Source organism: Panthera leo, chromosome C1 (genome assembly GCF_018350215.1).
Source record: "Panthera leo isolate Ple1 chromosome C1, P.leo_Ple1_pat1.1, whole genome shotgun sequence".
In the NCBI taxonomy this organism is placed as follows: domain Eukaryota; kingdom Metazoa; phylum Chordata; class Mammalia; order Carnivora; family Felidae; genus Panthera; species Panthera leo.
The window spans coordinates 98,916,386-99,048,894 of record NC_056686.1 but is presented as its reverse complement, the minus strand read 5'-3'; the positions used below and the strand labels follow the sequence as shown (position 1 = coordinate 99,048,894).

The following is a 132,509-nucleotide window of genomic DNA, read 5'->3' as shown; positions in this document are numbered from 1 at the left end:
CAAACAAAGCCATGTTCTGAGGTACCACGTGGGTGTTAGGACTTCAGCGTGTCTTTTTTGAGGGACACAATTTAACCCTTAACAGCCTGTAGGCCACCGAAAAGACCTCAGCTTTTGTGTTGGGATGTGGGAGCCGTCTGAGGGACTGGGGCCGAGAAGGCAGGACACTCTGTGACTCCTATTTTGAAAGGATGACCAGTCTCTCAGAGGTGATTTGTCCTCCCATATCTGTGCCCCTTGCGCCTCCCGAGTTGTATTCCTGGACGCAGTGCTGGGGAGGGAAGGGCTACTCTCTGTGGGGCCCGGGGGTGGGGGCAGCCAGTACCCGTAGCTTGTCCCCCGCCCCCTGCCCCGGCTGCCTTGCCATGTTTTATGACACTGTCACTCTCAGAGCTGGAAACCCAAAGTGGGTTGCAGTGTGGTGGGGGAAATTTCTGGACCATTCACCAGATGTGATTTCTCCCTCTGAGCCGAGCACAATCCCCAAGACAAAACCCCACCGTAGAGTCCCACGTGTCTACCCAGCTCCTTGCCTTGCTCCTCTGGGGCCCGCGCCTCCTTCTCACCTCACCCACAGTCCCCTCTCCTCCAGGAAGCCCAGTCTCTGGGAGGCGGCCATGTCCCCCTCCATCTCCCCGCCCCAGGTGCTGCATTTCCCCCAAGCCTGTGAACCTACGGGTGTGAGCACCCCCTCCGAGGTCTTCCCGCGCCTGGGGGAGGCCGGCATTGACGCGGTAAGCCTGTCACGCACAAAAGGAACATTTTCCTGATGTTGCTTTCACGGATGCTGAGAAAGGATCTGTTCTCTGTATCGTCATGTGGAGCGATTGAGGGAGCCCCTGGAGACCTTGGGGGCGGGGGGGGGGGACCAAAGTCTCCATTGCCACTGCTTTTACCTGTGTGGGTTGTCTGGCTCTCCTTTCTCCCCACTGCTCCTTTCGACGTATGCCATGTTGGCCTGCAAATGGGCTCTTGCTTGTTCTTCCGAGGCAGCTTCTGGAGGCAACCCTGTCTCCCTTGGATGTTGACAGGGTCAGACCAAAACCATGAGGATGAAGCTAACACACAGAGGGGGTGGCGGCAAGCCCAGGGCAGGGGAGTGGGGCCCGTGCCAGGGTGAGGAGGCCTCCCATGCCCACCTGTCCCCGGGGCTCCTGTTCCCAGCAGGTGGGAGGCAGGGGAGGAAGGAGGGTGCGGGATGGGCCAAGGATCAAGCTCTATCTTCCCAGCTCTCCTTCTGTGGGTTGGGAAAGCTGTGTCTTTTTCTCGGGGCCTGAAGTTATCCATCCAGGTGATGTGAGCCCTGTCATCATTCTGGGTGCATCCCAGGAACACAGGACACCCCTCCTGCAGGCCTCCCAGGGCTCTGTCACCACAGCTCTCCTACACCTGGTCGACCCTCCCAGCTCAGGGGCGCGGGACCATAGGATAAACTACCACAGCCCAGTGTGCCTCGGGCCTCCTTTGTACAGGTCAAGCCGCACAAGCAGCCTGCAGATGTGGCCTGTTTTCTGACCTGGTGGTCACCATGGGGCGGGTATTTCAGGTGGGACGTTTTGGGCCATTGCATGAGTGCGGGCCCTCCGACAAGCTGACGGCAAGACAGGATTACATTGCAAGCATTGTACTAGGGGAAATACCTGTGTGAACCGAAATGGGCAGTGAGTCAAATGAGGCTGGAGAGCTATCAGATTCTTCTCGTGCCGACCCGCATGAAGGAGAGGGAGAAGGGGACATCCTAGACAGTCGTATAGTCTAAGGAAGGTTCGGCAAGGCCATTGGGGGGTCCTCTGTCCCGTCAGCCGTCGGAGAAGTCTGAGTTTCCCAGGACTGGGTCTGCCTTAGTATTCCAGCTGTGCTCAGCCACTGGGAGCAGCCGTGACAAGGGTGGCTTGGCACAAACACAGCCGTGACTTTCAAACGCAGCAGCTGGGGCCCCTGGTTAGTTATGCTCCCGTAGTTGGAAGTCTGCAAGCTACAGTCTTAGGGCCAGCCACAGACCTGGCCACTTTGAATCACCTGTGGCCCTCACCCTTTGGAAATGGCTGGGTCCCCACCCCAGGAGCTCCATGCCAGGTCTGTGTGAGTGTTAAACTCAGGTTGTAGGGTCACCAGCCTATTTAGAATTCTCATACAGACCAAACACATAACCGCGGAACACAGAAGACTCTCAAAGTACGGCCCATTGGCCACTCGCAGGAATGTTTGTTTAAAGTACACCTCTCTGGATTCCATCTCCGACCCACCCAGACGCCATCTCTGAGGGATGGCTTCGGAATTGGCATTTAGCCCACCAACACACCCAACACACACACACACACACACACACACACACACACGATTCTTGGGCCCTCTAAATTTTGAATTTCAAATTAACTCGCTCTATTCTGCTGAGAATGAACGTGTGTATCAGAGTTCGTGTCTCAGTGTCTGGATTGGAAATGGTGGGCGAGGACCACAGCCTTCCAAACTGAGCTCTGGGGGACCTGTGCTTTGTGGTCTGGCCAAGCACAGGTGCTTCCATATCCCCTTTCCCCCAAAGAGTACAGTGGGCGTAGCATTTCTTGGGACCCACATGCTTAGGAACTTCAGCTTCGTGCTTATAAGGATGTAGGGACTCTGAATCTCCCGACGTTTCTTTTCCGAATGACCCCCCTACGAAGGTGTGCTTGGGGACCCTTCCTTTTAACACTCTTACGCACACCCATTGCCAGTTTCCATGGCCTGGGCTCCCAGGAACCTTCCCCACCTGTCATCTGTCCTTCCTTTATTCTATTAGCACCAGGTACTCAGGCCTCAGGGATTTCTCGTCTTATCTGTGCTTATCCGCAGCATTCTTGGAGGGTCAAGGTACATCCTGCAGCCCCATTCCTTCCAGTCCTGAGCGACCGGGAACACTCCTGCCTTTGTTGGTTTTCTTATCTCTGCCTTCCTCCACCTTGGAGGCCCGTTTCTGCCCCTGGATTCATTCCAGCCCACTTGGTTGGCCCTGCCCTGTTCTCGGCCAAACCCGGATCACTCATTCTCTGGGTGGACATTTGTAGAAGCGTCAACTCTAAAAATCAATTTCAACCAATACTCCCCGGTGCTAGTAATGGTACTGAAAATCTGGTCTCCTTGTGGCTGGTCACGGGGGTATTATTAAAACTCTTTAGGAACATCATTTGGCAATACATATGAAGTAGGAAGAGATCTAAGTGTAGGAGATTCAAGAGAACTTTGATGTGGGAATTTCACTTTCGCAGATCTAGCTAAAGAAAATAAACCCAAAGAGGAAAACATTTCATATAAATTAAAATGTATGTTAAGGCGCCTAAGTGGCTCAGTCAGTTAAGCATCAGCTCTTGATTTCGGCTCAGGTCATGGTCTCATGGTTCAGGAGATTGAGCCCCACATAGGATTCCATGCTGACAGTGTGGAGTCTGCTTGGGATTCTCTCTCTCCCTCTCTCTCTCTCTCTGCCCCTCCCCTGCTCATGCTCTCTCTCTCTCTCTCCCAAGAGAAATAAACAAATATGAAAAGAAAATTTAATGAAAATGTATGCTGTAGAAATTTCTAACATGGAAAAATTGGAAATAATAACAAATGGCTAATATTTATTACGTGCTTATTATGTACTAGGCATAATTAAATTCTTTATTATTTAATCTAATCCTCACCATGTCTCTGTAAGATAGGAACAGCTATTATCTGCAGTAAGAATGGCAATTAGTTATCCCCATATAACTTCTAGAATTTCCACTAGGCACCTAGTAAGTGAAAGAGGTATGTGGTAGTTTGGACTGCTGGCCGGGGCCCTGCCCTACCTCAAGACTCATTCCCTTCACTTTGAACACAACCATTTCCTGCCTCTCCCCCTCTTCAGCAATTAGAATACAATAGGGTAAGTGCCATAGCACAGCCAATTAATTGCATGAATCCCTACTGAGCACATCCCGCCCCCCTCTTTATAAAGTTGGGTTTATGGATCCGACAAGTCTTTAAATGAATTGGCTTAATATTTTCATTTATTATTTTATTTAAAAATCTTTTTTTTAATGTTTATTTACTTTTGAGAGAGACACAGAGACAGAATGCAAGTGGGTTGGGGCAGAGAGAGAGGGAGACACAGAATCCGAAGCAGGCTCCAGGCTCCAGGCTCCGAGCCATCAGCACAGAGCCCAACGCGTGGGGCTCGAGCCCACTAGCTGTGAGATCATGAACCGAGCCGAAGTCGGCCGCTCAACCGACTGAGCCACCCAGGTGGCCCGGCTTAATATTTTTAATTGAATAAATTCGGAAGAGTGCCTCATTTTAGATCTAGCTCCTCGTTTAAACCTTCAAGATCACCTGGATCCCGACCCTTTCATTTAGTATAGGAACTACCTCTCTCAAGTTTTCTTACTACAGAGATCCCACGGCACCTGCTCCAGGTTTTCATTGCAGATGTTGGTTTGCTTAGGGCCGAGCAGGGCAATGTTGAGACCTTCTCTAGATCAGGATGATCATGTTAAAACTCATCCACTGACACCTTTAAAAAAATAAATGACTTAGGAACTCTTCATATGTAAAGTTTTTGTCAGTCATCTGTTAGCTCCAAAGCATAATTTGAGTACCGGGTTGGCTCTTTGGCAAGCCGCTTCAGTGTCCTCACCTGGAATAAGAGTGATCATTCCACCTCCACAATGATGGGGGAGACACAGGTGACAGTGCCTCCCCCTGTACTTGCCACATGGATGGCCCTCGGTACACATGCATTGATTCATTTAAGCCTGCTTCTCCTCCTCCACATTCATTTGACATGCGTCTCGAGGGATGTGAATGTAGTCCTGGGTCCTACCCACGCCATGGAGAGCTTCAGATGACTGTGGGAGATCCAGTGGGGTAGCAGGGTCCAGGTCTGATTTGGTACTTGCAGACTTTTCTATCAGAAGAAACTGGCCCCCTTCCCTTCCCTTCCCTTCCCTTCCCTTCCCTTCCCTTCCCTTCCCTTCCCTTCCCTTCCCTTCCCTTCCCTTCCCTTCCCTTCCCTTCCCTTCCCGAGTAGGGGTGAGAAAATAATCGTTATTGAGTACATGTACATAGGAGGTAAGGAGCTGGGGCACCTGGGTGTCTCAGTTAAGTGTCCAACTCTTGATTTCAGCTCAGGTCATTACCCCACGGTTTGTGAGATCAAGCCCCTCATTGGGCTCTCCACTGACATCACGGAGCCTGCTTGGTATTCTCTCTCTCCCTTTCTCTCTGCCCTCCCCCACCACCCAAAATATGTAAATGTTAAAAAAAAAGAAGGTAAGGAGCATTTTCTAATCAAACTAATGGTCCCCTTGAGAAGCACTTAATGCCCAAAGGGACTTGGAACATGCTAAAACCATAATCGCTTCAGCAGTTACATTTTTCAAAAATATATGTGTGGATAAATGTAGACGCTCTTGTATTCATGTAGGTACATTCTTTTTCCACTGATGCCCCCTCCTTCCCCCTCCTCTTGCCACCGATTTGGCACACTTGTCCCAGGCATTGAGCTGCCCTAGAAGTGGTTGGAGGGACAGAGCAGATTGCCCGGAATTGGTGTCCCAAGGGAATGCCAGAATCACCCATTCATTTGTCAAAGACCTTTGGAGGTAGACGCTCTTCTTTTCCCTGGGGAGCTATCAGCGAGCAAGACTGAATGTAGTTCTGCACCCACAGAGCTTACGTTCTGGTAGAGAGAAGCCGGCAATGAACCCAAGATACAGAGGACAATCTCAGAGAGTCAACGGTGCCATGAGGAGGAGAAAATGAGGCTGCGATGGACTACGTGATGTGCCCAAGGTCACACATAAGTAGGGGACAAAGCCAGGACCCAATACCATACTTCTGTGCACCAAAGCCCACCTTCCTGACTCTGGGCTACGTAGACTGTCTCACAGCTCATGTTTCATCACAGCCGAATGAGGGTTAGATCTTACCTCTGCGTTGTGCTTTATACTCTTCCAAGCTATGTCAGCTCGTTTCACCTTGGGGCATTATCGTTTCCAGCTTCTCCTCTGAGGCCTGCCATGAATGCAAAGGAAAATGGTGGGAACAGATCCTCTCAAGCAACGGAGCCAATTAGGCTTCCTACGGAGGTAGAACACTTACATTCCCATGACGTGAAGGACCAAGAAAAGCCTTGAGTCAGCCGTGTCTAGAGCAAAAATCTCCTGGGCCAGAATTTAAATGGGAAAAGACCTTTCCTTTCTCCTGCAACTCTTATCCAGTCTCCTCAGTGTTGAAAGAATGTACCAGTGGGCAGCTCCTGTGTTCTTAGGTACTGTGGGAGTGGAAGGCAATGACCACAGTGCTCTATTCTTCTGGGAAAGACACTTTCCACTCAGCAGAGCAGTACTTATTCCTTCAGGCGCTCAGTCTTAGCGGTGAGGTTAGCACTTGACTATTTACAAAGTACAATGACATTCTTGATCTTGTTTGATGCTCATGTGAACCTTGTTGGGTAGGTCCTAATGTTCCTCTTAATTACAAATGGGGAAACTGACGTCCAGAGGAGGCAACTGACTCTGTGTTTCTGTGGGGTTTGCAGGTGAGCTGGGCATTGAGATTTCTGACACCAAGTGTCCCCCAATCATGAAAGGACACTTGCTTTTGTGATGGCTTTGGAAGGAACTCTTCCAAAAACGTATTTGCTTCTCCGCCCTTTGAAGCAGAGGACCCCGTGAGGGGGTGACGGTGTGTGGTACAACATTTTCTTGATGAGTAAAGGTACCTTTGTGAACACACATGTTCTGTTCTGCCCAGAAATGTATCTTTCTGTTTATTAGTTAGTTTGTCTGTTTTGTTTTTAGAGGGGGAGCAGGGGCAGAAGGAAAGGAAGAGAGAGAATCCTAAGCAGGCACGGAGCCCAATGGGCTCTATCTCACAACCACGAGATCACGCTCTGAGCCAAAATATGGAGTTGGACGTTTAGCCAACTGAACCACCCAGGTGCCCTGAATGTACCTGCTTTATTAGGGTATTTTTGCTTTGCTTTTTGATATCACTGGGCCTACATACTGAAGTCCTGGTGTTCGCTTCGTATTTTGAAGCTTCCAGCCAGAAGGCAAGCTTATTATAAATTGTTGTTGGCAATTCCAGTAGGATGTAAGTTGCTACAAACCTTTGGAGGGGCAATTAGGCAATAAGTTTAGGAAGCTTTAAAAATGTTCATCATTTTTGGTCCTACAATCTCATTTCTAAGAATGTGTCCTATGAAAACATTCAGAAGACTCCAAAGATATTGTTGTATAAGATTATTTATCATGACATTGTTGATAAGTTTGAAAATTGAAAGCAGTCAACAGAAGGAACAATTGGGCTTATGATCAAGTAAAATAGATATTAAGTCCACGTGATAGAATATGAGACACCCATTAAAATTGGAAAAACATTATTGATGGCATTATGATACATTCATTCGTTAAGGAGGTTGTAAAATGGCATGTGCATTGTGATGGCAATTTTGAAAAAAGAAACAGAAGTAGGAGCATAACAGAATCTGCACCACCATTTTCTAGAGTTACTTCTGGGTGTAGGTTATGAATGGTTTTTATCTCTTTCTGTATGATTTTGTTTTGTTTTCTACATTGAACATGTGCTGCTCTTAAAAGAAAATGCTCAGATACTGTTTAGGCATGAAATATTGGCCACCTGTGCAACAACCCACAGAGGCTCCGAGTAAGGCGAGGCTTGCGAGTGTGGGTATCAGATGACCATGACCTCATGGAGCAGGGAAAATGTCTCTGCTGATTTCTAAATTGGGAGCTGTGTTGCAAAGGTTTCAGGAAAGCTGTTATGGAACATATTCCTGATAATACCCTTGGGCTGTGTTGCAAAGGTTTCAGGAAAGCTGTTATGGAACATATTCCTGATAATACCCTTCCTGATAAATACCCTACGCATGGGCAGCATGCTCTCTGGAGTACCGAAGGCACAGGAGGATTCATGCACCCCCAGCCAGCACCCTCTTACACACACATCTGTACCTTGTATTCCCGAGCATCCTTAGATTGATGGGCCAGTGTAATACAATCCCTAGGAAGCCCCAACTTGGCTAGTGGGGCTTCTAGACTGAGTCTGCCAGACTGGGGAGCCTTCACGGCTCCAAGAATCTGCTGAGTTAGGACAAGCCTCTGGCTTCTAGGTGACTGGGGGAGGTGCACTCGCACTGCAACCCACCCCAGTCTCCTCAGCTTCTCATGGAGGGTTGGGGCAGCAGGCAAGATGATGGACCCCAGGATTACTTCAACCTGAATGAGCCAAGAAGGGAACTGTGACAAGGTCTAACTGCCAATGGTAGTTGTTAATGTTGGTGTATTTTTTAGTAGTCCACAGAGATCTTCTAAGAAAGTGAGATGCTTTTATTCATTCATCCAGCAAATATTCATTCATTCAACAGATATTTATTCATGTTAGTTTCTAGGAGAAAGGAGGATGAATAAGAAACAACAGTCCCACTCCTTGCTATCTACACAAGAACACTGCAAACATATTTCCACACAAAAGCCTGTACGTGAATGTTCATAGCAGCATTAGGCACAGTCCAAAAAGCGCTAGCCCGAATGTCCATCGACCGATGAATGGTTGAATAAAATGTGGTACATCTATGATGAAATATTATTTGGCCATAAAAAAGAAATAGAGGGGCGCCTAGCTGGCTCAGTCAGTAGAGCATGTGACTCTTGATGTTGGGGTTGTGAGTTCAAGCCCCACGTTGGGTGTAGAGTTTACCTAAAAAAAGGGGGGGGGGCGGGAATAGAGTAATGATAATGTTACAGCCTGGATGAACTTTGAAAACGTTGTACTGAATGAAAGAAACCAGACCCCGAAGTTCTCATGTCATGAGTCCACTTACATGAGATGCCCAGAATAGGCAAATGGCTATAGATTTCTAGACAGAAAGCAGATTAGTGGTTGCCTAGGGTTGTTGTGGTGGTAGGAAGGGCGGAGGGATGATGGCTGAGGGAAGCAGGATTTCCTTTAGTGGTGGTAAAAGTGTTCTCAACTGCATCATGGTGCAGGGATGAATGGGGTTCTACCCCTGAGACTCCAGCTCCAGGTTGGCGTGGGCAGGAACATCACTCGGTTGGCTGGGCTCTGCCCTCGTCGCTTGGTGGCCCAGGGTGTGGCCTGACTCCAAATAGTCTCATTGTAGTGACTGATACGCTACAACAAAGCCTTAATTTTTTGCAGACGAAGGCTGAAACATGAGGTTAGACCATGCGCAAGGCAATGATTCCTCTCATTGCTAGAAAGCCAAGCTACAATAGGCATCCGCTTCTCCCTCTGCAGGGCCCTGGAAGTATGGAACTAGTGGCAAAAACAGATGCTAGGACCTGATAAGATACCCCTTTGTTCCACTGTTACCCAGTGTCCTCAGTCCTACGGGACAACACTAGGCTGCGCATTGCAATTCAGCCCCAGTCTCCCTTTTTCCAGCACTATGATCCCAAGCAAACCCTTCGTCCAAATATCCCTATATTTTCTGGTCTTCGTCCATCAGTTCGCACTGTTTCCCCTGCCCCGATGCCCTTTCTCCTTCGTTCCTTGTTAAAATCCCACCTCATCTTTGACATCTTCAAGATCTGGACCAAATGCACTTCCCTCCACTTACCATGTGCTTCTGTGCTCTCTGCTTTCCTCTCACTGTCCAGCGTCAGAATGCATTGCCCTCTCCTCTGCGACCCCCACCCCACCTTGCTATCCTTTGCACCTGGGTGACGGTACCACCCCATCTGCCCATTGTGGACATTTCTGGATAACAATCTCCTTGAGGACTGGGCTTTCATATGATCCCAATTTTTATGCTCCCTGGTGCCCAATGCAATGCCTTGCACATAGCATGCCCTTAGGAAACGTTGTCTGAATTACCGTATGGCATTTTCCTAGCTGGGTGGGCTAGCTGTTTTCTGCAGAAACTCGGCAGACAGGAATTCACCACTAACCAGCCTGAAACTCAGGCAACTGATTTCACAGATGGAAACTGTTTACAGAATTTTCAGCTCCCTCCGCGCATGTGTTCACTGAGGGCTACATTCACTGGTCACTTCTGGGACTCTGTATCTCTCTGTACCTTCCTGCCGATCAGCCAGTACACCGCTAAATGCCAGCAGCTTCTGCAGAGCACCCTGGGAACACCACCGAGGGTGCTCTAAGGACTGGAGAGGGAGTTGCTAAAGCTGAGAGATTGTCAGTTCATTATGTTCTGTTCAGTTAAGCCATCAGTGATACTTCTTTAGACCTTCATGCTTTTCTGCCAAACACACAAATATCCCAACCGCTTGCCTCCGTATTGGTGAAGTGCGGAGAGTAACACGATGGGTCTTGTAGTAGAAAACCAGTGTTCTCTTCCGTGGGATTTTTAAAGGTCTATTGTCCTTTTGCGCAGAACTTTATTGTGTGTCGGTGTCAGTTGGTTTTCCGGAGGAGTACATGTCCAAATTTATAATGAAAGACAAGCAAAGTGGGACTTCACGGCCTTGGCCGGACACCAAGTGATAGCTAAGTTTTGCAGCAGGGAACATGAAAAAAAAAGTCCCTGAACTGCAATTTTGGTTTCTCCTTCTGTTCCAAAACAAAATCGTTTCAATAACACCCTCCGGTCTTAATCAGAATTATTAGTTAATGAAAGTATGTCTGTATTTCCAAAGTGTGTATATATATATATATATATATATATATATATATATATTTTTTTTTTTTTTTTTTTTTTTTCATCTTAAATGTCATCCTGGCATTGACAACTGTGTTTGGGGGCTTTTATTTTTGATGAAGACAGAGGAGTCTGGTTAAATGCATTAACAGTTCATTTAACCTAATGAACTGGAAGACAAAACAGAAACCCAGTTGACTAGAAATCCAGTTGACTAATTGTTACTCTTTATGGTTGACATTAGCTGTCACCTAGTCTTTAGTCAATATACAGAAATAAGTACAGCCATTTGTATAATGAAGGGGTAACATTTCTGTTGAAACTATCTATTTTGTCCCCACTTGATTAATTTCAGATTCTGAAATCGGGAATGTCATGGTAACAACGTAAACTCTATGAACCATTTTGGAGTCTCATTTGCTTCCAAGAACAAATGAGGATGTTAATTTACCTAATTTCTTATGACAGGATATAAACTGTATATAGCCCTAGATAGCCCCTCGCGTGTCCATTGTTCTTGGTCTCTCAGACCCCTCAGACTCAACTTTGCACACGCATTGCATACATAATCCTACCTACACACACAGCCATCCTTGCTTTCCTCTCTCTCAATTGCGTTTCTCTGTGAGATTGTCCATTCTTCGTGGACTCTGACCTCTGCTCCAGCCGTCAAGGGTGCTAATGGGCTCATTTAGTATCTTCTCTTCCCAAATCACCCATACTATTTCTTCAGATCTAAGATGTCATTGATCGCAAGACGTTTCATTAGTTGGTGTACCATTAAAAAAAACCATGATCGTTGCAAGAATACAGAGATTTCAAGTTACATCCTGATTTGAAAGAGGGTTAAGTATGAGACTGTGTGACCCCTGGAATTAATGAAATGTGGCATGTGAAATTTGAAGGGAGCCTTCCGGAGGCGATGCCTTAGTGACCCCAATGACGGAGCATCAGGCATCCTGGCAGGTTGGTGGGGCAAGAGGTTGGAGTCAGGGGGTGCTTTCGTTGCCACACAAATCCCACCATTGTAGTAAGCTGCCTGTTCCATCCACAGAGTGACTATGGGTGGGAAGATACAGTATAAAACAGCAAAATAAGACATAAACATAAAAGCATGTAAATAAAGGATCAGATCTGCCTACTGTAGGAAATCCACAGATGTTCTGTAATGCTGTATGAACCTCATCGATCAGAGAGGGCAGAGAAAGCCTGTCTCCACAGAGTGTGCTGAGAAGAGCCTACAGTCTATCTCTCTGCTTAGACTTCTGGGTGAAGCCTGGACACCTGAGTTCTGGTTTCTGTTCCACTGCTCTCCAGCCCAGGGGCCCAGTGATCTAGGCTCCTGATTTTTTAAAAAAAAATTTTTTTTTTAACGTTTATTTATTTTTGAGACAGAGAGAGACAGAGCATAATGGGGGAGGGTCAGAGAGAGAGGGAGACACAGAATCCGAAACAGGCTCCAGGCTCTGAGTGGTCAGCACAGAGCCCGACGCGGGGCTCGAACTCACGGACCACGAGATCATGACCTGAGCCGAAGTCAGCCGCTCAACCGACTGAGCCACCCAGGCGCCCCTAGGCTCCCGATTTTCAAACACTGTCCTCAGTGCTGGAGCCCCTCAGATGAGGGAAAGACACAGGCCTTGGGCTTCAGTCTGAACAGCTTCTACGTTAACCTGCCTTGGATATTGGATGTCTGTGATTTCCTATTAAAAAAAGAAAAAGTTTCTCTGCTAAAAGAAAGCTTGAGGGGCCCCTGGGTGGCTCAGTCGGTTGAGCGTCCGACTTTGGCTCAGGTCATGACCTCGCGGTGTGTGGGTTCGGGCCCCGCATCAGGCTCTGTGCTGACAGCTCGGAGCCTGGAGCCTGCTTTGGATTCTGTGTCTCCCTCTCCTCTAACCCCCCCCCCCCCCCAACTCATGCTGTGTCTCTCTCTCTCTCTCTCTGTCAAAAATAAACACTAAAAAATAAAGTAAAAAATAAAAAAATAAAAGAAAGCTTGAAAACCATTGCTAGAGATAAACTCTGCACCCTCTCCTACTACTAAAATTCTCAGATTTCTTATTTCACTCCAAAATGTAGGTCATAAAGAAATACTAGAATATTTGTCCTTAGAGAGCATCATGAAGACAAGAGACCTGTGTCAGTCCATTCAGGCGGCCGTAACCAAGGACCACAGACTGGATGGCAGTCTGTGAGTAAGCTGAAATGTATTTCTACAGTTCTGGAGGCTGAAGTTATAGACTGAGGTGCCAGCAGAGGTTCCGGGGAGGGTCCCCTTCCAGATCGCACACCACCAACTTTTATCTCTCACATGGTGAGAGAGCTCTCTTGAGTCCCCTTTCTAAGGACATGAATCTTATTCATGAGGCCTCCACCCCGATGACCTAATTGTCTCCCAAAGTCCCCACCTCCTAATGCCATCACATTGGGCGTTAGCTCACCTTCTAGCATAAGAATATTGGGGGGATGCAGTCTATGACGAGGACCGAGCGAAGACTTGTACAGTTGGGATCAAGTTGGGATCTCCCTCCCTTGTGAGTGACCCTTTGAGATCACTAAGGAAGTGGAGTTGCCTTCTGTATGAGTTTCCTATGGCTGCTGTTGGCAAACTGCTACAAACTCAATGGCTTAAAATCATTTAAATGTATCGTCTTATGGTTTTATAGGCTAGAAATCTGACATGGGTCTTTCTGGGTCAAAGCGAAGGTGTTGGCAGGGATGCATCTCTTTCTGGAGGCTGTAGGGAAGATCTGTTTCCTTACCTCTTCCAGTTTCTGGAGGCCACCTGTATTCCTTGGCTTGTAGCTGCCCCCTTCATCCCCAAAGCCAATGGTGGGTGAAACGAATACCTTTCGCATTACATTTCTCCGGTCCCCTTCCTTAGTCATACCACTCTGACTCTCTTCCTCTGCCTCCTCCTTCCGCTTTTTAGGATCCTTGTGATGATCTTGACCCCATGAAGTTAATCCAGGATAGTGTTCCTCTTTTTAGATCATCTAAATATCAGCCTTAATTCCTCTTTGCCCCGTAATTATATAGTCATAGTTTGCAGCTATTAGGATGTTGGCTCCTCTTTGGGAGTCATTATTCTGTCTACCACACCTAGGCATAGGTGTCATAATGTGGCAGGTCTTGTACGGATCAGAAAAGAGAAGTGATACAAAAGTAACCACGGGGCCATAGATTAGCCTATTTTGAGTTATGACTTATCCCCATAGTGTTGCTAGATGATGTTTATTACACAAGGGTCCTAGACAGGAGCACACAGCTATTTCATGTGGGATTGAGGTCACAGGTTGGATTCCCCCAAATGACAGAGATTTCCACACAGGTCATTTATTATGGAGTGCTTTGGGGATCAACACCTTTGGAAGGGACTGGAGGTGAGAAAGACAGTTGGGGGAGAGAGAGAAGTTGGCTTGCAAAGCAGTCTCAACAAAGGTCTCAGCTAATCTTCTAGGGAGCTTTGAAGCTGGAGTGATCAGCTTTTATATGCACGTTGCCCGGTCACTGGATGCCCCGGAAAGAGGGTGTGACCTTGATGAGGCCTCTCACTACCCAGAGGGACTTCCTAGAGAGGTCTGAGAGTCTAGGGCTCTTGGTATCCGCAGCAGCTATCGAGTAAGTCCATTTAGCTCTAGAGGGGAATTTGGGTGGGTGTATCACAATGCCCACTACAACTGGACCGAGGACTCTAGTGCGGGGTGGTTATCAGTGAACGAGAGGAGACTTTCCAAGGTTTGGGTGTAGAGGAGCGTCCCAGAGCAGGGAGAGTGTATGTAGGAAAAGGTGGAGGGATTTGCCCAGCCAGGCACAGAGTCAATTTGGAAGGGATGTTTCTCGTTGCCTTTCTGCACCCCTATCCCTGCAGGACCCTTAGGCTCCCTGCCCACCAAGGGACAGCTGTCTGTTAGTCACCTCCAACTCCACTGGAAATGACAGATAGAACAAGTGGTGGTGACACTGGTCTGAAGATTCTGGACAGTGAGTAGATTTATACAGAGTAAACAAGAAGCTGGCCCAGGGTTTGGCTAGATCTCTTACTCCAGAAACCCACACACTGACAGCACAGTCAATTCAGTGATATTTATGTGCCTTGGTGGCTGGTGTGCATGGTGGCTTTTGGGGGCATTATCTCATGATCACTGTTACCTTGCCATCTGCAAGAGGAAGGCTATGATTATTGACAGTTTGTGGATTTGTGAATGATCTCACTTCTCCCAAAGTGAACTGTCTTCCACATGCCTTGTGACACTTGGCCTCCATCAGAACTCTCTGCAGGGGCTGGGAGTCAAGACTAGCCTTAGGCTTAGGCAGGGTAGGTGGCCACCCACTCAAGGTCACCAGAAAAACTCTCCCATCCCCAAAGAGTTTCCCTAACTTGCCTTCTGATGCCTGAAGGCCCCCGATTAGGCTTTTCAGTTTCAAACTGGTCCTGGTTTAAGTGTAGATGCGCTCAGAAAGGGCAACTACATCTCAATGGAAGTACATTTTAGAAGTTTTCCTGAAAAAGAAAATCCTGGTATATGAGTGGTAGTGTTCCAAGTATCAAAAGCCAAGTGATAGCATTCCAAGTGCCCAAAGACTCCCAGGTAAAGCCATGTGGCAATACTACTGAAAGCCCTTACAAAGGGTCACACCCGTTGACCTAGTAATTCTACTTCTTGGCATATAGGGAGAGGACTTTGTACGCAAGAATGTTTATCACAGCATAATTTGTAACAGTGTAATGTTGAGAATGTTAACCTTAAAAATAAAACTGTTATTTTACCAGTTAAAAAAATGGGCTTATTTAGGAACAACAGAGAATTGCAATTCAGGACTTGCAAGCTATGGCCAAACCATAGGCAAGTCCAACAAAGGGAAGGAACAGTTTTTTTCTGGAGAAGAAGGAGGAAGTTGGGAGGGGTTATTTGGAAGGCAAGTCCACTGGAGAAAAGCCCAAGTCCAGGGTGATGACAGTTTCTCATTGGCTGAGTTTCAGGGGAGTCTGGTTCTTGCCTGAGATGCAACCTACACCTTTCCCTGTTGGGACCTGTAATTGATGACTCTTGCCTGCTGATGATTCTTCTGTGGGAGTCTGTAATTGACAATTCTTCCTGTAATTGACCTGAGCGGTACTGGCTCCCCCATCTAGCCTCCCCTTCTACCCTCCCCACCCCACTTTGGTGAGATTTCCTTTCATTAAATTTCATAGAAACCACTTGAATGTTAAATATTTGGAAAGTGCTCTGGTAAACACTGGCATATCTACCCAATGAAAAAATATCCTGTCACTAAAAATTATAGGGAGTCTGTAATAACACATGAAAGTATTTATAAAAGTGAAAACAACCCTGGATTCACATTTGTGTGTGCATTTTATCACAGCTATGTAAAAATAAGTTCCTATGCATACAAAAGGAATGAAACCAAGTATGTGCAAACAGCAGCAATGATTTGCTGGGTGGTAAAAGCTAGAGGAGTTCTTAAAATCATTTTATCGTTCTCAGGATTTTCAAACTCTTCGATGGCTCTGTAATACTTCTCTAAGGCAGTGTGGTTTTAAGCACGGTGCAAGCAGGTGGCTGGAACTCTCTGGACGCAAGTTCCCAGCACGACTCCCCTACGCCAGATTCTTTAAGACCATGATCAGGTGGCGGACCGAGTACCCGCAGCGGGGACAGCCCTCTTAGCCCCATAAGATCCTTGGTTCTCCCTGCGGGTGGAAGTTTGAATGGATTTGAAGGCCTAGATGGACCTTCTGCAGCCAGACGACCCCTCCGCGAAGTGCCCAGCTCTGCCACGGGACCCTCGGCGGCCGCCGTAGCGCGGGGGCGAAGCCGTGGGTTCCCTTGCGCTGTGCTAGCTGCGAGATCGGATCCACCGGGGCCACTCGGGAGCATCCTCAGATCCTGGGGAGCTTGGCTTCCTCACCTGTAAAATGGGTTCCTACCCCCTGGGGCGTATGAGGACTGAATGAGGTATGCATGTTCAGTGATAAAGTGCTTATCACAGTACCCAGTCCCACTGTGGGCAGCCAGCCCAAGGAGGAGTTCTTAGCTGTGTCCTGAGAATCAAGGGAGAAAGTAGCCGTAAAGAACCAGCGTTTAATTAGGACTTGGGAAGTGGTAGCAATTCCTTCTTCACTAGGATGGTCTACAAGCTGCACTTCTGGAAATACACACCCTTCGCACTTGCTACTTCCAAGCGCAGGTGGGCAGAGAGAAGGCATCTGCGAGAGTCGAGAGAGCCAGGGGGAAAGGGCCAGAGGGAAGGCAGCCACGCCCGGAGAAAGCAGCCTAACGGAGGCAGGACCGCACCGGGCCCTCAGCAGCGTATCTGCTCTCTGCCCTGCCTGCTGTTTACGTGTGTTGCGCCTGTCAGTTGCCAACCCGGGTCTCTGAGGCTGGGAGCCTAGCAGTATCTCTAAAAGCCAGCAGGTGAAGGGCCTGCAACCTCCGGGTAAGTAAGAGGCACTCCAGGGTAGCTTCTTGGAAATAGCCAATTCAGGGGCAGGCCTGCGTCAGTCTGTCCTCTCTTCAGTAAATCAGACCTTGTGCAGGACTACAGAAAAGCAGATTGACACGCCTTCGTCCCATTGTTCAGATGAAAGGTGTTTTCACTTGCAGTTAAAGTGAATTGTACCCGCTACCGTTTATAGAGAGCCCTTTCTCTTTACACTCAGTGTACTAAATGCGCTGTAATCTCACTTAATCCGCGCAGCCAACCTCACAGTGTTCTGTCCTTTTTACATTTTGGAAAGCTAAGACTCAGAGTTGGAGAGGCTGGTGGAAGGCTACAGCGAGAAAGCAGTGGGGCCAGAATGTGAATCTGGGCTGATCCTAGACTCCAAACAGCATGCCCTTACCAACTTGACTGCTCTAGATAGCTACCCATATTTTCTACTTGAAGTAAAATGCTTTCTATATCTGAATCTTCAGGACCTGTAACAAAGCGTTTTTCAGAGCACGTTTTCTAGGTTCTCCTCTGCCCCCCCCCCCCAGACTTCACTAACGTTTTGTTCATTGCAAGCACGTAATCACGAGCCCAACGCTGTGCTTAGCCGACTTTGCTTGGCGAATTCAGCTACAAGCCACTTGCTGCCCAGCCGGACCCTCAGAGTGAAATCCGGGGGTGCAAAGGGCCTTGGCTCTGTACTGGCAGCGGCATTATGATCTGGCCCCCTTGGATGCCTTTCCATCCACCTGTTCTAATGAATGCACTCTCCCTTCCCCACAAGTTATTGGGACAAAATGCCCTATGCTTTCACCTTTATGTGGCTTCAGATGTTGGATTTAATGAGGCAAAATCCTGCAGCAGAAATGTGATTATGAGTCAGGGATGTGTACATGTGTGCTCGCCTGTGTGCGAAGCCAGTCTCTCAGCACCAGCTAAAAATGTGAAGCAGCCAGTCGGTGCTGGGAATCGGGGACACCATATGCTTGCATTTCTAGGTCTTCCTAAGAGTTATATAACTGCCCCCAAAGCCAGGGGGCAGGAGCAGGGCCAGCCGTGGGAGAGGTTTCCAAACAGGAATGCCGAGGAAGGACTGACCTTGAGAAGACAGGGAGTTCGCCAGGCCATGGAATGTTCCCAGCCTCGGGGCTCAAACAAAAACCGCATTCAGAGAGTGAGGGCTCTGTTGAGAACAAGCCCTGTCTGTCTCCCTGCTTTGTCTTGGGGGTTTATCAAGGTGAGCCCTTACCCTGTGGGCCACTGGATATTGAATTTAGAGCTGGGCATAGCTGCCAGAGCAGGGCCCTGGTAATTAGCAGGCTTCGGGGCCCACAGCATCGGGAGGGCCAGGCGGAGGTGAGATAAGAGCTCTAGCCTCCTCTACTCACTGAATATGGCCCCAGAAAGGCATTGCTGGGGGAGGAGAGCTGTGGGAGGGTCCAGCCAATCGGCAAGGGCTTATCAAGGGCTCACTCTGTGGTCATTTTGGGGGGAGGGAGGTATCTGGCCCCGTGCCCCGTAGAGGAAGGCCTCCCTGCCCCTTGTTTTGCTTGACTAAAGCTATTTTTTCTTTCAGGCTTTAGTTTAGAGGTCTGAGACCTAGAGCAAGGCTTTTCAGACTGTGGGTCACGACCATTAGTAGCTTGTGTAATCAATTTAGTGGAACACACCCAGCATTTAAAAAACAGAAGAAAGTAGGCTATTCAAGCACGTCAGACACGATAAAGGTACGTGTTGCTTCCGTTCATGCGTACTAAATTAATTTTTAATGGTGATCGTAGTAAAAAAAAAAATTAAAAAGGAAAGCCTCTAGCTCAGAGGTGGTATCTGTCCATTTCCCTCTTACTGTGGCATCAGAAACCCTTGCTCAATCTAGTTTAGACAAGAAGGGCCTTTATTATGTCACATAAAAGGAACTTTGGAGATGGAGCAGGCCCCAGGGCCGTTGATATAGGCTCCATCATGCTCCCAAGGATGCCAAGCCTTAGTGGTGGGTTTAGCCTCAGGGTGATCGCACAGTGGCCCCGGACGCTCCATGTCGCATCCAGAGAACATCCACGGACAGGAGAAATGGGCTGTGCTTGTGTCTCTGAAGAGGGAGGAAATCCTTCCTAGAAGCCTCCGGCTGCCTTCTCTACATCGATGGAGAATCAGTCACGACTCTTGTCTTAGACCCGTCCCTGGCGAGGGGGTAGGACTCCCTCAAATAGATGAGACTGAGCAGGATGTCCCCCTGGAGCTGAAGCCAGGAGGGAGGGGGCCTCTCTGATCAGAAATAGGATTCTGACCGTGGACCAGAAGGCAGAATGGGAGAAGATGCTTTCGGCGTCTGACAGGGACACGTGACTGATGGCAAGAATACACAGGAAATTCCTGCGAGTCAGGAAAAAGAGGGCAACCCCAACAGAAGAATAGGCAAAAAAGATAACACAATTTTCATAGAACAGTTAACCCTAAAAGCTAACAAACATGTGACAAAACACCCAGTCATTAATCACCAAAGAAATATGTATTTAAATGAGGTTATACAACCATTAGATTAAAAGTTGGAAAGCTGGATGTCGAGCTGTTGGCAACCCAAACACACAGCCCGTGGGAGTATGGACGGGTGCAGCCATTCTGGAAGGCAGTCTGATCTTCCTGTCAAATGATGTACATGCATCAAATATGGGACCAGCATGTCTCCTCCCAGGGAAGTTCTCACAAAGGCCACTGGGGACACGTGTGACCACGTTACCTGAAGCTTTGTTTGTGGTGGAGGGGAGTTGTCACAACTCTGCTGCCCATCACTGAGAGAAAGAAGAGGTCAAATGTGGGTATACCAACAAGGCACTCTGTAGCACTTCCAGGCGATGGCTTAGGAGTACCCAGGACAACCTGGATGGATCTTAAAAACAAAGTGTTTAAAAAAAAAGAATCTAGGGGCACCTGGGTGGCTCAGTCGGTTAAGCGTCCAACTTTGGCTCAGGTCATGATCTCGCAGTTTGTGAGTTCGAGCCCCGTGTCGGGCTCTGTGCCGACAGCTCGGAGCCTGGAGCCTGCTTCGGGTTCTGTGTCTCCTTCTGTCTCTGTTCCTCCCCTGCTTGCACTCTGTCTCTCTGTCTCTCTCTCTCTCTCTCTCTCTCTCAAAAATAAATAAAGATTAAAAAAATTAAAAAAAAGAATCTACTTGGTTATGAATTTTTTAAAGGTCATTTATTGTTGTTGTTAGAGACGTACTGTAGTATTTCTGGGTGAAATGATACGACGTCTGGAATTTGTGTTAAAATGCTCCTGAAAGAAAAAAAGTGAACATGGGAAGAGAGAACAGAGGAAACAAAATTGGCAGATGTTGGTAATTGTTCAAGCCTGGTCATGGCTGCACGGAGCTTTGTGAATACCATCTCTCCTTTGGTGTACTTTAGAGATTTTTCCTAACAAAAGCTTAAAACAACTCACTAAGCAATGCCTGGGTTGCAGGAGCACACTGAAATAAAAAGACGCACATTAAAACGGTACCTGCAAGGCAGAAGAATGGAATGGAAGCTGGTTATGGCGAATAAAAGGGAAAAGAACGTAGAGAAAACCCTTACTGTTCCATCAGAAAGGGCCAGAAGACTCAGGATGCCTGCCTCCCTCCCGGGGAGCCTGGGGTAGGTAAGGACACAGCATTTGTAGGGCCAATGGGATCTGCTCAGTGCCCACCTTTATTTTCTCAAGGAGCCGCCTCCTAACCCCTCGGGCTTTGTTAGGCTCTTCCTGTGGGTTTCTGCGCCATGGGGGGCTCTCCTGTTCTGGCATTTACTTCACCACATCTCACTACACCATCCTCCCCACCAGATGTGAGCTACAGGGCCTGGGACTGTGTGTTGTGTTTTGCTTTACGGCACATCCCCAGCCCGAGGCACAGAGCCCACCACACTGGGTGCACGCTGTAAAATCTGTTTAATGGAAAAAAATGGCCAGGGCTTGTGGGGCATTGTCTCGCTTTATTCTCACAGCAACTCTGCGAGGTAGGAAACAGTACTTTCCCCATTTGGTCCACAGGGAAATGGAGGCTCGGAGAGGTTAAGGAACGTGCTCAAAGTCACACAGCTAGAGCATGGCAGAGCCAGGATCCAGTCAGACCTTGTGCCGTTAGAACAAATATTCTCAACCACTGTACCTGTACGTACTGTCCTGAAGGAGGGATTGCATCCGCTGAGGCTGAGAGGAGATGCTAACACCCCGGAAGCTTTGAGAGCACCCAGCAGGCACTCCCAAACCAAGAGCCGAAGGTGGTGGTACAGGTTCTGATGTCAAAGGCACGGTTGAGAAGGAAATGGCATGATCAGGGAGAAGGGAAGCAAAGGAAAAGACCCTGCTAAAGAAAGCTGCAGGAGGCCAGCATGTGACTGAATCCAGGAACATCTTTTCTAAACTGTGCAGGGCTGAAATTAGAGGCTGAGCCAGCCTCCCCAACGGTGGGTGTCTTCCCTTCTAGTACTCCTTTATTTTTTATCTTTTTTTTTTTTTTAATGTTTTTAATGTTTACTTATTTTTGAGAGAGAGACAGGCAGAGCATGAGAGAGGAAGGGGCAGAGAGACGGAGAACTAGAACTTGAAGCAGGCTCCAGGCTTCGGGCTGTCAGCACAGAGCCCGACGCGGGGCTCGAACTCACAGACCACGAGATCATGACCTGAGCCGAGGTTGGAAGCCCAACCGACTGAGCCACCCAGGCGCCCCAATGTTTATCTTTTATTTTTGAGAGAGAAAGAGTGCAAGCGGGGCAGGTGCAGAGAGAGAGAGGGAGACAGAGGATCCTAGGGGGCTCCGTGCTGACAGCACAGAGCCCGACGCAGGGCTCAAACTCAAGAACTGTGAGATAATGACCTGAGCTAAAGTCAGACGCTCAACCAACTGAGCCGCCCAGGTGCCCCCCCTTCTAGTGGTTCTTAATCAGTAGTTCTCACCTGGGGGTGGTTTTGCCCTCTAGGGGTCATTTGGGAATGTCCAGAGCGAGAGGGTAACCAATGGTCTCTAATGGGTAGAGGCCAAGGATGCTGCTAACCATGGTACAATGCACAGGACAGCCCTGCCCTCGCCTGTGAGATAGTTCCATTCACCCCCTTGGCTTACTCTGGTCCTCTTTCAGCTTCCAGAAGCTCTAAATATAAGGACTTGACAAAGACAGGGTGTTGTCAGGAGAAGCCTGAATGTTGGCTGGGCCTAAGGGGTCTCCCATGTCGTGGTATCATTTCCTCTGATGGTTCGTTACGGTCCAGGACCGTTGCACCACGCTGCCTTCCCACTCTCGGGTACTTGGTCCCAACGACGTGCTGGTTAGTGTTTAACAACCGGCTCTGGGAAAACAGGCTTTGGTTTCAACGTTTGGTAATTTCCTTGGTGTAAACATTCCAAACTTGGCCAATTTCAGGCTACCCCGGTGAAGTCAGCTGGCATGCAGAATACCTGAAAATTAATCAAATGAGCTGGTAGAGGGCCGCTCTCACACACGACTGCTTAGACTCCCCTTCTAATCTTCCAGATTCTCTTCAGCCACATACACTTACCTACTGAGCCAATGGCTTAACCAAATAAAAGTTTATTCCTGCTCTGTCTCTCTCTGTCCCAAAAATAAATAAAAAAAAAAAAAAAAAAAAACGTTGAAAAAAAAAAAAAAAAAAAAAAGTTTATTCCTCCCTCCTCCTCCAAGCCGGGTATTCCTCATATAGCTCTCCTATGTGACTCTCCTCCAGACAGCTCGGGACCCAAACTCCTTCTATCTTGCAACTTACGTTCCTCTTGAGCAGTGGCTCTCAAGCTTCGTGTGCCTCAGAATCCGCTAGAGAGCTGGAAACCAAATTCCCCAGAGCCCTGATTCAGCTGCCCGGGAGCCTGGGAATGGCCATTTCCTTACAAGTCTCCCAAGTGATGCTGCTAGACGGGGCACACGTGTTGAGAACCACATTGGAATCATCTGGAGAGCTTTAGTAAATCCCGATGGCTGGGTACCACCTCCAGAGATCCTGATCTGATTGGCCTAGGAGGCAGCCTGGTCGTGAAGACAGATAGCAAGGGTCCCCAGGTGATTTCAGTGTGCAGCCAAGGATGAGAACCACTGTTTTAAGGGCCCATCGCTTCTTTCATTCAGCAGGTGGATGAAGGAAGAGAATGAGAACTTTATGCGGAAGGGCTTATGGGCCAGGCCCGAAGGTGATCTGTATATGAGCTCACGTCTCATCGCGTGCCTGCCTCTCACAGGGGAGACCGGGAAATGCTGGACACTCGGGAGGAAGGGGGGCACAGCTTGTTGAACAACTGGCAAGCTGCTGCCATACCTTCCCCTAACTGCTACTCTGGAACAATTGTAAGGAGATGGACACCCATGCGTGTGGACCCACAGTGTCAGCCATGTGAGTGTGTGGGAGTTGCTGACTTTAGGATGATTATGTTGATGTAAAAAACTACCGGAGACTACATAGGGTGCACTTGAGTCCCTGGAGGGAGGCAGCCTGTTGTGGTGGGAAAACCAAGCTTGCAGATCCGTGCGCAAACCTTTCCTCAACCACCCTTTACAAGTTCCTAATCTCTCCGAGTCTCGGTTTCCCCTCTGTGAAGTGGGAATCATTTCTACTTCTGGCCACTTCATAGGATTAGGTGAAATAAGCAGCGGGCTGCGAAGACAGTGCTGTAGGCACAAAGTCCATGTGCCCGCAAATGCCAGTTTCCTGAGGGCACCAGAGATCCGGGGACCAGAGCAGATGCCTGGGACGACTCTGGGCTCCTCTCCTGGGGTGTGCACGAAGAGCTGCGGGTGCTGGCTGAGAGCTAGCTGGCTTTCAGGGTTCTGCTGTCTGTTCTTTGGGAGAGAACGAACCCCCACCCCTCGCCTCCTCGTGAAGGATGAAGCTATGTTTCTGGGACAATGTTTATTGGCATTCATGTCCTCGGATGTCTGTCATTTTCGGGAAGGATTTAAAACCTTGCAACCAGTTTTAAATGGGGGCAGTTATTTCTACTCGAGAAAGGTCCTTTACATGACTCAACTGCTTCTTTAAACAGTTCCGCTTTCCTACGCACCTGTTACACCAAGGCTGTCCTGACGGCGGGAAGGGAAGGGATCCTTGCTGCCTAGAGAAGGCAGGGCCAGGAAGGACGGTGGTAGAACCACTGCCCGCTGGAGAGCAGTCCTTCACTTAGGGGCTGCAGGAGGTAAGGGACTCGCCACCCTCCAGCTCTCAGCCCTGCCACCCCAGAGACGGCCTGGGATTAGAGCCGCCTGGCCTCACGCTTCCCAGTTACCCAAGCTGCAGCTCAGTCACCTGGCAGTCCCTGGGGGCAAATCCGTTCAAGTAACTGGTCAACAGCATGTGCTTGATTTCTAAGAAACTTTCCATGATCTTATGTCTAAACACCGGCTCTGACCTTCCCCATGCTTTTTAATAAGACTGCTGCCCTTCTTAGGGGTCTTGGCCCCAGTCCTCGCCTTCTACCACAATGCCAACGCTTCCCTGGCACTTGCTTCTGAGTACCAGGTACAGAGTTTTAGGAGCCTGGCCTCTGAGCTCAGCTGTTCGGGTTTCAGGCCGACCCCCCCACTTCTGCCCCTTACTAGCCGTGTGACTTCAGGCAAGCTCCTCCACTCGGCAGGGGCCTCACTCTTCTCATTCATAAATGGTTGTGGTTTAGGACATTCCCTGGCACAAGTAGCTATTTCTGTCCTGTGGGAGCCGCAGGTACGCTCTCCTGGGTTTATCTTCAGGGGCCCCTTGGAGCACAGCTCTGATGGAGATGTGCGTATAGGCGGGGGTGGCTCTTCTTGGCGCCCCTGCAAGGAAGGTATGACAGTCCTCTCCGTTCTGTAGACAGAGGGGCTTGGAGAAAGCAAAGGTCTTGCCCAGCTCGCCTGCCTATTACACTGAGGAAGCAGGCTTCCCAAGCCACTGCTGACGCCACTTCTCTCTAGCCCCCCCCCCCCCCCGCCGCCCCGGGTGCAGGGAAGGAGGAGGGAAAATGAAACCCACCGCATGAAACTCTGCAGGCCCATGCAGCCCCAAGGCCAAGCCTGAGCCCGCCCTGAAGGCACTCTACTCTGCCAAAGCCTCTTCTGAAGCTCTGCACTTGGCGGGTCTGCCTCCAGGACAGGAGACAAAAGACCACCGGCCAGAGCCACATGAGGTTCTGGAGAAGTCCTTCTGCGCCTTGGCCCTTCTCTTTATTTTTTTTTCCACGCATCAAACGACTTCACTGCCGCTTTTCTTAATTGAGGTATAATTGGAATACGTATTACTTTCAGGTGTACAATGTTTGCGTGTATTTCCAAATGACCACCACAGGAAAGTCTCACCAGACATAGTTACATTTTTTTTTTTTTTGCTTACAAGAACTTTTAAAATGTACTCTCTTAGCCACTTTCAAACCTACAATACAGTATTATGAGCCATAGTTTCTATGCTGGACACTCCATCCCCAGGACTTATTTATTTTTTAACCGGAAATTTGTACCTTTTGAACCCCTTCACCCATTTCACCCACCCCTCAACCCCTGCCTCAGGCACCCACCAGTCTGTTCTCTGTTATCTATTTGCTTGGGTTTTATTTTTTGCTTATTTGTTTTATTAGAGTCCACATATAAGTGAGATCATACACTATTTGCCTTTCTCTGGCCGACTTATTTCATATAATAATGCCCTCAAGTTCCATTCTTGGGGTCACAAATGGCAAGATCGCATTCCTTTCGTGGCTGAACATTCCGTCATACACACACCACGTCCTCTTTATTCATTCAACCATTGATGGCGACTGAGGTTGTCTCCATATTTTTGGCTATTATAAACGATGCTGCAATGACACGGGGGCACAGATAGCTTTTTGAGTTCCTGTTTTCATTTTCGCTGGATAAATACCCGGAAGTGGAACTGCCAGGTCACGTGGTAGTCCTAGTTTTTGTTTTCTGGGCAAACTCCATACTGTTTTCTGCGGTGGCTGCATCAGTTTGCGGTCCAACCAACAGTACCTGTGTTTCCTTTACTCTGCATCCTAGCCAACACTTGTTATTTCTTGTCTTTTGGGTAAGAGGCATTCTTGACAGGTGTCAGGTGCTATCTTGTGGTTTCGATAGGCATTTCTCTGATGAGTGATGTGGACCACCTTTTCCTGTACCCATTGGCCATTGTACGTCTTCTTTGGAAAACCGTTCAGATCCTTTGCTCATTTTTAAATCAGATTGTTTTTGCTGTTAAATTGTGAGTTCCTTATATATTTTGGATCTTAACCCCTTATCTGATCTATAATTTGCAAATGTTTTTTTCCGTTTTGCAGGTTAACTTTTTATGTTGCCGATGGCTTTCTTTCTGTGCAGAAGCGTATGGTTTAATATAGTCCCAGTGTCAAACCCAGAGTCATCTCCAAGACCCATGTCCAGGAGCTTACTGCCTACGTTTTCTTCTAGGAGTTCTATGGTTTCCAGTCTTACATTCACATCTTTAATCCATGTTGAATTATTTTTTGTGTATAGTTTAAAATAGTGGTTCAGTTTCATTCTTATGTTTGTGTCAGTCCAGTTTTCCCAACACCATTCATTGAGGAGACTGTCTCCATTGTATATTCTTGGCTCCTTTATCATAAATTAACTGACCATATATGCGTGAATTTATTTCTGGGGTTTCTATTCTGTTCCATTGATCTATATGTCTGTTTTGTTTTTTTATTAAAGTATAACAATCTTATGTTAGTTTCAGGTGTGTGATAGATCATTTTGACAGTTCCATACATGAGTCAGTACTTACCATGAAAAGTGTAGTCCCCATCTGTCACTCTGCAATGCTTTTAGAATATCATTGACTATATTCTCTATGCCATACTGTTCATCACTGAGACTAACTTATTTCATGGAAGTTTCTACCTCTTACTCCCCTTATTTTTCCCATCACCATCACCTGCCTCCTGCTGGCAACCACCTGTTTGTTCTCTGTATTTAAAAGTCTGTTTATTTTGCTTTTTAGACTCCCCATATGAGTGGAAGCATATGGTATTTGTCTTTCTCTGGCTGACTTATTCCACTTAGCATAATGCCCTCTAGGTCCATCCATGTTGTCACAAATGGCAAGATTTCATTCCTTTTAACATTCCATCGTGCGTGCACATGTGCGTGTACATGTATAATGCACACCCATCTTCTTTATCCATTCATCTATCAATGGAGAATCAGGTTGCTTCCATACCTTGGTTATTGTAAATAATTCTGCAACAAACATAGGGGTGCACATGTATTTTCAAATTAGTGTTTTCATTTTCTTTGGGTAAATACCCGGTAGTGGAATTGCTGGATCATATGGTAATTCTGTTTCTGATTTTTTGTGGAACCTCCATACTGTTTTCCATGGCAGCTTCACCAAATTGCATTTCTGTCAACAGTGCACAAGGGTTCCTTTTTTCTCCACTTCCTGGTCAGGACTTGTTACTTCTTGTGTTTTTGATGTTAGCCATTCTGACAGGTGTGAGGTGATAGCTCATTGTGGTTTTGATTTGCATTTCCCTGATGATGAGTGATGTTGAGCATCTTTTGATGTGTCTGTTGGCCATGTGTATGTCTTCTTTGGAAAAATGTCTATTCATGTCTTCTCCCATTTTTTAATTGGATTATTTGTGTCTTGGGTGTTGAGTTTTATAAGTGTACACACACACACACACACACACACACACACACACTGGAATATTACTCAGCCAAAAAAAAAAAAAAAAGGAATGAAATATTGCCATTTGCAACAACACGGATGGAGCTAGAGAGTATTATGCCAAGCGACGTAAGTCAGAGAAAGACCGATACCATATGATTTCACTAATATGTGGAATTTGAGAAACAAACAAGCAAAGGGGAAAGAAAGAGAAAGGCCAAGAAACCAAGCAACAGATTATTAACTGTAGAGAACAAACTGGTTACCACAGGGGAGGTGGGTGGAGGGAGGGGTGAAATACACAATGGGGATTAAGGAGTGTGATTGCAATGAGCATGGGTGGTATAGGGAAGTGTTGAACCACTATATTATATACCTGCAACTCCTATCACACTGTATGTTAACTAACTGGAATTTAAATAAAAACTGAAAAATGAAGAAGTGTCATTTGAGGTCCTTTGCCCGTTTTTTAATAGGGCTCTTTGTCCTCTGGTGTTGAGTTGTATAAATTCTCTATGTGTTTTGGTTATTAACACCTTATTGGCTATGTCCTTTCGAACATCTTCTCCCATTCAGCAGATTGCCTTTTGTTGATCATTTCTTTTGCTGTGTTGTAAGAGCTTTTTATTTTGGCGTAATCCCAATAGTTTGTTTTTGTTCTCCTTACCTGAGGAGACAGATCCATAAATATGTTCCTAAGGGCAATGTCCAAGAGATTACTGCCTAGATTTATGTTAGAATTTTTATGGTTTCAGGTCTCACATTTAGGTCTTTAACCCATTTTGAGTTTATTTTTGTGTATGGCATCTGAAAGTGGTCCAGTTTCATGCTTTTGCATGTGGCTGTCCAGTTTTCCCAATACTGTTTATTGCAAAGAATGTCTTTTCCTCAGTGTATATTTTTGCTCCCTTTGTCATAGATTAATTGACCATATACACATGGTTTTTATTTCTGGGCTCTCTATCCTGTTCCATTGATCCATACGTCTACTTTTGTGCCAGCACCATACTGTTTTGATTACTACATCTTTGTAGTATACCTTGAAATCTGGGGTAGGTTTTCTCCAGCTTTGTTCTCAAGATTTCTTTGGCTATTTGGGGTCTTTTGTGGTTCCATAGAAATTTTAGGATTATTTGTTCTAGTGCTGTGAAAAATGTTATTGGTATTTTGATAGAGATTGCATTGAATCTGTAGGTTGCTTTGGGTAGTAGGGACGTTTTAATGATATTCTTCTAATCCATGAGCATGGAATATGTTCCACTTGCTTGTGTCCTCTTCAGTTTCTTTCACCAGTGTTTTATAGTTTTCAGAGCACAGGTCTTTCACTTTCTTGGTTAAGTTTACCCCTGGGTATTTTATTCTTTTTGGTGCAATCGTGAATGGTATTGTTTTCTTAATTTCTCTTTCTGTTACTTCATCATTAGTATGTAGAAAAAATGCAATTGATTTCTGTATATTAATTTTGTATCCTACAACTTTACTGAATTCAGTATTCTAATAGTTTATTGGTGAAGTCTTCAGGGTTTTCTATGTATAGTATTATGTCATTTTCAAACAGTGACAGTTTTACTTCTTATCAATTTGAATGACTTTTATTTCTTTTTCTTATCTGATTGCCATGGCCAAGACTTCCAGCACTACGTTGAATAAAAGTGGTAAGAATGGACATTCTTATTCCTGATCTTAAGGAATAGCTTTCAGGTTTTCACCATTGAGGATGATGTTAGGTGGGGGTTTATCCTATTTGGCCTTTATTTTTTTTTTTAATTTTTATTAAATTTATTTGTTTATTTTTAAATTTACATCCAAGTTAGTTAGCATATAGTGCAACAATGATTTCAGTAGGTTCCTTAATGCCCCTTACCCATTTAGCCCATCCCCCCTCCCACCACCCCTCCAATAAACCTCTGTTTGTTCTCCACATTTAAGAGTCTCTTCTGTTTTGTCCCCTCCCTGTTTTTGTATTATTTTTGCTTCCTTTCCCTTATGTTCATCTGTGTTGTATCTTAAGTTCCTCACATGAGTGAAGTCATACGATGTTTGTCTTTCTCTGACTAATTTCACTTAGCATAATACCCTCTAGTTCCATCCACGTAGTTGCAAATGGCAAGATTTCATTCTTTTTCATTGCCTAAATGGCCTTTATTATGTTGAGGTGTATGTTCCCTCTGAATCTGCTTTGTTGAGATTTTTTATCATGAACAGGTGTTGAATTTTGTTGAATGCTCTTTTTTTGCATCTATGAAATTATCGTCATTTTTGTCCTTCATATTATTTGTTATATATTACATTGATTTATGAAATTGAACTATCATTGTATCCCCAGAATAAATCCCACTTGTTCATGGTGAATGGATCCTTTTAATGTATTGTTGAATGCAGTTTGCTAATATTTTGTTCAACAGTTTTGAATCTATGTTATTATAGTTCTTCCTGATTCAGTTTTGGGAGGCTATCTGGTTTCTAGTAATTTATCCATTTTTTCTACGTTGTCCAATTTGTTGGCATATAATCTTCCATAGTAGTCTCTTTTAATCCTTGTGTTTCTGTGGTGTGGGTTGCTATTTCTCTTTCATTTCTGATTTTATTTATTTAGGTTCTCTTTTTTTTATGGATAAGTCTGGCTAAACGTTTATCCATTTTTGCTTATCTTTAAAAAGAATTCTTTTTAAATGTTTATTTTTGAGACCATGCGAGAGACAGAGTGCAAGCAGCAGAGGGGCAGACAGAGGGAGACACAGAATCTGAAGTGGGCTCCAGGCTGGAGCCCACTTCAGATTCTGTGTCTCCCTCTGTCTGTCTGAGCTGTCAGCCCAGAGCCCGATGCGGGGCTCGAACTCACGAACTGTAAGATAGATCATGACTTGAGCCAAAGTCAGACACTGAACAGACTGAGCACTCAGGTGCCCCTATTTTTGCTTATCTTTTTAATGAAACAACTCTTGATTTCGTTGATCTGTTCTATGGTTTCTTAAGTCTCTATTTCATTTATTTTGTCTCTGATCTTCATTATTTCCTTTTTTCTACTATCCTTGGGCTTTATTCTTCTTTTTCTAATTCCTTTAGTTATAAGATCAGATTCCTTCAGTTATAAAAATCCTTTGGGATTTTTCTTGGTTTTTGAGGTAGGCTTGTATCACTATTAATTTCCCTCTCAGAGCTGCCTTTGCTTTCTCCTAGGCATTTTGGACCATTGTGTTTTCATTTTCATTTGTCTTCGTGTATTTTTTATTTCCTCCTTGATTTCTTCACTGACCCATTGGTTGTTTAGTAGTATGTTGTTTAGCCTCCATGTGTTTGTGTTTTTTTCCAGTTTTTTTCTTGTAACTGATTTCCAGTTTTATATTGTTGTGATCAGAAAGGATGCTTGATGTGATTCCAATTTTCTTTAATTTATTGAGACATGTTTTGTGGCCTAACATGTGATCTATCCCAAAGAATGTCCCATGTACACTTGAAAATAATATGTATTCTCTTGTTTTGGGATGATGGAATATTCTGTATATATCTGTGAAGTCCATCTGGTCTCATGTATTATTCAAAGACACTGTTTCCTTATTGATTTGCTGCCTGGATGACTGATCTATTGATGTAATTGGGATAATAAAGTCCCCTAATATTATTCTACTACTGTCAATTTCTCCCTATGGCTGTTAATATTTGCTTTATGTATTTAGGTGCTCCAATGGTGCATGCATACATATTTACAATTGCTGTATCCTTTTGTTGGATTGATCTTTTATCGTTATGTTTTTATGGCAGCATATAGATGGCTCTTGGGTTTTTTAAAATCCATTCTGTCACTCTGTGTATTTTGATTGGAGCATTTAGACTACTTACTTATAAGGTAATTAATAGGGTTGTACTTACTGCCATTTTGTTAATTGTTTTCTGGTTTTTTGGACAGTTCTTTTCTGTTCCTTTCTTCTCTTGCCCGCTTTCCTTTTGAGTGATGACTTTGGTGTTATGCTTGCCTTTGCTTGGCTTTCTTTTTCTTTATTTTTTGTGTATCTATTATAGATATTTGGTTTCTTATTGCCATGAGGCTCATATAGAACATATTGAGTACATAGCCGTCTATATTAGTTGTCACTTAAGTTAGAACACATTCTAGAATGACTTTAGGGGCACCTGGGTGGCTCAGTCGGTTGAGTGTCTGACTCTTGATTTCAGCTCGGATCATGACTTCATGGTTTGTGAGATTGAGCCTTGCATTGGGCCTTGCACTGACAGCTTGGAGCCTGCTCAGCGTTCTCTGTCTCTCTCCCTTGCTCTCTGCTTCTCCCCTGCTTGTGTTCTCTGTCAATCTGTCTATCTCTCTCTCTCAAAATAAATAAACGTAAAAAAAAAAAAAGAACTTGGGGGCACCTAGGTGGCTCAGTTGGTTAAGCATCTGACTCCGGCTCAGATCATGATCTCGCGGTTCATGAGTTTGAGCCCGGCATTGGGCTCTGTGCTGACAGCTCAGAGCCTGGAGCCTGCTTCGGATTCTGTGTCTCCCTCTTGCTCTCTCTTTCTGCCTCTCCCCTGCACACACACACACACACACACACACACACACACACTCTTGCTCTCTCTCAAAAATAAAAAAATATTTAAAAAAATTTTATTTTTACTCTCCCCACCACATTTTATGTGTATATTGTCATATTTTATATCTTTTTATTTTGTGAGTTTAACTGAGTTTTTAGATATAATTGATTTTTACTACCTTCTAAAATTTTTTCCTTTCTAATTTTCTTCTAAGTTCTAATCCATTTGAACTTTTCCATTTGAACAAGTCCCTTTTAACATTTGAACAAGTCCCTTTTAACATTTTCCATTTGAACAAGTCCCTTTTAACATTTCTTGTAGGGCCAATTTAATGGTGATGAGTTGATTTAATGTTTATTTGGGGAATTCTTTATTTCTCCTTCAATTCTGGGTGACAACTTTGGCAGGTAGAATGTTCTTGGTTGTGGGTTCCCCCCCCTTTCAGTACTTCACGTATTCCATGCCACTCCCTTTTGGCTTGCAAAGTTTCTGATGAAAAATCAGCTGATAGACTTCTGGCATTTCCCTTGTATATAACCCCTTCCCTTTCTCTTGCTGCTTTTAAAATTCTCTCTTCATTTTTTGGCATTTTAATTATTATGTGCGAAGGTATGGACCTCCTTGACTTCGTCTTGTTTGGAACTCTCTATACTTGCTGAACTGGGATGTCTGTTTCCTTCTCCAGGTTAGGGAAGCTTTCAGCTGTTTATTTCTCCAAATAAGTCTTCTGTCCCATTCTTTCTCTCTTCTCCTTCCTGGACCACTATAATGTGAATGTTTGCTTGCTTGATGTTATCCAAGGGATCCCTTAACCTATCCTCATTAAAAAAAAAAAAATTCTTTTTCCTTTTTGCTGTTCAATTTAGGCGCTTTCCGTTCTCTTTTCCAAATTGCTGGTCTGTCCTCTGCATCCTATAATCTGTTGATTCCTTCTAGTTTATTTTTCATTTCAGTTATTGTACTCTTCAGCTCTGGTTCTTTTTTATGTATTTTTTAAAAATCTCTTTCTTAAAGTTCTGAGTTCATCTACTCTTCTCTCCACTCTGATGAGCATCTTCATGACTATTTGAACTCTATTAGATTGGTTATCTACATTTCATTAGTTCTTTTTCTGAGGTTTTGTCTTGTTCTTTCATTTGTGGAGCATATTCCTGTCTCCTCATTTTGCTTGACTTGCTGTGTTTGTTTCTATGAATTGGGTGGAACGACTGCTTCTTCTAAGTCTGAGGGAACACTCCCGTGTGTGGCCATCCCCTGTATGGACTGTGTGTGCCTGATGACTTTGTTGGCTGGCCGGTTGGAGCTGTGGCTGGCATGGGCCAAGGGTTCTGGGCCACTCCATGCTGGAGTTGCCCTGGTGGGATGGCTGGAGCTGAAGTGGACACGGGCCACGGCAGTTCCAGGGCACCCTGGCAGGACAGCTGAAGCTTCAGCGAGTGCAAGACAGGGGGCCCTGGTATGCTCCACACAGGACTGCCCTGATGGGGCAATTGGATCTGAGGCAGGTGTGAGCCAGCATTTCCTGAAGCCCTCTGTGTTGCGGGGTGCTCTGGCAAATCCTCTGAAGCCGAAGTGGCGCAGGCTGAGTGTTCCACGGTGCATTGTGTCTGTGTCACCTCGGTGAGTCAGATGGAGCTGTGAGCACTGACCAGGGGTGTCCTAGTGTGTGTTGCACTGGACCGCCTTGTGGGACATCTGGGGCTTGTGTGGGCGAGGGACTGGGTCTCACTGAGATGGCAGGCCAGCTAAGGCACCTGGACCCTCCCCCTGTCCATGTCATCAAGGTGGAGAGGGAACATATTCTGTGGTGGTTGCCAGTCCCTCTGACCCAGAGTTCCAGCAGCTCTTCTGCCATTTTGCTGGTTTCTTTATATTCTAGTTGCGTGTTTAAACCATGGCTTTTTCCCGTGCCCCACAGTAGATGGATCTGCTCATGGTCCCTCAGTGTTATCCCTCCCTACTGCCAAATCGCAGCGCTGGGGGGTGTGTGTGGGGGGGAGCTGGCTTTTGTTACCATGTCTCCATCTCTCTTGCCTTTCTCTATGTGGTCTCTCTGTTGTGCAGACGCTGTTCAGACAGCCCTCAGTTCTTTTTCAGGAAGAATTAATTGCTCTATAAGTATGTATAGATTTGGTGTGTCTGTGGAGGAGATGACTTCTGGGTCTTCTGAGTCACCATCTTGGACTGGAACGAAATCTTATTTCTTTTTCTTAGTTAATTGCCGTGTCCAGGACTTCCAATACTACGTTGAATAAAAGTGGTGAGGGGCGCCTGGGTGGCTCAGTCGGTCGAGCATCCAACTCTTAATTTCAGCTCAAGGCATGATCCCAGAGTTGCGGGATCTAGCTCTGCATCAGGCTCCATGCTGGACGTGGGGCCTGCTCTTGGGATTCTCCCTCTCCCTCTCTCTGCCCCGCCCCACTCACTTGCACACTCTTTCTCTCTCTCAAAATAAATAAACTTAAAAAAAATTGGTGAGAGTGGGGATCCTTGTTTTGTTCCTGACCCGAGAGGAAAAACTTCCAGCTTTTCACCACTGAGTGTGATGTTTGAGTTTGTCATATATGGCCTTTATTATGCTGAGGTATCTTCTCTCTGTACCCACTTTGTTGAGAGTTATTTTTTTTTTAAATCCTAAATGGGTAAAACCATAAAAAATGGTTTTATCCATTTATTTGAATTTTGTCAAATGCTTTTCTGCATCTAAATCCTATTTGATCATGATGTATGATCCTTTAATGGATTTAATGTAATATATTGTATTTAATGTATGTAATGTATTTTAATTTATTGTTTGCTAGTATTTTGTTGAAGATTTTTGCATCTATGTTTATCAGGAATATTGACCTGTAAATTTCCTTTTTTGTGGACTCCCTGTCTAGTTTAGGTATCAGGATATTGCTGGCCTCATAGATACATTTGGAAGTATTCCCTCCTTTTCTATTTTTTTGGAAAATTTTGAGAAGGATTAACATTAATTCTTCTTTAAATGTTTGGTAGAGTTCACAGTGAAACCATCTCGTCCTGGACTTTGTTTTTTGAGAGATTTTTTATTACTGATTCAATCTCCTTACTAGTAATTGGTCTGTGCACATTTTCTATTTTTTCGTGATTCAATCTTAATAGTTTGTATGTTTTGGGGCGCCTGGGTGGCTCAGTCGGTTAAGCGTCCGACTTCAGTTTGGGTCACTATCTTGTGGTCCGTGAGTTCGAGCCCCGCGTCGGGCTCTGGGCTAATGGCTCGGAGGCTGGAGCCTGCTTCCGATTCTGTGTCTCCCTCTCTCTCTGCCCCTCCCCTGTTCATGCTCTGTCTCTCTCTGTCTCAAAAATAAATAAAACATTAAAAAAAAAATAGTTTGTATGTTTCTAGGAATTTATCCATTTCTTCTACATTGTCAAATTTATTGGCATATAATTGTTCATGGTATTCTCTTACGATCTCATCTATTTCTGTGGCATCAGTTGTAATATCCCTTCTTTCATTTCTGATTTTGAGACCTCCCTTTCTCTCTCTCTTCTTGGTGAGTATAGGTAAAGTTTTGTCCATTTTGTTCATCTTTTCAAGGAACCAGCCCTTGGTTTCATTGATCTTTTCTATTATCTTTTTGGTCTCTATTTCATTTATTTCTGGTCTGATCTTTGTCATTTCCTTCCTTCTACTATCTTTGCATTTTGTCCCTTGAGGTATAAAGTTAGGTTGTTGGAGATGTTTTGTTTCTTGAGGAAGGCATTCACTGCTATGCTACATCCCATAAGTTTTGGTACGTTGTATTTCCATTTTCATTTGTCTCGAGGTACTTTTTTTCATTTGTATTAAGTTTTTAATTTTAATTCCAATAGAGTTGACATACAGTGTTATATTAGTTTCAGATATACAATATAGTGATGGAAAAATTCTTTAAAAAAAATTTTTTTTAATGTTTATTTCTGAGAGACAGAGTGTAAGCGGGGGACGAGCAGAGAGAGAGGGAGACACAGAATCTGAAGCAGGCTCCAGGCTCTGAGCTGTCAGCACAGAGCCCAATAAGGGGCTCGAACTCATGAATCTTGAGATCCATGCCTGAGCCGAAGTCTCCGTGGCTTAACGGACTGAGCCACCCAGGCGCCCCTAGTGATTCAACAATTCTATACATTACTCAGTGCTCATCATGATAAATGCAAGGTACATTTTGATTTCTTCGGATTTCTTTTTCCTTTTCTTTTTTTTTTTTTTTTTTTTTGACTGGTGGTTTTCAGTAGCATGCTGTTTTATCTCCACATATTTGTGCATTTTCCAGCTTTCTTCTTAGAGTTGATTTCTAGTTTTGTACCATTTTGGTCAGAAAAGATGCTTGATTATATTTCAGTCTTTATTAGGACTTGTTTTGGGGCCTAACGTATGATCTGTCCTGGAGAATGTTTCATGTGTACTTGAAGAATATTAGTTCTGCTGCTTTTGGATGGGATAGTCTCTAGACCAGATGAATTTAATAGGCATCTAATGTATCATATAAGGCTGATGTTTCCTTATTGATATTCTATCTGGACGATCTATCCATTGACGAAAGTGCAGTATTGAATTCCCCTAGTATTGTTATATTGCTGTCTGTGTCTCCCTTTAGGTCTGTTACTGTTTGCTTTATATATTTAGGTGCTTCTACATTGAGTGCATAAATACCTACAACTCTTCTATCATCTTGTCGGATTGACCCCTTATCATCATATACTGCCTTTCTTTGTCTCTTCCTACAGCATTTGTTTTAAAGTCTATTTGTCTGGTATGAGTATAGCCACACCAGCTTTCTTTTGGTTTCCATTTGTATGGAGTATCGAATATCTCTCCCCATCCTTTCATTTTCAGCCTGTGTGCATCCTTATATTTGAAGAGAGTCTATTGTGGGCAGCAATAGGTGGGTCTTTTTTTTTTTTTTTTAATTGTTTGAGCCACTGTCTTTCAGTTGGAGAAGCTAATCCATTTACATTTAAAGTAATGATTGATAGGTATATAGTTACTGCCATTTTGTTTTGTTGTTTGTTTTCTGGCAGGTTTCGTTTTCACTGTTTTCTTTTGTGATTGGATGACTTTCTTCAGTGGTATGCTTAGATTTCTTTGTCTTTGGTGTATCTACCATAAGGTTTTGCCTTGTGGTTATCATGAGGCTGGCACATAACCACTGATTATTTATAACAGTATAAATTTATAACTTAAGTTTGAATGCATTCTAAGGCTCTACATTTTTACTCTGCTCCCCACCCCCACGTTTTATGTTTTTAGTGTCCTATTCTACATCTGTTTATCTTGTGCATCTGTTAACTGTTGTAGTCAACAGTTAACCTTCACGCCAGCTTTAGTGGGTGATCCATCTTTACAACTTTAATCGAAATTGTAGGATATATCTACCTTTTACCAGTGAGATTTCTATTTTTATATTTGCTACTTTCTTATATTTTCTCTTTTTTGAAGTTCTCACTGGGTTCATCCATGCTTTTGCTGAGTTTGGTGAGCATCTTTATGACGATTATTTTGAACTCTATCAAATAAATCACATATCTCTGGTTCATTAATGGTGAGGGAGGATGGGGCAAGCTGAGGGCGAAATACAGGCTGGTACCCACTCCCACCCCCAGCTCCAGGTGGGATATGTGTGATATCCTTGGACATTCCTGGCTACCCAAGAACAAAGGAAAGGGGTTTAAGTGCCTGCCACGTGGGAAACTAAGGCAAAAATGAAAAATTAAATTCCCTTCCTGCCTACAGCCCATTGACAAGTCCTTGAGACCTGCAGAGTGACCTTTCCTCTAGGAGCTCAGCTACCTCAAGATGACACTTTGCTGGGGACAAAAGAGAATCTTAGCTTAACATTGTCCCAACCTCAAGGATCCTGTAAGTCTACTTCCTTTATCTCAACTGCCCTAAGATCTAGGCTGTCAATCATACTCCAAGCTTATGGCCCCCTGATATACATCTAAAGGGTCTCATGACTGAGGTTTTATTAAGTGGTAATAAATGGCATTTCCCTAGCAACAGCTAGCCCCTCAAGATCCTGGAAACCTTGCCTCCAAAATTCCATAGAGACTTACTTACATAGACACCCTGATCCCCTCCCAACCTGAGGGTATATAATGAGTTACCTGTCACGACCCTAGTGCAGCTCTTCCTGCCCATGGGTCCTGTCCCCATGTTTAATAAAATCACCTCTTTGCACCAAAGAGGTCTTCAAGAATTCTTTCTTGCCCGTTGGCTCTGGACCCCATGAACCCCCCATCACCCCAAAACTTCATCAGTTAAGCACTTCTTCAAGGTTTTATTTTGTTCTTTCGTTTGGAACATATTCCATTTTCTTCATTTTCCTTGACTCCCTGTGTTGGTTTCTATGCATTAGATAAAACAACTCCCTCTCCCCATCTTTAAGGAGCAGCCTCATGTAGGAAATGAACCTTATAGTTCACCCCTGCCTTAGCTTTTGGTTATCGCAAACCTTTGTGATTGTCCAAGCATTGTTTTCAGTGGCCCTCAGTAGTTGAGGGTGTACCAACATCTGTCAGTGTCCCAAAGGGGAGGAGTTCAATCAGCACCTAAACTCAGGCTGATTGGAAACCAGACCCTTAGGCAGTACCTTGTAGAGAATGACTATATAGTCCTGACCATTATGACCATGACCATTATATATATATGTGTATATATATATAACTATAACTATATATATATATAGTTATAGTTATATATAGTTATATATATAGTTCTCTCTATATATATAGTTCTGTGGGGCTGCCAGCTCAAGTCCCACCAGACGCCAAACCCGGGCAATCTGGAGGTGCCCTCTGGGTAGTAGTCGCAGAAATTAGGGTGTCAGACGAGAGTCCGAGTTCCTTTCTGGGAGATGCTGGCGATCTGGAGCGAGGCAGGACAGTGCAAAGATGGCGTCCAGTGGCCTCCATCCCCAGAGTGCATCTCGGCTGTGTACCAAACCAGAAGCCTGCTCTTGGGGCTGAGGCTCTTGGACAAGCAGATAGGTCTCTCACAAAAATACTTGGTGCGTCTCTCAGTCTGCTGTCTGTGCAGTGCCCTGGAGGTGATAAGCAGCCAAGAACAAGCCCCTGAATTGTTCTAGTCCCCTAGGATCCCAGAATGCAAGCCCTGCTGCTCACCTAGGACTAGGCAATCCAGGAGCATCTCCTGGGGGGGAAGCCATGAAAGCTGGGGCACCAGACCCATGTGCAAGCTCCTCTCCAGGAGATACTGGCACTGTGGAGTGTAGCAGAGGGAAAGCGAGAAGATAGTGCCCACCTTCTGTGGGCTCCGGAAAGAAGGACCGCAGGGCCTTGACTTCATTAGAAGCTTGCCCCTCAGTTGATGCCTTAAGATCAGCAAACAAACCTCTTTCACATAAAGTCTGGGTTCCTCTCAACTGGCTGCTTCTATGCTGCTCCCCGGGCCAAGTAAGACTGTGCACAAGCTTTGTAAATGCGCTTGTTCAGGGGCGCCTGGGTGGCTCAGTTGGTTGAGCGTCTGACTCTTGATTCTGGCTCAGGTCATGATCTCACGGTTTGTGGGTTCGAGCCCCACATCTGGCTCTTGCACTGACAGCGTGGAACCTGCTTAGGATTCTCTCTCTCTGCTCTCATAAACTTTGTTTTTTTGTTTTTTTGTTTTTTTGTTTTTTTTACAGCTGTTTTCAGTTTGCTATACCATTATGGGCATGACGGACGTAAACCCCATTGGTTTCCAAAGCTAAATGTTTTAGGGGCTTGTCTCTCAGGTGAAGGTAGAGTGCCCACTGTGGAGGACGAAACCTTTGCTCCCCAGGGGTAGTAAAAAGCTCCAGGTTTTGAGGTCCGTCCAGTTGTGGCAGTCATGCCAGGGTTGGGGTTTCTGGAAAGGTTGTGTTTCCACCTCTCCTACGTGCTTCAGTGTTGGGTTTTTCTTGTTTGCCTGATGTGTAGGCATCACTCTGCTTCTTTGTAGGTTTTTTCCCAGAGGAAGCTGTTCCATATGCAGCCGTAGATTTGGTGTGTGTCCATGGAAGGAGGTGAGTTCAGGATCTTCCTATGATGCCATCTCGAAGTGGAGCCCGCCTTTCTCCTTAAATAGGGAGTATTGGCCACTGTGCTAAAGTGCCAACTTCTCTTCTGAAGGCGCTGAGCTGAACATGACGGGGAAAACAGAAAAGACAGGCTCCTGGACCTCATAGAACTTACAGGTTAGCAGGGGAAAATGGATATTAATGATTGCATAAGTGAATGACAGAATTGTGACTTCTGTGAAGGGGTACTAAGTAACCAGCTATCTAATAGGAGGTGACAACCTAGTAGGGGGTTGCAGTGGGGCGGGGGGACGGTGTTTTATGAGCTCATTTGAGGCCCAAGACAGGGATTCAAAAGCTCTGGGACCCAGGCACGTCCAAGGACCTGTGTCCACCTTGGTGCCTCTGTTTGTACATCTCTTTGCCTTCTATCATCACTTGCCATGGTCTCCCACCAAACTTCTTCACATCCTGATTCCATGAATGGCTCCTGAATACTCTCTAAATTCCAGCCTCAAAGTTTTAGGAGACCGGCAAATTCATAGGCTCCTGCAGACCTGGGCATACATTTTCCTTGGGTGAAGTGTCAGCCCTGACTCAAGAAACTGAAATGCAGGGTGAGGGTGAAGTGTTAAAAAATATGGAAAAGGTCTGGTAATGAGCATTCATTCATTCAACGAGTACTCAATGTGCCAGATGTTGGGGAGGGTATGGCCTGGGCTGCGTGCTCAGGAACTCGTAGTTTATCAGGGAACACACTAATAAATAGGCGTAGGTGCTAGAAGGTGTAAAAACACGAGGGCCCACTGAGACTTTCCCAAGGAGGAGAGGCCTGAATGGTAGCCAGAGAGTTGAGTCAGTCAGCCGGGGGAATGCGGGTTGGGCCCACGCGGGTGGCTTGCCAAGGGGACTTGTAGGACGGCGGGGGGAGGCAGAAGGGACTTCCTGGGAGCCTGAACGGCTGAGCAGAGATAGGTTTCTGTGCTGGAGTCAAGGGTGAAGGCGTGGATGGTGAGAGAGGCAGCCACGCAGAGCTTGGAAGGTGGGATTGAGCAATGCTTCTCAGATTTTGACATGCATCAGAATCACCTGGAAGGCTCTTTGAAGCAGATTGCTGTGTCCCGCCTCCAGTTTCAGATTCAGTCGGTGCGCATCAGAAGGTGCATTGCCATCAAGTTCCCCGGGAGATACTGGTCCAGAGACCACATTTAGAGAAGCACTGGACTGAAGGCTGAGAGTCAGGGGACTGGCCAGGAGCTCTTGCGGGTGTCCAGAAGTGAAGGGCAGTGCCAGAAGGGAAAGGGTTTTATCGAGGACCAGCCACCGTGCCAATCTCTTTACATATAACCTCCGCGCTTTCAACAATTCTCAAATGTCATTGGGATTCTAAAGGAAGCACCGAGAGGCAAAATTCTGTACTCATGGTCAGTAAGTGACTGTCTAGGCTAAAGACCCAAAGCCTGTTGTCAGCCACACTGGAACTGAGTGGCGATTGCATGGTGGCAGGGGCCGCAGCAAGGTAAGGGAGACAGAAACTTCACATGACTTCCGGCTTTCTGATTTGGGCAACGGGGCGATAAATGTCATTGCCTAGACCATGTTCATTTTGAGACTAGCGTGTTATGCTTTGTGGGCAAATACAGATGTCCAGTAGACAACTCGATTCACGGGTCTGGGGGCTCAGAAGAGAGGAAAGCATTGTGGGTGTTGTGTTGTGAAACCCACAAGAATAGGAAGCGGGCAGAGGGAAAGGCATGGGGACCCCCCCTGAGGAAACGAACAGCCAAGGAGCAGGTGAGGAGGAGGCAGAAGGCTAAGGAGTGGGCAGCCATGATGATGGTAGAGATGATGGGTCCGGTTTGGGCAAGGGGGTGATGGAGACACAGGTGCTGTAGAAGCCAAGGACCGGGAATCAGGTCAGAGATGACAGTTATCAGTGGACTGGTGTTAACAGGAGCCGGGAGGCGGCGGAGGGATGATTAGGTGAGCAAGTAGAGGGAGGAGGCTGGCCAGGATGGCTGTGTTGCAGATTTGTGGGGGTGCACCGTCTCTGGGGTCAGCATCCCTCAGCTGTTTCTGTCCCTGTTCTGGAGCCATACTTAGCTACTACCGAGAGGGCTAAAGTGAGAATTGGAGTGCAAAGTAGAAATGAGCCCAGGCGTCTAGTCTTTTAGAAAGCTTGAGAACATCTGACCCATCAGGAGGCCTGGTTCTGGTACCAGTTTTTTCCGTCACTTAGCTGCTTCCTCTGGAGCAAACTTTTGGCTGTAAAACTGGTTATTCAGTGATTGTCAGAAGGTAGAAATGTTCTGGTGGGAAGGGGGTGGGAGGTTCGGAGACTCCCCTTGTCCTGCCCCACCCTTCCTCCAGGTGTTTCGAAGGCGAGGGCCGCTTAGAGCGGTGAGAAGCCTGGCCTGGAATCTACCTGGGGTCACCCCCTGACCCTGACTCTGCCGTGTCAGGCTGCTTCGAGCTCTTTGGGAATACCCATGACCTTCGTTGTAGTGATGTTGGGTTCACTGGTCAACCCTCCAGGGGTGCCAGAGACCAGACACAGGGGCAGTAGGGGTGGGGACAGCAAATCTGACAGGGCTGTGCTGGTTGAAGCATGGGGAGGGGGTTGGGTGCTCATGAGGGCCATTGTAGCAGTGAAGGGCAAGGTGTCCTTGAGTGGCCAGTTACCACCAGTCTCCTGGACTCATAATCCTGAGGACTTTCTATGTTGGCTTCATCCTAGTTTCCATGTTGGGCGAGCAGATGGCTGTTTTGAAAGATGATTTGCTGGGGCATCTGATGGGCTCAGTGGAGTATCGACTTGATTTCGGCTCAGGTCACGATTCCAGGGTGGCGGGATTGAGGTCTGCGTCGGGCTCCACGCTGAATTTGGAGCTTCTCTCTCTCCCTCCACCACCCTGCCCCACTCTGTCTCTAAAAGCGAAAAATTAACTGACTTGCTTACAAGTGCAGAGATCATCCCAGGGGAAAGTGTCCCAAGAGAGGAGGTTAGAGCTGGTTAGACTAAGGTCAGCCCTCCCAGTTCCTCCAGCTGGAGAGGGGACAGCCGATGACAGCCAGTATGCGGGAATTCGCTGGTTCCCTTCCTCTCCCATCGGTACAGCTTGGAAGTGAGCTGCAGTCAAGAGGCATGAGCAATGCATTAAGCTTTCGGAGAGAAAAAAAATACTTGAACTCCTTCTCTGCCTGCCTGTCGACGTACTCGGGTGCCAGAAGTAAGGACTCTATTGTATCTGCTTGAAGCAGGGACAGCCTCGGAGCATGGCTAGGTGACAGCAGGCACACCGGAGTGCTGAGCCCTGAGACCGAGGGCTTGGGGGAAGGGAGGGGTGTTACACTCACTCTTCGAGAACAGGTGTTTTCAGACTTGACCCTGATGTAAACAGCTCTCTTACCTTTTTCTTTAAGTGCCTTCTGGCACCTAAGCTCTTTCTGCAATGGAGCTGATGCTACATTAGGAACGAGCTATGTGATAGGGAAGCACTTTGTGATACACGGGCCACGAGACCGTGTAGGCCTGCTTCTCAGACCTTGGTCTAGAGACGCTTGAGGCTGCTGTGGTGGGGACCCGGGGGCTGTGCCAGCTTGACAAGAGGGTATGGTACTAAGGCACTGAATCCTTCACAGGACATGTGCCTCCGTCAAGGAGCAGATGTGAGACAGCTGGAGTTGCAGCCACACCACTCACCCTGAGGTAGGTCCACAAATGTATCTACTCAGAACAAAAGAGCCAGGGCACAAAGTTCCCCCTCAACAGCGGTTCTCAAACTTGAATGGGACTCAGAATCGCCTAGAGAGCTTTTATACAACCAGAGGACTGGTTAGCTTTGGTTCAGGGGGGTCTGGGTTTGCCGTGCCAACAAGTTCCAGGCTGTTGAAGCAGCCAGTACAGGGATGCGCGCAGAGAACCACACTCTGACGTCAGGGCCACGAAGGTGATGAGGGCACACGATCGATTCCGTTATAATAGCCATCTTTATTTGTAAAAATCCAGATATAAAATGTATTCTTTCAGTCTTTCCAAGTTTTCCTTTTTACAAAAACAAAAAGGCACATAAAAACCTTCCCCGCTGTCATTCCCATAGACGGTGTTTGTCAGGCAGCCCTCCCCCCTCCCCCCCTGTATAGCTACATGCTTCATTCCGGGACGTCTCGCTTCCCCCACATGCTTCGGTGCTTTCCTACCAGGGTAGAGTTCCGAATTCCAAGACTGAAGTACACAAAGAGGGCGTGGGGGGTGGGTGCAGGTGCGTGGTAGGATGCTCCACGGCGTGCAGGACACGGGGGGGCCTAGTAGTAGGTTTCCTTCTCTACCCAGCCTATAGGCAGCAAAGAGAGACAAGACACTTGGAGTAAGTCCTGGCTCTAGGGCACAGTGGGAGAAAGTGTTGAGGAGTGACCTGGGGGTGGGTGACGAAGCCCAGGGTCGGGGGATGGGGGGGTGGGGGGTCACTCAAATTCGGCATTAGACCTCAACTCTCTTTCTTTGTTTTTAAAAAGAACATGTTAATTGGGAAGATGGTTTAGGTTTCTGCCCAACTTTCCACTGGATCGTATTTGGTTTGTAGTCTAAAATACGATCGGTTCTGAAACCTCAATGGAGATCGTGAGGATGGGACTGTAGCGTTGGGCAGTTTGCAGCTGGCTGGTCCAATGGCCTGGGCCGAGCCCAGACACTTCAGAGGAAATAAAAGACACAGAAATACCGCCTCTCCCACAACCCTGCTGAAGGTAAGATGAAATTACCGCCAGGGCGTCGCCTGATGATGAGTTTTCGGACTTCGTCGTACACGAAGATGAGAAGAGAGTAGGGGAAGGCACAGAACCACCAGGTAGGTCTGGAAATAGAATCAGGTACTAATTTATACATGAACACAAGTCAAAGAAAAGAGAAACCACATATCACCCAGGACAGTGGAATAGCCTGGAAGGAGGAGCCAAGTACAATCATGGTTAACTATTGAGCCATTAGCACAGAACACACAGAAAGGTCTTAAGAACAGAATGCTGCTCCCTGTGCCCAGGGCCTGGAGAGGCTGAGGAAACCAGACTGCAGACTTTATGAAGGAATCCCCTTTTACAAATTTGGTTTATAGGGTGAGTTGAGATTTTCTGTTGACCATCCCCCCCAGCAAATGGGCATTTACTTTCTTCCCCTTTCTAAAGTGTTTGAGGAACTTGAGTGTGGTATATATATTATATCTAACGTCCTGGCATTTGAAGATAAAGTACTGCCAGAGTAGATCAGAACCATGTATCCATCCCTTGAATTCAGTCAGCTGGGTGCTGAATCCCAGCGCCAGGGAATGAAAAAAGCTGAGCCCTAATAGAGAACAGAGCTTTGGGAGCCCAGCAGCTGCTGCCACATCCCCAGCCTGGAGACAGGCACCCTGGACAGCCCTGTCAAGGGCCATGCTTTCCTGACTACCAACTCCTGCAGTCAACAGAGGAAGGCGTTCCCAGGGCAGAAGCCTGGCAATCTCTTCTTCCTGGCGCTAGAGGTCTTCCTCCACAGCTAAGAGATGATCTCCTTTGGCTTGGTCGCCCAGAGTAACTGAATCACCTTCCTAATTGGGTAGAACCTGTTGGGAACAAACTCTCTAGGCACAGCAAAGGAGATCCTGAGACCCTACTCTATTTCAGTGTGACTCTCCAGGCTTTGAGAGAGCTCGGTGGTTCTCCTGGCCTCCTCTTGACAAACAGTGGGCTCAAGCAGACAGAATTCCCCTCGGACAAGGCCTGCCCCTGTTGTACACCAGCTCTGTGCAGGGTGCTGGGGACGCGAAGTCAAACAAGATAGCCCGTGCCTTAAAGATTACAATCTAGGGAGGAGTAGACGTGACCAGTAATACCAAAGAAGGGGTGTACCTGCACATGTCTGAGGGGGGTGAGCTCCAGGGCAATCAGCCCTGAAGGATTACCCAGACTGATGGGGTGGAGGGGGGGCGGGGAATATCCTGACCAAGTACATGTGCAGGGGAAGAGAGTATTGAACTCACCTACAGAAACTTGCATGGCTACAAGAATGGCTACAAGAGAAGGCTAGAAAGACCGCTTAGACGCTAGTGAGACAGACCCTAGACGCCAGGCCAGCCTTGTACCGAGGATGTCTGCAGTGACAAGATGTCAGTGAGGCCCATGGGGCTTGGCTGGGGTCAATGGAAGGAAGTGTCGGCTATAAGCCAGGTGGGATGGGTCTGAGCGAGGCTGGGGAGACTTCGACATCAAAAGCTCGTGTTGTACAGGGGCCACATTCTGTGCCTTAGCATCTTTTCATCAAATGCAGTCGCTTAACCTCAACCAGTGAGTAGACCCCACCCAACACCCTCTGTTTCTAAAAGTACCAGAATTTTTCACATACGGGTGTTTACCACACAGTCCTTCACTGTGTTTTAAAGAGGCCAGTTTGGTTCTGAGCAAAGACCAGCGGTCAGCTTTCTTTGGTCCCCTCTCCCCGTGATCCACTTCAAGCCCGCTTCTCCCACCTCCTTCCTGGGAAGGCAGAGGATTCAGAGGCCCACAACGGCTGGGGCCTGTGGTGGGAACACACAGGGGCTAGGGAAAGCAAATCAAGATCTGAACCTGATCCCCAAACTCCAGGGTACATCTGGTCCACCTCTAATGACAACTGGACTGGCGCCATGGGGCACGCAAGCACTCACGCGGTTGGCCGGTGAGCAATCTGGTACCGTGGTACCAGAGCCCGTTTAGCCAAAGCCTGAGCACTGGCCAGTCCTTCCTAATTTCCAGTCCAGAGGAATTCTGTACGCGCCACCCCCAATTCCTAACAATAGTAGCTACTGGCACACGTCACGAGAGGAAACGCTCCACGTCTATCTCGCACTTTGTGGAGGTGGAAGAGGAGCGACTTACTTGAGGGGGTACATCCTCAGGGCCACGCCCATTCCAGGGCAGTAGGAAAGGAAGGCAGCAAGGGCCGTCTCTTCAAAGAGGCCGAATATTAAGATCTTGTTCCTAAAGAATCAAGGGGAGAGAAAGCTTAAGGACACAAACAGAAGTTTATCTTCGAAAGCCATCCATGCGTCAAAGGGCAGATCGAGGTCTCTGTGTAGGAGCTATACTCAGGAACGTGAGGGCAGATGAAAAAAAAAAAAAAGAAAATCACAATTTGCTTCCTAAATCTGCTCCAAAAGTGAGATTCCAGAAACTGCCATGTGTCAGGTGCCGGGGTTTTGCACGGAGTTGAGAAATCCCCAGACCCTTTGGGTGAGGGCCCTGAGCGTTCCCTACTCACTTCATCCCCTGCTGGAAGACGGAGTTCCTCCGGGTCTTACAGATGACCAGGTCAGCCCACTGCACCACCACGATGCTGACGAAGAAGGCCGTGTGGCAAGTGAACTCCACGATTTTCCTCTGTTCGTACGTCTGGGACACGGAAGGCAGCCAGGTAAGCTTGGCCCGCGGCCCGCACGGCCGGTGGCTGGGTGGCCACCATCCCCCTCGGGGGCTGGAGGGTCCTCCCACTGGCCAGACCCGTGCTCACCCACTGCTGCCCGTAGCTGTCCTCTACGTCGTTGATCCAGCGGTCATCCCAGTCCACGCGGAGCCCCAGCAGGTGGGTCGGGAGGAAGCCGTTCTCAGCCAGGATCACAAAGTAAGTGAAGAAGCCTCCCAGCGCCTGGATCATCCCTGCAAGTGCGGAAAAACGCCTTTAACCTGGTCTGGGGCATCTGCACGCACTTCACCTGACTGCCTTCAGGGCGGTCTTGGTCACCAGTTGACAGATGACAGGGAGTGTGGAGGACCACAGGAACACGTCCCTCACCCAGCGCCCTCTTCTCTTTTTGAGTCACTCTTCAGAGCTTTAGAAGACGACACACAGGTCTCACTCGGAGACATGTGCCCCCCGCCCCCGGCTCTGACTTCATCATCTGCCTCTACCAGGGCACGGCCTTTCAGGGGAAAATGCTTCCTTCCCTATGTTTTAATCTCTGCTACACGGAGACTTTTTTCCCCATCTCCTTTTCCCATATTTGAAATAGTGAACGGGGCACTTTCTGACCCAATCCTCCCCCCCTCCTTCCTTTTCAGGGCCCTTCGCTTCTCCCCTGGCATCTGGTCTCGCCACACTGCCCTGAATTCCCCGGGGCACGTCTCCTCCTATGCTCTGGACCTCCTTAAAATGAGGTCTCTGAGACCACCTGTTAGCTCCACCGGTGGAGCAGAGATCAAGCCCGGTGCGGGGTCACCATGTGGTGGTGACCAGCCAGCCAAACTTTCAAGCTCATGCAACTTCGTCAAAGCCTAACTCTCTATCCAAATCCGTGGCCAGTACTACGTACCCCCGGGAACGACTGCCTCTGAATGACCTGTGCCTGGCAAGCTGAGGGACCGCTGAGCCCAGGCTGAAGAACTACGGTTTCCACTAAGAAGTAACTGGGCAGACAGCAGAAGATTTCTTCTCACTCAAGAGGATTTTGTACAAAAAGTTCCCCTGAGTCTCACACTGTGTCCTGGCTCTTGCTAGATCTGAAGTCCCCCACAGCAAGCCCCTAGGCCGCCCCCACCACTACAGACGCTCCCTGCTCAGTGCCGGTGTCCGGGGACAGTGGCTCACCGATCTGCCCGTAGGCCATGCTGATCAGCCGCTCGTTCACAAGCTTGTCCGTCTTGGGGTTTCTGGGCTGTCTCTTCATGATGTCGCTCTCAGCTTGCTCGTAAGCCAGGGAGATGGCAGGAACCTGGGGGGGGGGGGGGGGTGGGGGGAGGGAGGGAGGAGTATAAACGTTGTCAGATACCAGGAAACTGACTTCGTGAACCTTCCTTGCCCTCTCCCTTTTAAAACCGTTCTTTGTACCATGAGATGTTATTACCAGTCCCATCAAAAAAAAGAAAAAGACTCTTCCCTTTTATATAACGTTGCTCTCTGACAAACAGGCGTTGACAGTTGCCTCGGAGAAGGAGTGAGAACACGGCTTCCCGGAGGCCGTGACGCACACCGGTGTCACTACAGCGAGCTGCCACGGCCTCGTGGGCGCCGGCAAGCAGCCGTGGGTGAGACAGGACCTGAGCTGTGAGAATCACTCACCATGTCTGTGCCCAAGTCAATGCAGAGGATGGTGACGGTCCCCAGTGGTAGTGGAATGTTTGCAATAATAAATATCAGGAAGGGGGTGATCTCTGGAATGTTACTGGTCAGGGTGTAGGCAATGGATTTCTTCAAGTTATCAAAGATCAGACGACCTGGGAACACAAGAGTTTGTTTCACCGTGTGGCTCAAAAGAGATGGGCAGGCTGGAAACGGCTACAGATTGACAGCAACGGGAGGAGTTTCTGGGGGACGCTTTACACATACTGCTCTCACCTTCTTCGACTCCAGTCACAATGGACGCAAAGTTGTCATCCAGAAGAATCATGTCGGCAGCTTGCTTAGACACATCAGAGCCAGCGATCCCCATGGCAACCCCGATGTCTGCCTTCTTCAAGGCTGGAGAGTCATTCACACCATCGCCAGTCACGGCCACGATAGCCCCCTGTCCGAAGAAGGGGGAGGGGTCTGTAAGAGCCACACAGTCCCCGGGCAGAAATACCCGAGGCGCTACAGACTGTCCCTTTCCTATGGAGACTCTCTGGGGGCTCAGAACCGGCTCAGCCCAAGAAGCCACCCAGCCACTACTCAACAAGAGAACGGAGGAGTGATAACAAATACCTCCTCCCCACCTCCCCGCCCCAACGAGAGCTCCTCAAACGCATGACTTTGGGGAGATCTCTGGAAAACCCCATTCCTTTACAGGTCTTCTCAAGGCGCGGGATGAGAGTCTCTCCTGGCCATTCACAGCCCCAGTGTAGACAGGAGGAGCCTGTACTGCTATTCCAGACAAGTGTGGGGGCTCAGACTCTGGGCCACAATGAAGACGTGTGTTGTAAAGGGCATGGCACTGCTAGACCGTTATCAAGTTCCCCTTCCCTCTGGAGCCACGCCTGGGGAATACACTGGCACACAGACGGTGAGTCTGAGAAAAGCCGGGCCCTGCCGTCACGGAGGTCAGAGCCCGGCCCCGGCTGCCCGCTAACCTGTCTCTGGCAGCCTTCCACGATGATAAGCTTCTGCTGAGGAGAGGTCCTGGCAAACACGATCTCCGTGTGGTACTTCAGAATGTCATCCAGCTGCTCGGAGGTCATGTCCTTCAGGTCGCTTCCGTGGACCACGCAGGCCTTGGCATCTCTAGGATCGGGATAGGTAAAGAGGTCACCCAGTGCTTCGCCAACATGATGCTCGTCACCGAGCGGGGCTGTTCTACGATGCGGAACACTTTGTAAGCAACGTAAAGCCAGAGGGAATTTTCCCCATCAGGTGAAAGCGATTCTCTGTGCGGTATTCTACAGGATACAAAGCATCTTCTTATCTATTCCTTCCATTCAAGGATCACAGACACCTGGGGGGCAGCCTGCCTGTCATTTTCCTTTCCTGGTCTTCATAGAAGACGCACTGAAATAAAAGGATCGAATTCTAGACGGTAGAGCAAACCCTCTAATAGCCCCGAAGTAGGTGAAGGGGTCCCAAACTTTAACGAAACATCAAAACAATACTGCTTTATCTCTCATCTAATTTACCGTATTGCTGAATTCTCCATGTTTGACCTACTTGGACAAGTGAGTGTGGCCCTAGAAACTGACTTGCTGCTAGGTTTAGGTGGTATGATCTGCGGTTAACAGCGGGGAATCAGAAGCCCGGCCGCAGAGCATACTTCAGGATGAAGCCTCAGCTTCCCTGCTCTGCCAAGTGGGAATAATAGCTACTTTAATACATTATTGCGCCAAGTGCTTAGAACTGTAAGCACCACCTAGGGGTTGGCCAAAAGGACTCACTCTCAGGGCAACCCTCCCGTGGAAGGACAAGGTTGCCTTCTGGAACCATAGGGGCAATCCCTATTCAGGAGCAAGCCTGGAAGCAAACCATCGGAGACCCAGGCTGATGACTCCCAACTTCCAGCATTTGCACATTCAAGGCAGACCGTGCTTCGAGCTTTCTGCCTCACCTGGGGTTCACCTGGCTCACTGGGATGTTGAGGCGGGCAGCAATGTCTTCCACGGTCTCGTTGCCTTCTGAGATGATGCCCACACCCTTGGCAATGGCTTTGGCCGTGATGGGGTGGTCTCCAGTGACCATTATCACCTGAACAAGAAACAGGACAATTTAGCAAAGGCAGCCGCCAAGCGAAATGACCTCAAAGAGAGTCTTCTGTAAACAGGCACGAGGAAGTATTAAGGATTACTCATCTTGGAAGATCAAAAGGAAAGAATGCAAACTTAAATTGATACAACAGTGACTAACCAAAAATATAAACACAAACGTGTGTTTACAGAAAACTCGGAGCAATAACCAGATTTGATCTTGGTACATGTTCACACAGGATACATGGTATCTGCTTCTCCTTTACACAGTCACATAAAAAACTCAAGCTTACTAAAACTAGCCATGAAAAGAAAGGAAAAAAAAAAAAAAGATAAAAACCTGATGCGGATCACACTACAGGCAAAGGTGCCACATACTGCTGGTCAACAATCCCCAAACTGGCCCAATTCGGGAGAGAGGGTAAGTACGTAAAAGGAATTCAAAATGGTGACTGCACTTTTTTGACCCAAGGATTACATTCCGAAAAATATACTTAAGAACGCAATCCGAGTGGTGGGGGAGTAACTTTTCCAAAGCTTTGAGGGGCAGTCTCACTAACGAGAATGAAAAAGTGGAAACAAATCAGAGAGCTGGCACCAAGGGAGACGACGTGCCCCGCGTCGGTGCACCCAAACAACGTTCCGGAGCTTAGGAAGATTCAGAGGACACCGTCCATTAAAAAACCGGTTGACTGAAAGCAGAGAAGACGTGCCATGCACTGCCAAGCATTTCAAAATGTAAAACCTTGCTAAGTCGTTTGCTCTTTTTAAATATTACTACGCTTCCATTTCTTTCCCCCAAAATGTGTGTGTGTGTTTTCTTTTAAACCCGCCCGCCATCTACTGATGATACCATTTTAAAACAACTTGGCCCTTTCTGGTGATAACTGAAGTGCTGGAGGTAAGACACTCATCGGCCAGGTGAGAAATCAAGCTGGCCGTGTGGCTCCCGCGGCACCAAGCAGGGCGCCCCGGGGCACTAAAAGCTGATGCCAAGGAGGCACCCTGGGCTCCACCTTAATTCCAGCACTTCGGCATTTGCCCACGGCATCGGGAACAGCAGCCCGAGGAGGATCGATCATGGAGATGAGCCCCACGAAGCAGAGGTTTTCCACAGGGAAATTCACATCATCAGTGTCAAACTGGAAGCCTTCAGGAAACTGTTCGTCTGGCAGATAAAGGTGGCAGAAACCTGCAAGGAGAGCAGGCAGCCCGTGAGGACCTCACTGACCGAACAGGCACAGGACAACAGCAGCTGGCTAGTCAGACAGTCCGCCTCCGGCTCCGTATATAGTGGGAATTATTTTTTTATAACAGAATGAGGCTTTATTTAACCTTTATGAATGATGTGGAATCATCGGAAGACAAAACATGCGAATGACAGAATCCATCATCAAGCCTCAAAGGAAGAGGCATTGTCCAATGTGGAGGAGACAGGTGAGCCCCAGGATTTCAGGCTTCTAGACCCGCCCGCTCAGGTACTCAGATTTGGCAAAGCATGTAATTATTGGTCTCTGCTTCCTTTTTAAAAAAATTTTTTTTGTTAATGTTTATTTACTTTCGAGAGAGAGAGAGAGAAAGAGAGAGGGAGAGAGCGTGAGTGGAGGAGGGGCAGAGAGAGAAGGAGATAGAATCCAAAGCAGGCTGCAGGCTTTGAGCTGTCAGCACGGAGGTTGACGTGGGGCTCAAACCCACAAACCGTGAGATCATGACCTGAGCCAAAGTTGGACGCTTAATCAACTGAACCACCCAGGTGCCTCATCTGCTTCCTTTTTTAGGAAAAAAAAGAAAAAATCGAGCCCACATCTCTGCTCGCTATTCCTTTAGTATTACTGAGCACCAGGGTATGTTAAGAAAGACACCTCAAAATTAGATGAAGGAGAAGGTATGAACCAGAGTATGGAACTAGACAATCAGTTCTGAGTAACTAAGCTAAGGAGAACAGGAAGAATTACATAAGGAACTTTCATCTGTCCACCTCCAAAATATCACAAATGCCACCGTTTCAGTTACATTATACAATCAGTGAAACGTCCTTCTGATCTGCACCGGCTCTGATGTGGTAGGAAGGACAGGCAGCATCCTAGGTGAAAAGTTTACCGTTAATCTAATTTGTGAGCTGACGCATAAGCTCTGGTGTAAACGCACAACCATTCTGTGCCAGTCAGTAAACGGTTTTATTCTGGAAGCCCTGGCAATTCATTTTAATTTCATTAAGTTTGTAGGTCAGGGTCATGGCAACAAAAGTTTGATAATGAAGCTCTTCTCCCCGATCTTTCTTCCCCGGGCAAACAGAACTGACCAGCATGAGACCAAAGGTCTAAGTACGGATCAGAAGCAAACCAGCAGGAATTTGCTGCTCACGGGCCCAATGCACCAAACATTTCCCCAGCCCAGCCCTTGCGGTTTTCAGAACAAGGGGGAGGGGGCAGATCGAGGAGGAGGATTCCTCCCGAAAGGCTTCGGGGAGGTCAGCACAACGTGCAGACGCAGACCGGACAGGTGGCCGTGCCGCCGGCTGCCCACTTACCTAGCACACGCTCTCCGAGGCCACCTAGCTCCAGGTAGGCGTTCTGAAAGGCGTCCTTCAGCTCCTCGTCTAGGGGCTGCTCCTTGCCGTGCAGGAGGATGGAGCTACAGCGGTCCAGGATCCTCTCCGGGGCGCCCTTCATCACCAGCAGGTGCCGGGGCTCAGACGTGTTGGGGTTCTTATGGATAGACAGCTATAAAGGATAGTGGAGACGTGAACGCCAGGTGGCTGGGCATCGTTGGCCCGAATGAGGAGCACAGCTCACTTGCTCCTGGGTATCGGTCATGAAAACCACCAAGACCTCCTACATCTGAACTTTTGGGGTCTCCCACCTTGTAGCCTGCTTTGAATGCTACCAAAAAAGCAAGCATAGTGACCCAGCCCGAAATCCCTGGCACGGGTTCGTATCTAAAGCTTTCCTGAAGGGACAGTGGCAACAACGATGGGCACATCCTTGGACACCCAGCCCCCTCTCCACCCGCCCCCTCCAAACCCTTAGTAAGTATCCCAGAGAGCCCCAAACATTTTAGGGGAGGTTTCATTTAGCCTAATGATACGCAAATAGATTAGCACTTTCTATACGCAGCCTGGGGTAAAACTTAAAAGCTTTCATGAAGTTTGAATAGTTCGGTTTTAGGAAGCGTGGAAGCTTGTGACAGTTCAGAAAGGTCAAACAGCCCTTCTTCCAGCTCCCGTGCCTCCCCGCCCACCCCCTCGCCCACCCGCACCGACGCCAGGTGACCTGGTACTTGTTGGTGGAGTTGAAGGGTATCTCCACGATTTTGGTGTATCTGTCTCTCATCTCCTTCACAGAGCCACAGCACAGCTCAATGCATTTCAAGAGCGCGGACTCCGAGGCGTCGCCTGCAACTGCCCGCTGTGAACGCAGACATCATTCTTAATTAGCCTGAAACGCTTCACCCAGGCACCACGGAAAACTCGGTGTAACCCGGATGTACTCTGCTCGTGTCAGAAGTGGAGGACCGGGCGGGCGAGGCAGAAGCAGTGCTGTTGGCAGGGACGGACCTCCCTGTGCTCAGAACCCCCGCCGGTCACAGCCCTTCAGACACACACCCTAGCTGCCTCCTCCTGTCAGCCCTCCTTCGTCATCCCATATCCGGCTTCTGGTAGAAAAGGGGTGCCTCGAGGGGTCCCCCACCCTGGGGAAGACCATAACACACGCTTCCAACCTACTTTAGCCTTTTTTTTTTTTTATCTTCCCCTGTTGCAAAGTCTCAAAGCCAACACTATTCCCAAACACATATTTCTGGTTATGAATCTGCAAATACCAAGTGAGAATCCAAATATTTACAGCACCTCCAATGTAAAAGAAAATCCCTTAGGTGCGTTCCCAGGACTGGGGGCAAACTGTGTCAAGGGCAAAACAGAGAGCTTTAAACATAATTCAACTGTGCAAAATTATCTGGGCCTGAATGGTGTGAACTGAAAGCTATTATTAGCTCCAACAGTCCTATAATCAGCTAACATCTTAAGTTCAAGACCACACTTGAGGTAACACATACTTCTTTCTTGTGATATACTACGACACATGTATGCTTTGACACACTACGAACATTTGGACTTGTAGCCAACTTTTATATAAATACTTTAGAACTCGGGATGTACAGGACTGCACATACAAGTGTAGCCTCGTTTAAGAAGAAAGGTAGTCAGGTTTGGTAGGAAATGTGAAATAAGTGGGATCATTTTTAATAAAGGCCAGTTAGTAAAGCTGAACAGGACTGCGTGCCTTTTGTGGGGGGCAACCCCTGAAATACTCAGAAATACACCCCATGCTCCCTTTTCTGGCACTTTTAAACTGGGAGAGGTCTGATACCTGTTGAGTTCTAAGCTCAAAGCCTACAAAATTTCCACTGTGACGCAAGGAAATACAGGAGGCAGGCATCTCAAGTTTTATCCCAGGAGAAACACCCCTCTCCCCAAATCGACATCAATTCAATGCCAAGAACATCTCCCTTAAAGGACAAAGGGGTCCTATCTTCACAGTGGAAGCCATCTCTGTTCCACCTAAGTGAGCTTTATCCTCTTTGACAGCTTGGTTCCCCCTCACCCCCCCCCCCCCCGAAACACCCCAGGCAGCCTCACTGAAAACAGGCGAGCCCGGGGGGCCTTGCACATGCCTTCCTCATCCTACCAACCCCATGCTCGGCTCGTGACCTTTCTGAGGCTGTGTCTCCACTGGGCAGCACAGTGAAATCACAGCCATTTCCCAATTCCCATGGATTCCATGAGGCTGAGCTTAGTTCTGCATCATCAGTAAGCAAGCGAAGAACAAATAAGATAAGAGAAAGAGCTGAGCTATTTTAAGAAAACACACGGCTTAAGGGATTTATTGGAATCTAGTGTATCCCGATATGCAAATGCAATCATCCAGTCACAGAAGCAGCCCCTCCCTCCCTGCTAGGTTAGGTGACACTGTAGAGGAAGAGTGGATTTTGTTCGTTTTTTCACAGTGAAGACTGCCTCCCACCTCTGGTCGGTTTTGACCCTAAGTCCCTCTTCTCTAACCTCTCTGAACCACGGGGTAACCAAGGGAATTCCGGATCCACAGGCAATACAAGCTACACACAGCAAAGCATCACACGGGCCATTCCGAGTGTCGCACGAGGAACGGTTGCGTTACGGAACACAAAGGTCACGCGCTATTAAGGAGAACACTCTCGGGGGAGGTCTCGGGTGGTATCTACACCCCCGCAAAGCAGCCTCACCGCTAACAGGAACTTCTGGGCATACCTTGAGGATAGGCAGGTTTTCCTGGTTAGCCTGAAACACCGCCCTGTTACAAAGACCCGCGATCCTGGACAGAGCGAGCCAGGTGGCTGAACTCTTGTCGAATGACACACCTGACAGAGGCAAGGAAACAAGAGAGGAAAATCACGCATTCAACTTTGTACGCAAGTCCCATAAAAGGTGAAATGATGACGTCTCCTTTCCCAAGTAATGAACTCATCAGGCTTTTGGGCAAAGTCAAGAAAAGTCTAAAACCCATGCCCACGACTCCTTACCTAACAGTAAAAAAACTAAAACCAACAACCACTTAAAAAAAAAAAAAAAAAAAAAAAAAAGAAGCCATGTGAACAGGTGGGGCCAAAGCGTGGGGCAGCCCCCCTGCACCTACCGCTCTGATTCTCTGTCGTGTCGGCTTCGTGGATCTGATTGTCGAACCACATGTGGGCCACTGTCATCCGGTTCTGGGTGAGAGTTCCAGTTTTATCCGAGCAGATGGTGGACGTAGACCCCAAGGTCTCCACGGCTTCTAAGTTCTTCACCAAGCAGTTTTTCCTCGCCATGCGTTTGGCAGTGAGGGTCAGACATACCTAAACACCAGGAGGAAGCAGAGGACTTCAATCTCGACCAGGAGGGAGTCTTACACCAACTCTGGCTACATCCTAATACGGAAGAAGTTTGTCTGAAGTTAAACCTCTCCAGCCATCCTGTGAAACGCGAATTGTCACAGGACCACGTACAGAGAGGGCTTTCTCTCTCCCCCCAATAAAGCAATAGATGAAGTGAAAACAACTAGGATTTACCACACTGTAGTTCTCCCACTCACCCCCAAATTCTTCGTTACACTGTTGTGGGTCATGTGGTAAGGCCGAAACGTATGCTTTGGGACTACTATCTCCCACGGAAAACCATGCCGAGGCCTTCTCGCTGTCTAACCCTACCATGTGGCTCTGAAGAAAAACTATACACACACACGTACGATCAGACATGTGGTCGGCAGCCGCTCTGGAGAGGGCAGGGGAGGAGTCTCACATGCAAGCTGGTCTAAGAGAGAATGTCGCCTTCCCCAAGCTGCTCACCGTGACAGTGGCCAGCAAACCCTCTGGCACGTTGGCTACAATGATACCGATGAGAAAGATGACGGCCTCGAGCCAGGTGTACTCAAGGATCAGAGAAAGAATGAAGAAGGACACACCCAGGAACACAGCCACACCCGTGATGATGTGGATAAAATGTTCAATTTCGGCAGCGATGGGGGTCTGGCCGCCTTCCAGCCCGGACGCGAGTGTTGCGATTCTTCCCATCACCGTGCGATCCCCAGTGTACACGACAATGCCACGTGCGGTGCCTTAAACGAGAGAGGGAGGGGGAGTTGGATATACCTCGCTTCACCAACGAGGTCACGGAATCTGCGCGGTTACCTGGCACGGTTAAGAGAGAGACACAAGCCACACACGTTTTTAAGGGCTCGCTCTTTGGTGGGGGGTACGCTGTTTCACAGACCGGCAGAGGGCTTTCTATCCATGAGCAGAACAGCTCCAAAGTCCATGCCAGCCTAGCATGGCCAACAGGAGATGTGTGCTGGGGGTGGGGGAGCAGGACAGACCGCCCACAGGCTTCCTGAACCTTCCTGCCAGCGAGTGAACCGCATCTGCTGTGCTTGACCACAGGGGTCAGACACGGAGCCAATAAAGCAAGAAGAGAGACGACGTCTCTGGCTTTTGCCGTTGTGGCGAATGCCCGAGACAGACACCGTGCTGCGGATATGAACGGGGGCCTCCAAAGGGCCTACCTTCCACACAGTTGGTTGAAAAGAAGGCGATGTTCCTCGTCTCCAGGGGGTTTTCATTTGTGAAGTCCGGAGACCTGGTCTGGGGCTCTGATTCGCCAGTGAGCGAGGAGTTGTCCACCTGCCCGCGAGACGGGAGGGCTGTGTGAGCGCACACCGGGCCGCCCCACGCACCCCGCCCGAGCCGCGCGGGCCCCGCTGAACCCACCTTGCAGCCGTTGGCAGATATGATTCTGAGATCGGCAGGGATTCGGTCTCCTCCTTTCACTTCCACCAGATCCCCGACTACAACCTCCTCGGCATTGATGCTCATTTTCTCACCGTTTCGAATCACAAGGGCTTGCTTTAGAGGCAGAAAAGTTGACAGCGTTCAGTCAGAGAAAAGCGACTACCGACAAGGGCAGGGTGGTGGTCACACGAGAAAGCCAAATTAGAAAATGATCGCTGATGTGAATTATCCGAGTGCATAACGAAGATTGCTGATCTTTCTATTTATACAAGCTATAAAATCTCGCTCATCTGGAGGTGGCTCTCCTGTCCCCCTCGGGTGCTCTGTCAGGGTATGCTCAGAAGGAAGGCCATCACTTCCTGCCGGGGGTCTAAGAACAGGTGTGGTTTTGGGTCGGCGGGGGGCAGGGGGGGTTGGTTTCCCTTTCTCTGACGGAGTCACTAAGTACTCGGGAGCCTTAGCCTCACACTAGTTCACACCCGTGGGGCTGCCAATGGGGAAAGACCAAGCAGCAGGTACCTGAGGGACCATGTTTTTGAAGGATTCCATAATCTTTGAACTTTTAGCCTCTTGATAGTAGGAGAAACACCCAGTTATGATGACGACAGCGGAGAGGACCACGCCAAGATACAGCTGGAAGGGAACACACAGGTTAGAACCGGGGGCTCTCCGTAAGGAGCCGCGAACATTCACGTAGTTCTTGACTGAATACAAAACAAATCTGTAACAGAGAGGTCAAGGCTTTAGGAATTATCCAATACAGAACCTGTGTCTTCACATTCAGCTTCCCAGAGACCGTGTACAGGAGTGCCAGAAAAGGGGTCCCAGGGACTCGGTCGCTCCACCTCGACAGACTTTTGAAAATCTTTTAGGTGAATCAGTTTCTCCCCTTTTATGAAGACAAACATGTTTCTGAAACAATGTGTGACTTCTGAGGGATGGCCACCACACATCTCTGGACGTGCATTATGTGCCAACATTAAAGGCTGTGCTCTGCCATGTGAGTGGCAGCCGGACCCGGGCCGGGACCTGGGCAGAGCCGCCTCGTCACAGCAGCGACATGCAGGATGGACCTCCAGCCCAGAAGAGCATCTAGAGGGCCGGAGCTGGAGGGAGAAACCGCAAATGAAGAAGAATGGATGGGCCTTGACGGCCCCAGTTGCTAACCCTGCTTTTCCCTCGTGCTTAAAACATCAGCCAACCAGCGGTAACCGGTGGAAAACTGGCGGGTGGCAAAGACCAGGAGAATACTTTGTGCACACTTTGTCATCTAAGTTAGGAACTACAGAACTCACATTATCATTTTGAGGTTCCTCTTCTGTGGCGGCCTGGATGCCGTAAGCTAAGAAACAAAGAATCGCTCCAATCCACAGCAACATTGAGAACCCGCCAAACAGTTGCCGACAGAACTTGACCCATTCGGGAGTGGTGGGAGGTGGGGTGAGGGCGTTGGGGCCGTCTCGGGCCAGGATCTCAGCAGCTCGAGCGGTTGTTAAGCCCTGAGAAGCAAAGGGATGGATACACGTAAGACACCCTGCCCCAGCCCTTACAAGAGAATATACCCACCTGATAGCTGGAGAACTACGATAATGGGTTCAGGAGGAAACCAAATTCCCCAAGCTACAGAGCCTGTAAAACCCGGCCAGTTCTGATGAGGACTCCCCCCATCCCTCCTCCCGCCCCGGGCCAGGCACGGCTGCCCAAGGAAGGTTCCGGAGGACCCCCACAACATCCACACTGAAATTCGTTTTAAACTGGTCCATGAACAAATCTGAATCCAGTCTGATCTCTTCTAAATTTAGATAAGGGACTCATGCCAAACTGCATTTTTACCAAAAAGATAGAGTAATATTAATTCATAAATTCATTTATTTTTTTAAAGTGTATTTATTTTGAGGGGGAGAGAGCACATGCATAAGAGCAGGGGAGGGGCAGAGAGAGAGAGAGAGAGAGAGAGAGAGAGAGAGAGAGAATCCTAAGCAACAGCGTGGAGGCCAACACAGTGCTCAAACTCACAAACCTCGAGATCATGACCTGAGCTGAGATCAAGAGTCGGATGCTTAACTGACTGAGCCACCCAGGCACCCCAACTCCTTGATTCAGTTTTACAAATTAAGAGCTTCTGAGTTTTTTTTGCATTATTGAATCTGTCAGGGAGGGGAAGACAGAAAGCCTCTATAAACAAAAAAGGAAAAAAAAAATCTCTGTGGGAATCCAACCTGTTAGTGGTTAACAGCCAAGTTTTAAATAAAGAACTTTATTCTTTGGATGGCAACTGACACAGGGTCTGGCTGGAGAGGGTTCATGTAGGTGCACGGTCTAGCTAACCCCCAGGCAAGTTGCCAGTTTAGAAGTATTCACTGGAAAAACCCATTGTTACTCAAGGCCTTACGCTTCTTTAAATAGGCCTTAAAACACATGGGACAGCAGACAGGAGATAAAAGGCTACCATTACAAAATCTCGTATTATCAAAATGCCCAAGTCAGAAAAAAAGAAAAAAAAAAAAAAAAAAAGACACAAAGCTAATTTCTGCCCAAAGTGTCTGTTACTACGTAGTTTGTGTCCACATTATTTTAAATATCTGAATTCCCTAAGGAGTACGGGGACCAGGGAAAAGAAAACCAAGAAGTTAAGGGGAAACGAGGACTCAGTTAGGACCTTCCTCTGCCTCATGTTCCCATGTGACCCCACCCCACCCCACCCCACCCAGACAGCACCACTCAGCATCAGAGTGCTCTCCCGGTGCCAGGCGCTGAATCCAGAGCCTCGCCTGAATTCTCACAACAACCCTTTTAAGGTGTCATCGAAAGTGAGGTGATGAGGGGCGCCTGGGTGGCTCAGTCTTCAGCGTCCGACTTCGGCTCAGGTCACGATCTCACGGTCCGTGAGTTCGAGCCCCACGTCGGGCTCTGTGCGGACAGCTCAGGGCCTGGAGCCTGCTTCGGATTCTGTGTCTCCCTCTCTCTCTGCCCCTCCCCCGCCCGTGCTCTGTGTCTCTCTCTCACACTGCAATGAACTCACTAGTAGAAGGACAAAAGATGAAGTACTGGAGGGTCAACTGTTCAACTCCATTTCGTAAATGTAGAAAAATGGAGAAAAAGATTTGTGATCAAGGGCCGGGGAACGCGCGGCTGTGGAGTCATTCAGGATCAAATCCTGGTGCTTTCCCTGACTGGATCTCACCTGTTACCAAGTGGGGAAAATAACATCTACTTTCAAAGTTTCGTGGGGAAACAAGGTACTGAAGAAACACATAAAAACCCAAGCTCTGCATGTCGCACAGCAGATACTCGGATGGTGCCTGTCATCACTGTCTTCCCAGGGTCCCCAGGGTTACGCCCAGGACACAGAGGAGATGCCACAGGGACACGTGAGACTCTGTACAAGTTGGAAATTCAACATACTCGGCTCAGGTCTGTTCCATATTTACGGTGAAGTTCGTCAAGGCTAAGTTTATGGTCATCCTAAGGAAAAACAGAAACAGAAGACTTAAACACTGTACCAGAAAAAAAAGATTGGGGTGAAGCATTCATGGGCTCATTGCTGCTACTAAGCTCCGAAAACGGGCTTTTCTCCGGTGCAGAAGGCGATATACGTCTCTCACCGCGGCCTGATGGATCTGCCACCACACAGCTGTGCGCCGAGCGCCCGTCACCAGAGGACAGAGACAGCTGTGGCGTGAAGTCCCTAGGTGCCCGCCACATCACTTCAGAAAACCCCATCAGTCCTGGAGCTCGAGGAAAACCTTGCTTGCCTTCTCTGATGACCAGGGAGGTTCTAGCCAGCCTGTGTCTGTGGAAGCCTCCAGAGCCCGGAAGGTCGGAGGTTCCCTGGGTTTGGTATAATCCAGAAATAGAGAAAAGCAAAGGCCCATGATGTATCAACCACACTTCCTTCTGTGCACCTTTGGCTAGGCCAGGGTGCCTGGATAACTCTTCCAACCCTGTAACAGCCTGGAAAAATGGAAATTTTCCATACTGACCTCTATAGTTCGGTAAGGTCTGTATAATGACTGCTTTCCTTTTAAAATAAAGCCAAGTCTCTGACTCAAATGACTCGGGGGGGGGGGAGGGGGAAGATCATACAACAAAAATGATACAAGTAATTTTTAAGGAGAACGAAAAGCATCCTAATACTTACCATAGAAACTTCTTTCTTCAATTCATCCATATCCCTCTCTTTCTTGGCCTTCTTTTTGTCGCCATGCTCTGAAACAGCCGCAGGTTCATATTTATCACGTCCAACCTACCAAAGAATGTGGGGAAAGTGTGGTTGTGCATTATGAACGAACAGAAGATTCTGGGGCAAGGGATTTCGGCATTTTTTAGGGCAGCCATCATTCTGAATAGTCAACGGGATGATAATCATGGAAACGTACTGCTTACATGACATCCTAAACAAAAGCAACGGTCCTAAGCTCAAGATGTGCCATCCGCGCCCAAGGGCAGTAAGACCAGTGAAGTCACGGCAACCACGGGATGGTCCGGCCAGTCACTTCCATTTGGGGTGAATAGGGAGGGGCCTGCGCTATCAAAATCTCTATCCCACAGCCTTCCACCTTCCCCACTGCAAGAATGAAATCACCTTTCCATTATTAACTTAGGAGTATCATGCTCAGGCCTTTGCATTCTGAGCAGAAGAGTCTGAGTTAGAATCCGCACTCTACCACTCACTATGGAACCTGGGGTCGGTCACTGACTCTTGCTGGAGCTTCAAGTTTTTCTTCCACAGCATGGAGAGAATAGCGCCAACCTCCATTTCTGGAAGAACCAAATGCTAACTTAAACAAAACACCTAAATGCTAAGTTGCTTTTGTTATTATGCTCAAATTCTTAGATTTGCAAAGAAGTCATTAAATATCGAATTTAAGTTCTTTCAGGGCTTACATCAGAACACCGACCTTTCCATCTTCTAATCAAAAGCCATCCTAAGAATCCTTGAAATTATTAAAAAAAAAAAAAAAAAAAAAAAGAGTTCTTACCCCCAATCTACAGCCTGAAAATAAACCCCCTGAAAGAAAGTCACTGGAAATGTTTTGACATAAGCAGCGTGTAGGAAAAGCATGTGCGTTAGCACACAATTCACAGGATCCACCCACGCCTCCGGAAAACTGGAACAATTTTTAGAGAAAATGTTGATTCTATAGTTTAAATTTAGATTGTTCCACACACCCCTCCCCCCACTCCATTTAACATGCTTGAGCTTATCTGCACAAAGCCTGAACCTGGTGCTCCAGAGCTCAGTCTGTGGAGAAGGGGCGCCCCCCCACCCCCTGCTCAGACACCCCAACCCCACACATTGCCTCCCACCAACCACCACCCCTAAGAAGGGCAGGGGAAGGAGATATTAGCATTTTTCTTCAAACAGATGCGGGGTGGTGCTGTTAACTATTATTCTGTGGCTCTCCCTTACTCAGTTCTAACTCTACCAGCCACTGAAGAATTAAGTGGGAACTGGTGTCCGGATCAACATTCTACTGGGCTAAAAATCAAATTAAAAAAAAAAAAAATCAAAGGGGGGGAATAGGTGTATTTCAGTCGCAGCTAAGACGGTGGCGACTAAATACACGTTCGCTTGAATTTGAAAACACCCTCTTCTCAAGGCTCTAAAGCGAAGTCCTGCCCCAAATGGGCTGGTGTCGCCCACAAGCAAGGACGTTTATGTCATTCACGTGGTTCAACTCCGGTGGTCACTTCTGCAGTGTTCCTTGACTAACTTCTTCTTCCAACAGAGTGGAGTTCTTTTGTTTCTATCTTATCTGTGAAGAATGAAGCAGGTCTAAAGATAGTCAACATTCTTGAAATTCTCTCCACTGTGGAGCAACCACATTTGTAAGTGCCTCTTTGCACAGGGCCCCTGGTGCCAGGGTTAAAATGGAAAATAATCACACACACTGAAAGCAAATAAAACAAAAAGAAAGGACAGGGCCACCACCAGGCAAGAACCACAGTCTGCACTGGGATTTCTTTCACATATTTCATGGGAAAGCTCAACACTTAAAAATCATTTTGAAGGCATTGACTAGGGAATCTCTAAAAGGCTATGTGGCCGGTTTGTAGCATTGATTTTTAAAATATACTTCACAAATTCTCTTTTACGCAAGGGAATATCATTAAAATAAGTTTAATTTCAGAATATGAAAACCAGCCCCCACCTCCCACTCCTCCAACCCCACTGGGATGTCCATGGAATACTGGCATTTCTGCAGGATCTTGACTTTTTTTTTCCCATTTGAGGTGTTAAAAAATAAAATTGTGTAACTTTAAGAATAACAAATAAATATATAAAAATCCAAGTTAAAATCCCTCTGCCTTACCACCTATATGCTTTCGCCTCGGACTTTCAACATTTTCCGTTCCCAAAGAGGGAGAGAGACTGATTGGAGAGCGAGGCCCCAGACAGATTCCCAAGCTGTATCCCTATTTACAAAGTATGTTGCCTCCAGCCTCGCAATTATCAATGGTTAAGTGAGCTGGGAGTTTCATTTCCTACTAGCCACCCCCTCCCCTTCCTCACCAATTCATACTATACAGGGCGTAGTTTTAAATGAGGATATTTGTGAAAAGAGACATGGGAAGTATCATTATGTGAAATTTCTCTTCCTTCGCGATTTTAAGTATTGCCTATTGAAAAGTTTGTCCAGAAGACCAGATGGCTTCGACAGTGTGGTTCTTCCAATAAAACAATGATTTAATACTAGCTTATTGTGACAGGAACTAAACATTCCTGAAGTCCCCATGGGTCTCAATTATCACAGATTCAAAGCAGAAAAAAAATCTGTGTGCGTAGGTGCGTGTACATGTGTGTCTGGGGGCAAGGAGTGCAGGGTGGGATAAGGGGAACAATGCTAAAAATGGGGGAGATGGGGCATCTGGGTGGCTCCATCCATTAAGCGTCCAACTTTGGCTCAGGTCATGATCTCACAGTATGTGGGTTCGAGCCCCGTGTCTGGCTCTGTGCTGACAGCTCAGAGCCTGGAGCCTGCTTCGGATTCCGTGTCTCCCTCTATGTCCTTCCCCAGCTCATGCTCTCTCTCTCTCTCTCTCTCTCTCTCTCAAAAATAAATATTAAAAAAATTTTTTTAAAAAGGGAAGACTGACTAAAAAAACCCCCAAAGGAACTTTATAAAGGGATATAAATTTAAAAAAAGGGGGGGGAGACAGCATTTTCTTTACTTTTTAAAAACATTTGGGGAAAACATAGGTTACGGCAAGGGAGAGAGAATGAGAAACGTGGTTTCCCCGGTCAGTTGACTCTAGGAACCTGCCCACTCTTACTTCCTACTTCTTCAATTACAAAACTCCAATGACACTGCCCACCTCCTGCCCCCAGCACACTCCCCGTGATGGATGGAGCCCCTCAGGCACCCCCATGAGGCCTCTGAAGGAAGTCGGAGGGAAGCTCAAGTTACCAGGGCCACTGGTGAAACTGATGAAGTGAGTTAGGTTCTGGTCTGTATGGTTTTTTTTTTCCATTCTAATTTAGGAAGTGGGAGGTTACCATGAGGACAGGGGCTTGCCCAGGGTGACACAGCTTCACATGTGTCATTACTTCATCCTGTGCTTCCCAGGGGCTCCATCCGCTCAAAGATGCCCTAGGTGTTTTGCTACTGTTGGGTCTGGGCAGAGGGCAAAAGCACCCAGGAGGTGGGGAGAGAAAACTCTTCACAGGACAAACCAAGGTTAGCATGAGTAGTAATCAGGTTCACTCACTTAAAACCACGTACCCCCCCGACCCCCCGACCCCGGCCTGCGCCTTCCTCTCCTTCAGTAAAATCCGCGGGGTGGACAGGACAGGTAAAATCATCCTCAGGTTCACAAAGGCACACACGAAAAGGTGCAAGGACGTGTAGGAGAGAAGCTTCCATGGCAGAGTTAAGTCACTTGAGGCCTGTGCACACCACAGCTGCACCCGGGGCCTCCACGCTCCACACCGTCTCCCTGGCTCAGGCCAGGCTTCGGAGGCTCTCCCCAGCCAGGCGTTCCAGACGCGCTGGCCAGCCCACCTGTCCCCACCGCAGCAACAGATGGCCCTGTGGCCAGCAGGGAGCTCCGAGTTCTTAAGATTGCTGGACGTGCCCCCGAGAGGCCTCTGGGGAAGCTCCGGTGTCTGTGCCCTTCAGACGGGAATGCCAACGTCCTTCCAGGAGGCCCCCGGTCATCCTCACTCTGCTGCGTGCCAGCTGCGGGGACCCTGGACAGTCTGCCTCGGTGGCCTCATCCCCACAATGGGAATACCACTTGGCGTGACTCCTGACGGGTCTAGAGAAGGTGTTTCTGATCGTCTGACTCACCAAGGGGCTCCCGTCAAGTCTGAAAACAACCCACTCCCACACACAAAGGCCTTGGGCTTTGAAGAGGGGCCAGGAGGAGGGCTCCGTTGTCCTCTGCGTGGAAAAAAGGGGGCCGGGCAGGCGCCCTCCTGTCTTCCTGGGGCCGTGTACTATTACATCAGTATCAGACACAACCGTGTATGTAAAGGTACTTGGCGAGGCACTGCATTAAGGTTACTATTATAACTGGGCTCTAATTAACATATAAATTACTGACATTCCTCACTATAACTCCTCTTAATCTTAAAAAACAACTCATTTGGGGTATTATTTCAACTCATTAATTAAAACCTTTTTTTCTTTGGAGAGCAAGCGAGCACGCGAGTGGGGGAGAGGGACATAGGGAGAGAGAATCTTTTTTTTTTTTTTTTTGAGTTTATTTATTTTGAAAGAGAATGAGGGAGAGTGGGGGAGGGGCAGAGAGAAGGGGGGAGAGAGAGAATCCCAACAAGCTCTGCACTGTCAGCGTGGAGCCTGGTGTGGGGCTCAAACTCATGAACCTGTGACATCATGACCTGAGCCGAGATCAAGAGTCTGACGCTTAACTGCCTGAGCCACCCAGGCCCCTCTCATCCATTAAAACTGAAAGAAAATAGAAGAAATGATCAAGCCCAGTTCATTTCGCCTCCAGTTGCTCCTTAAGTAGTTTGGTTTACGTGCAAGGAATTTTCTACCCCGGCATCGAGGGCTCGGAGACGGCTGGGGTTGAGGGAGGACACGCGCCGCCTGAGTACTGCAGCTGTTCTGTGGCCCAGAGCAGCATTTCGGGCGGTGAAGGAATAGCTTTTTTTCTCCTGTAGAGGAGGGGACCCAAGGGACCACCATGGCTTCGTATTCCTTCTCACTCACCTGGACGTACAGCAGGCTGGAGAATGTCATGTAGTGAAGCCACAGCAATGGGTCCCTTTGGGAGGCCAGCTCACTACCTCCAAACTTGGGCCACGGCCCATCAGCCATTGGGGGGCAAAAAAAACATCTCCAGCTCTAGCCGGGTTCCCTCAGCCCAAAAGGAACTAGGCTCAACCTTCCTCCCCAACATGCTGGTAAGTAAATTCTTAACAAGCCTGCCAGCCCACCCTCCCGCAAGGGCTGAGAATCAGATTCCAAAATGTCTTAAGGATCAATATATTCTCTTTTATGTATTAAGAGATTTACTGTCTCTTTTTTAAAATATGCCCTGCTTTTCCAGTTACCAATTAGTAATGAAAACAAAACAAAACCCCAAACACCGGAACCTGTTTTTTCATGGGGGTTAACCCTACCTCTACCATTAGGCACCCGGGTTACAAAGCGTTAAAACTTTCTGCCTGTTCCCTCCATTGGCTGCCCTCCTCACCCCTCTTCTCATCTTATCAGACCCCTCTTTGGCTAGTGCTACTCAAAAGATGTGGTCAGGTGGAGAGAAGAAGGATTAGTAACTGACACCAGCACCACGAGGGGCTGAATAAATTCTGAGTCCTCACCACTCCTCGGTTGGTCCCCTGAAGCATAGGATACGGAGTAAAAGGGCTGGCAGGCGGCACAAGGCCCAAGAGACAGGGCACCTGAACTGAAACAATGAAACAAATATGGCCCCAGGGAAGCATCCTGTGGAAGAAGAAAGAAAAACACAAGAGGATATTCATCCCAAAGTGCAGGAGAGCCCTCGCCATGACGACGGACAGGAAAGATAAATCAGACACGAAGACCCACCGATCCCCACAACCTGACAGTCTTCTTCACCATCAGGCCCCCAAACAACACAAACCCCAAGGACAAAGCACAAGCCACCAAGAGCCAACTTTTCTCAGATCGCCAACAGAAACCACCTAACAGCTGTTACTAAATAGAGGGTGAACAAAACCAGACACAGAGATAATTAATGTTCAGATACCATTCATCGTAGAGTTGCAAAGGAACCAAGGAATGAGGTGTACTGGCCCAAATTCCCGTGGCTCAGGATGCAAAGGAAACCAGAGAGGAAAACTGCTCTAGTCTGACAGGATTTGCTACCCAAACATCAGTCAAATAAATGCGAAGAACTTCTTGTGGATTCCTGACAACACATTTCCAGCACAACTAATGAGGTGAGTCATATGCAAAGAACAGTCTCTCTGAGCTTCAAGCCAAAGAATCCACTTCCTCTCATACACTCAATTCATAGCAACGTGAGAAAGTTCAAACCTGACTTGGTTACGTCTCCTTTTCCAAAAATATAGAAACGAAGGAGAGTTTAAAAAAATAGCCAGTGGACTTTCACATTCTCTTCACTTCGCGTGATCAGTTAGTTACTGGGCATGTATTTGCAGAGCAACTCAGAACTGGACAGCTCTGGCAGGGCTGGGGAACATTCTGCCCAACGCAGCCACTCTGATTACTGTGAGCCCATCTGATCTGACACTCATGTTTCTTCTTCTGGCCTGCTGGCTGGCAGAGAGCCCCGGGCAGCAAGAAGGCACGGCGGTACAAACGTTCACCCTCCTCCCATCACAGATGGCTGAAAAGCACGCTGCCCCCCCCCCCACCCCCTTTTGCAACTTTTACAAAGACTCAAAAGATGTAAAGTCCCTTGCTTGAAAAGTGAAAGTAGTCAAAGACTCTAAGATGTTATTAAATAGGTCAACAATGTCAACAGATTTTTTCACTGTGCTTTCCTTTGGAGGGTCATTAATGGTATTTCCTATGATTTTCAATCCTTTATATGTTTTCCAGGTGAAAGAAAACTCCTTCTCCGGTTTTGAAGGGCTTAAGACTAACGGGTGAACAGGAAACCTACAGTTAATGAAGATCTGATCTTCCCTCAGTGCCCAGTACTTGGTAAGCCCCACGAAAGCGGTGATGTTTACTTGCACTGACCTCACGCTGGACAGAACAGAGATGACTTTGCTTGGTCCTCAGGGCGAGTAGGTCCACCTAAGGGCCAATCAAGAACCTGAAGCTTCAGGGACTTAAAAACATTTTTTTTTTTTTTTTACCTTTTTGTTTTTAAATCAACAAACTAATTTTACTTACTTTCACATACACGATCCTTCTAAATAGTTAGAGCCTTTTTCTCATTCTGAAGTTTGGTTGTATTTAAGAGAACAGAGCCAGCCTCCAACAGAAAGCCACTTAACTGTTAATTTGTTGCTACAATCATCCCGAACCAACAGCTCCGAGGGGTTCTGGGATGGAACATGTTTGAGTACCCAGTCCATTGTGCTTTGTAATTTTGAATTCACTTTTTATTTTCAAATGAGATTTGGCAATGACGTTTCCAGAGGTCTGTACGTTTTCAGTTTCAGCTCCCACCTGGATGAACAGGTACTAGATTTTGAAAAATCCTCCTTTGGGAAGGGGAATTAGGGAGGGAGGGATACAGGGGTTAGCCTATTCTCAGCGTTCTCCGATTTATGATGCAGACCTCCCCCTTTCCTACCCTCCCACCCAAAGGTGAGTCACTAGAGTGTTACAAACTTACTGGCAAAGAACACTACAAATTAGCAACCAGTTAAGTTACCAAAAGAGGATACACCCTCAGAACGGTACAGAAAGAACCCCAAGGGGGGAGCCTGTCATACTCACACACTGAACCGCTTAACAGGCAAAGGGGTGTGATGCAATCTCAGCCCTCTGGTCTGGCCCCAGTGCTGGTCACCAGTTCCTCCCGTAAGGGCTCTGCTTGCTCCTGGCCAGGCCTGGGCAACTTTCCACCCTGAGGACTCTGCCTCACAATGTTTTCGGTCTAAAGTGCTAGCTTTATAGCAGCCAGAGGCAGTTCAGTCACACTTTCAAGTTGAGCTCCCAGAGAGCAGTTGATAATGTGACCATACAACCAGGATTTCTGCTGACAGGCGTGTTCCCTGTGCAACCTTCACCTGAAGCTTTTTCCCCTTCTCCTCTTGAAATCACCGCCCATAAATAAGGTAGGATTCATTTTCTAGGTAACCAAGTTAATATTCAAACAATGGAGAACTGCACCGCAGGACCCAGGGACATCCCTTGCCCCCACCTTTTGTAAACCTGAGAAAAGACACAAGTTTTTGGTGTACCTTTGGTGAACCAAATAGTTGCAGGCGGTAGGCCTGGCTGCCGGTTTAAGCCAAGTCACTGGCAAAAACACCAACATGAAAAAAAGGACAAAATCCTATCTCATCCAGGAATGATTCAGCAGGAGCAGTTCTTTCATTTGCTTCCCAAAAGCTCAGGGGCTAGGCTTGTAAGGAGAAATAAAATCACCTGAAGTATCATCAAAACCTGGGCCCCCACGGCAGCAGGAACAGGAAGGGAAGAAATTAACAATGACCTTAAAAATTAGCTGCCAGCACAGGCTTCTTGGTTAACCAATTATCAGCAGGGTTTTTTTTGTCACCACTCCACCCACATTTTAATCCCCATGTGGAAAAATCCCAACATTTCAGCAGAAAATATCCTTCTGAGCATTTGGACTATCACAATAAGTCACTGGGGACTAAAGGGGGAAAGGCTATCCCAGGAGAATCACCACCAACACACACGTCTCCCCCCCACACCCCTTAATGTTCAATTAATTTATCAGAGTACCCAAAACACTAACTACGACCTGGGCACATAAGCGGCGTATCATCCCGTGGACCAGCTGTAATTCGATTTGGTGTCTACCCACCGCTGGTGTTTTCTTAGGATCCGTAAGACATCTTGGGTGAACCCCCACAACCCAGATGTGTGATCTTCACCACTGCGGTGCAGGTGTTCGGTTACGAAACATACAGATATGTGGATACACAAACATACAGATATGTGGATATAACTTAGTTACTCAGACGTCTCTCTGGTCCATTAATTCAATTATCACAAAGACCCCCGTTTCACATGAAGAATAATGCTGGAGCTCTGCACATTAAGGCAGCGTTAAGTAGGGGAGTGTTCAGGCTGGGAAAACCACAGGCTGCTCAGAAATCAGGCAAGTCTGGTGTGTCAGTAACCAACCATTTGACCTTGAGCAAGTCACTTCACCTTCCTAGGCCTCGGGTACACATCCATAATCACTACACCCCCCAAAATCAGTAATGTCCGGCTCAGGAAATTAACTTTTTTCCTTTTTTTGCGGGGGGAGAGATAAAGGGGTGAGCTTTACAGGGCTCGTTTATGGGAATGACCTAAGGTTTGACGGAATGCTTGCTACCAGCACAGGCCACTAACCCACTTTTCTGTCGTGGGGAACTCGGAGGCTGGCACTCAGCTCTTTGCCACACTCTGTGCTTTTAAAAGATACCAGTCGTCCACTCCACTTCTCCACACTCTTTCTACCACGTCCGAGCCCTTCTAATTACCACCTTCAAAATCCAAAATCAAGAATCCCCAAAGAATGCACCCTGCCTCTACCCCCACCTCACTCCACACTGCAGAGCCCTAAAAACCTCCAGAGACCCACCAGACACCCGCACTGTGCAAACCCGGCAGATAATGGAGAGGCTTCTCTCCTACCCGTGTTCTCACGACCTGGTCATTTTAACCCATGAACTGATAACTTTGGGCTGTTATCTGGTATAAACTTTTCTCACTTGACTTTAGCCCCGTTAGGGTCTGGGGCTCAGTCTTCTGCTGCGGCTCCGGGTTATCACGGCTACCGGTTACAGAAACACAGAAACGAGCTGTGGCTCTCTCTGGGGGTTCCCAGAGCTTCCAGCATTCTCCTCTCCTGCCCCGGAGACCCCTGGTTCCTTCGGGAATGCCTCGGCGCTCGTACCCCCGCGTCCTGCACCGCCCCCCCCCCCCGCCCCGCCTGCAGTCCTTTTTCGAGTTGATTGTACCCAGAGGCCCTGGTGCGCCAGCCTGTCCCCCCACCAGACTCACCCCCCAAGAAAACTCTACTCGTCCCTCCCCACCAAGGAAATGACTACTCCAGCCGCCCCAGGGCGCATCTAGTGTTTATGGAAGGCGTCCCATTAAAGCTCGCAAAAGTATACCTTAAAGGCCATCTTAGGGCGGCGAAGACACACCCTTTCTGGCACTAGCCAGCTCGACCGGCTCCGCAGTGAGGGGAAGCCAGTTTTTTTTTTTGGGGGGGGGGGGAGGGGGGAAGGGGGAGGGCGGCCGCCAGTGCGGGAAACGGGCTAAGCCCCAGCGCCGTCGGGACCGGGCGCCTCGCCCCCCAGCGCAGCCCCCGAGTCGGAAGCCCCCGCCGGCGCCGCGGTGGGAAGGCAGCCCGGGAGGGGCCCGGGCAGCGCGCCCCAAGGGAAGGGGAGGAGCACGCCTTTCCTCTGGGCACGGAGGGCGGAAGGAAAAGGGAAGGCAAGAGATGGGAGGTGAGGGCGGGCGGAGGGAGGGAGGGGAGCCGGCTTCGGGGATGCCGCGGCGGCCAGCGCCTTCCCGGGGCCGCCCCGCGGCGTCCGCTCTCCTCCTCCCGGCCCCGAGGCTCCCGAGCGCCGCCTCCAGGAGCCCCGGGCCCGCGGCGCGCTGGGACTCGGGGGTCGGCGGCCCGCCCCGCGCTGCCGCCCGCCGTCCCCTGGCGCCCCCTCCCCCCACCCGCCGGGCCCCCAGGGCTGCGCTCCCTCCATTTCCAAAGTGCGTCGTCTTTTAAGCCTGGCCGCCCTGCCTGCCCGTCCACGCCGCGCCGCGCCGCTTCCTCCTCCGCCGCTTCCCGCTGGCTGCGGTCGCCCTCCTGACTTCCTCCTCCTCCTTCCTCCCTCCCGGCGCCCCGCGCCCCTCCCCGGGCTCGCCGCACACTCACCCCTTTCCCCATGGTGGCGGAGGTCTGTGCGCGGCGCCGGGTCCTGTCGCTCGAGAATCAGAGAGGAAAGAAGAGAGCAGCTCCCGGCCGAGCTAGCGCGGCCGGGGGAGCGGAGAGGAGGGAGCTAGGGCTGCCGCGGGGCGGGAGGGAGGGAGACCGGCCGGCGGCTCGGGCCGATACCGCCGCTGGGGCTGCTACCGCTGCTGCTGCCACGTGTCCGCCTCCTCCCGCCGCTGCTCCGCGCCCCAGACCCAGCCGCAGCTCGAGCCCGCGCCTCCTCCTCACTTCCTAAAATATGCAACCTGCGTGCTTGCCCCGCCCACGCCGCGGCACGTCACCGTTACCGGAGCAACCTGACACCGGCCGCGGGCCTGGCTCCGCCCCCGCCCCAAACCCCGCCCCCGGGCCGGGGCCGCGCCGGCTGCGGCCAGTCGGGGCTCCCGGCAGGAGGGCGCCGGGGCCTGGGGCGCGCGTGCCCACGTCCCGGGAGGCCGCGGCCGCGCCACTGCGGGGCGCGCCGGCTTCCCGGGCCGCTGGGACTCGGCGGCTTTGCAGCTCTCGTGCCCCTCCTCCCGCCGCCCAGCGTGACCGGCCTGCTTTGTAGGACAAGCGAGGTCCGCAGTGGGTGCGGGCACGCTTTCGGAACTGGGCTCCCTGAATCTCTGCGGACTGGGGATAGAAACCTCGCGCGGAGGGGCCTTTCCAGCGTATCAGGGCGCTCCTCCGGGACCGAGGGCGCTCCGGGGTAGGGGTGGGGGGTCGGGTGTGATGGTAGCCCGCGCCCGCCTGAGGGACTCCGCCTCCCTGGGCAGTCCGAGCCCAGCGCCCACCTGCGGATCGCCTCCCCAGTCTCTCGGTGCCCCCCCCAAATGCCTCCTGTGGTCCGGGATCCGCGTGATCTACTTCCCCCTCGGCCCCAGGAGGAATGGGTCTGAGCTGGTCTTGCAGAAGGCCTGAGCGCTCTTCCCCTGCTTTTCTTCATGACCCCAGTGACCACCCAAAGGGCGTCCAGTGAATTTATTTAAGCTGCTGTGTGAAAGAAACCTGCTTGCCTGGTTTGGGGATTCGGTTTTTAGGGAAGGAACACAAGCCTAAAGCAATGCCTGTCTTTAGCAAAAGGCGCTGACTCGGTGGGGAGATGTTTGAGGGCCCCCCCACCTGGTACCACAGCGCCTTTGCCAGGGCAACCTTGGCTGTTCTGAGGGACTCTGGGCCTGGCGTTTGATGATAAGCCCTGGGACACCCCCCCACCCCCACCCCAAGCCCTGGCCTGGCTGCGCTGTGGGACTTCCCTCCCGTTACAGCTTCTGCCTCTTAGCAGAGGCTGCTGTGGTTGAAGTTCTCCAACCTTTAGAAAGCAGAGTATTATTACTAACAAGGGTTTCAGGAAGTCAGAGAGACTATAGGAAAGCACAAGATTCGCAGGAGCAAGTCAGTATGCGTCTGGGAATGCCTACAAGAAACAAGGAAAATATTAACTTCCTAACCAAGTTAAAGTTGGCCCTGTGGACTCTAAGTATTAATTTAACATGAACAAATAAAGATAAGAAGCTTGAAAGAAATAGGGAAGGAAGGAAGGAAGGAAGGAAGGAAGGAAGGAGAAAAGGAAAAATGAAAACTGTATTATCAGAACTTTAGGGTAATTTCTATTACTTCTTAAAAGATACTGTTTCTTACAGGAGTCTCTTCCTCTCGCGGAAGAAGGCTTTGTTAAGGGCTGGTGCCTCCTCCAGGGATCTCCAGGCTTGGTTACATCCCCCCATGAAAAGCAGAGGAATTCAGAGGTGACGGCTAGGGAAAGAGCCCTCAAGTCCAGAACAGGGTTCTGGCCATTCAAAACCAGTTACAGACCATTATCAGGGCTCTGTCTCCAGGACTCTAGAAAATGGTTCATGGAGAAGCCCTTATAGCCCCCATTACTGTTAACCCCTAGAAGGCCTCTGCTTGCTAAAGATCTCTTAGCTTGTTTAAGATTAATCATCCCATGGGGCACCTGGGTGGCTCAGTCGGTTAAGCGTCCGACTTCAGCTCAGGTCACGATCTCGCGGTCCGTGGGTTCGAGCCCCACGTCAGGCTCTGGGCTGATGGCTCAGAACCTGGAGCCTGCTTCCGATTCTGTGTCTCCCTCTCTCTCTGCCCCTCCCCCGTTCATGCTCTGTCTCTCTCTGTCTCAAAAATAAATAAACGTTAAAAAAAATTTTTTTAAAATAAAAAAATAAAAAGATTAATCATCCCCTGGGCCCTAGTCTGAATGGGAAAAGTGCAGCAAGAACAACAACAAAATGTAGAAAGGAAAAGGCTGAATGATGTAGATGTTTCCTGCCAGCTGATGTCCTTTTTCTCCCTTCTTAAGTAAAACTACCTCTTTTTTTTTTTTCTTCATTCAAAAATATAACTGTGATAGATCAAGGCATTTCCCTTTGTCTCTAGAGCTGTTTATTTGGCTTCTGAAAGATTGCTGAAGGTCCTTCCTGGAAGACCTCAAAGTTCTAGCTATATTCCAGTGTGGGGAAAAGGCATAAAAATGTAAGAAGTGTCAACTAAGATCTGTACATTGCCTTGACTTCACAAAACTGCTTTTTAGTGTTTATTTATTTTTGAGAGAGAGAAACAGAGTGCAAGCAGGGGAGGGGCAGAGAGAGAGAGGGAGACACAGAACCCAAAGCAGGCTCCAGGCTCTGAGCTGTCAGCACAGAGCCTGACGCGGGGCTGGAATCACCACCTTCTGAGATCTTGACCTGAGCTGGTCAGAGGCTTGACCGACTGAGCCACCCAGGCACCCTGCCATCCTCCTACTTCTGAAGTTTGGTATCTGAGCATAGCACCAAGGAAGTTAGGGTTGGGGGGAGACCAATTGCTTCCAACATTGCTGTCCTCACACTTCTACACACCTCTCCTCTTATAACCAAGAAGACCTCGACTAGAGCCTTTCCCCACCAAGCCCCACTTTTCATCAGTCTGCTGTGCAACCTCTAAGGCAGAGAACCTTTCTTTTGTAGAAACACCCTAAATAGATCAACACACACACACCCACCCTCGTTCTGATCCACCTGACCACCTCCAGAGGCAAATCCCAATCCATTTTCAAGGTTTTTGATAATGTCACTTGCCATTGCAGTCTTATTGAAAGAAACATAATTCAACAAAAAATTTCAGAATATCAGAAAGGGCTTCACTCTGGGTCCTCTAAGGTTGATGCTTTCTCTAAACAGTACCCCCAAGTGATATGGTCTAGGCACTTCTGGGCAGTCTTTAGGGGTGTTTTTAGGAGCAAAGGTTATTGCCAGGAGTGAATGGCTAATTTTAGGAGGTGAAGGTGAAAAGTATGGTCAAGAAGCAAGAGTTGCAAATGTCTTCTGGGAAAGAGTAGTAGAAGGAATACCCACCTGGTTGTCATGTGGAGCTCTGGACAGGTCTGTGGAATCGAGACAGAGGGACAGCATGGCAGCACTGAGGTGCAGGCATCTCAGATGTGAGAGAGGCACTTTATTATTTTTAAAAATTTTAAAAATATTTATTTTTGACAGAGAGAGAGAAAGAGACAGAGCATGAGGCAGGGAAGGGCAGAGAGAGAGAGAAGGAGACACAGAACCCAAAGCAGGCTCCAGGCTCTGAGCTGTCGGCACAGAGCCTGATGCGGGGCTCGGACCCACAGACCACGAGATCATGACCTGAGCCTAAGTCGGACGCTGAACCGACTGAGCCACCCAGGCGCCCCTTGAGAGAGGCACTTTAAAATATAGATGACCAAAGGAGAAAAAAGTCCTTTTCTTGGGAAAGCCTTCTTTCTTCCTCTCGGGAGAGGCTTCTGAATAGAACCTTCGAGATGGAACACTGCCTTCATTTTTTTTTAATGAAGACCCCGAGGCCCAGGGAGTAATTGACACTGGCTGGTCTCAGGAGAGTGGCTGAGTTTTGTGTACCTTTTCCAACTCCTAGAGCAGTGCCCGGGAGAAGCAATACTTCCAGAAGAGATAGCTGGGCAAGTTCTGCCTCTCTATTCTACCTGCTTCTCATCCTATCAGCTCTTTTTAAGCTCCTAGCTTGGGTCACAATGAAACTGATTGGCCCTGGAGACTCAGCATTCATAGACCCAAGGCTGCCAAGAGTGGATGGCCTCGAGGAGGATCTGACACAACCAGGGAGGCTTGGCCCAGCCATTGTGAAGCGAGTCAGCAGATGTATGAAAAATATGATGCAAGTGAGTACCTTGAGCCAAGAGTGCTAGCACTTTGAACAAGCACTTGCTGAAAAGTCCTTTTGGCCCAGCTCGCGTGCGAGTCGGTGTGGAAACAATTGTAAGCACGCATCTTTATCTTTCATTATATCCTAGGTCCCCCAGAAAGCCATTTAGTTACCACTGTCAATGCATTAAAGCCAGCTCTTCTCACCGTCCAAAGTTCCTCTGAGACCGTGTCTATCCCACCATTGCAGATCTCTTTTCTCCTGCCCAGCAGCAGACAGATTATCTCCCAGCACGGCGCTGGGCACACCACTGATATCCGAAATCTGTCAGTTAAATAAATCTGCCCACTGCACCCCCCCCCCCAACTTTTCCTCACAGCCTCCATTTTCTACTCATCTCTTAATTCCCTCTTAGGGCTCCTTAGGACTCTCCTGAACATATTTTCTTCCTTTAATGAGTTTTGAAGCCCTCAAGTTCTGCTTCTGGAAATTCAGAAAACAGCATTTCCTTGGTGCCTGTCCCGGGAAAGATTATCACCAAAGAGAGTCAAGTGCTCGGTTTCCCCTCAGCATCCCTTTCGTGCAACCGCCACTTAAATCAGTTGTTCTTATTAAGCAGTCCTAGTAGGGAAGACGGTAAGTTGTTTTTCCACTGCTTCTACACAGAATCCTGACATTCAGAGCCGGGGTTTGCTCTCCTCCTCCCGCATCCACTCCCTGGACGTGTCTATGCCCCTCACTCCAACTGCAGATCTAGCGAATGTTACAGTGTCCTGACATGTGAAACCTCATCATCTGTCTTCTAGAAATCAACGACCACTGGGGCACTGCAAACCAAAATGGCAACAAATAAAGGATCTAGACCGGAAAATTGTCTATTGCCAGAGTCCCATCTGCGCTCAGCCAGCGGAGACGTGGCTTTGGGCAGGCTTACAACCCGGTGTGGGCAAGCCCGCCACAGAGGAGGCAGGAGGAGATAACTGCTGTGTAGCCCTTCTAGTTCTCAGGGGAATAGAGTCATGAGCACTAAGGAAATGAATGCTGCCACTGGGGTGGATAGATTTGCTATTCCTGGCCGCTAAATCTTCCATGGAAAAACAATTGAGAAAGTCCCGTGGAAGACGGTCCTACTGAGAACCATCTACACTCTTCCATAGATGCTTTTTTAATAGATTTAAAAAAAATTTTTTTTTAACGTTTATTTATTTTTGAGACAGAGAGAGACAGAGCATGAACAGGGGAGGGGCAGAGAGAGAGGGAGACATAGAATCGGAAGGAGGCTCCAGGCTCTGAGCCATCAGCCCAGAGCCCGATGCGGGGCTCGAACTCACGGACCGCGAGATCGTGACCTGAGCTGAAGTCGGACGCTTAACCGACTGAGCCACCCAGGCGCCCCTCTTCCATAGATGCTTTTTGCATGAAAACTGGGTTTCAGGGACTGTGCAGATTTTCCTTACAGTGGAGTGAAAACGAGAGAATACAAAACCATCGAAAAGCCGTTTGGTTCATTTACACAAACTCCCAGAGTTTTTGTAACTCTAGCAGTAGAAAGTAACGCAAAAGTAGGTCAGGGACAAAAATAGTAACCAGCTCAATTCATTTTTAACAGCTTAGCTTTTACTCTAGAGGCTGCCATTTTGGTTGATGGGTGACCTCCACATATGGACTACCACAGATAAGCCCCTAAGAAAGGTTTCCTCTCTTTCTTCCCATCTCACGAAGAATCCTTTCCAGCCCCTTCCTCTGGCATGCTACGTTGTTTCCGCGTTTAACAAAAGAGAAAGCTAGTTGATGCAAAGAAACAAAACCCAGAATAGCCCTTTATTGGGCATCTACTCTGAGCCTAGCACTGTGCTTAGTGCTGGTGGCTAAAGATGACCAAGCCATGTTCTCTAGCCTCAAATAGTTCCCCATCTGGCATAAAAGAAAGACAGGCAGAGGTATTAGTAACAGGGCGAGGGGTGCCGGATATCTGTGCATGGAAGCATGTATTGATCATGAGGGCGTGAAGGAAGGAGGGTCCCGTCTGTCAGCAGAGCTGGAAAGGCTTCCCTGGCTGGCTCTTGAGAGACGGGTAGGAGTTCCTGAAGTAGAGCTGTATGTGTTGGGGAGGAGGGGGGTGGAGGTAGGAGGGTGGTTGTACGCAAAAAGCGTGGCATAGTCAAACCCCACAGGACATAGACTTAGCGTGTTGGGAGCCGGTAATTTAAAATGGCTGGAGCATCACTAGTGAGGGGGAGAGAAGCGGGAGATCAGCCTGGGGAGGTGAGCAGGGTCCACGTCGTGGAGGGCCAGGATGCCAGTCTAAGGGCTTGGACTTCATCCTGTGGGCCATGGGGAGACACGGCAGGGTTTGAAGCAGGGAGGTGGTAGCATGATCAGATTTGTGCTTTGGAGAGATTTCTCTGGCAGTCCCAGAATGCCGGGCTAAGCCTTCACAATCGGGCCATTTATCAAAGCTCTTCTGATCTTATTGAATTCAGATTCCCAAGACATCTGTGTCTCCCCACGTATCTTTGAGATAACACACTAATTTTGTTTTGCTTTTTGTGCACACACATGCATCCTTAATTCCCACTACCCACTGCTTCCCCCAAACAGACGCTTTAAATTTCTGGATATGACAAAACACACACACGCACACACACACACACACACACACACACACAACTGGGATTTGGACATAATTTTAACAGTCTGTTAGCCTACAACAGCCTATCCCTAGAAGGTAGCTCAAGTAGCCGAGGAGTTGCGGGCCTTTTATTCAGTTTGTCTAATGGTTTTCTGCTAAACCATTAGCAGAATGGCCAATGCTTGGCCTATTCCAGATAGGCCAAGGACTTGGTCGGTTTCCACGGCTCACATAGACCAGCTCTTGAGGCAATTCCCCAGACTAAAGGAAAGTTAAGCCACCTGGCTCCCAATTCCCCATGTAAAGACTGGGACAAGAGAGGGTAAGGAAAACAGCGTAAAAGGCCAAGTTAATGCAAACTTTAGCTCCAGTTGTCCAGCTAGTTCAAGCAGAAGATGTTCGTGTATAAACAAATCTCAACTCTTGGTTTTGTTTTTTATTTGCGGACATCCCCATCCATTTGACATTTAGCGTCTGGTGGGAGGCATGGCAGTGGAGGGTGGTAGGAGAGATGGTGGGGGGAGCGGAGGGGGAGGCGGGGAAGGGGCAGGTGGGGGGACTCGGCAATGACGGTAGAGGCAGCAGACTCAAGACGGCTGATCAAAAGACAGGACCCCAGTCAAATACCTCTCCTGAGCAACAGCATTTTCCTTATTCCCACGAAACTCTTGAACCTTTTTATCAGTAACTCCATCACCAGGCCGCCACAACCATCAACTGACATAATACACCTGAATGATTGGAACATCGCCCGGCCACACGGTAACTGTCCAAAACGCGTGAGGAATTGTCCTGATTTCAAGCTCCTACTCAGTCTGAGAGAAAGAAGACCGAAAGAAGGAGGAAGGCGTCCACGAAAATTCTTCTAGAGGAGAAGGGCGTGAGCACAGAATCTACTTGACGCTGGCTTTTCTCTTCCCCCACCAACCTCCTTTACCCAACCGTGGGCCCGTCTGCCGATATTCTGCCAGCCTGCGGCAGTAACCAGAGTGCAGAGGGCAGGAGCGGGGTGGGTGGGGGCCGCTGGGCTCTCCACCTGTCTGAACTGGTTCTCCCCAAGCCACAGGTGAGGACCGGGGAAGTGAACCCACTGCTAACGCACGGCACCAGCAGCCCACTGGGACATGTTCACCGTGAGAATAAGACGCTTGAATAGCAACGTTCTGAACCGGGAGGACTGACACGGCAGAGCCTCCTTAGGAAAAAGAAGGCATGGTCTCCAAATGCAATGTCCTCTTCTTATTTTTCCCTTCTCCTTAAATAACAAAACAAAACACAGCACAAAAAGAGAGAGATACCATCTGCGAATGCGATCGCTAATGAGCAAGGGAGAATTCTTACAGCTTCCCAAGGAGGGGCCCAGGGGTAGGGCCGTCACTGCTGTTCATGGAACAAGCAGCCAGTCATCCAGGCACCGCGCTGCAGGCCGGAGCTGCAGGGAGCTGGGGGAGGCCAGGGACCCATTTCCCTATCTTGCCTCTAATCTCATAAACCAGAAGTGCTCAGACTCTATGTATTTTCTGCCCCCTCTCATTTTTCATAATGGAAAAAAAAAATAAGGCCAATGTTAAAGCTTTGAATTAGGAAACAGTTGCCATCTGGGTAATTGAATTCGGCTTGAAGCAGGCCACCTGGTTCACATCAGCAACTCCTGGCAGGTGCGGAAGCGTCAGCTGAGGTCCTGCGCTGACTTCTAAATACAGGCGCGCACAGCCCGTGCACGGTGCAGAAACCTTACTTTCTAAACAGTGCAAGTCATTTTGTATCCGGTTACCTCAATCCGGTGGTGGATTTCTTAAGCTTCAGGCATTTAGAATTACGGCAGTAATGTTGGTCTTGTCCATCCCTGGCCGCGTGCTGCCTTAAAAAAAAACAACAAGAAAACCCAAAACTGAAAAGCCAGTTCCTTTTGGTTTCCTGTTTGGACATGCATGTCATAGAAATATGTGTGACTGAAATCACCTTCTTCTCCCAGAGGATCCAGGAGGCTGCTTCCAGCTCCTCAGACAGCAGGAGAGAGGGGTGGGCATCCTAGGAGGAATGCTGAGGGTCTAAGAGCCGGATGTCACAGCATACGCTTCTCTGCAGCTTTCTCGATTGCCAGCCACTCCTATTCCCCAAAGCCGGGGGGAGGGGGGGTAGAGGGGGCAGGCACGGTCAAGTTGCAGTCCTGTTTCCCAACCACACACACCTGCATACTAAGAGAAAAGGATCCAGGAGCGTTGAGTGCACCTGCCAGCCAGGGCCCTGTGGGCCAAGTGCATCTTCCATATACATGGGTAGACAGAGCTGGCGTCATACGGCTGGGCTGGCAAAGACAACATATGGGAAGGAAAAGAACTGCTGGGCACTTGGGTGGTCTTGAGGCTTGTCCTTTCCTTTGAGCCCCTTCCCCGCCCATCGGAAATGTCTACAACAGAACCGAGAGCAAGGGAGCAGCATGTGGTTCTTGAGCTGGCAGAGGGCTATGCAGGGGATAGGGCGATTGCTTACCAGCAGTTTGGGTTTTACAAAGGACGCTGAGCTTCTGGAATGAAAATTCTACACCAGAAATAACTGGGGCTGACCTCCTGTTTTACAGAGTGGAAATGAGGCTGGGAGGGGGCACATGTTTTCCCAGCATCACAGAGCTCCTGCTTAATGTGAAAGCAGGACCTCAGCCCCTTCACTTGTCATTGCACTGTGCTGTGTCCTTAGCTGAAGGACCGCCAGAAGAGTCAGCTCTAAGAACAGGAATGTTCTTAGAACAGAAAAAATGAGGTCTATCCAAAACGTGTAATTTGAAGGATTAGCTCTTTAAATTGTTTTTAATGTTTATTTATTTTTGAGGGGGGGTGGGGAGGGGCAGAGAGAGAGAGAGAGAGAGAGAGAGAGATGGAGACACAGAATTCAAAGCAGGCTCCACGCTCTGAGCTGTCAGCACAGAGCCTGAAGCAGGGCTTGAACTCACGGACCACGAGATCATGACCTGAGCCAAAGTCGGACGCTCAACCAACTGAGCCACCCGGGTGCCCCATGATCAGTTCTTTTAAAATAGAGTTTTCCACAATGCCCTGGGTACTCATATAGGTTCCTCTTAAAAATCCCACTCAACCTCCTTTTATCCCTTTCTCAAGGGAGCTGCATCTGAACGCACACATACACACAAACACACACAGAGATATACACACATTCGCACTACTACTCAGAATTGCAGAGAATTCAAGGAAGCCTCTTCCTCTTTGCGAGCTGGCGTCAAGGTAACATTAAATTAAAATCTCTTGCAGGGCTCCTAGCTCAGGAAGAGCCCTATTTCTTTCGTGGGAAGCCTCTTCTTTCTCCAGTGACTGTCCCCGGGGCCCTGTGTCACACCTGTCTGGGGTCTCCTCAAGCTACTGAGTGATGTCGCGCAGCAACACTTCATGGGCACCTGGGCTCCAGCATCCTTGGACTTTTCTCCTCCCTCTGCCAGCTGCTGGAGGAGGACGAATCTGAAGAGAACGTGGAGGGCAGTAGTGAGGGGGCAGGGTCTGGGTCTGGAGCTGGGGTAAGGTTTTGGCAGACATTGGAGATAGGGGAGGGGGTCGGAAGTGCCAAGGCAGCCCCAAGTAGCCTGTTCCAACTCCCAACAGGCTCCCTTATGTGCCCTTGGCCTCAGATCAGGTCACTTGCTTAAATTTGAAAAGCAGCCCTAAGATGATTTTATCCACTGTATCCTGTCCTGAAGCAAAGTTCACCAATTTCCTCTCCAAAACTAGTTTCTGATACGGCTCTTTTGATATCGATCTGGAATCATAAATAGTTTACAGCCCCTGAGGCATTATTGTCTTTTTCCCCGTCCCCTTTCTTGCCAGATGGACAATGCCTTGAATCTCCTTGTTCCTTCACCCACTCATGTTTCTTTCTCTGCCACAACATCCGTCCAGCCACGTCTCTGCCTTTACACAGAAGATCCTCTTCCCCTGGCTTCTCTGAAAATTAGTCAGAAGAGATTCTGTCTTTCTGTGCCCGGATCTGTGCTTCGTATGTGGAAGATCAGATCCCCGTGCTGTGGAAGAGAGGGCTGGTGGTGGGGAAGGACTGATTCTGGACCCAGTTGAGGAGAGGCTGGAGGGCCCCCCCGGGAGCCCAGTGCCCTGGGGCGAGGGCTGCTGGCTTAGCAGCAAAAGTCTTCCCTTTCAACACAGGTAACCGAGATTTCTTTGGTATCCACATTTTCCTTTTTAAAGGCTGCTCTTGCTACCATAAGTAGCATATCCTTCTGTTAACAAAGGGCTGGGTTCTTGTAGAACTGCATCGTGATTTTCCCTGGGTGTTGCCCACAGCCTCTAAAACCATCAAGAAAAGAGATCTGGTAAACAGTGACAATTTTCTCTCTGAGGTTGGGGGTGCGTGCCTGATAGCTACTACCGCCACCCACCCTCTATCACGGAAGTTCTGTCCTGCATAGGCAGCGGTTCAGCCCGTGCCCTCCAGGAACGTCCCCCTCTGCACAGTGGTTGGTCACTCCTGGGAGTCAGCTGCGGCCCTCCTGTTTCCCCATCACCCATGGGTTGCAGCTTCCCATGGTAGCCACGCCTCCTCCAGAGAGGTCTGAACCTCAGCCTTGGTGGTGGGGAAAGGGACCCTTTCACATGTCCTCACTATCCAGAGGGAGTAGCTATTTTTGGTGGTTGCTCCTTCCGTACCCCTTAGGGTCACCCTCTACCCTTGTAAGAATAGATACCCACCTTTGTTCTAGTTGTACTACTCATAAATTTTTTTTTAATATTTAAAAAATATTTTTGATACTTAAAAAAAATTAACGTTTATTTTTGAGAGAGAGAGGCAGAGCATGAGCGGGGGAGGGGCAGAGAGCGAGGGAGACACAGAATCGGAAGCAGGCTCCAGGCTCTGAGCTGTCAGTACAGAGCTGGACGCGGGACTCGAACTCACGAACCATGAGATCGTGACCTGAGCCGAAGTCGGACACTCAACTGACCGAACCACCCAAGCGCCCTGGACGTAAATTTTTATATTAAAATTTCCCCATTCAAATGACTGATCTGGTTTCCATCTCGTCACTGGACCCTGGCTGATATAAGACCTAAACAAATTCAGGAATAAATAATGTTCATGGTTTGGAAGGCTTAATACTGCAAAGAAGTCATTCTCCCTAAACTGAGCTACAGATTTAAGAAAACCGGTTTCTCCTAGTGCTTCTTCGGAGGGTATTAGACAAATAGAAAATATCCAACAATACTTGATTGTTGCTGCAGTACATTTCTGGAAATCTCATGGAAAATCCTAAATCTGATCTTACCCGTGGGATCTGTGTTATAATTGGATGTTACATTCTTGACCAAAGACTTGCCATCAAATAAATCATGGATACTAAATATGTCATAGAGCCGAAATTCAGACTTTAAATTAATAGTTCTCAACCCTGGCTGAGCATTAGAATTATCAAAAGAGATTTAAAAGAATTCCAACGCCTGGGCTCCATTGGGGCTCAGTTGAAGCGAAATCTCTGTAGGCGAGCCCAGGCAATCAATTTATCGAGAGCTAGGACCAAAAGAAAGACATAGTTGTCATTTGGCCCTTCAAAAAATTAAAAGAGCCACTTGAAAGTAAATCACAAGACTTATTGATTCTCTGAATGGCAATGTAGAGATCCCACACTCTACATGATGAATGAGTCACCTCACATCGTAATAAGATGTTGCACATTGCGTATACTGTCCACCAGGTTTGAATTTGAAGAAGGGCCCTCAAGGTACAATGTTCTAAGGCCAATGGTTAGTGAGTTAATGAGTATCTAGAAAGATTACATGGCAAGCGTAATGTCTCTGTATTGGGAATTTGGCTAGGAGCCTTCGGAAAAGAATAGACACAATCCCTATTCTTAAGTGTTCAAGGATTGAAGACATGATGTATCTGAAGTTAGCCTTCCAGTAATTTACGAACATGGACACATTGCTCTTTGCTGACAATAGCATTTGTATCTGGAGCGATCTCAGTTGGATAGAGCCACTCATTTGGAAATTGTGATAATTCAGAGATGTGTTTCCAGATTCTTCCCTTCCCGTGGCAAAAGGCTGAAGAGAGTTTACCTGGGAAGGGGAGCCTCAGCTCACTCTCTGTCTGGGTCTCCTCCAGGGGCTGTCAGTGCAGGGAGGAAGGATGTTCCTCTGAACCAGCCATGTAGAGGCTCTGAGAAGATACCAGCCCTGTGCTTTTCTCACCAGGTTTATTAAGTGAGGCCAGGACCAAGTCCAAGAGGTTGGTTTCTCTTTCAGATTCCAGTTCTCTGTCATGAATTATGTGATTTGAGGCAGGGCACTTTACGATGTCTCAGGAATCTACTTTAAATGAGAAAAATTGTACCTATTTCCTACCTACCTCAAAAGATACCTCCAAGACAAATTAACTTCTATCAGAAAGATATGAGTAATTTTATACTTTTTTTTGGATTGTAAGAATGACATTAATGGAAGAGAACCTGGAAGTTACAGAGGAGAGCTACATAAGGAAGAAAATAAAACCAACCCATAATCCCATAATCATTATTTTAAACATAAAAAAACTCAAAAAAGAATACTCTCTATATGTGGTTTTGTATCTTGTTTTTTTTTATATATAAGATTATATAATAGGGGCGCCTGGGTGGCTCAGTCGGTTAAGCGTCCGACTTCAGGTCAGGTCATGATCTCGTGGTCCGCTGCCCATGTGTTTGAGCCGCGCGTTGGGCTCTGTGCTGACAACTCAGAGCCTGGAGCCTGCTTCAGATTCTGTGTCTCCCTCTCTGTCTGCCTCTCCCCTCTCTCTGCTTATGCTCTGTCTCTCTCTCTCTCTCTAAAATAAATAAACATTAATTTAAAAGAAAAGATTCTATATTAAACATTCCCATATATCTTAAACTTCTTTAAAACACTATTTAATGGCTGCATAATATTCCAGTCTATGGGACTATTATGACTTGCTTATTCATGGCCAGATGGGCAATAGGAGTATTTTTTTTTTTTTAATGTAAGAGAAAGTTAATAATGCAAGAAACTTTGATTACTATTATTTATGACGGTACATTTGGAGATTTTAAAAATATACAGATACCAGTTGGAAACAATCTCAGAGACACAGAAAATGAGATTTAAAAACAATCAAGAGCAATTTTATTTTTAAAGGTCAATTCGCTTACAAGGGACACAGAGAACATGCAATAATTGCCTATAACTGCATTTCCATTGACTTCTGAGTGGTAATTTTATCTTTAACACCCCCTACTGGTTTGCCTTATGGTTTTAGTGTTATCATTTTCTTAAAAAAAAAAAAAAAGTGATTTCATTAGAAATCTGCCACCTTTCCAGTCCTGTCCTCTTCATTCTCTCCCTCAGAAAAACAAAGTGAGGGGAGTAGAAGCAAAAGGAAAACAAAAACAGAACGATCGATCATCACTTCATATGACCTCCCTTTCCACAACTCCACCCACTATGTGCCAGGAGCAGAGGCTGGAAAAGCAGGAGAGAATAGGGAGGAGATAATCCTCCAACCTTCTTTGAAGAACTTTGTAACTTGTTGCATTACTCATTCATTCAATAACATTGCCATGGGCTCGATATCTCAGGTTACTCAGTTTATCAGGAAGATAAACTCAGGAATGTGTGGATTCATTGGAACTAAGGGGTTAAGTCAGGTCAGGGGCAATGTGGATTCACTCTTCTCGTTAGAATTCCAGGCAGATCAATTCAAAGTGCTCCTTGAGATGGCCCTTAACTAGGCAGTTGTTTGCACCACGAAAGCACTTTATAGCAAGTTGTATCTGGTGACCTTACTCCCTGCCACAGAGGTTGGTGGATGCCTGTATATGAAGTGAGGAAACCAGAAGGAGCTGATGTTCCATTTCTGATAGATCTGGCTTCCCTTCATTCATTCCAAAAGCGTTTACTGAGTGCCCATTCTGTGCACGGCACCAATCTAAGCACATGAACAAGACAGACCATGTCCCTGCTCTTGTGGAGTATCTAGCCCAGTGGAACAGGTGAACAATGACAGAGCAAAAGGAGGGATATTCCTATTTGTTTCAACTATACCTGCGAACATTTGCAACATTCGCATTTGAATACAGATAACTCTAGGTACTATTAGGGATTCTGCTCCCCAGATTGCTTTATAGTTCATTACAAGTCCAATCAAAATCACAGCAAGAATTTCTGGGATTGTGATGAACTGATTTCAAATTTTATATGGAAGAATAATGGCTCTTGAGGAACCAAGCCACTTTGAAAAAGAAGAAGCAAGGGACTGAACCACTCCACTTGAAAATGAGACATTCAAGAAAGAATAGAAATGACAAGCGTCAGGCTGAAGTGCAGAGCTAGCAAACGTTCCAGTGGAAAGGATGAAAAATCCCCAAATAAAGCATGCATCTATAAGAAGCAAGTATGTGATAAGGACTGCTAAATGAATATAGAGTAAAAGTGTAGATTATTTCAAAAATCGTGGAGAAGATGATTTTACTAAATGGAGAAAAATAACACTGAACCCCTATCTTGATGCATTAAAAAGTGTCTCAAAATGCAGTGACTTCAAAATGTGCTAATTGAAGAAAACATTGGGGAATACTAGTTTGCCTTTGGGTTAGGTAAAAACCTCATAAACTCAAAATGTCGAGATAAATTGATAAATGAAAACAATACAAAAATGGAAGACTTGGGTTCAATGAAGGACATCACAAAACTAACAATGACAGATGGCTGGTGACAGTCCAGACGATATTTGCAATACCCAAAACTTTAGGGTGTTAACAGCCAGAATGTGCAAGGAATTGGTGCAAATCAGCTAATAAAAAGATGGAAACAACAAGGGAGAGAAAAGGACAATGGACATGCATACGCATTTCAGCAGAAGGGGAATCTTGAGTGACAGATAATCATGTGAGAAGACAGAAAATCGGCCCAACTGGCAGTCAGAGAAGAGCCCAACAGAACACAATTGAGATTGCATTGCACGGCATCAGATTGGTAAAAACTATATAAAGTCTGACACATACCAAGGGCTGGTGAGGATGAGTTGAAAGAAAACGTTGCACAACTGGTATGAGAAGGTAGGTGACTGCAGCTCTCCTAGGGAGGACATACCTCAGAAAAACTAGACAGTTTTGAAAGACGAGAAACTGAACACTTCTCTCTAGGGATAGTTTCTCTGACTAGCCTAGAGAGCAGTGTAAGTATAGCAATATATGTGGATGTTCATAGAAGTGTTTTGGGAGCAAAACTTGAGGGTGTGTCCTGAAATATATGGATAAGTACAGTTGGCAAGTGCATATGATAGAATAGTATGCAGCAGGTGGAAATATCAAAACTAGATTTGCAGGGGCGCCTGGGTGGCTCAGTTGGCTAAGCACCTGACTCTTGGTTTTGGCTCAGGTCATGATCTCATTGTTCATGAGATCGAACCTAGCATTGGGCTCTGTGCTGACAGCAGGGATCCTGCTTGGGACTCTCTCTCTCCTTTCCTCTCCCCTCCTCCCCTGCCTGTGCACACGTGCTCATTCTCTTTCTCAAAATAAATAAATGAAACTTGAAAAAAATTTTAAAAATATGGCACAAAAACAGACACTCAGATCAATGGAACAGAATAGAGAACCCACAAATGGACCCACAAAGGTATGGCCAACTAATCTTTGACAAAGCAGGAAAGAATATCCAATGGAATAAAGACAGTCTCTTCAGCAAGTGGTCCTGGGAAAACTGGACAGCGACATACAGAAAAATGAACCTGGACCACTTTCTTATACCATACACAAAGATCAACCCAAAATGGATGGAAGACCTAAACATAAGACAGGAAGCCATCAAAATCCTCCAGGAGAAAACAGGCAAAAACCTCTTTGATCTTGGCCGCAGCAACTTCTTACTCAACACATCTCCAGAGGCAAGGGAAACAAAAGTGAAAATGAACTATTGGGACCTCATCAAAATAAGAAGCTTCTGCACAGTGAAGGAAACAATCAGCAAAACTAAAAGGCAACTGACAGAATGGAAGAAGATATTTGCAAACGACGTATCGGATAAAGGGTTCGTATCCAAAATCTATAAAGAATTTCTCAAACTCAACACCCAAAAAAACAAATAGTCTAGTGAAGAGATGGGCAAAAGACATGACTAGACACTTCTCCAAAAAAGACAGCCAGATGGCCAACTGACACATGAAAAAATGCTCCACATCACTCATCGTCAGGGAAATACAAATCAAAAACACACTGAGATACCACCTCACACCTGTCAGAATGGCTAACATCAACAATTCAGGCAATGACAGATATTGGAGAGGATGGGGAAAAAGAGGATCTCTCTTGCACTGCTGGTGGGAATGCAAACTGGTGCAGCCACTCTGGAAAACAGTGTGGTGGTTCCTCAAAAAATTAAAAATAGAACTACCCTACGACCCAGCAATTGCACTACTAGGTATTTAGCCAAGGGATACAGGTGTGCTGTTTCGAAGGGACACATGCACCCCCATGTTTATAGCAGCACTATCAACAATAGCCAAAGTATGGAAAGAGCCCAAATGTCCATCGATGGATGAATGGATAAAGAAAATGTGGTATATATATACAATGGAGTATTACTCGGCAATCAAAAAGAATGAAATCTTGCCATTTGCAACTATGTGGATGGAACTGGAGGGTATTATGCTAAGTGAAATTCGTCAGTCAGAGAAAGACAAAAATCATATGACTTCACTCATATGAGGACTTTAAGAGACAAAACAGATGAACATAAAGGGAAGGGAAACAAAAATAATATAAAAACAGGGAGGGGGACAAAACAGAAGAGACTCATAAATATGGAGAACAAACTGAGGGTTACGGGAGGGGGTGTGGGAGGGGGGATGGGCTAAATGGGTAAGGGGAACTAAGGAATCTACTCCTGAAATCATTGTTGTACTATATGTTAATTTGGATGTAAATTTTAAAAAATAAAATAGGGGCGCCTGGCTGGCTCAGTCGGTTAGACGTCCGACTTCGACTCAGGTGACAATCTCGCGGTCCGTGAGTTCGAACCCCGCGTCAGGCTCTGGGCTGATGGCTCGGAACCTGGAGCCTGCTTCCCATTCTGTGTCTCCCTTTCTCTCTGCCCCTCCCCCGTTCATGCTCTGTCTCTCTCTGTCTCAAAAATAAATAAACGTTAAAAAAATTAAAAAAAAAGACAAATAAATAAATTAATAAAAAATAAAACTAGATTTACATGTAGCATATGGATATCTCTCAAAAGTGTAAAGTTGGAAGGTTAAAGTAAGAAATAAAATTTGTAGCACAATATTATTTATATAGTTTTAAAACATAGACTTATAAACACTTTTTAATGGATGCACATTTATCTAAACAGACATTTACTAGATGGACTGGAAGGTCATACATTAACTACACCAGAGTGGGTACCAGAGAAGGGAGGGAAGTGGTGAGTGAGGATGAGGGTAAAAGGGAGAAAATAAAACAAAGAGGGGCCCTGTAGGAACCGAGAAGGACTTACTATGGACTGAGAAGAAGGAGTAATTCTGTTCCGCATAGATTTTCAGAGAAGGGAAAAGATCCCCGTGGTTTGAAAAGACCCAAAAGATTTTTCAAGGAAGAGATAGGAAGTGAAGGGGTTCTGGGTAAGGTAATTAACACATAAAGTGACAGTACATCACTCCTGGCATTTCCAGAAAAAAAAATTCCCACTGACAGTATAATCAGAAAGACTCAAAATGCAATAGAATGCCCTTCATATGACATGTTTGTGTTTCTATGACATTGTATATACTTTCTCTTCTCATCAATCTCATTTTTAAAACATAAATTCAGTAAGGGGTGCCTGGGTGGCTCAGTCGGTTGAGCGTCTGCCTTTGGCTCAGGTCATGTTCTCATGGTTCATGGGTTCAAGCCCCAAGTCAGGCTTTGTGCTGACAGCGAGAAGCCTACTTCATATTCAGTCTCCCTCTCTCTCTGTTCCTCCCCTGCTCATGCTTGCTCTCTCTTTCTCTCAAATACAAATAAACATTAAAAAATTAAAAAGAAATTCATTAGAAGTGCCTATTCCTATGAAACAGAGTTGAATGGCAGTACTTACTTTTAACAACTTTTCCCATACTAGAGATCTGTCCCTATGTTGATTATGAAAAATAAAAATATGGAGTTTTATAGGTCTCTTACATTAGTTGTATTTTGGAGGTGCTTGTGTTTTCTTTTAAATAAATTTCTTGCATTGTAACTGAGGCTCCATATTGCTAGTAAACATTCGAATACATTTTGATTCTGAAAAAATTATAGTGGTGTTTAAAAAATCTACCTTCTTGGATATTTTTACATCAAGATAGGGTTGCCAGGTAGGTGATAGATTTAAGATAAAACATTATTTGTATAGGTGGCAACATTAGGTCTCAACTGACAAGTTAAAATTCAACGTGGATAAACGTTAGCTCTGGCACTTGGGCTCAATAAAGTCAACTGCCCAAATAGAGAATGGGAAAAACCCAGCTCTATAATAATCAATGAGAACAGGATCTAGGACATTGCCCTTGACCACAAGCTTAATTTGGGGCTGCTGTGTAATGTGTCTGCTAAAAACATTAGCCCAACATTTAAAAAAAATTTTTTTAATGTTTATTTATTATTGACAGACAGAGAGAGACAGAACATGAGCATGAGAGGGGCAGAGAGAGGGGGAAACACAGAATCTAAAGCAGGCTCCAGGCTCTGAACTGTCAGCACAGAGCCCGACACAGGGCTCAGGCCCACAAACCGCATATCATGACCTCAGCTGAAGTCGGATGCTTAACCAACTGAGCCACCCAGGCACCCCAACATTAGCTCAACATTTTGCCTGCATCAGTCAAAGTACCAAGTACAAGTCACAGGCAACTGTACTGACCCCACTCCATGCTGGTCAGATGTCAAATGGGTGATTATGTCCGGTGCTAGATGGTGAAATCTTCCCTCCAAACTACCTTCATTTGTTGTAAAAATAAAACATGTTGCCAAAAATATATACAAATGGCCACTATGAGCACCTATTGAGAAGGTAATCAATATCCGTAGTTATTAGGAAATGCAAATCAAAACCATAATGAAATACCACTTTGCACCCACTAGAATGGCTGTAAGAAAGAAGACAGTAACAAGCATTGGCAAGAATGTGGAGAAATTGAAACATTCATAAATTGCTGGTGGAAATGTAAAAGGGTCCAATTACTTTGGAAAAACAGTGTGGCAGTTTCTTAAAATGTTGAAGATGAACATGGTAGGACCCAGCAATTCTGCTCGCAGATCTGCTCGCAGAAATCTATCCAAGAGAAATAAAAATACACATCCACACAAAAAAATTTGCTTATGGATACATAATAGCAGATTATTTACAATACTCAACACATGGGAGGGGCGCCTGGGTGGCTCAGTCGGTTAAGCGTCCGACTTCAGCTCAGGTCATGATCTCACAGTTCGTGGGTTCAAGCCCCGCGTTAGGCTCTGTGCTCACAGCTCGGAGCCTGGAGCCTGGAGCCTGCTTTGGGTTCTGTGTCTCCCTCTCTCTCTGTTCCTCCCCCACTCGTACTCTGTCTCGCTGTCTCTCTCTCAAAAATAAATAAAGCATAAAAAAATTTACAAAACATGGGAACAACCCTATGTCCACCGGCCAGTGAGTGGATTAAAAAAAGGGTAAGTATGTGAGAAGACAGATGTGCTAATTAACTTGATTGTGGTAATCAGTTCATAAAGTATATGTGTGTCAAATCATCACGTTGTACACTTTAATTACATGCTACTTTATGTGCTAATTATACCTCAGTAAAGCTGAAAAATTAATCTTAAAAACTGATGAATGGGTAAAGAGAGTGGCATATATCTGTACAATGGAACACTATCTGGCAATAAAAAGGACCAAAGTACCAGTACATGGCACAACACGGATGAGCTTCAAGAACATCATGTTCAGTGAAAGAAGCTAGACACCAAATAACACATATGGTAGGATTTAACTTATATAAACTGTTTAAAATATGAAAATATGAAGAGGGGCGCCTGGGTGGCTCGGTCGGTTAAGCGTCCGACTTCAGCTCAGGTCACAATCTCGCGGTCCGTGAGTTCCAGCCCCGCATTGGGCTCTGGGCTGATGGCTCAGAGCCTGGAGCCTGCTTCTGATTCTGTGTCTCCCTCTCTCTGCCCCTCCCCCATTCATGCTCTGTCTCTCTCTGTCTCAAAAATAAATAAACATTAAAAAAAATTAAAAAAAAAAAGAAAATATGAAGAGATGGAAAGTATAGTAGGGTCTGCGTAGGGCTGAAGGTGGAAATGGAGAATGACGATATATGGGCTCAAGGTTTCTTTTCAGGATGAAAGAAATGTTAAGTTCGATTGTTGCGATGGTTGCCCAGTTCTGTCACTATCCTAAAATGCATTGAAGTACACACTTGAAAGGAGTGAACTTCATGGTGTATAAATGATATCTCAATAAAACCACTGAAAAAGACAAGAACAGCAATACAGGTTCATCATAAAAACTCAAAGAACGTAAAAAATTAAGACAAGAAAACAAAAGGGCGCCTGGGTGGCCCAGTCGGTTGACCGTCTGGCCTTGACTCAGGTCATGATCTCGCGGTTTGTGAGTTCGAGCCCCGCATCGGGCTTTGTGCTGACAGCTCAGAGCCTGGAGCCTGCTTTGGATCCTGTGTCTTCCTCTCGCTCTGCCCCTCCCCCACTCGTGCTCTGTCTCTTTGTCTCTCTCTCTCTCTCTCTCTCTCGCGCGCGCGCGCGCTCAAAATAAATAAACATTAAAAAAAAGAGAAGAAAACAAAAAACAGTAACAAAAAACATGAGGCCAAATCCCCCACATTCTATAACCCAGAAATAACAATAGTCAATATGTGGGGACCATCATTCTAGATACCTCTTTAATGCACAGTGACAATCAGAAGATCTAGACAAGTAATGGCAGATAAATAATTTTGCACAATAGTGTCACACTATATGTGCTATTTTCATCAGTTCAAATGTTAAATCGGATTTTGCTTGACGTTAGTGAAATAGGTGTGATATTGTTAAGAGACAGGTAAGAAAGGAGACTCCTGAATCAGACTATTTGGATTCACATTCTGGCTGTGCCCCTTGTTGGCTACAAAATCCTGCAAGTTCTTGAATCTCTCTACACCTGGGTCTCTTCAATTGCACCTAATGCTGATGATATCTGTCTCACAGGTTTATTGTGAGGGTTAATGAGACAATCCTGTAAAGAGGTTGGTGTAACAGTTGGCACAGAGCAAGCATTCAAAAACTGTTTACTGCTGATTTGCAGTCATTATTATCCCAACATCTTTAAGGCACACAGAATGGAAAGCTCAGGATGATGAAAAATCCAGTACCATGTCATTGAAAGAATGGTTAATGGTCACTGGAATGGTTCACCTGGAGAGAAAGATAAGGTGAAATATCAACCATGACTCTATATTTGAATGTCAAAAGTTAACCCCAGGGTGCCTGGGTGGCTCAGTCATCTAAGCATCTGAGTCTTGACTTAGGTTCAGGTCATGATCTCATGGTTTGCGAGATTGAACTCCGTGTTGAGCTCTGTGCTGATGGCCAGAAGCCTGCTCGGGATGCTCTCTCTCCCTCTCTCTCTGTCCCTCCCCTGCTTATGCTCTCTCTCAAAATAAATACACATTAAAAAAAAGAAAAGTTAGCCCAAAGATCTATCACGTGAACAGCAACCATAACAAAGCTAGAGTGGTACTGTAAAATATATAATACCCCTCCCCCAAAGATGTCTAGATACTAATACTAATCACTAGATCATGTGGAAATGCTACCTTACATGGTAAAATTAATTTCGCAGATGTGATTAAGTTAAACATTTTGAGACAAGAAGATTATCTGGGATTATCCAGATTGGTCAAACGTAATCATAAGGGTCTTTATAAGGGGGAGGCAAGAGAGCTAGGGACAGAAGAGACACGATGATGAGCAGAAGAGATGGTGGTTGGGGCACGGAAAGTGGCAGCTGGGAGGGGGTGGGGACAAAGATTTGAAGACACTGAACTGCTGACCATGAGGATGAAGGAAGGGGCCAAAGAATATGGAAGGCTTGAGGAGTTGGAAAGGCTAGGAAATGGATCCTCCCCAGAGCCTCTAATAGGCATGGAGCTCCACCATCTCTGGTTCTAGAACTTCTTATCCCCACAAATGTAAGGCAACAAATTTGTGTTGTTTAAGCCACTAATTTGGGGTAATTTGTTTAGAGAGACAATAGGAAACTAACACAAGAGCTTATACTAATATCAGACAAAGGAGACTTCAAAACAAAAACAAGTGACGAGAGATAGAGAGGGACATTTTATAATGAAAAAGGCTCAGTCCATCAGGAAGGTATAACAATCATCCATATATATATGTGTGTGTGTTTGTGTGTGTGTGTGTGTGTGTGTATAACATTCATATATATATTCATATATATTTGTATATACATGTATATACCTATATATGTAATATACATATATATGTATATTACTATATACATGTATATATGTATATATACTACATATATATGTATATGTATATATATATACATACATATATATATGTATATATATATATATGTATACATATATATATATACATATATATATATGACCCTTACCTCACACCACATACAAACATATGTGTCAACAGAGCCGCCAAATAAATGAAGCAGAAACTGACAGAATTAAAAGATAAAATTGAATGATAATAGTCAAACTTTTATATTCCACTTTTAACAATGGATAGAACAACTAGGGAAACACAATCAACAGGAAATAGAAGACATGAACGATGTTATAAAACAACTGGACCTAACAGGTCTCTAGAGAACACTCTACTCAACAAGCACAGAATATACCTTCTTCTCAGGTATTCTGGAATATTCTACAGGACAGACCCTATGCTAGACTAGAAAACAAACCACAAAGAACTTGAAAGAACTGAATCATACAAAGTATGTTCTCCAAGCACAATGGAGCAAAATTAAAAGTCAATAACAGAGAAATTTGGGGACCTCACAAATATGTGGAAAGTAAACGATTCTAGCCAGTGGCTCAAAGGAGAAGTTACAAAGGAATTTAGAAAATACTTGGAGATGAATGAAAATGAAAACACAAGATACTCAAACTCATGGTTGCAATTCATGCAGCATTTAGAGGGAGATTTAGAGTGTAAAAATGAAGACCTCAAGTCAATGACCTATCCTTTTGCCTTAGAAACTAGAAAAAGAGGAGCAAACTAAACCCCCCAAAAGCAAAGAAATAATAAAGACTAGAGTGGAAAATAATGAAATAAAGAATAGAAGAGTATTAGAGAGAGAATCCCAAGCAGCTCTACGCTATCAGCACAGAGCCCACTGCAGGACTCGATCTCATGAATTGTGAGATCATGACCTAAGCTGAAATCAAGAGTCAGATGCTAAACCACTGAGCCATCCAGGCACCCTGAAATTAACAAACTCTTAGAGGAACTAGGCGGGTGGGGGTGGGGTGGGGAAGAAAAGACTCAAATTATTAAAAGGAAAGAAGAGGGGACTATCATTACCAACCTTTTATAAATACAAACGATTACGAGGAATACAGTGAACAATTGTCTGCCAAAAATTAGATCATGTAGGTGAAATGTATAAATTCCTAGAAAGACACAAAACATCACATTGATGAAGAAATAGAAAGTCTGCCTAGACCTATAACAAGTAATGAAAGTAAAGAGTTTAAATCACATAAAAACAAAACAAAACACAACATAACAGAAAAACCCTAACAACTTCTTACAAAGGAAAATCCCCAGCCTACATGGCTTCACTGGTGAATTATACCAAAGGTCTAAGAAGAATTAATGTGAATGATTCATATATAGACTCTCCCAAAAAATAGAAGGGGAGAGAATACTTCCCAATTCATTGTATGAGGTCAGTATTACTTTGATACTGAAGCCAAGACAATAAAAAATATCCTGCAGATCAATATATCTTATAGATAGAGGAGCAAAAATCATCAGTAATATATTAGCAAACCAAAACCAGCAACTTCAAAAGGATTCAACACCATTACTAGGGGAGATTTAATCCCAGGAATGCAAGCTTGAATAAAACACATGAAAATCAATTAATTTCATAAGCTGTATTAATAAAGCACATAAGCTACGTGTTCATCTCAGTAGAAGCTGAAAAAGCACTTGACAAAATCCAACACATTTCATCACAAAAGCATTTGACAAACTAGAACTAGGAATAGAAGGGAACTTCCTCAACCTGATAAAGATATCTATGAAACCCACAGTTAGCATTATACTTAATGGCAAAAGACTGAATGTTTTCCTTTAAGATTGGGAACAAGACAAGAGTGTCTATTCTCACCAACTCTATTCAACATTGTTGAACGCTGGAGGCTCAAGCATGGACAATTAGGCAAGAAAGGGAAGTAAAAGTTATCCAGGTTGGAAAGAAGAAGCAAAACTATCTCTGTTTGCAGAAGTTACGATCTTGTGCATAAAAAAACCAAAGGAATTGACAAAAGTACTATTAGAACGAGTAAGTGATGTCACAGTTGTAACATTGATATACAAAAATGAATTATATTTCTTTTTTTAAGTTTATTTATTTTTTTATTTATTTATTTTGAAAGAGAGAGAGAGAGAGAGAGAGCATGTGTGAGCAGGGGAGGGGCAGAGAGAGAGAAGGAGAGAGAGAATCCCAAGCAGGCTCCACACTCTCAGTGCAGAGCCCTACACGGGGCTTGATCTCATGAACTGTAAGATCATGACCTGAGCTGAAATCAAGAGTTGGATGTTTAACCGACTGAGCCACCCAGGAACCCCATGAATTATATTTCTATACAGTAGTAATGATCAAACAAAAAAAATTAAATTAAGAAAATTTCATTTATAACAGCAACAAAAGAACAAAATACTTAGGAATAAATTTAACAAAAGATATATAAGACATAAATAAATGGAAAGGCGCTCCAGGTTTCTGGATTGGAAGATTTATTACTATTAAAATGACAATACTCCCAAAATTAATCTACAGATTCAGCATAATCCCACTCAAGATCCCTGATGCCTTTGTGGGTGTTTTGTTTTGTTTGGGTTTGGTTTGTTTCGGTTTGTTTTGTTTGGTTGCTTTGGTTTCATTTGGTTTTGGTTTTGGTTTTGGTTTTGCAGAAATGGACAAACTAAACTTCATATGGAAACGGAAAAGAAGGGTACCAAGAAGAACAAACGTGATCTTGAAAAAGAAGAACAAAGTTGTAGAACTCACACTTCTACATTTCAAAACTTACTACAGACCCACAGTAGTCAACACAGTGTGGTACTGACATAAGGATAGACAGATTGATCCATGGAATAGAGTTGAAAGTCTAGAGATAAACCTGCACGTTTGTGACCAGTTGATTTTTACCATGGATGCCAAGACAATTCAATGAGGGAATCAATAGTCTTTTCAAGAAATGGTACTGGGACAACTGGATAGCCACGTGTGAAAAAATGAAGTTGGACCCTTACCTCACACCACATACAAACATTAACTCAAATGGTTTATAGACCTAAAGTAAGAACTAGAATTAACACTCTTAGAGGAAAACATAGACATAAATCTTCATGGTTTTGAATCAGACAGTGATTTCTTGGATATGACTCCAAAAGAATAAACAACAAGTGAACAAATAGATAAATTGGACTTTCATTGAAATTTAAAACTTTAGTGCTTCAAAGGGAACAATCAAGAAAGATAAAAAGACAATGCACAGAATAGGAGAAAATACTTGCAAATCATTTATCTGGTAAGCCATCTGTGTCTAGAATATATAAGGAAGCCTTATAGTTCAATAACACAAAGATAAATGTTTCAATTAATAGAATAGACAATTCTTCAAAGAAAATATACAAATGGGCAATAAGTACATGAAAAGCCTCTAACCTTATTAATCATTAGGGAAATACAAATCAAAACCACAACTACCTTTACACCCACTGTGATTACTGTAATAAAAAGGACATCAAATAACAATTGTTGGTGAGAATGGGGAGAAAGTAGATCCCTCTCACACTACTCTGACTGGAATGTAAAAGGGTGCTGATCATCTTGGAAAGCAGTCCGCAGTTCCTCAAAAAGACAAACATGGAATTACCACAGCACCTAGCAATTTCAGTCCTAGATACACTCAAGACAAGTTAAAATCTATCCACACAAAAACCCGTACACAACTGTTTGTAGCAACCTTATTTAATAATAGCCGAAAGTAGGGGGCTCCTGGGTGGTTCAGTCAGTTAGGTGTCCGACTTCGGGTCAGGTCATGATCTTGCGGTCATGAGTTCAAGTCCCGCGTCAGGCTCTGTGCTGACAGCTCAGAGCCTGGAGCCTGCTTCAGATTCTGTCTCCCTTGCTCTCTGCCCGTCCCCCACTCACACTCTGTCTCTCTCTCAAAAATAAACATTAAAAAAAAATAACAATAGCCCAAAGTGGAAACAACCCAAACGTTCATGAATTGATGACTCAATTAAAAAATATATATGATCTATCCACAATGGAATATTATTTGGCAATAAAAAGGAACGAAGTACCAATAACCTGGTACACTATGGACAAACCTTGAAAACATGATCCTAAGTGAAAGAAGCCATTCAAAGAAGACCACACATTTTATGAGCTCATTTATGTGAGGCGTCCAGAATAACGCAAATCTATAGAGAGTGAAAATAGATTAGTGGTTACCTAGGGCTAGGAGGGTTAGGAGAGACTGATGATTGTTAATGGGTATGGTGTTTCCTTGCGAGGGGATGGATGTGTTCAAAAATTGGTGGTGGAGATGGTGGCACAATTCTGTGACTATACTAAAAACCACTGGATCACACAGTTTTTCTTTTCCTAAGATAAAGCTTTTAATTAGGAAAAGAAAAAGAAGCAAAAGATAGAAGTCATAATGTGTTACTTCATTTCCAGAAAGAACTTCCTAGTAACTAGATCCACCTGAAAATGGAATGGGCTGTTTTTTCGAGTTGGCGAGCTCTCGGTCCGTAAGCAAGTAGTCAAACTGGAAGTTGACGATTGTTAAGAATGTCAATCCTTCCTTTCTAGATGCACAAGGTCCTGGAACTGACCATATAGCCCTTCGCCCCGAGAAACCTCTTACTCACAAAGTCTGGCCAGGATGTTTCCAACCTCACCCCAGGGCTCTAGAAACTCTGTCTCACTGGGGAATTCTGTAGAGTCTGTGCCTCAAAGTTACCCCAACTACAGGATAATTGACAAAGTTGGACATAGACCTCCCAACTTTCTTTCTTTTTTTTTTTAATTTTTTTTAATGTTTATTTATTCTTGAGACAGAGACAGAGCACGAACGGGGGAGTGTCAGAGAGAGAGGGAGACACAGAACCCAAAGGAGGCTCCAGGCTCTGAGCTGTCAGCACAGAGCCCCATGCGGGGCTCGAACTCACGGACTGTGAGATCATGACCTGAGCTGAAGTCGGACGTTCAACCAACTGAGCCACCCAGGTGCCCCTAGACCTCCCAACTTTCTACCCATCACTGGATGAGGGCTGCTTCCAGAGCATTAACTCTCTCGCAATTCCATCTTATCCTATGGATAGGCTATCTTTTTCCTTATTCTGAGGCCAGAACAAGGCAGGTGCTAACATAAGCTGCCTTCAGGTAGAAAATGAATGTCAAGTGCCAGCATCTGCTATAACACCCCAGTCTCTAGCTCTGGGCATCAGACGCATCCAGGCAAGTAGTCACGAGATTTCTCTACCTATATCCACTTATGGAAAGATGGGACCCTAGCGGGGAATCAAGCAGCAGTAATCTCTGCCTTTTACTCCCCAAAGTTATCTCAAGCGCCACCTGCCCAACACGGAACTCACTTCCTTCTGCGATCCATTCTTCCATATTTCTTGTCTCTGAAGATGGCCACTCAAGCCCCCAACCCGGAAATCTTCCTTGGCTATTCTTTAACCCCAATGTCCAATCCATCACCATGCGTGCCACAGCCACCTCCCACCTCTCGGGACTGTTCTCAAACTGCTATTTTTCAAATGTGTTATTTCTTCCAGCGGGAATGAAATGCAAGGGCCCCTAAATAAGAAAGGGGCCTTGGTGATCTTATCGGTGGCGGCCACGCTGAGTTTCGGGGGTTCGGTGATTGCAGCCATGGCCTTTTCTTCCTCCCCAGCCAGGCTGCAAGCCTCTTGAGTGCGGGCACCACATCTTACTTTCGTCCTAATCTCATGGCTCAGAGCGCAGGGCTGGGTACCAGTGTCTCCATGATGCTTGCCGTGTTCTGGTCCGCTCTTCTCCATTAGGCACAGCAGGTGCAGCGGTGTGGACTCATACATTTTCACGGGCTCACGGAAATGTTTCAATTTCTTTTGACATAAGAAAAAAGATAAACATATCCTAATAAAGGTAATGAATATGTATTAATGATTCCAGCCTGGATCATATTTGTCTTCATACCAACCTAGCTGTAAAATACAAAATTGTTAATATTTTTTTCTTTTCTTTCTTTCTTTTTTTTTTTTTGTGGATAAAGGCACCCATGGTCACAAAAGTGCTTAGAGCCCCCGAGAGTGATAATGCAGCTCTCAGGTCAGCATCACTTCACCATGAAGTCGGAAACTTCTGGACTGACTTGCCAGGGGCTACACTACGGCTGTCCCTTGTCATTTCTGCTGGAAAGTAGAGCTCAGAGAACTATGTATTCTGCCTTGTCCTACCTCCCTTTAAGAGTCTAGGACAAAAATAGCCCCAAGGCCTTTTGGATTGGTGGAACTGAAGATAAGTTTAAATTTAAGAGGCTCTAACTTCAAACATGGGGGATAAGATGAAAAAAGAAATCCAGACAGTCTACTTTCGTTCTATCCCAATCAAACTTTTATTTCAAAGAACTATTTAAAGAACCTGACATATGTGAAACACAAAACTCTTTTTTTAAACCTTCAGGGATCTGACAAAGAGCCTGAAATTGAGACCTTCTCCTTCCCACAGCATTAGATATCCTGCGAGTGCCAAGGTCTGGGCCGTGCAGGGAGGAGGGTTCTGTTCGGCCTGCCCTAGGGCCATCTGTGGCATGAATTGTGTGTTTCCTGGGCTCTCTGCAAGTTGCAAGCTGCGAGCATTTGCCCAGCAAATCAGGTTAAAATGAACAAAGGCGGCCTCGAAGGGGGATGTCTCAGAGGGCACTGCGGGCCAAGGGGAGTGTGTGATGTGCGGTGGGTTAAGGATGGGGTAGAGCAGCTTGGGGAGGTAGAAAGTTGTTGCTAGGCAACCAGCCCTGGTGCCTTTGTAAATGTGGATCTATTTTGTTTGAAGCAGCAGCTGGCAGCCGCCACCTTCTTTAATCACCCTCCTCCTTTTCTCTATGCCCAGAGCACAGACCTGAGCTGTAGCTCTCGGGGAGATGCTGGGAGGATGGAATAGGGAACCTGCTTGGGGCTACAGCAAAAAAAAAAACACACACACACAGGAAAAGACAGACAGCGTAGACCTGGTGGGGATGTGGATGTTTCCATTTAGTAACCAAGAGCTTAGGCAAGTTTATTTCATCTCTCTGATGTTCAGATTCCTTGGTTATAAAACTGGGGCCATAGCCCTCTTGCAGGAACGTTGGGAAGATTAGAGAAAACACGGGAACACGGTAGATATGCAATAATCAGTAGCAGAGGGGTGAGGGCACCCGGCACCAGACTGCCTGTGTCCTCATCATAGCTCTGCCACTCATTAGCTGTGCGACCTCAGGCATGTTAATTAACCATTCAGTGCCTTTGCTTGTGTGTGTGTGTGTGTGTGTGTGTGTGTGTGTGTGTGTGTGTGTGTTTCATCTGTGAAATAAGGAATAATAACAGTACTTACCTAACCAGGGTCATTTTGAGGATTCATGCATTAATAATGCAAAGTGTTTAGAACATAACGAGCACTCAATGCATGTTCACAATGACTTGTAATAATACATGCAGCATGTCAGAGGGTGTCTGCAGACCAGGTGCTAGAGGGACCGCCTTGCATGAGCTCATTTTCAAAGGGCTTTTGATTTTGACCGCAGGAGACAGGAGGAAGTTGTTACTGTAGTACCTTGGGAGCAGCGTATGTGTAGATTAAGCAAGGACTTCTTGGATCAGCTGTAGGACCTTACCCAAGCTCCGTAAGCTCTTTTAGCTGTAAGAGACCATCTTGTAAAAGGTGCCTCATGAGGATACCTGCCCAATCTGGCGGTGGTAAGGATTAAATGAGGTAGCTTGGCAGGTGCTTAGCATAACGTCTGGCCCAGAGTAAGCATCCAAAACCTGGTGGCTGATATCATTTCTAGAAATAGAGACAAAGACTAGAGGAGCAGCATGGGGTCTGTGCCTCCACAGCAAACCCACATTAGGAAAAGGGCTGCAGACGGAGGCCGAAGAAGCTGGTTTTTGCTGGGCTCTGTCTTTGGAGTACGGGATGTATGAGCACCCAGGCACACGCAAAGCTGCTTTGGTTTCCAGGTGACTGAGAGGGACAGACTAGGAAAGGTGTCCTTCCGTTTTCAGGGCAGACCGCTTGGTGCAGCCAGTGGAGTTCTCGTAGTGAGAGGGGTTGCAGGACTGGGGGTGAAGTGTCCCCAGAGGAAGATCTCAGTGAGGAGACCCAGAAAGAGAAGGGGGATGGTGATAGGCATACACCTGGACAAGCAGGTGGGGACCAACGTGGTGAGCTCTTTTAGAATGACTACTATTCGGGCCCCATCTGGTGAGGCTTAAGTACGTCTGGCAACATGCGCATCGTAAATGCTCTGAGGTAAGAAAGAGGAAGAAAAATCACCAAAAACTTGGGCTACCTTACGTAATTTCAGGAATAAACTGGGCCTTGATAAAATAATGGACTGAAGAAACAGGGAAAATACAGCAAGGAAGTATAAGTGGGGGAAACCTCAGGAAAGTCCCAGATGGAGTGATTTGCTGGAATGATGAGACTGTATCTTTTGGAGTGACAGTAGAGGTGGGCTTATGGGAAACCTTGGGCCCTTCGCTCAAAATTTTGAACTTTTGTCTAGTATAGCAAATATTTTTGAGCATAAAATTATATATTATATATATATTTATATATAGATAGATTATATATCATATATATATTTTGATATAAAAGAAGTCATGGTTCAAATAAAGAGTGGGGGTGGGGGGAGCCTATCTGGTATCAGAAGCCCGGGGTTTGAACTTGACCCATCCTTGTCTCATAACGATGGACAAGCCGTTAACTTTCCTGAGATGTAAGGTGAAGTTAATAGTATCTTCTTCCAGGGTACTTAGGATCAAAGGTGTGATGTGACTGACACCTTTAAGAGCAAAAGGAACACAAGCAAAAATAAACAGCAGGACCACATCAAACCACAATGTTTCTGCACGGCGAAGGAAACCATCAACAAAAAATGGCAACCTACAGAATGGGCAAAAACAAATACTATAAAACAAGTCAGCAAATGCTATATCTGAGAAGGGGTTAATATCCAAAATATATAAAGAATGCATACAACTGAGTAGCAAAAGAAAAAAAAGCTAATCAAAAAAATGCGCAGATCCGAATAGACATTTTCTTCCCCAAGGAAGAATCCAGATGGCCAACAGACACGTGAAGAGATGCTCAACGTCACTCATCATCAGAGAAATGCAAGTCAAAACCACAACGAGGTATCACCTCACACCCGTCAGAATGGCATCATCAAAAAAGACAAGAAATAATAAGTGTTGGCGAGGATGTGGGGGAAAGGAGCCCTTGTGCGCTGTTGGTGGGAATGTAAATTGGTGCGGCCACTCTGGAACGCAGTATGGAGGTTCCTCAAAAAATGAAAACCGGAACTACCATATGGTTGAGCAATTCCACTTGTGGACATTTATCGGACACAAATAAGAACATAAACTTAAGAAGACACGCAGTGTTATTCACAATAGCCAACTATGGAAACAACCTAAGTGTCCACCAACAGATGGATGGATAAAGAAGATGTCGTGTGGACACAGCGGGATATTATTCAGCCATAAATAAGATGGAAATCTTGCCATTTGTGACAACATGGATGGATCTCGAGAGAGTTATGCTAAGGGAAATAAGTTAGAGAAAAACAAATACCGTATGATCTCACTTAGATATGGAACCTAAAAAAACAAAGGAATAAAAAAACCAAGCTCATAGGTATACGGAGAATGGATTGGTGGTTGCCAGAGGTGGGAGGGGGCAGGGGGTGGGCAAAATGGATGAAGGGGGTCAAAAGCTACAAACTTTCAGTTAGAAAATAAATAAGTCATGGGGATATGACGTATGGCATTGTGACTGTACTTAATAATATTGTATCACACATTTTGAAATTTAAGAGAGTTGATTTTTTTTTTTTTTTTAAATACGATGTGAAAGCACTCCATAAACTCTTCTGGGCCTACCTTCTTTTCTTTTGCTTTTTCTTTCCTGACTCGGCTTGTGACGTACATCTTCCCCTGGACTTTGACAGCATCTTGTACGTTGGTACCGGTTAGTCGACTGTTGGCTGCAAAACCCAGATGTGCCTTGAATTCTCCTGAGCAATCTTGAACCATCTCGAACAGTAAGGAATCAATTGGCTTACCTAACCAGTAATCTAGAGGTAGGGTAGACCTCGGGATGGCTCTGTCCCCAGGCTGGGTTTGACATGGCCGCAGCAGGCCCAGTGCTCAAATCTGCGCATAACAACATCTGGAGGGAGGGTTGCTTCCAGCACCATCCCCCGTACAGTGAGCAGGATTTTCTCAGAACCTTCCAAAGCCTTCTCTTTACCGCTCATTCTCCAAAGTGGTCACATACCTGTTCTTGAACCAAACATTAGCAAGGCACGTAAGCGCACTTTTAGATGGATGGTTCTCAGCTGGGGGTGATTTTGCTCCTCATCCCTCCCCGCCCTTATCACTTGGCAATATCTGGAGACAGATTTGATTGCCATGAATGGAGGACAGGGGAGTGTGTGTCGCTAACATATGATGAGTAGAGGCCAGGGGCACCTGGGTGGCTCAGTCAGTTAAGCGTCTGACTTCGGCTCAGGTCATGATCTCACGGTTCGTGAGTTCGAGACCCGCATCGGGCTCAGAGCCTGGAGCCTGTTTCAGATTCTGTGTCTCCCTCTCTCTCTGCCCCTCCCCCACTCATGCTGTCTCTATCTCTCATAAATAAATAAAACTTAAAAAAATTTAAAAAAAAGTAGAGGCCAGAGATGCTGATAAATACCGTACAATGCACAGGATAACCCCCACAATAAAGAATTATCTAGGCCAAAACGTCAATAATACCAAAATTGAGAAACCCCATTTTAAATTTTTTATGTTTATTTATTAATAGAGAGAGGGAGAGGGAGACAGAGCACGTACAAGTAGGGGAGGGGTACGGGGAAGGAGAGAAAGAATCCCAAGCAGGATCTGCACCATTAGAGTAGAGCCCCATGTGGGCTCAAACTCACCAACCGTGAGATCATGACCTGAGCTGAGATCAAGAGGCGGATGCTTAACTGATTGTGCCATCCAGGCGCCCCTGGGGAAACCCTGTTTTAGACTGATCAGCCCCACATTTGGGGCTTGGGGTGCAGTTAGTGGCCACGTTTGTATGTATGGATGAGGAGTGAACAAAACTGAGATTCACCGAGGGAAGAGAAGGGGGAAATTGATGCTGAAATTGACCATCAACCATGTACCCTGCGACTTTGCTCCATCAGGGCACTTACCTCATTGTGTGGCTGTTGTTTCTTTATCACCTGTGTTAGCTTTCTATTGCTGGAAATAAATTGGCACCAAGTATTGTAAAACAACCACAAGTTTATTACCCAACTTCTGTAGGTCAGAAGCCTGGGTGTGGTGTGGATGCATCCTGTGCTCAGGGTCTCACTGGGCTTAAATTAAGGTGTTGGCTGGGGCTGTGTTTTACTGGGGCTCTGGGTCGTCCTCTAAGCTGATTCTTGTGGCTGAATCCATTGCCTCGTGGTTATAGGGCTGAGGTCTCTGTTTCCTTGCTGACTTCTCAGCTGGGGGTCCCTCTCAGCAACCAGAGGCCACCTGCACTCCTACCATGTGGCCCCCCCCTTCACCTTCCAGTGAGCAATGGTGCATAGAATCCTTCTTATGCTTTGAACCTCCAACTCACTCTTATGCCACCAACCAGAAAAAACTCTCTGCGTTTCAAGTACTCATGCATTTGGGGTCTGACCCTATCGTAAGGCCAACTGATCTGGAACCTTAATTACATCGACCAGATCTCTTGACGCTCTATTAGCGTTTGAATGAATAACTGGGAGAAGGTGGATATGTCCCAAGCACCTCCATGTTACTGGCTTTTAGCAGAATACCCGGCAAATATTTTTTTTCTCAATAAATATCGTTTGAACAAATAAAGAATAAAACAAACTCATCTCTCTTTTTTTTTTTTTTTTTTTCCTTCTTCTTCTTTTTGGATAGAATTACCAGATGGGTCACTCGGGAATGTTATATACAGAGAATTGTATCATCTGGGAGTTCGCAGGTATTCTGCTCCTAGAGGACTCTTGTCAATCATTCTAGGGATCCACAGATTCACAGTGTGGGATCCATCAGATCAAGATCTCCGTGGGTCTGAGCTCTGTTTGTTACAACTGCAGACTGAGGTTTTTGCATTGCCTTTTCGGCAGAGCGGGCGGACTGCTGACTTACCTTAAATCCGTAGCTCACCGAAAGCTTTTCTGCATTAACTGGTACCAGGCCCGCTCTCTCCCATTTGGCACCTGGGCAGGATGTTATGCTGTTCGCTTCCACCCATTTCCACGTCGTGAGTTCTGGCCTATCATTTCAGCCCGTCGGAGACCTCTGGGAATTCTGATTTTATAATCCAACTTCTTGGCTCTCCTGCCTCACTCTGTAATACTTGAAAACATAAGCGGCACATTTTACTTGTCTTTTTCCAAATAGTTTATAAAAATGTTGAACGAGGCAAGCCCAAATTCAAAGCCCTGAGGCGTGTTAACTTCTTTCAAGTTGACAACGATGATTTAATCAATAGTCTTTGCGTAAGGATTGCTCAATCTACGATGAATCAACTCTTTTATTTCTACACCCTATCTGCAAGCATATTATGAAAGACTTAGATGTTTGGCTGAGTCTAAACTGTATAGAATAGTACCATTCAGGGGGCGCCTGGGTGGCTCAGTCGGTCAAGCGTCCAACTTTGGCTCAGGTCACAATCTTGCAGTTCGTGAGTTCGAGCCCCACGCCGGGCTCTGTGCTGACAGCTCAGAGCCTAGAGCCTGCTTCGGATTCTGTGTCTCCCTTTCTCTCTCTGCCCCTTCGCCGCTCATGCTCTGTCTCTCTCTGTCTCTCAAAAATGAATAAAGTTAAAAAAAAATTTTAAAGAACAGTACCGTTCAGTTATGCTCCTAAGACCACAGCGCACGTCGTTTGCAATCAGGAACATACACACGTCAGGAAATTCTCTTCCAAGTTTGCAGATAAGGCCACACTTTGATGTCCTTCATATAGTTTTTGTGCAGAGACAGAGATATCTTTTAACTCCCAGATTTTATTGGTTGCCTTCCAAAATTTTCTGTGACAGAAGATTCTGGTAGTCTTTATGTTGATCTATGAGCTGGCAAGTGTTTCTGCTTCCTTGCCTCCATGGCTTATGGGAAGTTCCACTTGGGAGGAGAGACGATTGCCCTGACTTGTGAGGAGTAAAGGTTGGGCTGTAGGGTGGGAACAAGTCACATGACTCCTTGTTCAAAGGATTCTCATTGAGATGCCCGTTTATTCCCCGTGTTTTTCTCCTTAATCAATTATGTACATTTGCAGTTTCCCCAACTGTTCCTAATCATCATTTCAGGGAAATAAAAATTCCCTTGTTTACAGGAAAATGTGGGGGCTCTGTGATCTGGGATTTCCTATTGGTCCATAGCGTTGTTGGGTTTGTTTTTTTTTTGTTTATTCATTTTAGTTTATTCATTTAGTTATTCATTTAGTTTATTATTATTATTATTATTATTATTATTATTTTAAGAGAGTGTGTGTGTGAGTGTATACAGGTGGGGGAGGGAAGAGAGAGAAGGAGAGAGAAAATCCCAAGCAGGCTCCACGCTATCAGCACAGAATCCAACTTGGGGCTTGAACTCACGTACCCATGAGATCATGACCTGAGTGGAAACCAAGAGTTGGATGCTTAACCGACTGAGCCACCCAGACATCCCACAGAGTTTTCTTTTGATGTTGGACTGGATGCTCCTGGACCCCTAAATGCACCAGTGATGCTGTAGGGATAGAGTTGAACTTTACAAGTTTTTAGAAAGCGTGTGAACTTGAACAAGCAGAAGAGAAAGAGTGTCGGGCAAAATTTAACGTTGGCAGCCGGTCTTCCAGGTAGCTCTCAATGCTCTCTGCCTTCTGGTTTTGTGTTCTCCCCCCACATTGTACTAAGGTCAGAGTGTGTGACCAATGCATTATAGCCGAAGTGATAGTATATCCCCTATATACTATCACTTCCATAGCCTCGTAGAAGTTATGGAAGTCATTGTGGTTTCCATCTCGGCCACTTTATCTCATTCTTTGACCAATCGCTCTAAGGAAAGTCAGCTCCCACGCTGTGAGCAGCTTACAAAGAGGCCTGTGTGAAGGGGAGCTGAGGCCTCTGACCACCAGCCAGTGAGGAATTGAGTTCTCTTGCCGGGAGTTAGGTGAGAGACTAGTATGTGATCCTCTAGGCCTACTCAAGCCTTCAGATGACTAACAGCCCCGGCCAATGTCTTGACTGCAGCCTATGGGAGACGCGGACCAGAGGCACCCCATCAAGACACTCTGGGTTCCCGAGCCTCAAAACCTAGATGAGATAATACATTTTGAGCATCTTGAGCTAGTAAACCTTGGAGTAATTTATTATGCAGCAGTAGGAAACTTACACACTAGGAGATGCTGAATGGGAGGATTTGGTTTCCTTAAAGGAAGTGAATAAAATGCTAAACCTGGGGCGCCTGGGTGGCTCAGTCGGTTAAGTGTCCGACTTGGGCTCAGGTCACGATCTCACGGTTTGTGGGTCTGAGCCCCGCATCGGGCTCTGTGCTGACAGCTCAGAGCCTGCTTCGGATCCTCTGTCTCCCTCTCTCTCTGCGCCTCCCCCGCTCATGCCGTCTCTCAAAAATACATAAACATTTTAAAAAATTTAAAAAAAATAAAATGCTAAATCCCCAGAAAACAGCGAAAGACTAGTTGGTAAATTTCTAGGGTCAGAACACCGGAGGATGTTGTTACTAAACTTGCATAGGTATGCCTTTTACCGTTTTAAAAATGTCAAAATAATACTTCTTCTTTGTTAACACGCACACACATACGCATGCACAGATATATAAAGTAAAAAGTGCAAGTAACTTTTCCATCCTTCCTATCTTACTCCTCAGAAGCAACCACTGGTATCAGTTTGGCTTTTATCCTTCTAGATCTTCTGTTTCTCGGCACTTAATAGACTCAATAAAACCTGATGTGTGTGTGTGTGTGGGGGGGGGTGTTCTATTTGACAAATGTCTTTATCATTTACCAAGTTGGACGTTTAACCGACTGAATCACCCAGGAGCCCCTCCAATGTAATTGCTCTAAAAAGTACATTACATACATTACATAGTGTGGTGTTCTATAATTTAGTTAAATATGATTCTCTGTTAATAATTGATAAACGTTCTTATTAACTAATGTGTTTATTTGCCATTACATACAATGCCACAATAAATATCTTTGAGCACATGTACGAGTATTGTTTTACGATGAATTTCTAGAAGTGGAATGAGGGGTTAAAAGGTGTATAGATTTAAAATTCTGATAGAAAATGCCCAGTTGCCTCGCATAAATGTTCCTGTATCTCTTCCCACTAACGTGTTCTTTGACCCTAACACCAAATAATAGTAATTGTTAAAATTCCTGCTACTTTGATGAGCAGAAATCTGCCAGTTGTTTGCATCGGTCAATTTCTGCTTTTTGCTAAGAAATGCACAGTCATTTGAACTGATCTGTTCTATGTCGTATTTCTGGCTGCTTCCTCTTGGTTTTTAGCAGTTTGATTAGGATGTGTTTGGGCATGGATTTTTTTATATATATGTTTATCCTCTCTGGAGTTCATCGAGCTTCTTGAATCTATAGGGTTATGCCTTTTGCAAAATTTGCGTAGTTTTTAGTCATTATTTTTTTTTTCCAGTATTTTTTTTCTGCCCTGCATTCTTTCTGCTCCTCTGGGACCTGAATGACACAAAGGTTAAGACATTTTGGTATGGTCTCACTGGTTCCGGAGATTCTGTTCATCTTCCCCCACGCCCCCCACCCCCCAATTTTTCTCCTCTGTTGTTTAGACCGAATAATTTCTGTTGGTATATCCATCAGGCTTTGAAATTTTGTTTATTGCGTGTTTTAATTCTAAAATTTATATCTGGCTATCCTTTACCCTTTATCTTTCCCTGCTAAGACTTTCCATCTCTCCATTCATTTCAAGAGTGCTCTCCCTTCGTTCTTGGAATATTTTATAATAGCTGCTTGAAAGTCCTTGCCGGAAAATGCCAACATCTGCATCATTTTGGTGCCGGCGTCTGTTGATTGTCTGTTTTCATGTGAGCTGAGATTTGATGGCTCTTCCTATGCTGAGGGTGGTAGGCAGAATAAAGTCTCCCTCAAAGATGTCCTTGTTCTCGTTCCCGGAAACTGTGACTATGTTACATTGCAGGGCAGAAGGAAGTGAGGTCGCAGACACTATTAAAATTGCTTATCAGCTGACCTTGAGATGGAAAGATTTACTGGCGGGCCAACTATAATCACAAGCATCTTTAAAAGCAGAGCATGTTTCCTGGCTGTGGTCAGAAAGGGATATGGCTATGGAAGAAGGGTCGGAGGAATGTTCAGTTGCTTGCTTTGAAGACAGAGCAAGGGGTCCATGAGTCAAGGAGTGTGGGCAGCCGCTCAAAGCTGGAAAAGGCAAGGAAACAATTGTCCCACAGAGCCTCCAAAAGGAGCCAGCCCTGCCCACACCTGGACCTTAGCCCAGTGAGACTGATTTTGGACTTCGGATGTAACAAAACTTTAAAATTAAAAAAAAAAAAAAGAGTTTATTGTTTGAAGCCACTAAGTTTGTGGCCACTTGTCTCTAGCTATAGAAAACGAATACACAGAGTAATATTGGATGGTATCCTGGCAGTTTTGAACGATACGTTACACGACCTGGGTTTTGTTTCCATGTTATGTAAAGGTTGGTATTTGTGTTTTCATAGACGATCAACCCAGATGGATTCAGGCTGAAAGGTCTGCCAGCCTTCTGTCGGTTGTAGTTTCAGTGTCGGTCTTGTTTTCAGAATCTTCGGAGGGACGCAGCCTTTCCCCGTGGGTGTGCCCCCGTGGGGGCTGGGGGGCTGCTGTCCATCTGGGACTTGGGTGGTGGTCTACCCCTTAATTCGGTTCTCAGAGTCTTTGGTGTGCTGTTTAGGGGCAGATCCAATGCACAGCACAGGGTTGAGCCCAGGAGTTTCTGAACAGCTTGGTGGGGCCGTTTGCCCAAGTTCCTCCCTTTTCGCCACCTCCCTCGCACTTTCTAGCACTCTGGCTCCCCTTGGCTGTCCTTTGGACAGAGAGCTAGTGCTCTATTTATCCTACTGTGCTGTTCACCTCCCATACATGTGTCCACATTCAGGGCCAAGTGGTGGGAAACAGAGAAAAAAAGGAATGGGTCGCCCCCATTCTTCGGAGAAACAACTCCTCCCAACAGAGAGGAAAGGGGCCCTGTCCCCGCTGTCACTGCCACTGCTCTGATCGCCTGGGGGCCCGCTGTGAGAGAATGGCGAAAGGAAGGATAAAGAACAGCCCCCCTGTGTTAACTTCACCTTGAGCCGGAACTAGAGGGAGATCTTTCTATCCACACGTGTGCACTTCCAAGTTCGGGGCTGCCCCCAATCCAGACTGCGGATACACTGTCAAACAAGTGGGAAACTCACTGCTGGTTCAGTGGCACTTGGATTTCTGGTCTCCCTCCCCAATCTGCCTGCTGCCACTTCTCAGAAGTGCCCAGAGCTTCTCCATTGTGCTCTGCTCTGGGTCTGTAGCTGCGCTGAGAGGGAGACACATTTCATCGAGGACTGGGACCCCCCACGTCTCCCCTGGATATCTGCTGACGCTCACACTTCCCTTGGGGGTCCTGGTCACACGGCAGCTCCCCTCCCCATGCTGCCCTTGAAAGAGAACAGGCCACAGCCAGACGGGAATCAGTCGTGGCTCAGCGTCACTCTTTATGAGCACCACTCACCTGTCCTGTGCTGCTCTCTAGGACTTTTGCTGGAAGACACAGTTACAGGTCAACCCGGCCTACAGGTCTATCTGTAAAGAAATCCAGACAGACGGCTTACTGCAGCGGTTTATGAGCCACGGAAGGACCCGCTGAGAATGACTGGATCCTTCCTCGGAAGGATGCCTTGGAAACGTCTCATTGTCCCTACCACAAACTCTTGTCCTTCTAGTATAAGTCAGTCCCTTGTCAGTGAAGGACTGCTGAAAATCCTCAGACAGCCGGGCTAAGAGGATGGGTGGGAGTGCGTCCCTTTGCCCGCCTGTGTGTGTGCCTGCCCCCGGGGGGCTGTCTTCTACCAGCTTCCGTGGGGTCATATGGGAAAGCTCCAAGTTCATCTGTCACATCGCATCCTCTACGCTCCGAGAACCTGCTGCCACTGACTTTGCGTTCGGACTCTACGTCCACGCTTTTCCCTGGTTTGCTTAATGTGGCAGCCAGTTTCCGTAACCGGAGCTATCTGCTGCCTGACCATCTGCCTCCGTCTTCCGCCCTTTTGCCTGCGATCAGACTGGGGCAAAATAATGGGTTTTTAAAGTCCTCTTCGTAGGAAAAAATAACTTGAGAGCTAAAAACAGATGACTCCTATTATGCAGCAAACAAGGGGGCAGGATACTTCCTTGCGACCGGTAAACGTTCCCGCTCAGTCATTTCTCATCCAATCATCTCGTGCTTACCAAACATTAACACACATATGAATCATCTGGGGATCTTGTTAAAATACAGGTTCTCGGGGCGTCTGGGTGGCTCAGGCGGTTGAGCGTCCGACTCTTGATTTTGGCTCTGGTCATGATCTCACGGTCCGTGAGGTCGAGCCTAAGTGAGGCTCCCCACCGACGGGACAGCGCGGAGCCTGCTTGGGATTCTCTCTCTCCCTCGCTGCCGCTCCCCTGCTTGCACTCTGTTTTTCTCGCTCTCTCTTTTTCAAAATAAATAAACCTTAAAAAATGAAATAAAATACGGGTCCTCACTGCATTGGTCTGGGATAGGGAGTGACATCCCGCCTCTGTAATCCTCTCACCAGGGATATGGTGAGATCTCACCAGGGATATGCTACTTGCTGGGTCTGCCCAAGAGCATTTGCCGTGTGCATCCGAAGAGCTTTCCGGCAGCTGGCACCGGCAACAAAAAAGCAGAGCGGGGAATGTCACATAGGTTAAGAAATGTTACCAAGTTCTCTGGTCCTTGTCGCAGGCAGGTGGGGCTCTCCGGGGAGCAGACTCTGAGACCCGGATTGCAGGAGGGAGCGTTTTGGGAGGCGTTCTTGAGACCTGCACCCATACCAGAGGCAGAGGCCATGCAGGAGGCAGTCTTTTTTTTTTTTAATTTTTTTTTTAACGTTTATTTATTATTGAGACACAGAGAGACACAGAGCATGAGGAGGGGAGGAGTAGAGAGAGGGGGAGACACAGAATCCAAAGCAGGCTCCAGGCTCTGAGCTGTCAGCACAGAGCCCGATGCGGGGCCCGAACTCATAAACGGTGAGATCATGACCTGAGCCGAAGGCAGACGCCCAACCGACTGAGCCACCCAGGCGCCCCAGGAGGCAGTCTTAACGGAAGGCCTAACGAACCGCCGCCCTACCCCCCGCCCCCCACCCCCCACCCAGGGGGCTCTGAGGCAGGGATGCTGTTTTCCAGTTGTCCTGAGTTCGGGCCAGCCTTTCATAAGGCAACCCTGCAACCCTGACCAGTCACTGCATGCAGGCTCCCCCAGGAAGGGGGGTGTCACCTTGAACGAGGTGACTCTTGAGCGGAGGCCCTTCCTGCCCAGGCCACCGGCTGAGGCTGTTTGTAGGCAGCTCCTCCAGCAGCTGAGGGACCATGTGGACAACGTGTCACAAGGCACACCAGGCCCAGGACCCTGCTCTCGGGTGCCTCTCCCAGTGATGAGCCGGTTTAGACCCCTCCTCTTCATTCCTGCTCTGACATGAACACCCTTGACCCCAGCCCCTTGTTAGTACCTTGCTCTGAAACGCCAGCGATGGTTGTTGGCGAGCATCAGTTTGAGCCTCGAGATGGATGGCTTGCGTTTTTCAGAATTTCTAGGCTAGATCTTCCAACACTGGACGGGCTTCACTTAACATTGCCTCACAGGTTCCTGCTAAATCAGAGGCCCTGATGCCATGAGAAAATCTCCATCTGAGACACAGGAGGCCTGAAAAGAAAAAGACTTTCGGGCGCCTGGCTGGCTCAGTCAGTTAAGCGTCTGACTTCGGCTCAGGTCGTGATCTCGCAGCTTGTGGGTTCGAGCCCCACGTCAGGCTCTGTGCTGACAGCTCAGAGCCTGGAAACTGCTTCGGATTCTGTGTCTCCCTCTCTCTCTCTGCCCCTCCCCCACTCATGCTCTGTGTCTCTGTCTCTCTCTCTCTCAAAAAGTAAATAAACATTAAAAAATTTTTAAAAAAGAAGAAAAAGAATAAGTCTTTCTTGCAAAAAAAAAACCAAGACCTCAAGGCATCTGCAGGCTAAACTGAAAGAAGGCTCAGGACTGAAAGCCCGCTTGTAGAGAAAAGCAGGAAGAGCCTAGAACAGGCTGTTTAATGATTTAATCCTGTGCCCCACTGATTGTGTAATGTGAACTCTAACCTTCTGTTAAATATAGTTTGTACTGAGAATCCTTCACACTCTAGTAAAAATAGCTGCATGCTTGAATGGCTCATGTGCTTGGTGACTGCAGGGGGAAAAGGGCTGGGTAATGCTGGGCGAGAAGAAGCAAGAAGGACCGTTAATGCCGGGGGTGGCGTGGGGGGCGTATCTGCAGCCATGTTGTCCATTTGAATGTTCTAGACGGCCATGGCAGACAGTCCCCCAATAAGACTGGTAGCGGAGGCGGCTGGATGGTGGCCTGGCGGTTCCCTGAGCGAGGGGCTGCCTCAAAGCCTACTGTTGCCTCCACATGGCATCCTTCAGCTTGTGAAGTGTGAGAGAAATAAAGAAAAGCCAAGCCTGGAGTCCAACTTCTGCTTTTGTGACTTCCAGAACCAAAGGCATCCATTATTGCTCTTTACTGATTCTAGCGCCGTGCCCTGCCAGAATTTTCCATATGTCGTGTGTTTAGGGATGAGGGTGTAAATGGTGTCTGAGGCCCCTGGGAAGGGCCACGTTGAATTATTTGCACACTTACTGAGGCATCTTATCAGGGTTGGGCTGGGGGGCCTGGGTTGGCTCAGTCGATGAAGCGTCCGGTCCGACTCTCAGTTTCGGCTCGGGTCACGATCTCACGGTTTCGTGAGATTACACAATACACAACATACCAAACAGAGCCGTGTCGGGCTCTGTGCTGGCAGTGCAGAGCCTGCTTGGGATTCCCTCTCTCTCTCTTTCTCTGCCCCTCCCTGCTCAAGCTGTCTCCGTCTCAAAATAAATAAATAAACTTAAAAAAAAATTTTGTTTTAAAAGGGGGGGTTGGGCTGGCAGAGAATCCCCTCACACAGGTAGTAGGGGCACAAAGTATGTCTTACAGAGAGGAGAAATGTGTCCTCCCTAAGCCAGTTTCCTCCTGCCTTGACCCAACCCCCTAAAAAGATTCTCCCTATAGTTTAATGCTCACAAACGGAAAACCTATACAAATGGAAGCTACGTGGAAGCTGTCCAAACTTGAACAAAGCAATGCAAATCATTGAGTGGAAAGAAACACATCCTAGGGGATTAAGTGTACCCAGCCATTGGCTGACATGGTGTGTGTGTGTGTGTGTGTGTGTGTGTGTGTGTGTGTGTTTTCCAGCGAAAAAAAAAGAGAGCAGAAGGCAAAGAAGAATTCAGAGACACCGATCCCATACCAAACACCTTCCACACAGTGGGGTCCTTCTAATTTTCCTCACTCCTGTCCTTTTGCACGGGATGGCTTCAGGCTATAGCCACCCAGCAAGATAGGATTCGCTCCCGTTTTCTGAAATACGTGAGGGAGACTCAGAGTCTGGGTCCTCTGTTGTCAGGCTGGGGATTTCTAGCCCGGGTTGGACACCAAAACCTTGCTCTCCAGGGCTGCTCAACCCTATCTGCACTCACACATCCTGCCAGAGGGATCTCTTGTGGTGCTGCCCAACATTGGTACGTTAACACGTCTGAGTGAGGGGCAGCTGGGTGGCTTACTCAGCTGAGCGTCCAACTCTTGATTTTGGCTCAGGTCACGACCTCCTGGTTGTGAGATCGAGCCCAGCGTTGGGCTCCGAGTCAGGCTCCTTGTTGGGGTCTGAGCTGGGCACGGAGAGGTTCTCTCTCTGCCCCTCCCCTACTCTCTCTTTCTCTCTCTCTCAAAAGAAAAAACTATCTGAGTGACTCTGGGGTGCCTGGCTGGCTCAGTCAGTGGAAAGTGTGACTCTTGATCTCAGGGTCGTGAGTCTGACCCCCCTCCCCCCACATTGGGCATGCAGCCTCCTAGGAAATAAAATAAAATATAAAATAAAATAATAAAAATCTGAGTGATTCTTTTTTTAATTTTTTAAATTTTTTCTTTAATCTTTATTTATTTTTGAGACCGAGAGGACAGAGCATGAAAGAGGGAGGGGCAGAGAGAGAGGGAGACACAGAATCCGAAGCAGGCTCCAGGCTCTGAGCTGTCAGCACAGAGCCCGACGCGGGGCTCGAACCCACGACCTGCGAGATCATGACCTGAGCCGAAGTCAGACGCTCATCCAACTGAGCCACCCAGGTGCCCCCAAAAATCTGAGCGATTCTAATGCATCTGGGGTTGAGAACCACGGGGCTACATGGGACTGACTCTTTCCCATTACATTCCCACCCCTTGGTCCTGGCCTTCTACCCAGTTTCGCTGGCCTTTCAGAAGTGCGCCGATCCTGCCAGCTTGTCCACAGAGGGTCTAACAAATGGGAGCAACGTTTGAAAGCCTACGGATCATGCCTTTTAGAACAAAAGTGTGCAGGACCTAAGTGACACAGGTGTTCCTCATTTCGCTGTACATAAACATGTCTGGTGAACACTCTCTGAATTGCATTGCAAGCAAAACAGCGATTCTGAGAGATGTTTACTAAATGCCTTGCTGTTATTACGTGGGGTGGTAGGAAAAGCACCCTCGTTTGGAGCCATAAACGTGGGGGTTCTTGCTTCTGTCCGCCTGCCAGCTAGCTCTGGGAGATGGAGAAAGTTCCTTCGCCCACCTGGACCGCAATTTCCTTACTTGTAAGAAGGATGTGGGTGTAGGATTTGATAAAATTTGAAGTTCCCTGCGCTACGTACCGTGTGTGGGTCATGACATTGCTACTCTGTCGAAGCCTCGCACAATCCAGCTGTAGGATGACTGTGTCATTTAACCAGTGGCTTTACGTGACAATATGGTTGTCTCATTATAAAAGAAAATGTTCTAAAAACACAAAAGGCTGTTTTTCCTAAATAAAAACTAGGTCAAGCTCTCTCTCTCCTTTTAAGAACACCCTTTTAAGAACAATCTGAGTGAATTTAGAGAGTCTAATGCTTACAGTTGGACGTTAATTATAGGTTCTTTCACTGACATGTGTGACCTTGACTTTCAATTATTCAGGAGTGGCCAGTACAGAACCTAAAGTGGGCTGTTGACACAAGAGGCTTGGAAATGAGGTAACCCTTCTCTCTTTTCCCCAAATCAGAATGCCTTGATCAGCGTTTGGTGTAGGTATTAAGGACACATTCATTTTAGAGAAGGTTAATTGAGTCCAATGGCGTTAAGTCTGGTGTTTAGGTATTATTCACACTTGCTGAGAGAGCATATTAGAGGGAATCTCAGAGAGGTTCGTACCGGGTTGGGGCTTGTACAGAATAGATGTCAAGAGGCCCCCGTGCTGGCGCGGAAGCTGCGGGGTTTACTGAAGGGCCCATTTCCGGCCTGGTAGCAGCGGGCCTCGAAGGGCCGGGAGCGGCACGTGCACCGTGACAAACCAGCTGACCCGCGCTAGGCTGTCACCGCAAAGCCGGCCACTCTGAGCCTAATCCTGCCCGGGAATCTGAAGCAGGAGGCCTCACTTAGCAGTATGGATCGTCCTGTGATTCCTAGCTGCGGTCGGAGGAGCCCGGGGGCCCGGGAAGGGGGCCGGGGGGGGGGGGGGGGAGATGTCCCAGGGAGGCATCAGAAAAGCAGGGGGAGCCCCGCGGGCCAGGGACCCAGCACGGCCCCCTCCTCATGCAGCCCGAGAGGCTGAGCTTCCCTACGGAGCGCCGGAGCGCCGTGTGGGTTTTTCGTGGGAAAATGTCCTGTGGCAAAAACAAACAAAACAACTCTTCCAACCCCACCGGAGGGAATTCCTAGCTAATTCCACCCGGAGGGAGTGAATGCATCAGTGTCTAGTCCTGGGGAGAGCTCGTTCTATTCGGCCTCTCGGAGCACGCGCCGGAGACACTCAGAGGATATACCCTTGTCTGTAAAGACGTTATTTACTTTGTAAAAGTAACACAGTGAGGAAGCCTGTCTCACTGTTTGCCTCGGGCCTTGATGGGTGGTCAAGACGGGTGGTCAAGGCCACCCGGAACTTCGGAGGAAGTTCAAAGATGAAGTGGGGGCTCCCTCCCCCCTCCCCCATCCTGTCCCCTTGGGAGCCAGGCCAGTTATGGCTTTTCTCTCCCTTCTCTTTTGCTAGGGGACACTGCCTGGGGAGACGGTCTCTTTAGAGCCGTAACGTTGCAAGGAGTCCTCGCAATGGGACACATGCCTCCAGAAAGTTCACAGGTGCAGCCTGTGAGAATAGTATGTTCAGCTCAGGGGACTTAACAGCCCGAATCCAACGGCTCCTGGCACAGTTGTTTCCAGAGTGCCATCCCTGTCTCAGGGAAGGCTTTCTGCCCCATTGCAGTCCTGTCTCAATGGTCAGGTGGTTTTAGATTTGCTTCCCCGACCCCACCCTCCTCCAGCTGTAATAGGAGCTGGTCCACGGAGATCAGGTTTCCATCCCTACACTGTGTTTCATTCCTTCTGCCTCAGTGTTTCCTGTGTTTTCCGAGCCTGTGACAATCCCATCGAAGCCTTGGCCCCCATCTCCGTGACATCAGGCAGGAGTTCCCTTATCTCAAGAGTGAGGCCCTGGGCTTGCTTCCTAAGGAAATGGCTTTGAGGGTAACTAAGGCGTTTTGACTATTTGGGGTTAGTTAGGCCCGGACACAGGGGTGCCTCATTGTTTGCACAATGTATTTCTGAAAATGAGAAAGGACGAACTCAAATTTAAATCCACCACTTTCAGAGGAGGGGGAGGAAAAAAAGCAAAAAATACATCTGAAGTTGCCTCAGTTTCTCTGATGGGTTTGGATTTTTGTAAGTCCCATACTTCCTGCATGGCTGACAAGGTCACACGTGGATACCCACGGACTGTGGTCCAATCACAGACTTCGGGCGTCAGGTGGAGCGTTTCCTCTCCCCCCCCCACCCCGTGAACGTTTCCAGTTGTTCCTCTGTCCTTCTGCTCCCCCCTGCAGGGAGAGCCGGACTCCCTTCTAGTTCTCTGTGTTCATTAACTTTGCTCTTACCTGGGCTCCTGAGGTAGGCTCTTGCATTGTTCCCTGTGGGTCAGGCTGTTCAGAAGCCGGCGTCTGGAAAGGTTAGTGCTGGGGGCTGGGCCAACGCAGGATCCTGCTGGTTGGTGATGGTTTGGCCGAGCCTAGCAGGATGGCGGGGGTGGAAGCCAGTGGATTCATGTGGGTGTCTTGTTTGTCTGAAGGAAGAAGGGGGACGGGATCTATTTTTGTCACGACTCATGGTTCACAACAGCTTTCTCTCAGCAGACGATTTCCGAGCTTTGGCAATTTCAGGGATCTCGGTTATGCAAACTTTCTTGGAGAAGAGACCCCCGTCTTTACAGGATGACCCATGGGGGCCGGTGCTTCTGGACCTGCTTCTCTGAGGACTGTGGCCACTGAGGGGACAGTGCTTACTGGTGGTCACAGTCACTTGCCAGTTTTTTAATTTTGAGGGCGGGGTGGGGCAGAGAGAGAGGGAGAGACAGAGAATCCTAAGCAGGTTCCACACTGTCAGTGCGGAGCCCGATGCGGGGCTCGAACTCACGAGCCACGTGCCTTCCCTTCTCACTAACTCTCCGCACATTTCCTATGGTCTGTCGTTGGGGTCTCCTTGCGTTGCTCCTCCCACCTCAATGCTGCATTGGAGGTGGTGGGTCCCATTGGCCAAAGCTGACCTCAATGTCCATGTAACCCAGAGGGGACTGTATTAAGATATTATGATAATAGGAAGCACAGGTCCTGCCCACTGTCATTAACCTTGACTCACGCTCCATTAGGGATTGCTCGTACATGTTATTGTTCTCCAGAATCAGGTCCTCAGCATCTCTCTCACACTACGTACTCCTTGGGCTATGTCGTCTATTCCTGTGGATCTAATTTCCACCTAAGTTGCAGAAGGCCTTCTAAATCTACGATTTGAGCTCCCTTCCAGACATGGTGAGTCGCGGATCTAGCCACCCCTTCTCACCTCCACGTGGGTGCGGTACAGCTGCCTTGAGTTTCACATATCTGACATTCAACTCATTCTCTTCCCCCAGCCAGCGGTTTCTTCTGTGCTGCTTCTTCTCCTGGGGGGGCTGTGTTCTCCTCACCTACCTAGAAACTCAAGAGAGAAATTTAGTTGTCAGCCCAAACCCTTACCTCCTCCCCTACACCATCCCTCCTTCGTGTCACTGCATGCTTCAAACAACCTCGGTGGTTTTCCATCCCCTGCAGAATGGAGTTGAAACTTTCTCTTATAGCACAATAGGCCCTTGTTATCAGGTCCCTGCATATGTACATGTGATCCTTGAACTTGCGTTAGCCAAGTGTAACTTCTGGCAGCTTTCTGAATTAGCTACTTGTGTGTGTGTGTGTGTGCACTGAGCCTTTACACACTGTTTTGTAAGGCTTTGCAAAGCTGGGAACACCCTTCATTCCCTTTTTCCCCAGCTAATTTCTCTTGCTTCCTTAAGTCTGCTGTGGTGTCATCTCTAGAAATCCCTTTCTCCGCAACAATGCCCCATGATGGGAATTAGCAGTCATTAAATTCTGTTAGAGGCTTAGCACTCTGAATATATTTACGTATGTCATCTTTTTTCGGATTTTTTTTCAACAGCCCTGTAAAGAAGGTATTATTGCCCTGGTTTAATAATACAGAATCTGGGTTCCCAGAGGCAAGGAAGTCAGGGAGCTGGTTAGAAATGCAAATTCTCGGGGCGCCTGGGTGGCTCAGTCGGTTACGTGCCTGACTTTGGCTCAGGTCACAATCTCGCGGCTTGGGAGTTTGAGCCCCGTGTCAGGCTCTCTGCTGTTAGCATGGAACCCACTTTGGATCCTCTGTCTCCCTCTCTCTCTGCCCCTCCCCTGCTTGTGCTCTGAATCTCAGAAATAAATAAACATTAAAAAAAAAGTGACCTCTCAGGCTCCATCCGTGGTGGAGCCAACCCGAATCTCTGGGGGTAGGACCCAGCACGCTGTGTTGTAGGAGTCCTTGGGTGATTCATGCACACTGCAGTTCGAGAAGCACTGCACCCAGAGTTGAAGCGATCGCATGGTTGATGGAGAGAGCAATTCTGGAGGGGCTGGCCCAGAGGAAAGCACCTTTCTCCCAAGTGCTTGGAAACCAACTCAATGCCACTGAAAGGAGTAAAGTTATGATCTGAAGAGGGAAATTAACTGGAAAATGAATCAGAGCACCAGGGTTAGGTAGGCCCATGCAAGTTACCACTGAACACACTGCTGAGTGTTAGGAAAATCCTCTTTGAGACCATGACTGCAGACACATAGGATCCTGTCTGGCAAAACAATTTAGTCTTAAAGGGTCCCCTGGAAAGGAGTGCCTTGGAGGTAGACTGTCCCAAGGAGGAATCGCCTTTTTTTTCCAGCCTCCCGCAGTCCCCCCTGGGCTAGCAAATGTCTCACTCCCTAAACAGGACTGGTGTTGGGTCCAGCTGGAGTTTGGGGGATAATTCAGGAGCATGTGCTCTTTGTTGGGAGTCTCTTGAAGGCATGTACGCCTCTCTAAAGGTGAACTTTCAGGTCAACAAGAGACATTTGGGGAGTAGGAAGCCCCAGTTGAAAAAGATGACTGCTGGGGCACCTGGGCAGCTCAGGCTGGTTAAGTGTCCAATTCTTGATTTCACCTCAAGTCATGATCTCACGGTTTGTGAGCCGGAGCCCCGTGTTGGGCTCTGTGCCGACAGTGCGGAACCTGCTTGGGGCTCTCTCTCTCTCTCTCTCTCTCTTTCTCTGTCCCTTCCCTGCTTGTGCTCTCTCTCTTTCTCAAAACAAATAAATAAACTTAAAAAAACAAAACAAGATGACCACCAAATGGGTCAACTTGAAGATCAGACCTTGGCTATGGCCAACAAGTGGTCCAGAGTGTATTCCAGACTATATACAGGTTCCAAGTCGTCATCTACCGTTGCTGCTACTAAAAGGCAAAATAAATAACTGCCATCCATCAGCATCATTTTACAGGGACAGATACTGATATTTACAGAGGTAAAGCAATTTGTCCCAACCTGTATTCTGGAGCGATGAAGAGGACGTTGCATAGTACACAGAGTAAAATAGCAGGGGGAAAATCAGTTTTCCCCCCACTGAGCTCTAAGAGAATCAAAATCAATCCCAAACTTGGCATTTCCTGCCATCATGAATGTAAGTACCCGTATCCATGTCAGTAATGGGGAATGAAGTCCCTTCCCTATCATATTACGGTTGTTGTGAATATCGAGACATGTCCTCTACACTCAGCGTTACATCAAAATATTGGCACTTATTAAACTTGCCTCTAGATCTTGTTACTTAATGTGCTAACAGAGGGGGTAAAAATACTACCATAATAAATTTATTTTTAAGCATCAGGAAAATTTTGACCACCATTTCAGTTATAGTTCAGCAAAATTTGTTTCCTAGGTCATCTTCTAGATTGTGTGCAATAAAAAGACCTCATATAGGGAAACAGCCCCTGGGCTTTACCAGATTCATAATATTAAAAAAAAAAAAGAGGGGCTCCTGGGTGGCTCAGTTGGTTAAGGGACCGACTCTTGGCTTTGGCTCAGGTCATGATCTCATGGTTCATGGGTTTGAGCCCTGTGTTGGGCTCCATGCTGTCAACACGGAGACTGCTTGGGATTCTCTCTCTCCCTCTCTCTGCCTCTCCCCCGTGCTCTCTCTCCTTCTCAAAATAAATAAACTTAAAAAAAGGGAAGATCCCCATGAGAGGTGGAGTTGGAAGCCACACCCAACTCCATGGGTTCCAAGTCATCTCCCCTTCATACTACCCCCTGCCTTGGTCCAACCTGGCGATACCCAGAGCCATTGCCAACATAGAAGTAGTTAGGCCATTAAGCACAAGGGAGAATGGCTGGGGATGTGGAGAGCTGTGCAGGTCTTAGTCGCACGCTAGCTGAGTTCTGCTGATGCATCCGAAATGCCTTGGTGGTTTGAGAACAAATCTATAAGCTCCTTCTCTTATTACCTCTGACGGGGGAATTGCAAAATCATTGCCAACATTCGTAATATTTGTATTGAGTGCCAATATGTTGGTTTCCATCCTGATGCCTTAAGACAAATTCAGTAAATATCCACGTAGCATTGCAATGCACAGACATCATGGTTGGTGTGGGACTAAAGGAGGAAAAGACTGGAGCCTACGCTTCAGGGACACAATCCAATCAAAATATAGGCAAAACCTGTATTTAGGCAATGGGAAAACAGTGTGGCTTGGGATTAACCCATGTAGCTGTGGAAGTTAGGGGTGGGAGAGGCTTATTCTGACAAGCATAGCGTGGGGGTGCCTAAGGAAGAGAAGGGATTGGTTAGAAACATGAAAGGTAAGCAGAGCAGGTGGACTTGGGGGATGGGGGGAGGGCTGTAGCCTAATAGTCAAAGGTAGAGTGTTTTTGTAAAAATCACATGTTCCATATGTAAATGTCAAACTCTTTGCAATGGCTTACAAGTCCGTATGCAGCCTGGAGTCCATGACCTCTCCCCACTCTTTTCCTGCTTTCTCCCCTTTGCATACCCTAATCCAGCTGCACGGGCCCACCCTTGCCCTTCTTTGCGCAAGCCAGACCTGCGCCTGCCCCAGTGCCTTTGCATTTTCCATTCGTTCTGCATAAAACACTCTTCTCCTGGATATCCAGGATGCCCACTCGAGTCCTCATCTTTTTTATGTCTTGGACCAGATGTGACCTTCAGAGGAAGGCTTTTGACCACCCTACTTAAAATTTCAACACCCCCACCCCCACCGCCTGTCCCTATCCTGGCACACCACCCCATTTCCTGCTTTAATTTTCTCTAAAATACTGATTATCACTGACCTACTCTATCAGTTGAAACTGGAGGCCTTGTTGAAACTGCTGGGCCCCATCCCCAGGTCTCTGGTTCAGGAGGCCTGATAATGTGCATTTCTAACAAGTTCCCATGTGATGCTGAGGCTGCTGGTCTAGAGACTCACTTTGAGAACCAGGGCACTATAAATCTAACTTACTTATTGATTGCCTCTCTCCACTAGAATGTAAGCTGCTTATAGCAGCAATCTTTGTCTGTTTTGTTCATTGCTGGATCCCAGTGCCAGAACAGTGGCTAGAACATTCAGACATATTGGTTAAGTAAAGGGCATGTCAGGATGCTGGGATGTGTGCAGTGGGGGGGATGTCTGAAAGGGAAAGTTTGGGCCATATTCTTAGCATATTGTTATAGTAATAACACTATTATTATGAAGCCAATACGTATCATAACACAACCATCATTGATTATTTGCACTATGCCAGGCCATTTAACAATAAAGTTCAGAGAGACTCTTAGGTCTATGTGATTTGCCTAAGATCACATAGGACATGTAATAAATAGTTCAGTTGGAATTTGGATTTTAACTTAGATCTATCTTACTGCAAAAGGGTGGCTTTATACTCAAGAGAACAGTGTGGAGTTTCCCTAAAGAATTAAAAATAGGTCTACCCTATGACCCAGCAATAGCACTGCTAGGAATTTACCCAAGGGATACAGGAGTGCTGATTCATAGGGGCACATATACCCCAATGTTTATAGCAGTGCTTTCAACAATAGACAAATTATGGGAAGAGCCTAAGTGTCCATCAACTGACGAATGGATAAAGAAGATGTGGTTTATATATACAATGGAATACTACTTGGCAACGAGAAAGAATGAAATCTGGCCATTTGCAGCAACGTGGATGGAACTGGAGGGTATTATGCTGAGTGAAATAAGTCAGGCAGAGAAGGACAGATATCATATGTTTTCACTCATATGTGGATCTTGAGAAACTTAACAGAAGACCAGGGGGGAAGGGAAGGGGAAAAAATAGTTACAGAGAGGGAGGGAGACAAACCACAAGAGACTCTTAAATACAGAGAACAAACTGAGGGTTGATGGGGGGTGGGGGAGAGGGGAAAGTGGGTGATGGGCATTGAGGAGGACACTTGTTGGGATGAGCACTGGGTGTTGTATGTAAGCGACAAAGCATGGGAATCTACCTCAAAAACCAAGAGCACACTTGACACACTGTATGTTAGCCAATTTGACCAACAATTATATTTTTTTTTAAAAAAGGGGGCTTTAAACACTATGCTTCAAAGTCATCTAATGATTGGATTTTTGAATTTTTTATTTTGCAATGATTTTAGATTTCCAGAAGAGCTGCAAAGATGCTGTAGAGAGTCCCCATATAACCTCCGTGCAGCTTCCTCTAGTGTTGTCTTACGTAACCATGGTATGTTTTTCAAAACTAGGAAATTAAAGTTGGTACGATGCTATTAACCTACCTATAGACTTTATTCGGATCTCACCTATTTTTCCATTAATATGTCCTCATCTGTTCTGGGATCTAATCCAAGGTCCTGTTGTCTAGCAAGTTTCAGAGCCTCGCTGTGGACAAGTTTGAATGTGGGTAATATGAGGTGCTGAAGATACCGAGATGGCCGAGATGCCACGCAGTCCTTGAGATGCATACGGCAGGGACACAGACACAGACATAAAGGGTTTCACTAGACAAGGTCTAGGCAGACGGGCAACCTGCTCTCGGGGTTTAGGAAGGAGAGTAGATGGGAGGAATAGTGTGAGTAGGTCTCCAAGGCACCAAGAATCAAGCAGAGGGAAAGGCCAGAGGGTGGTGGTAGAGGGGAAGAAACCAGAAGAGCCGGGTCAGGAACCGCCAAAAAAGGAGACATAACGCATCGGTGCCAGGGACTAACAAGGCTCTCTTCTAGGGGCCAATGTGGTCAGGTGTATGTGTGAGCTGGAATCTTCTGGCAGGAGCATGGAGGTCAAATGTTTATCCTTTGGTGATGAATTGTCTAACACCTTGTCATTTTGTCATACTTGCAATATGGAAGGCAGTATAGCCTCATGGGCTCTGGAAAGAAACCATTGAGTTGGAATCTCACGTGACTCCACCACTTTCTACCTATGTGACTTGGAAGGTTGCTTGCTTTTCTGTGCCTTGCATTTCCCATCTGCAAAATGGGGAAATACCACTAATCCTCTCATAGCGTTGGCAGGATTAAGTCAAATGGTGGCTGGAAGGCCCTTAGCATAATGCCTGCATGCAGAGAGTAGTCAGTGAACATCAGCCGTTAATTAATGGTGAATCTACTTTGCATCTTGCTTATATTTCTTAGATAAAATCTGAGACACCCGAATAACAGCTTTGAAGAGAGCTTTCACGTATATAAGTCTCATGACAACTCCAGAATAATTTATTGTGCCCATTTTATAGCTAGAGAAAGCAGGACAAAGCACAGCAAAGTTGAATGATAAAACTAAGAGCACCTGACAGTCAAGTTGAAGAGCAAGTCTTTGGTCTAAATTCCCAGATTCCTTATGCTGCTTATGCTGCTACTGAGACATTGACCAAAGTCCATTAATGCTAAGGACCAGTTAGACAAATGAACTGTCTGCTTTTCAGGTCTTGTCCAGAAGATCAACCTTTATGAGCAGTTTTACCATGCACAACATTTTATGAGTCTGCTTTCCTGTGGTGACATATCAGACTTGTGAACCTTGAAGCGACTCACAAATGCAAGTGCATTTCATTTACTGAGGGATGAAGAGTCTCCAGAGTTGACAAATGGTTAGCTGTCGTAAACATGGCTCAACTATTTGGGTATTGGAGACGGGTCTCAGGGATGCAGCAGGCCAGTATCCATTGTCTACGTAGCCTTGGGTGAATTGCATAAGGCCCAGGAGCCTCAGTATACGCATCTGTAGAATGGGGATTCTGATACTGCCCTCCTAAGTTTGTGGGGAGGTATTGAAGGCACATGCGTTGTGCAGATCTTGCCATTCAGATAGCGTTCTTCAAGTTTGCGTTCTCTTTCCCCACACCATCCCTGTTCTCCTTTCTGATGGCTGTAGATTATCTTTCACAAAGGCCAGGTTAGGGAATGGTCTAGATGCACAGAAAGCACTAAAAAGTGAAATTTTACCAGCGATTCTTAAATGTTAGGCAGGGAGAGACCTTACAAATCGGTGTCTGGGCAGATAATAAAACCAAGATGTGTTTTTCTCCATTAAAAACTCCGAGCAGCCAGAATCGCCAATTGAATACTGCAAATCTCGTTTTAACTACGTTCGGATTTTATTTGTGTTACCGGGGGCTGAAATTGTGATTGCGTGGGTGACTTCAAGTGTCTCCACGGGCCTGATGTCGCCGTGGAGGACAGTGACTGTCCAATTAGGCTGGACAGGCCCCGTCAAAGCGTGAGTCCTGGTAACTGCGGGCCTTACCAACTGATTGGCTCAGGCCCAGAGCCGAGTCCCCTGCGACACCCGTGCTGAAAAGGTGTTCCGTGCGGTTTCAAGTATATACAGACATAAAAAGGAACAGCCAGCAACGATTGCAAGACAACCAGTCACCAAACTCATCTCAAGGGCTCTTGTGCGCACACACACTGGTGAGCGGTCCTACCTTCCAAGCTGAGCTCTTAGAGGGGCACTTGTCAGAAACCGCTTTCTCCTGAATGGCCTGCGTCTCAGGGGGGCCTCCCGTTCCACCGAAGGAGGGAGCAGAGAGGCACTGGCTGTGCACCATTGTGGCAGAGCTCCTGGTCATCAATATTTGAATAGAGGCCCCTGAGCAGGTGCACCGGCTGCAGGAAGTGCCCGTGTCCTCCCCTTCACGTGGCCTCTCTCATGCTGCCGGAATACGCTGCCTAATCTCAAGCACCCAGAGGAGAACAGGTCAGTGAGAAGGAGCCCACGCCAGCCAGCCAACCCGTGCCCAGACATGCTATCTTGTTCTACAGACTTGGAGCTATCTGATGGTGCTCGTAACACGGCCAGCACATTCAGCCACGCACTGGGGCCGGCAGGGGGTTCAGGGCCACGTGTCACTTACCTTCAGGGACTGGCTAGTCTTACATGCTTTTGCTCTCATGTTTGAAATGAGTTTGAGATCTGCTCCCCAACATTGGATAAACGCCCTCCCCACGTTGCATGGGCTTTACGCTGCCATCCACGTTCCCATTGTCATGAAAACCCACAGCTTTTGGCTAATATATACCAGTAACTGATAACCAAAGTGTCCTCCTATCCAGCCCAGACTTATTTATTTCTATGTATTGACCTTAATACGGAGAGTGGGCATCGGAGGACCTGTCTTCCAGCTGTTTCTGTCTCTAGTCAACTAAAATGAATAGAAAAGTCATTTTGCCTCTTTCTGTCTCCGTTTCTGAATCCATCAAATGGAGATAGTTATCTGCTCCATGTACCCTCTAAGAATTTGATGGAGACAAAGTAGGATCATATATATTATAAGGATAGCTTAAAAATTAGAAAGTATAAACTGGGGTGCCTGGGTGGCTCAGTTGGGTGAGCGTCCAACTTCGGCTCAGGTCATGGTCTCACGGTTTGTGGGTTCGAGCCCCGTGTCAGGCTCTGTGCTGACAACTTGGAGCCTGGAGCCTGCTACAGATTCTGTGTCTCCCTCTCTCTCTCTGTCCCTCTCCCGCTTCTGCTCTCTCTCTCTCTCTCTCTCAATAATAAACATTAAAACAATTTTTTTAAACAAATTAGAAAGTATATAAAAATGAAGGTGGTGGTACAGTTTTAATAACAAAGCATAAGGGTTCCTGGATGGCTCAGGTAGTTAAGTGTCCGACTCCTGATATCGGCTCAGGTCATGATCTCACGGTTTGTGGGTTCAAGCCCCGAGTTATGCTCTGCACCGGCAGTGGGGAGTCTGCTTGGGATTTTCTCTCTCCCTGCACCCCCCCAACCGCCACTTGCCTGCACACTCTCCCTCTCTTTCTCTCTCAAAATAAATAAACTTTAAAAAAGTAGAAAAGCATAACTGCTTTGGATTCCACTTAGGCCAAATTTGTGACTGTCTAGAAGGGGCAGTGCAAAAGTTTACCTTTGCCCTGTTATGAAAAAAGGATGCATTAAATAATTAAACAACATGAATAATACATGAGGGATATGTTTAACCTACATACGCGAACAATCAGATTTCACAAAGTTAGCAGCACTCATTTGCAAATTAAAAATTGATGTCATTCTTCTGCGTTCTCTGCAGCAAGTCATGGAGTTTCTTGACTTAGCAATACTTAGCTGTTAAAATCAGAAACACGGAAAGGAACGGTTAGCTCACCTAACCCAAAGTTCTATTTTATTTTATTACTATTTTATTTTTTTTAATTTTTTTTAAACATTTGATTTTATTTATTTATTTTTTTAACGTTTATTTATTTTTTGAGACAGAGAGAGACAGAGCATGAATGGGGGAGGGGCAG

At 46.9% G+C, this 132,509-nt stretch overlaps 1 protein-coding gene and 1 long non-coding RNA gene across 3 annotated transcripts; one reads left to right on the top strand and one right to left on the bottom strand.

Moving 5' to 3' along the window:
* The first annotated feature begins 18,651 nt into the window (after window positions 1-18,651).
* Window positions 18,652-40,407, top strand: LOC122227576. The gene is made up of 3 exons (XR_006206133.1): window positions 18,652-18,807; window positions 40,197-40,260; window positions 40,367-40,407. It is a non-coding gene; the product is annotated as an uncharacterized LOC122227576 (long non-coding RNA).
* A 3,906-nt stretch (window positions 40,408-44,313) lies between these two features.
* ATP1A1 (ATPase Na+/K+ transporting subunit alpha 1) lies at window positions 44,314-73,969 on the bottom strand. Of its 2 annotated transcripts, none has more exons than XM_042953571.1 (23): window positions 73,705-73,969; window positions 62,843-62,947; window positions 62,107-62,166; window positions 59,997-60,200; window positions 59,221-59,334; window positions 58,681-58,815; window positions 58,476-58,593; window positions 57,763-58,031; window positions 57,075-57,273; window positions 56,690-56,799; window positions 54,678-54,812; window positions 53,936-54,128; window positions 52,422-52,597; window positions 51,270-51,406; window positions 50,305-50,455; window positions 49,595-49,763; window positions 49,319-49,473; window positions 48,848-48,971; window positions 47,774-47,919; window positions 47,525-47,655; window positions 47,143-47,244; window positions 45,016-45,107; window positions 44,314-44,588 (listed from the first exon to the last, which is right to left on the bottom strand). In XM_042953571.1, exons 1-23 carry the CDS (start codon window positions 73,714-73,716, stop codon window positions 44,560-44,562), a joined length of 3,066 nt encoding a protein of 1,021 aa, XP_042809505.1. In that variant the 5' UTR covers window positions 73,717-73,969; the 3' UTR covers window positions 44,314-44,559. The 2 variants fall into 2 exon arrangements, with proteins under 2 accessions (XP_042809505.1, XP_042809506.1); XM_042953572.1 differs by lacking the exon at window positions 73,705-73,969 and adding an exon at window positions 72,941-72,958.
* Between the last annotated feature and the right edge of the window lie 58,540 nt (window positions 73,970-132,509).

What these genes read in the sequence shown, in the direction of transcription:
- ATP1A1 (XM_042953571.1), bottom strand. An exon ending in ATGGAACAGACCTGAGCCGA is followed by an intron (nt 60,201 to 62,106) that starts GTATGTTGAATT and finishes TTTGCTTCTCAG; the next exon opens with GGCTTAACAACCGCTCGAGC. An exon ending in GTTTGCTGGCCACTGTCACG is followed by an intron (nt 57,274 to 57,762) that starts GTGAGCAGCTTG and finishes CCTGGTGTTTAG; the next exon opens with GTATGTCTGACCCTCACTGC.